The sequence below is a fragment of the Salminus brasiliensis genome, chromosome 25 (genome assembly GCF_030463535.1).
Source record: "Salminus brasiliensis chromosome 25, fSalBra1.hap2, whole genome shotgun sequence".
NCBI classification, from domain to species: Eukaryota; Metazoa; Chordata; class Actinopteri; order Characiformes; family Bryconidae; genus Salminus; species Salminus brasiliensis.
In genome coordinates, this window is record NC_132902.1 from 17,439,879 (window position 1) to 17,584,057 (window position 144,179).

The following is a 144,179-nucleotide window of genomic DNA, read 5'->3' on the forward strand; positions in this document are numbered from 1 at the left end:
TGGTCATCTAACAGGTCTCATACAGACCATCTCCATAGCCTCAACACACTGTTATAGACCTGCTGCTGACACAAGTCTGGAACTGGAGCTTAACTGGATTAGACTGAGAGTAAGAAGCCAGGGTGAGAGTTAGGATTGTTTTAGATTGAGATCAAGGTTAGTATTAGGGCCGGGGTGAGGGTTTGGATTTGTATTGAGATTAAGGTTAGGATTAGGTTTTGGGTTAGAGAAATTATGTGGTTTATAATTAGGTTTAGGGCCAGGACAAGGGTTATGATTATGTTGATTATGATTATGTTGCATAATATGTATATTATAAACCTGCTTTTGTCTTGTTTTAACTGGGGGGGGGGGGGGTGCACAGTAAACACTACACCTTTTGGAACTCCATACCTGGTTTTGTAGGGCGTTTATTTACCATCAAATCGCTGTATGCCAAGGTACCTCTTGTCCCCCCGACCCACATTACCACAAACACTCCTACAGCCATTCACTTGACTTTGCGCTCTCAGATATGAGGCTTTATCCTCTAAACAGGTGTGATTTGAGCCTCTGTGATCTGTTCCTGGCTACTGATCGATGTCCATGGACCATTGGGTCTTTGGTAATCTGGTTGGATTGCTGTTGGGCAGTGGTGGCTCAGCAGTTAGAGCTCTGATCTATTTATGACAGGGTTGTGGGTTCGATAGCCAGGCTCTGCAAGCTGTCACTGTTGGGCCCTTGAGCAAGGCCCATTCACCCTCTGTGCTCCCCGGACACTGGAGTTGGCTGCCCACCTCTCTGGGTGTGTGTGTGCTCACTGCTCCTAGTTCACTAGTGTGTGTGTGAGTGTTTTACCACAGATGGGTAAAATATGAAAGACACATTTTGCTGTACATAGTACAGTGACAAATACATGCACCTTAGCTTGAGTCCAGCTGCCTTTAACTTGACGTTGCCATTTTCCCTAGCAAATGCAGCCATGTTGCTGAATGGTTTGCCACTAAGTTCGAATGTGACATCAATGCGTGCCCTCTGTAGACCAAACCACTATTAGAGAACCAATCAACATCTCCATTTCACCCAACCTATGTGTTCAGCAAGAGAGACTGCAGCAAAACCCGCTAATCCAGTGAATGTGTTGTACTGTGGTGCCAAACTAAGGTCACGGTTTGTTACCACACCATATGATATTAAATGTCAGTTGTAGTGTAGGCTAGGATTTGATGTTCCTCAGAGATTTTAGCTGGCAAATAGCTGTCTGAGCAGAACCCGGTGAACCTTGCAGGGCTGAAACACACAGCAATGATTGTGTTTGTAAACAGGTTTATTGGAACGTTGACTGAGTGCTGACAGAGGCTGTATGTCCTGTTATTAGCTGTAGTTGTAACATATAGAAACGCTTTCACATCCTCTACCAAGAACACATCTTTATTTCCTTCACCCTTAAAAGCTTTGTTTATTTGCTTAATTTAACATAAACAATGTGGTGCGTAAAATAAAAAAAAAAGGTACAAATGTAATGGCATATAGGAGTATATACACACATGGACAAAATTGTGGGGGAAGGGAGCCTTTTCCAGACGGTATGTTTCAGCTCCTTCCAAAGATGCTTAATAGGATTCTAGGTCAGGGCTCATAGAAGGCCACTTCAGAATAGTCCAATGTTTTTCTCTTAGCTATTATTGGGTGTTTTTAGTTGTGTGTTTTGTTATCTGTCCTGTTGCAAGACCCATGACCTGCGACTGAGACCAAGCTTTCTGACACTGGACAGCACATTTTTCTCTAGAATCCCTTGATAGTCTTGGGATTTCACAGATTCACACCCTGTGTCACCAAACGGCACAGTGACTACCTGTAGCCCTATATATAGGCCCACTGACTGATTACAAGAATGTAGACACCTGTGATGCTAATTAGTGGACACACCTTGTCACATTATTTTCAGGGGTACCATCATTTCTGTCTAGACCTGTTTATTTTTTTTTAATAATTCTGTTGAATCTGTGGGTTTTTCTTTCATTAACCAAGGGGTACCAACAATTTTGTCCATTTGTGTGTAGGAATATATATATATATATATATATATAATTAATGCTTAGTGTCTCGGTCAGTCCAAGAAAGTTGAGACTGCAGTGGGCACAGGCTCACCAAAACTGGACAGCTGAAAGCTGGAAAAACATTGCCCGGTCTGAAAAGAGACACAGAGGGCAGGGTCAGAATATGGTGCCAAAAGCATGAATGCATGGACCCAACCTGCCTTGTGTCAGCAGTCCAGGCTGGTCGAAGTTGTGCAATGGTGTGGGGAATGTTTTCTCAGCACACTGTAATCTTCTAATGGCTGATTCCTGCAGGACCATGTTACAAAGCATGTATCATATATAATATGATTAAAATTGAATTTATTTGCTAAACAAGCAATTTAACATGAGCTCAGCTGTAGCTATAATATAATATATAAGTTGTGCAAAAACGTTTGCTTGTGAACTTTTTTGCAGATTTCTTCAACTTCATTTGATTCTATTCTTTTTATACCTTATATTTTACACCTTATATGACATTCTGAATTTGATTCACACATATCTCAGAAGTAAAGGAACATACTATCTCATGCCAGAAGTTATTAAATGTGGTTGTAAACAATTAGCAAACTGAGAGACCTGGAGATTTGTCTGAAGTGCTTGGGCCCATTTGGGTATTACTGATGCACTGGTATGTTTCTTATCTATAAAATGATGTATTATGGTGCTATTTCTACACTGTATGATCTAATGGTAAGACAAACTAATCGAATTGAAATACAAAAATAATAATATATTATGCATAACATTTAAATATATAATATAATACATCTAATTTCAATTTAAAATGATATGTTTTATATAAATTATATAGAATAAAAAAATCATCACTGTATTAAATTGTATTGTGTTTGTTTTTCCTTTAGTCTTTTTTCTTGACGATTTCAAGCCTGACAGAAGGCACCGTCCGCATCCGCATTTAACGTTGAGCATAAATGAGCCTTGAGGGATAAAGAGAGGTAGGAAGATGGTCATTTAGAATTCCATTCTAAACTATTTTTGGCACATAAAACCACACAGGTGTCATTAGCGGATCTCTGGGGGGAAATTAAATGTATGATAGTCCCTTAGTACTTAGTAAGTCACTGAATTGCATTGGAGTTTAGCACATCTGTCAGCTTATGAACTGGAGTTTATTCCCTGCTAAAAATCCATCAACATTTTACTTGCAGCTGAATAAATGTGACAAGGCACCCCTCAGCTCTGGTTTCGCCACTCATTGCGCTGTTTGCAATTCAGGAGCTTGGCTCTTTTTTGCATGTGTATAATAGTTGACTACGTCCATCCATTCATTCATAATAATCAGTTATGAGGAATCTTTCATGTACAGAGCTACTGCATTTATTTAACATGTCTCATTGATTCGTGGGCAAGCTTAACAGCACTGCAAATGAGTATGCAATTCGCACTGGACATCTACCATATCCATATACGCATAGAATCACACACTCCTCCGTGAGCCAATTTAAGGCCTGCATTTCTTTCTGCAGGCTTTTCTCTGCTGAGGTTTATTCCTTTGCTCAGAGATATGAATCGCATACCTGAATGGGACGGATTTTCATTCAGCTGTGGACTTTGCTCTGAAGGGACGTTTGGTATAGAGCTGCATTTGTTTATATCTTTTTTTTTTTTCATTACAGCTTCACATGCCTTGGTGTGAATGGGAGGGAGAGAGAGCGAGAGAGAGGTGAGTCATACTCAAACTCAATAGCCTCATACAAACACGCTCGGCGCAGAGGGGTGGATGACGTGCTTTTTCACTCCATTCCAGCACCAGCTATAACCATGAAAATAACATTACAGCAAAACAACATTACATTTGACTCACATGATCTGTGGCTTCCAAAAGCTTTGCACCTCTGAAGTGATAAATCACCAGCCTCAGATTAAGACGTTGCTTTCCTTTCATTGAACCTGAAGCTTATTCCCTCCCTTCATTCTTGGCAGCCCACTACACTCTCACAAACACACACACACACAAACACTAACACACACTAACACACGCACTCCCGTCAAGCTCTGTTGCGCATGTCTCCGCCTCAGAGGACTAGCCTTGACCCATAAAACTTCATTAAACCAAATTAACGAACACAATATGCCGCAGACAGCGAGAGAGTGGAAAGCAAAACAAAGCAAAGTAAATCCCTGTCACACCTCATTCACTCTCCAGCCTTTTCTTCTTCTGTGTGTGTGTGTGTGTGAAGTGGGCCCTGGAGTGCCAGCCTTTACTGGATGCTGTATTTTTCATTCTTGTTGCCAAGTGCAACACAGCTTGCACTGCAGATAGACTGGAAGGCATTACTTTACTTGGACATGTGCAAGACTCTGCCCCATTCCTCCTGAAGAGCTGTAGGCATCAGTGCAAATACAAGCACATCTAAAATGAGGCCTACGAAATTTAACACAACTTCATAACAGTGCTGTTACTCCGCTGACTAGTATAAGGCAGAATAGCATCTCTGTTGTTGCCACCCTGGGCTCAGAACGCTGCTACTGCACTGCCACCCTGGGCTCAGAACGCTGCTACTGCACTGCCACCCTGGGCTCAGAACGCTGCTATTGCACTGCACTCTAAAAAAAAAAAGGTGCTACAAAAGATTCCTTAAACGATTCCATTCAAGAACCGTTTTTGCAATAGAGATGTGACCAATAAATCAAGAGAATGTTTTGGGGTCTTTTTAAGGTTCTTCACAGTCACACATCTCTATAACAAACATGGTTCTCTGTGGAACCAAATGTGGTTCTTCTATGGCATCTCTTAAAGAACCTTTTGTAGCACCTTTATTTTTAAAAGTGCTCATGTACCTTAGCAGATCGAGTTATGTTCAAATTCCCTCCGCTGTGATTAGTCGCCGCTGAAGAAAGCGCTTCTGTTCAAATAGCAAACGCTTTCCCAAGATATCGAAAGTTTGAGAGGTGGGTCATACACTGGGGAAAGTTTCAAGGCATACCATGTCAGCACTTCACGAGCAATGCACAAGCACCCTAAGAGAAAACACACAGGCGCTATTGTACACAATGGACCATCAGAAACGGCAAAACCACTGTAGCTGTTGTCTATTCATGTTTAAGGCTGGTTACCTAGTGTGGACGCACATTGCTCAATGCTAATACCTTGAGCACCACCAACACAGACGGCTGCGTACTTTAACACCTGTTTGAATTGTTTAACTGCAAAGCTTGAAGCTGATCTTTCCGCATGATACAAAAACGAGGAACAACGAAAACAGACACCAGTATTTTGGGATTGCATAGATAACTGGTGGAAGTTACCTTTCTTCCACAGATCACATTATATTTGACATTATCATTAAATTCTAGTTCTTTGATAACACTATATTGGATATAAACCAGCTCACACACCTGGGTTAGAGCTATAAATACTCCACTGCACTGCTGACTGTTATGCTGAGGTTTATGTTCAGATCTACAGTTTTGCTATTAATGTCAAAACATTTAAAGATTTACAGACTATTTTTAGTTTTTCCAGCCAACATCATGAGTCGATGAGGGAAGAGAATCCACCCAGAGAGAGCACGGCGAATTGTGCTCTCTCTGACTGCGGCTGCTTATGGCAAATTCATTTTTTTATTCATTTTATTAATATATATATATATATATATATATATATATATATATATATATATATATATATATATATATATAATATTATAATATAATAATATTTATTTATTTATTTATTTATTTTTGTCATGAATGTAAAATCTGAAAGAAGATTGTTTGGCCTCATAGGCTATTCAGGTTTTTCATAGGTCTTGGTAAATGAGTATATGCTAATGTACAAATGTAGCTGCATGTTTTAAAGGTATTTATGTCCCTCCCATCCTCACACATTTTACCATGCTTCTACAACTTAGGCCAACTTGAAGCCCCCTGGCCGCAACATCACATGTGTCCACAGTGTCCTTAAACAACAACAACAAAAAAAAAAACAGCACAGAAGATCCTGACACACTTCCCCACAACTAACCTTCCACCTAAGCCAGCTTTCCTCCTTCTCTCCATGTTTTTTCTTCTCTTAAGAAGACTATTAAGGGCTGCTGTACTGCGTGCTGTTGCTGCACTTTCAGCTTCTGCTCTCCTGGGCAGTTTCAGTCCCTGTTCAAAGCTAAAACGAGGTTATTCTGTGGTTATGAAGTGTGTGTATGTGACTGCCCTCTTCCTCCTTTCTCCCAGCCAGCATGCCATGTTTGCACCTCGGCAGTGGGCTGAGCTCAGGCGAGCAGGTGGGGGGTTAACAAGGCCCTGTGAGGCACCTAATTGGTAGATCTGTCGTGTAGCTGCCTGCCGCAGCAGACAACCTTTCCTGTCCTGTTTGTGTTCACGGAATCATGTAGGAGGGGAACATTTGTGTGTATCTGTGTGTGTCTGTGAGTTTGGGGAGGAGGATGGCTGTAATGGCCTCAGCCAAAAGAAAGGTTGGCTTCCATGTTACACAGTAACCCTGATGACCCATTATTTTTCTTAGGATAGACACAGTGATTCATCACCTTTCTTTATCGTCATTCCTGGGTTTGTCCATTCCAGTAGAATTTCATGATGTCCTTTTAAAGTTAATAGAATTTGCATGGTAACTTTTTATAGGAGATGTGGACAGTCCTCTTCAACTCTTGAAGTTGGAAAGTTAACGTTACCAAATCGCTAGTTACTAGCAGTTGGTAACTGCCAAGGCTCGCATTCACCATCCAATCTTATACAGTACATGGTTAGAGAGGATTCTGGAGGAGCCTGTCTGATTGTTGAAGTGAGTGGTATCATCATGGTGAGAAAGAGCTCTCTGAGGCCTTCAGAAAGAAGGTTGTAGATGCAGAGGAGTCTGGGAGGGGATTCAAAAACAGTTCTCAGAACAGTTCGAAATCAGTCATTCCACTGTCTGCAAAATAACTTACAAGTAAAACAACTGCCAACATGGCCAGATCAGACCGCAAGATACGTAAAGAAGTCTCTAACAATCCTAAAATGTCATAAAAAAGACCTACAGGTTGCTCTCACCACACTTGAGTCAAAGTAGAGGTACAGGTTTGATTTTAATGGGAGGTGTTCAAGATGGAAATCTCTGCTCTCAAAAAACAATCAGGACAGGACTCAAGATTTATCTGTCCAAAGCACAATGTCCCGGTAGTCCTGGTGTTGGTCTAGCTCTGGCACTTGCCCTGATGTTTATTTGACAGCAAAGGTTAAAACATTGGTTTTAATTTCTCACATGAATGTAGTACAAAAAAGATATTCTTTGGCAGTGGAGTCATTTTTGGTGCTATTAGGAAAGGTTTTAGAGGTTTTGTAAAGAATAACCATTGAACCAGACAAAAATCTATTTCTGCATTCAGAACACTTGAAGACAGAGGGTATTATTCACCAGCTCTGCTGTGTTCATGTGGCACAAGAGAACGTGCTGGATGATGTGACATCACAAAAAGAGCTTAAAATATTTGTTCAAACTCAACAGGATCAGGTTGGGTCTGGTTCAAACATCATTACTTAAATATTTGTTGAGCTTAGGTCATGTTGGGTTTAGTCCCCCCATGTTTAATTGATTCTGGTCTGATGTTACTCCTGCTTTAGTCTTTCTTCTTGCTTTATGCTTTCTCTCTAGTTTTACTGCCTTCAGCCTTAAATCCACAATTCTTTCCAAAATTGTTGAAAAAAAAGGTCTTTTTATGGGCCAAGCTGACCCAAGAAATTCAGGTTCAGACCAAAATTTCAGCTCCTCTTAAACGTGCCAAAGGATGCATTTATTGAGTATTTCAAGATGTTCTCTGATGTAGAAATATTAAAGTTGGGGTGAAAAATGCTCAGCAGTGATGTTACAAGTCTATTTACAACCCTGTTATTGTGCCTCAGAATGAAAGACACTGGTTTCCCTTTTATGACAAACATAAGCTCTGCTTCTATTGGCTGCTTTATGGCAAAGTGATGATTTACAGGTGCTCCACATCAGCTGCAGATGTTTAGAACATGGTTAGAGAGGATCTTGGAGGAGCCTGTCTTATTTAACCCCCAGACGTTTTGTTTGGTTTGCTCTTGACTGCTAAAGTGAGTGGTATCATCATGGTGAAAAAGAGCTCTTTGAGGCCTTCAGAAAGAAGGTTGTAGATGCAGAGGAAAGGGAAAAAGTCTGGAAAGGGATTCAAAAGGATCTCAGAACAGTTAGAAATCTGTCATTCCACTGTCCGTAAAAAAATGTACAAGTGAATCAACTGCCAACAGGATCGATCCTAAAATGACCAACAGGTTGCTTTCACCCCACTTGAGTCAAAGTAGAGGTACAGGGTTGATTTTAATGGGAGGTGTTCAAGTTGGAAAGACTGAGTGATGGCTTACAGACGTTTTGACACTTTTCATATGCGAGTTTGGTGTTGGTTCTTTCTCTTCTGATGTGTGTTTAGCTCCAGTTTAGTTCAGGTCCTAAGTCCAGTTTGTCTTTGAGGGACAGAAGAGGTAAAAAACGGTCACCAAGGATTGCTTCCGGTTTGAATCTCAGGTCATGCTACTTGCCATCAGCAGCCGGAGTCAGAGAGAGCACAGTTGGCCTTGTTATCTCAAAGGTGGGTTGATGGCACTTCCTCCTCACTTCACTACTATTGTGATGCTGGTTAGCACAGGTGCCTGTTAGCTGTTGTATCAGAGCTGGGGACTTGTGCTTTCCTCCAAGCATGTTGGCTGCCTAGCAATGATGCATCAGCGGCAGTTCAAAAAGAAGCGGTGACTGCTTCTGTTTATGGTGTTTCCATAACTCGCAGAGTCTGGAGATGATGAGCTGCTCTCCAGTATCAACAATACCATTTTGCAGAAGCATCATGTTTTACTAGTTCACCAGCTTTGACTAGAGCTTTTTCTAGTGGGCTGGGTTTATGTGACTTTTGGGGGAGTAAATACAATAAATTAAGTCTTTATTTAACAGTTTTGGGGGTTGGGAATTGTCAGGTTTTTTTTTCTTTGGTTATGCAGGACACAACAGTGTCCACATTAATGGACTGAAGACTTATTATTTTCAACTATGCCAAGCAAAATACTGTTTGGCACCTTTACACCTGTAGGCACAACTCACAAACTCCAGCATCATAGAACTTGCCTTTCTGCGTGCAATTCGACTGTGACTTTCTTTTAGTACACTTAGAAATTCAGTTTAATTCACATTTAACTATAAGAAGCCCACCCATAGTCATCCATAAGAAGCCCAAACATGCCATCTCCATTTCTAAAAAAAACATGCTAAATCACTCTGGGACGAGGCTGATTTGTGCACCGAAATAAATTGCATTCCTAATACTCCATTGTATCATCTTACCGTGGGTCATCATTTCCCTGGGCCTTTTGGATTTGTGCGTGGCTGCGAGGCGAAAGCAATCTATGTTGATCTCCTAATAATCAGTATGCCTCACCAGCAGAACAGTGAACTCTTCAGGGGCTCAGCCCTAGTCCTGCTCATTAATGCAGCCGACAAGCCACGCGCCTCGCAGATGGACGCCCGTGAGACAGAGCCACAGTCGTAAATGGAATAATTTAGATCTGACCTGGGGTCTGAACTCAGGTAATACAGACCGCGGCCACTGGGACTGGACTGAACTAGACTGACAAGTCAGCGTGATGGACACTTCACAGTCATGCTGTTGAGCAAGAAAAGCGTCATATGAGCAAATGCAGTGGTTTGTGTTGATTAATATATTATTATTATTATTATTATTATTATTAAATATAATATAACAATATATAATATTATATATGACAAATTCGTCAGAGCTGTTGATGCAAGAAGAGCATGTGGGTGAAGCAACGTGTGGACAGATATGCTAGTTTGCTCCTCTGGAATTAGATTACTGTGTTCAATCAACAAGTCATCGGAAGCAGAAGTCATACTATTAAAAGTAAAGCTTCCTAAATTGGTCTTGGCTTGGACATACAGTTCTAGATTAAGAGCCACGTGGTTCTTGGCTTGTTCCCCACTGTTATAACTTAGAAACAACAGCAGGGTAGTTCTTGTATTTTTGTGGAATCGCTCAATAAAAGGCAGCAGAGCAGTCATCATAGGGTACTAGCAATTAGGTCTGAATGTGCTAGCCAGCTTGTCTAGTCTCCGTAGAGAAGTACTGCCATGAGAACAGGACTCTCTGGAGCAGATTAACATGAACCTATTGGCCACATGCCTAAAGCCCACCAGCATTGAGCTGTGGAGCAGTAGATACTGCTACAAGGTGGTACTCTGGAATGATGCAGGTGTCCCAATACTTTTGTCTGTAAACTGGTCTGAATGCACGACTCTGTATGCCAACTTAATACTGATCCCTTTGGGCCCTCCTCTGTGCCCTGCCCATTCAGACTGACCACTAGATTTAAGCTGGTCTGAAAGTGCTAGCCTAGCTGTAGACTGGCCGAGTTCTGTCCCTTTTTGACCAATCCAAAAATGTCCAGCCCTGTTCGAAATAGCCATCAGACATAGAAAATTCTGTTCCACAACTGGCGACTTATCCAAATGCAAGGCAAGAAGGGCCCATCACTCCAGCTGTGTGGACCATGTGATATTTTCACGCTTGCTCATGTAGATGACATCCCTTTCCCGAAAGTATACGGAGCGTAACTGAAGTGCAGCTACCTAGACCCCTTTCCCATAATCACAGTCTGTCTGACGCTTAACTATTCCCCTCACTCTGCGGGCTTTGCAGCCATGCTTGAAGACTGTGGTCACCGTGTGGTTTGGGAGAGTGTTCTAGCGTGTCCGCCACACGAGGGGCTCACAGGGAGCCAAACCGCCCAGTCATCACCCAAGCAACAGAGGCATAACTGACAGGACCACACGGGCTAGAAAAGAAGAAGAAAAAGAGAGTGAGAACAACCCCACTCATCCTTTAGTCACGAGTTTGACAATGACGGTTCTCGCCTGCAGCAAACTGCCCTCAGAACTTGGACTGGTCACTGCTATATATCAATCAGTGTTTTTCTCCCTGACAACTGAATCTAGGGCAATAAACTGCACTTACGGAGGGGCAGAATGGTGTAATTGCTGAATGAGACACGCATCATGTGGACAACAAGCGTTCATCATTCACAGAGGACAGCCAAGCCCTCAATGGCTCCATTCAGTGGACATCTCGGTGGAGGGAGAAGAAGAACATGACCACAATGCCTCAAGGATATTTACGTAATGTTGACTGAGCAATGCGACAAGTGTTCTGCGGTTCTTCTACTTTCATGGCCATTTCCTTCTTCTTTGAAACTATTAATTGAGCAATTTGAAAGATGCACTTGTCTTTTTCTCGGTTGTCCATCTTCACCACCACCCCCCCTCTCTCCCACACACACACACACACACACACACCATCTTTCTCTCCCTCGCTTTTCTGGTGATCGTTTGACAGCACAATAACAGCTTTGTGAGGATATATGTCAGAAACTGACTGTCTGTCTTACGTCTTATCTTTCAAGCAGTCTGTGTTCTTTAAAGTAAAAGGCAGCTCAATCAGAGAGGACGGACAGCGCCACCTAGTGAGCGAGACTCTGTGACCCTCATCGTCTCCGCAGGAGCCTTCGCTCTCCGAGCAAAAGCCAGCTGAGTATTGATTTCATCTGACTGCCTTTTTTTTCTCCCCCGAATCCTTTATAAATCTTCTATGAAGACTTTTCTTAATGCCATGATTAATCCAGAAACGGCCAACTGTGACCTCCTAATGGGATCCACCACGACAGCCGTGAATATAGCTCTCAGCACCAGGGCTCAGAAACCGAATGAAAAATTAATCCGTCCGTTCCAAGCCGAACCAATGTTTTGAAGGAGATTTCCACTGATTTTTGAATGTCTGCATAATTCAAGAGTCCAGTTGTAAACAAAGTCATTCAGAGTGTTCTGATACTCCGAGTGGTGGTGACTGAACCAGAGTTACCAAGAATAGCCGAGAAGTTTTTTTCTGTCCAAAACCACCAGTGAACTTATGCATGTCTTCTGAGGACTTCTCTACAAACAGGTGGGGCTAAATCACTGTTGGCCCACCGACGCTCCATAGGCTGTTTAAGGGGTTAATCTAAAAAGTTTTCTTTTGGGACTATTCTGCCAAATAACGCCATCCAGGACACCTCTTAATGACACTCTTACAAATAAAGGTGCTGCTAAAGGTTTACATTTGTTTCAGACCTAACTCAAGACTAGGGATGCCAGTGGATCGGGATCAGGGAATTGGCTATTTCAATCCCAATCCAGTTCTGATTCTTTGTTTTTTCATGGTATCCAGAGCGCCATCTGGTGTCCTCAAGGCGCCATTAATGGACATTATTCCCCAGCCGGCAGCAGTGCGGACGTTCTCAGAAGGTAAATAAGAGTTGAGAGTCTGCAGTGTGGAGCTATTTTACAGTGGAACATTTATAGAACCTTCACTAAAACGCTCTGTTTTACCAGCGGGAGAACCGCTCACCTTTCTTTCCAGCACTGAAGAGCATCTTCAGAACCGAGTGGAGGCTAATGCTAACACATACACACGCTATAGAAACCCAGATCACACACAGCACATTCACCCACTATAAACCAGCTGTTTCACTTCAGTAGTCAACAAACAACAACAGATATCGGTCCAGAGAGTGTACCACTACACACACAGAGGAAGTGACTTGACTGCAGTGTTGTACGGGAACTGGGAGCTGATTGGTCAGGGAGGAGAGTCAGACTGGATTATAAGATATTAAACACACTATTAAACTCAAAAATAAATAAGAAAAGTCTCTACTAAACTAAATCGATCAGTCCAGGTTAGTGTAGTAAATATGAACCTTTTGGCACCATGCCTAATGCCAGGTTCGGGGTAGTGGAGTATAAAGCCCCCCAGCATTGAGCTGTGAAGCAGTGGAACTGTCTTATCTGGAATGATGGATGGTGCGCCAACTTTTGGGATGAGTCTGGGAAATTAGGATGAGGTGGGGTTTTGATCATCCAACATCCTGCCTTAAGTAACAATAGTGTTGCTAAATGCTATCAAATCTTCACAGCAATGCTCCAAAATCTAGTAGAACGAGGGGTAGAGGCAGTTGCATAAACAAAAGCAGGATAACCCCCTTTTTTATTGTCCTTGATTTCGGAAGAACCAATAAAGAAAGAAAGTAGGTGTCCCAATACTTTTGTCAAAATCCTTTTAGACAAAATTACATTTGCTACTGTTAAAACGGATACTGGAGGAAGGCAGTCACATCACTGGCAGTAGAGGCTGCATTAATCAGTGGTGAATTGTGTGATCATTGCGGTCTGAGCGTGAATTCCCACGCCCCCACTCTCCAAAAATACCAACCAAACCCAAATCAGGAGCTCTAATAGTTAGCATCCGCATGGAGACGGTGATCATTCCTGTCTTATCAGCCGTCTGCCGCTCTGGGCCAAGGGGGGGAAGAAGTTATCCGGCACACTCCGGATGGATGAGATGGAGAAAGTGGGATGAGTCAACCTTGGCGGGGCTGGAGCTGGATAACGAGGATTAAATGACGGAGGGGTGGGGTGGGGGGATTTGTCTGACGCTCACAGCGTGACGCGCTAGGAGGGGTTTTATTTCCCAATCTGATTACTGTCGATCGGAGCCAGACAGACAGAGAGAGAGAGAGAGAGAGAGAGAGAGAGAGAGAGAGAGAGAGAGAGAGAGAGCTGACAGACTGCTCTGTGATCAGATATTAGCTATAGGCCGTACATGCAATAGCTAGTTATCAGGGTGATCGGTGTGGTTGACTGTGTTTACTGCTGTAGTGAAGAGAGAGTGAGAGTGAGAGAGCAAGAGTGAGAGAGAGAGAGAGTGTGTGTTTACTGTGGTGTGTTTTTTTCCTGTTTGTGCTGGAGTACAGTCAGTCTCAGAGATGTCTGTTGATTATTAAATCAGTGTCATGGAACTTCTTCGCCACTAATATGTTCTCATATTAGTGTGTATGTGTGTGTGTGTGTGTGTGTGTGTGAAATGCAGCATCTGTTTCTGTCAGTTCATCAATCGATCAGTCAATCACTCGCTCAAGCTGTGCCCTATTCTCTATCCACTACATGAGAAACTCCAGATCACTGTATAGAGCCCTATTATAGGGAACAAATTCGACACGGTGGTGAACGATTTCCGACATCTCTGTACCTCATCGCATAGAGGGTTGCCAGATTGCTTCAGTGGTTTCCAGCCAAAATGTGTTTCAAATCCACCAACATGCAACAGCTCATGTTCAGCATTTCAACAACAGCAAACCAAACCAACTTGGCCTAATAATAAACTGTTGATATCTTATAAATGTACAAATCAATCAGGAATGAATAAGGATGTTTAAATACTTTTATTTTCTGTATAATGTTCATTTAATTTCATAATTTATTTTGAAATTTTGAAGATTTTATGTGGCACAAGGTATGCAAGGTATGTTCTAATGCATTTATTTTAATGATAGGACGCACAACTCTTTGTGATCATAAAGGTTAAGATTAAACTTGCAGCAATGAAAGCAGTAGAACTACACATACACCGGCTTCCCTTTACAAGCAATGCAGCATCACTGCTCATTCCCTTTTCCAGCAGCAGAGCTGTGCGCAGGGCTGCAGAACTACGTACTCTCTGCCAGGTTAACTAACCAGTACATGGAAGAATCGAGTCTCATCAGCAGCTTTAGGCTCATCTAAGTTTCAATACCTAAGCAGGGAAACCTGTGTTTGCTTGTTGCACAGTGATCTTTCCAGTCCTGGTAAAGGGTCCTGTGTTGCCAAATGCACCCAATTAGACGGGAAACCTGCCAATCTGGCAACACTGGTCAATAAACATTCTGAACGTTGCTCTTTCTCAGAGAGTTTGCACTGTGAAAGACAAACAGAAGAAAGTGAACCCCACCCACCCTCTCTAAAAATCCCCACACCCCCCTAAAATAGACCCACAAACTTTACACCCAAACAGTTAACTTATCCTCGACCGCTGTACACACAGCAACACCGACACACCACACAGTCGCACCGTCGCCTCGAAGGTTACTTCGCCGTGTGAGCCATATTAATTATTTCACCTGTGCAAACAAAAAAGTTCAACAGGCAGGACCTCCGACACTGAAAGAAGGAGAAGCGTGGACCCAGTATGAACATGACCATTATTAAAGTGACCCCCACCTTCACACACAAACCCCTTAACACCTCAAACAGGGCTTCCAGGCGCATGCATTTAGCAAACGAGCACATGCTCTGCCATCTCAGGCCTCCTACAAAACGGACAGCTGCCATTAGCAAGCGGGGTTTAGCTGGGCAACATGCTTGTTCGTGGCCAAGGCCCCATGGACTATCCTCCACCATAGATCTGCAGTTCCTCTGGGCACAGGTAAGTTACATAAAACCCTCCACCTGAAATTGGTCACCGGCCACCTCTCTTAAGGGACTGATATTCCTCACCTTCACTGCCACTGTGCAAAGAGAGAAAGCAGTGGAAACCTATCCGTCTCACCAAAACCCCTCCCAGTACAACCGAAACCCCTCCCAGTACAACCAAAACTCCTCCCAGTACAACCGAAACCCCTCCCAGTACAACCGAAACCCCTTCCAGTACAACCAAAACCCCTCCCAGTACAACCGAAACCCCTCCCAGTACAACCGAAACTCCTCCCAGTACAACCGAAACCCCTCTCAGTACAACCGAAACCCCTCCCAGTACAACCAAAACCCATCCCAGTACAACCGAAACCCCTCCCAGTACAACCAAAACTCCTCCCAGTACAACCAAAACCCCCCTCCCAGTACAACCGAAACCCCTTCCAGTACAACCGAAACACCAGTAATAATTGCAGCGGAATGAGTGAATCTGTCCCACAGCGGTTGGATTTCAGTGGACAACCCGGAGACGCATTTGGCTACCTGGTGTGAAAGCATGTGGCTAAAATCTTATCCAGATACTAGTCACATGATGTGACCTGGTGTAAACGTTGAGAGAGTGAGAGAGAGAGAGAGAGAGAGACAGTGAGGTGATTGGAAAGAAGAGGGACAGAGGAAAAAAGAGAGAAGGTGGAGAAAGAGAGACTTACAAGATATTTTAGATAAAAAAGAGGACCAAAAAGAATCCAGTGAGAAAGAGGAGGAGGGAGGAAGAGAATGGACAGAAAGAGAGAGAGAGAGAGAGAGAGAGAGAGAGAGAGAGAGAGAGAGAGAGACGTTCCAGCGTCTTTAGGCTGTCACATGTCACACAGGCACGATGGCGGTGGTTGGACTGCATGTAAAGTCCTCTGAAACAGCTCAGACTGATCCTGGCAGCCGGCTCGGGCTCACCCCCCTCTCTGTGCAGCGGCTGACATGCGAAAGCGCTCTGAACAAATCCCAAATTTGTGATGATTGCTGGTTGGCGGTGGCCGGCGCAGTGTGTAGTGGTTTGTGGTTGGGTGTGGTTAGGGTCTGGGCGTGCTGCCAGGGCAGCAGGGTGCTGTCGCGCTGGGATGAGTAAAGCCGTTGGGGACGGTAATTAGTGATGTGTGTGTGTGTAGGCCTCGTTTGCTGTGGCTAGCGTTCCTGGAGTCATCCTGGTTTGCTGTGTGTGCTGGGGTTTGAACCGCGGGGCTTGTTTTTTTTACTCTGCGGTAGTAAAAAATAATACTACTCAGAGCTGTCATATCTTCATCAAGAGCTTTTTCGGAGTGTGTGTGTGTGTGTGTGTGCTCTGTTTTATCCATTCCACATAGTTTCAGTACCCTTTTGGCACAATATGGGTTGTAATATATATTTTATGTATGTGAAAATAAAGCCTTTAAATGAAGAACTGAAGAATGAATACAGTGAAGTTCAGTGTAGGGTTCTAGGGTTTCATGCTTTATAGATTCATACGTTCAGGTGACCTTAGACCTTTAGACCTCTATCATTCCCTCGGTAAACTGCCCCTCTTTCACAACGTTTTCAGGATTCCTCACTGACTCTACCGCAGTGTTTCTCAACCCTGGTCCTGGAGGCCTCCTGTCCTGCACTTTTTAGTGGACCCCCTGCTTTAACATACCCCCTGCAACCCTGAAAGGGCTTCCCAGCCAGCAGTTAAAACATTATAGCAGTGGTTCAGCAGCGGCATTTACAGGTTCCAGGACGTTTAGTCTGTAATGTTACAGAAATAACGTTCCAGGAACATTCTGAAATCATGTGACATTATAGTGGTCTGATCACAGTGTTATTAGAACATTGCTCACACAGCATTCGCAGTTAGGCAAACACCAACGTTATAGAAACATCTGCAGTAACTTTCCCAAAAATAAAAATGCCAATAAATAAAATACAGTACAATCAAAACATTGATCAAACTGAAACATAATCACGTAGATATCTCACTGATTAATGATATGTAATGAAATTGTCATAAAACCGAGTTCCATTTATTTAAATATAGAATAGAATATTTTCTGAATTTACACTTATAATAAAATAAAAACGTTTAAATGATGACCTGCATTATCTTTTAAATATGCCTGCCAAAACAGAACAGTCCATATTCAATTACCAGAATAAACGAATAAATATCAAGAAATAAGATTAAATACAAACGTTGTAAGAAGGTTGAGAAAAGAGGCTGGTTAAATCAGCCTCTGCTGACCACAGGCACGAGACCTGTGCTGGCTTCACATTTGACCTGGCAAACTGAATGCTGACAAAACTGCATGCTAACAAAAATGCTAATTAGAGCATTCAGAAAGACATACGGACATCTCCAAGTGTGATTCACAAAACCTACCCCTCACTGTTCCCCACAAAAACTGTTGTATGGCATCAAGCCAAGATTTGAATGCAATTGATGAATTAGCTTCTGTGCATGAAAACGAGCACCAGCTCAGCAGTTCCTCATTAACATATCATTTGCAAATGACATGCCCTTATCTGACCTCATATACATATGACATATATTAGACATGCAGAAGATTCCAAACTAGGGGCCCTATTTTAGCTGCTTTAGGCGAGCCATCAATTGTGCACAGCTTGATTTAGGGTGTGTCAGTGTTTCTTTGCTGTTGTAAAGACAGGAAAAGTATGCCTTGTGTGGCTCTTAACATGCAAAAAATACCTACGTTTTTGGACGTAACGTGCTGTAAACCAATCAGCGTGTCACTTTCCGTTCCCTTTAAGAACCAGATGCAGTCTGATTAGCGGATTACTTTTTCAGTGGTGCAAAGTGGGGGAGTACACGCATTGGGCACGCGCCTGTGTTGACAATTTACTGCCAAGATAATGTCTGACTGTTGACGTCTGCCAAGTGTCTTACATTTCTTTGTTAAAGCCTGGCCAGTGTGTGTGTGTGTGCGTGTGTGTAGGCCACATTTACAAAACACTTAGCAGCAATGCAGTGCTGCAGACCTCTCTTTCATCCACTACAGGTCGCTGTTCCCATCTGCTGTCAGTTATTCTGCAGCAGAGGCTTTATTTCTGTAAGCATACAATACTCAACTCCACCTGCAGGTGTCAGTATAAGCTTTCCTATTGAGGCCTTAATCTCCAGCCAGCTTTTTCCAACACACATTACCTCAATAGGTGGAGGCACTTTACCACTGGGTGGCAGCATCGATCTGTCGTCAAATGTGTGTGTGTGTGTGTGTGTGTGTGTGTGTGTGTGTGTGTGTGTGTGTGTGTGTGTTGCCATTATTTGGCTGCAGTCTGTGTTAACTAAAGGCCAAATCAGATTAGAGTTAAGGAAATTGGGGGTACAAAAGATGTTGTTGTTGACCATTACGCTCAGACCTGAGCCACAGCTACACAACTTATTTCCAGACTAGAAGAAACTGTACAAACTTCTGTGACTTAATTTGTTCAATTTGGCGCTGATGTCTTTGGTACTGAGTGTATGAAGTGCATTAAGGTTTCTAATGCTGAAGATCCCCTGAAGATCCTGCTGGGGGACTTCAGACTAACATGACTATCACTTGTATCACATATTGGTCTGGTTCTTGTTGTTTACATGCAGTTCTAGGACAACTCTGTAATGGGTATGGAACGTTTGGCTTGTGCTAAATGCTTTGCTTATGCTGAGGTTCTTTAATCTTAAGGGTTAAATATTTTCTTCTGTAAAGTGACCATCAACATTTATGAAAATATAGCAAATAAAGCATAAATATTCCTAAGAATAAATATGCTAAAAAGGAATGTTATGAGTACATGTGAAGAGCACTTTTAAAGGTTATCCTGGCTGTTAGGCCTAATAGGCCTTTAAATTGTGTTCAGTAATACTTAAAAATGACATACACTACGTGGAAAAAAGTATTTGGACACCTGCTCATTAAATGTTTCTTCTGAAATGAAGGATGTTAAAACAAGAGTTTTCGCAGTATTTGTTGGTGTAACTATCTCTACAGTCCAGAGAAAGCTACCTACCAAATTTTTACGCATTGCCAGGAAGATTTGATTGCATTCAACGACAAGAGCGCTACTGAGGTCTGGATTTTGAATGATCACCACCCCACTTCATCCCCAACTCCATCATTCCAGAGTACACAGTTCTAGTGCTCCATAGCTCAGTGCTGGGAAGCTTTTTACCTTTCTAGCCCTTACTGTTCCCTTACTGTTAATGCAAAAGTTCTATTCTCTGAAATCTCACCTTTTGTTTTCAGTGAATCAAACACAGTGAATGACCTCCTCTAACGTGGTCATAAATCTCAGACGTTTAAATTGAGGTTAATAGTGCTCATCTGCTTTTACCGTCCTTACTAAAATATCTGGCTAGAACATAGGTTCCCCTGTGACCCATTCTTGATCTCTCTCTCTCTCTCTCTCTCTCTCTCTCTCTCTCTCTTTCTCCTTCCCTTCACACAGCTTTGATAAACCTGTTTTGATAGCCAGTGTCTATTTGTGAGGGGATCTTGATATGTGCCATTCAAATGTGTTCTCGTCCCGGTCCTTTCCTCCTGTGGCCATCTATCATAACAAGTAGCACAAGTGCCTTTTCACCGCTCCCTTCCGCTGTTGCTTATGCAAATGGCATTTGCATGAAAACTCATTGCCTTGTGGGCCCTTCCTGTCCCGTGGAACACTTGGCAGTTTATGAGGCTGCCGTCACCGAGACTACGGATCAGACTGAGGCCTCGGCTTCGGTGCCGCTCACACACATAAGTACATGTTGTGTGACTATAGTGACTATAGTGTGTGTATCAGTCTTCAGAATCAGAATATTATGACCACCTACCTACAGTAGTAGAGGGGTGTTAGGTGATGGAGGGTGTTATTGTTATCGAGGTTAACTGGTTCACTGGTTATATGTGTGTGTGTGTGTGTGTGTGTGTATATATATATATATATATATATATATATATATATATATATATATATATATATATGATAGTTTCAATATAGATATTGCATATTACTTGCCACCAAAGTACTACTTTTTGCCATATTTAATGAAGGATAAATAATACAGATCAATTACTGGGATTTTTTGGGAGGTTATCTGCCTTGTGGTGTGATTGTCACTCGTTTAATACAAGCAAAAGTTGCATTATATATATATATAATATTAACTTCAGTCAATATAATATATATATATATTATTTTAACTTCAGTCAATCAGTTCACACTCATGTACAGTTCTCTTTATCAATTTGAACATCTAAAATGTCTAAAATGTTTAAAGCTTCTGGTTAATTATTTGTAATTACATTACTATGTGAGGATACAGGAGCCAATAAATAGCCACTGTATCTCCAACCCTACAGTTTTTGTATTATTTTAAACAAATTTGGACAGTCATTCCAAATTTACTGCAAACACATACATTTAAATAGGTAAGATACAGTACGTAATGTAGTTGGACCAGTAGTTATTGTCCTGATGCCATCACCTCTCTATACATTTATACCACTGCAGAACTGCAAAAAAAGTGATTAAACACTACGCTGCTAAATGCCATCAGGGTGCTGCAACAGAAGATAAGATACTTCTGCAAAGTCTAGACAAATATGTGCCTGTAAAAACAAGATTTAGCGAGTTGAGAAAAGCTTGACGTCAGTGGAGCACTGACTGTATCAAAGTGAGGTGACATATATGGAAGATTTTACAGCCAACAAGCAGACCAGCCAAACATTAAGCTTTCTCTCTCTCTCTCTCTCTCTCTCTCTCTCTCTCTCTCTCACTCTCTCTGGCATGTCCACTTGTGAGTCAGAATATTTTATTCTTTATATTTCATCAAACAGCTGTGGACCTACTGTGCAGACTTTTACTGGTAGACTGTTATTAATTATTATCAACGATTAATAAATCAGTTCAACTTGCCTCTATAATAAAGGTTAGGTAGTTTATTATCCACATAATCAGCTTGTTGAACTGGCCGTCCTGCGTGAGGTTTCAAGTGGGCAGGAAGAAGCAGGCTAGTATTACTGGGTAGTACTGTAGAGTAGCATTACAAGGCATCATATATAGTCTCATGGGGTAGTATTGCAGTGTAATATCACTGATTAGAAGTGTGAGATAGCATCACAGGGTAGTATTGAGGCACAGGCTAGTTGGGTAGAGTAGATAATGCCAGAGGGCAGAGTGCCAAGGTACTATTACATCGTAATATTTGAGCGTAGTGTTGTTGGGTAATATCACGGGTAATATTGCAGAGGTATATTATGCATAGTAACAGAAAATAAGATTAATAAGTTAGTATGGTGGAGTATTATGGTCCGGAGGTATTTAGGGAATACAATTGGATTCACTTGACATTCAAATATTCAAAAAGAACAATGAGGTAGTATTGTGGTGTATTATGGTGTGGTATTGTGAGGTAGTATGGTGTAGTACTGTGAGGTAGTATTGTGGTGTATTATGGTGTGGTATTGTGAGGTAGTATGGTGTAGTAACTGTGAGGTAGTATTGTGGTGTATTATGATGTAGTATTGTGAGGTAGTATGGTGTAGTAACTGTGAGGTAGTATTGTGGTGTATTATGGTGTGGTATTGTGAGGTAGTATGGTGTAGTAACTGTGAGGTAGTATTGTGGTGTATAATGGTGTAGTATTGTGAGGTAGTATGGTGTAGTACCGTGAGATAATATTGTGGTGTATTATGGTGTAGTATTGTGGTGTAATATGGTGTAGTACTGTGAGGTAGTATTGTGGTGTATTATGGTGTGGTATTGTGAGGTAGTATGGTGTATGAACTGTGAGGTAGTATTGCGGTGTATTATGGTGTGGTATTGTGAGGTAGTATGGTGTAGTAACTGTGAGGTAGTATTGTGGTGTATTATGGTGTAGTATTGTGAGGTAGTATGGTGTAGTACCGTGAGATAATATTGTGGTGTATTATGGTGTAGTATTGTGGTGTAATATGGTGTAGTACTGTGAGGTAGTATTGTGGTGTATTATGGTGTGGTATTGTGAGGTAGTAGGGTGTTCTACCGTGAGGTAATATTGTGGTGTATTATGGTGTGGTATTGTGAGGTAGTAGGGTGTTCTACTGTGAGGTAATATTGTGGTGTATTATGGTGTGGTATTGTGAGGTAGTATGGTGTAGTACTGTGAGGTAGTATGGCAGCATATTATAGCGTAATAATATAATTTAGTATTGTGGTGTATTACGGCCTAATATGATGTAGTATTGTGGTACATTATGGCCTAATATGAGGTAGTATTGTGTATTATGGTCTAATATGAGGTAGTATTGTGGTGTATTATGGTCTAATATGAGGTAGTATTGTGGTGTATTATAGTCTAATATGAGGTAGTGTTGTTGTGTATTATGGTCTAATATGAGGTAGTATTGTGGTGTATTATGGTCTAATATGAGGTAGTATTGTGGTGTATTATAGTCTAATATGAGGTAGTATTGTGTATTATGGTCTAATATGAGGTAGTATTGTGTATTATGGTCTAATATGAGGTAGTATTGTGGTGTATTATAGTCTAATATGAGGTAGTATTGTGGTGTATTATAGTCTAATATGAGGTAGTGTTGTTGTGTATTATGGTCTAATATGATGTAGTATTGTGGTGTATTATGGTCTAATATGAGGTAGTATTGTGGTGTATTATAGTCTAATATGAGGTAGTGTTGTTGTGTATTATGGTCTAATATGAGGTAGTATTGTGTATTATGGTCTAATATGAGGTAGTATTGTGGTGTATTATGGTCTAATATGAGGTAGTATTGTGGTGTATTATGGTCTAATATGAGGTAGTGTTGTTGTGTATTATGGTCTAATATGATGTAGTATTGTTGTGTATTATGGTCTTATATGAGATAGGTAGTGATGAGGTAGTATTGTGGTATAGTATTGTCTATATGACGTAGTATTGTGGTATAGTATGGTCTATATGAGGTAGTATTGTGGTATAGTATGGTCTATATGAGGTAGTATTGTGGTATAGTATGGTCTATATGAGATAGTATTGTGGTATAGTATGGTCTATATGATGTAGTATTGTGGTGCAGTATGGTCTATATGAGGTAGTATTGTGGTGCAGTATGGTCTATATGATGTAGTATTGCGGTGCAGTATGGTCTATATGATGTAGTATTGTGGTATAGTATGGTCTATATGAGGTAGTATTGTGGTGCAGTATGGTCTATATGATGTAGTATTGCGGTGCAGTATGGTCTATATGAGGTAGTATTGTGGTGCAGTATGGTCTATATGATGTAGTATTGCGGTGCAGTATGGTCTATATGAGGTAGTATTGCGGTGCAGTATGGTCTATATGAGGTAGTATTGTGGTGCAGTATGGTCTATATGATGTAGTATTGTGGTATAGTATGGTCTATATGAGGTAGTATTGTGGTGCAGTATGGTCTATATGATGTATTGTGGTGCAGTATGGTCTATATGAGGTAGTATTGTGGTGCAGTATGGTCTATATGATGTATTGTGGTGCAGTATGGTCTATATGAGGTAGTATTGTGGTGCAGTATGGTCTATATGATGTATTGTGGTGCAGTATGGTCTATATGAGGTAGTATTGTGGTATAGTATGGTCTATATGAGGTAGTATTGTGGTGCAGTATGGTCTATATGATGTATTGTGGTGCAGTATGGTCTATATGAGGTAGTATTGTGGTATAGTATGGTCTATATGAGGTAGTATTGTGGTGCAGTATGGTCTATATGATGTATTGTGGTGCAGTATGGTCTATATGAGGTAGTATTGTGGTGCAGTATGGTCTATATGAGGTAGTAGCATATCATAAAATGATGAGGCAGTATCGTGAGGTAGTACTGAGGTATAGTTATGCACTTATCGTGCAAATATCGTAATTAGTATCGTGCAGCAGTATTCTGTGATAATATCGTGGCGTAGTATCGCTGCGGGTGGCGGAGCGAGCAAGGGGGAGGATACATGAGCAACGGCCGAGAGAGCTGAGCTGAGCTGAGCTGAGCTGCCTGCCTGTGTTTTTCCTTCATGAAACAAATCCGAGGCGGTTACAGGCGCTGTGAACGCCGCTGTCGACGCGCTTCGTCGTTGTTCTGTTATCGTAGCCTTCAGTGGACGCTGAAGACTTGCCGCAAGGTCCGGACCCCCGGTTGTGGGGCAGCGACGAGAAGGGGAAAATAAGCGAAAGGTGTTTAGCCTGTTTGTGTTGGCTGTTGACTGGCGGTGCGAGGCGGACTCGGTGCAGCATGAAAGCCCGCTGGCCCTGCTCACTTCGTAGGTAAGCGCGCTCGGTCCAGCCACGGCTGCTTTAGCATTCAGGCACAACATGCCTCCTAGCCCGTAAACAAAGAGCCATTTGGGAGCCCCGTTAACTCGCCAGGCACCTCCAGCTCAGTCCTACCACAGCACCGCGTTCTGCTGAACTCGAGCGGACGAAAAAGTCACACTCGGGATTTCCTCGGGGTTGAGGTGACCGAACTAGCACCCCCTTTTACACCTACGGAAAACGGCGGGCTAAAGTCTTTTCGCAGCTCCAAATGCGGTCAAGGACGACGATGCCCTCGCTGGTGGCCACCCGGCTGCTTGTGCTTGTGCTGGTGCTGGTGCTCGGGCTGTGCACTCTGCGCGCGGCCGGCCAAGGGCGCTCCACCCCGGCTACATGCTCGCCTCTGTGCCGCTGCGACGAGGACGGAGGAGCGGACTGCTCTGGGAAAGGACTCAGCACCGTCCCAGCCGGACTCAGCGCATTTACTTATTATCTGTAAGTCACCCTAAGCTACCTACCTTTATCTTATGTACACTCTGTGTGGTCTGAACACTGTAGGTTATGTGGTGGGTTCATGTTTTATGGTGTTGTGGTGGTACCCCAAAATACAGTGGTTTCACACTGAGGATGAGGATGGGCAGGAGTGAGGTAGCCTAAACTTTTCCACAGTAAAGTTAGCAGAAATGCTTCAGTTTTTAAGTAACAGTAAAAAAAAAAAAAAATAATAAAAAATATTTATTTTAGTAAAATCTTATTTTACTTAAGTTATACTGTTCAATTTAGGCACCATGGCAAGTTTGGTCACTCTCAGATAGGCTACACGTCCATTGTTGGAGGGGAGTTGTGTGAACAGGCCATGCAGAGTAGCTTATCAGAATTATAGAGTCATATTTTAGGATTAATGTCATAGTTTTTGGGTTGTTTTCTGGCCACTAATAAAAGCGAGCACCTCAGTTTTGAAGGCTTTCTCCTAGCCAGCTGTGAGTGCGGTAAGTGCAGCCAGTGCAGTGCAGCCTTCACCGTGTCAAGCTTTGTGACATGACCATTGTTTTCTTTGGACAGAACTGGAGCGAGTGCATTTTCTGGCCAATAACCAGCCTAAGAGCCCTCTCCCAAAGTAGAGCATGGGGGAGAGGGGGTGTAGTGTAACATGCAACACAATTTCTGCTTTATTAAACACCTCTCGGCCTGGTGGCTGAACTTCTGCCTCTAAGGGAGGAATGTTTTGAAGGGTTTCAGAGTTTTTCTCTTTTCAGTGTAGTCCATTTCACGGTTGCACACATGGAGGAGACTCCGCTGTTTGTACTACACACTAATGTAGATGATGTTCAACATATGCTTAGGGATGGGCGAAGCTGCAGACGTATATCACGATACTTTTAGACAATTTCAGCAGAAGTTATTCTTGCTCTCATGCAAAAATAAGCAAATATTTACAGAAGAACCAGGAAAAACCTTCTTCACTTCCAGTGAAAGTCAGTGTAAAAAGATCTTATGCCAATTATCGATTTGAGGCATTTCTATTGGTCCATGCATTATGATATTCATACACAATATAAATAACAACTGTTACATTCCCATTGTGTCAAAAGGTGGAAAATGTCAAAAATGGAGATGCAAGGTTTTTGCTTTTGGTTTTGCTAAAACATGCAGTTTGTCAGTGTTATGTCCACAAAATGCTCCATTAACGATTTATGTAATTTGTCATGAAACCGCTAAATATCATCATATTGTTCATCCTTTTTGCGTGTAGCTCATTCCCCGACATCTGCAGAGTTTTAAAGAGATGAAAATATTTAAAGTTTATATTAAACTTTAAAAAGGTTTAACTATGCTTCAAGTCAGCCTCTTAAAAGGCAGGCTTATTAACCAGTAAGTAATATTGTTGCTAACTGCTACAGATACACCTATAGGCAAAACTACAGTGTTTTATCTTATTGTGATAGATTTTGTTATTGTACTACACAATATGCATTTTCCGAGAATATCAGGGATATCATCAATGTGTAAGAAATGCTGGCCAACTGCACAGTTCATCACAAAGAGCATAATTAGTTCTGTTTACTTGGATGGATTGGATTTTTAATTATAAACACTGTATTAAATATTTGTCCGTACTTTGATAGCAGTGTTTAAAATCTGGTGCTGCTGGTGCATGTGTTCTATATGTCAAAATATTGCAGTAAATATCGTGCATCATGAAAATGTCTTTTTACATTTTTTCACTATACCGCCCACTCCTGGTTGTACCAATCATGAGTTCTAATTCCGATTTCTTTACAGCCAAAGTGGCCAAAGTGGTTTGTTTTTGTCCTTTTTTAACCTGAAGCTCAAACTATGTAAGCTAAACCAACACATGAAACACACTAGCACATTTACAGCACTTTATATTAGCAATGTACAGGATAAGATAAGATAATGTAATCCTTTATTAGTCCCACACTGCAGAAAATTCACAATGTCACAACAGCAAAGTGATAGCAAGACACATTAGCTCTGTGTGTATGTATATATATATATATATATATATATATATATATATTTATATATATATATATATATATATAATAAAAGTCCAAAACTCATTACAGATTATTTACAGATGATTGCACCCTTAATTGCACACAGGGAAATGGAAAAATGTTGCACATTGTAATGTTACATGCTACATAAATAACATTATTTATGCTTTAATGTGCTCACAGACATTTAGATACGATACAGGTGCCTCATGTTATTTCCAAAAACATAGACAGACAGGCCAAAATAAAACTGCTGATTGCATTTGGAGCTAATCTAGTTTGATTCAGGTCATGGACATCTGTTAACTACCACGGAAGTACTATTTTCCATGCCACCCATATCAAAAACTTGTAAATCCATTTGTTTTACTTTTTTAATTTGTTGAATTGCCAGATGCCTTTGTATTGTGTGAAGCAATAGAAATGATACTGAAATCCTGAGTATCGGCCGATACCAATACCAGTGCAGCATTTCTACTGAAATGAGCTGTTTTTAACCGAACAGCTTTCCTAAAGATGATCATCTAAGAGTAGGCTTTCATTCTCAAACCACTTGAACACTCTTCACAAAGAAGAAACACAGCTAACAGCATGTCACACACTGTGTTTTAGGCTAGATTTGTTACAGGAACAAGTTGATTCATTCTTTCCCCCCCGAAATCCCCTCCAGATACTGATACTTTTTCCTTCACCTACTAAGTAAGCTACAGCATTAGTGAAGGTACACAGTAAGGAGAGTGAAAGGAACTGAAATATGGGCCCGTCTACTGGCCCTCACAGTTTAAGAGGTTAAGAGTGCCTGTAGGGAGAACGGATAAAGGACTGATAAGAAAGCTGCAATGAAGATATAAAGCTTGTCAGAAGTCACCCAGTCAAAGCAGCATCAATCATCACCCAGCCTGGAGACTCTGTGTGGACCATTGTCACCACTCTGGCGTTTTGCTGTTCGACCAGCTGACCGGGGAGCCACATTTCCATGCACATTTCTCTCCTGACAGCTTCGAGGATGGACTCCACAGTCTGAGCCAGAGCCAAAGCCAAAGCAGTGCCCTCGTAAATCACGCAGGCTCCACCTCTTTAGACTTTGCTGCTTTTTTAATTGTCTTCCGCTTCCACCGTGATCAGGTGCCTCACTTTGTGCCAGAACAGAGCGAGCCTGTCCTGGAAGTGAGCGGAGCCTCCACAGTACAGCGGGTCTTTCTGAGCCCGCAGATTCTGAAAACAGCTTGACGGCGATCTGGAAATATCTTTGCCAAGCAGCAGCGTGTAACCCAACGCCAGGCTAAGTCCAGTCCGCGGAAGTGATAAGGCCAGAAATAAAGCCGGAGCGTTAACACTCGTTGTGGCAGTGGCCATCTTAGATAACTCTGCGTGATATGCAAAAGTTATGTAGTCACAGGCCCGGTGCAGCGTCGAGCTGACACTTACGTACATTTACCTGGCAAACAGGCTTAGCTGCTATTTACTTATCAGTGCTGGTAGTAATGATTAGTTGCAGTGATTGGCGCCCTGTCTTAGTGTGTTATGCTCTAGGGTTAGGTTTAGGGTTACACCTGGTTACTGATAACCAGCAGGCAGGGAATGGTGCAAGGGCTGGTTATCAAAAGTTTTTGTGATACCAGCTGATTGACTTCAGTTTACCTTGATCAGAATGCGATTGGTTGACTCCTGTCTTGGTGGTTAATCTGGTGTTTCAGGCCTTCAGTTCACCCCCTGAAGGCCTGACCAATGGGAGAGCTTGCCTGGCTACATCTGTCAAGATACCGCTGAGGTTTTTGACCTTTTGCCTTTTAGCGTTTGCCTCAGTGTTTTATGAATTTGAAACAATGTATAGAATGAGGTGTTGTTCAGCAGTTAACTGGAATTTGTTTTGAAAGATTTCAGATTATACCCAACCTTAAATGCTGCACTTCGTATGTCTCCAATCCACTGATGTGACTTTTCCTCAAGCTTAAATGATGATATCCACTGCTTGAGTGTTGCAATAACTAGATGTTCTGGGTATTCTGGGTCTCATATATATTTTTTTTAGAATACTAAACTTATGAAATGTGCTTGAATAGTAATATGAACCATTCATAGCAGTACTTTGTGTTTTAAAAATTGGACACTGAAAAGGAACATTTGAGCTTTCTTCAATCTGATCTCCATCTGCTGCATCTGCAGCTCATTGTAGATTAATATTGAATATTGATGTGCTTCCCTGTGCTTAGTGAAAGAGCAGACTGTAAACACGCTTCCAGTAGAAGCCAATGGGCAGGTGCTGAGGTGGCTTTCATTATTAGTTGTGGAAAGTGCTGCAGTATTTCCTCATGTCCTCACTGAGAGTGCTGGTTACCGGCCATTTAGTATGGCTATAAACACATAGGAGACATTGTCTTAGACTGATAACACATGCCCGTCTGGCAGTCATTTCTGTGATTACGTTAAAAGCGCCTGTGTACAGCCCATGCTGCTCATCCGCCTTCCCCCATATAAAAGGCTGCTGTAGTTTATAGTGGAACTGTACGGTAAAATGAATCTGAAATGAAGCCAAATTACAGATGTTACAGAAGCATCGCTGCTGGCTAAGTAGCCCATCTATCAGTCAGCGGAGTGCCAGTCATGGCATGAATGGCAGGCTTTGCCGCGATGTGAGAAATGTGCTGGCACGCTGCCGCCTCTGTTTCTCTGAGGCTCCCCGCGCTGCACGCCTTATTGCATTTCTGGTATTTATTTATGTAATTGATAATAGTAGGGCAGCTCTGCGCGTCTGTCCCCTGAATCGCCCGCTGCTGCCGCCACTCTGTCTCTCTCTCTGCAGGAAAAGAGAGAGAGAGAGAGAGAGAGAGAGAGAGAGAGAGAGAGAGAGAGAAGCAGAGAGGAGAATTGGAGAAAGACAAAGGAGAAGCGAGGGAAGGGAAAAGGAGTGCTAGTAAGAGTGAGTGTTAAGACATGGCATTCACACAAAGGCAAAGGCAGGTGTGTGTGTGTGTGTGTGTGTGTGTGTGTGTGTGTGTGTGTGTGTAAGAGAGAGACAGAGAAGGAGAGAAAGAGAAGTGGGTAAAGCAAAGTGGGAGAGGAAGTGTATGTTTGTGTATATATATATATATGTGTGTGTGTGTGTGTGTGTGTACACTGTATGGACAAAAGTATTGGGACACCTGCTCATTTGTTGTTTTTTTCCTGTAAACAAGGGTGTTTATAAAGAGTTTATCCTGTTATCCTGCTTTTGTTGGATACTGTCTCTACTGTCCAGGACAGGCTTTCTACTAGATTTTGGAGCATTGCTGTGAGGATTTGATTGCATTCAGCGGCAGGCGTGTTAGTGAGGTGAGGATGTTGGATGATCACCACCCATATATATATATATATATATATATATATATATATATATATATATATATATGTATGTGTGTGTTATAGGACGTATGTATGACCCTGGTGTCTCCCAGTGTATTAAAAAAACAAACATGTGTGTGTGTTGGAGAGACTGAAGGCGAGGGTGGAAGAATCTGGTTGATTATTATCCCCCCCCCGTGTGCAGATAGCACGTCTGAGGCTTGTGTGCTTAATAAAGTTTGCGCAGTTCAGTAGGTTGTTGCGCAATGCCTCAGGTTAATGATCCACTGCAGGCGGGGCACCTCGCTGGCTCACTGAGGCACAGCACTGGCTTCAGCAGCAAAATATGCACTGCAGTAGCCTGAACACGAACGAAACCTTCACCTTGACCTTGAGCTTATTGTTCAGGTGAATAGAACAACCCGTAAAAATACCTCATAACTTATTATATTGCCTTGAAGACCTGCCCTGAGCTGATAACTCAAACAAAGTGTGCATTGTATATATAGTCCATTATATACTGATATGTTTAGATGTTGCAACACAGTTCCCGGTAGATGATATTAACCCTAGGCTGGAGTTATTGTTGTTTTGCTGTTCACTGGATTCATGTTACATTAGGGGGGGGGGGTGATAATATGCGAAAGTGTTATATGTATATTATATATAAGACATTTTGTATAGTTATTATATCAGTATATTACATAAATATGCTATTTATAGTAAAACAAGCAATAGGTTCATGTTATTTAACAATTTGATAAAAATAGTGCAGTGTTTATCATATTTAAATATGTCACTATAAAGATTAAATACTGGCATATTGCCCACCTCTATAAACATGTGTTTATCGCGGTCCTTGCCAGCTTTCTAAGAATTCAGTGTGTAACAGTTTCATAGATCCACCCCCACTCTTCACAGTTGGCCAGGTGTTCTTTTCATAAAATGCAGTTCCTGTTTTCTCCTCTGTACCTTTGCTGTTCGTGGTCAAAGGGTTGTATTTTGACTTCATCAGTCCACACCGCCAAAACTCATTTGGCTTCTCTATGTATTCTGTGGCGTTTGAGGAACAGTGCACCACCACTCTCGTCTCAGCTAAACTTTCATGCAGGTTCTTAGCAGTCAGCCAGGAGTTTTGACTTGCCTGTCTTACCAGCATATGAGCAGCTCTTTCCTTGAGTTTTTATCTTGACCTCCACAGTTCCCCTGAACCACCATTTCTTAATTCTGCACTGTAGAAACCACAGGGGTAATGCTTGCCTTCTTCTTGTAACCTTTTCCCAAAAGAAATACATTACAATATTTGAGTACACTGTACTGTTTGGTGGCACAGAGTAGTGGTTCTCAACCTGGCCTTCAGGAAACCCTAGAAAATCTGTGTTTTTGCTGTGTCCCAGTGTGTTGTGATCTGCGATAGAGCAAAAATCTGGACCACGAGGACCAGCTTGCAAACCACGGGCGTAGGTTATCTTCAGCAGCAAGCCTATTAAGATAGACAACAGCTACTCTTGTATCCCCATCAGTGTCCGATTGATTGGCCAGTGAACTCCTTTTATATAAAACCTCAGCCATGATAACATATGGTCATATTACCCACTCCTAGTTAACAGGGTCAAGGCTGGGTGCGAAGCTTCACTTTCTGAGATGTATTGGGACGTTTATAGTCGCAAATACCAAAGACAGCGCTTTACTCCCACAAAGACAAGAATGACTTCAAACGTGTACGTGTTTGACCCTAACCGCCTTGACCCCCTCTCATCTTCTCCCTCTCACCCGACTTCAGCGGGACATCCCCCCTCAGCGGTCTGTCCGCACGCCATTAGCAGGCCCTTGTCTCAGGCTCAGTTGAGTGATTCTGTACTGAGAGTCAGGAATGTGCCTTTGTGTCCCGTTAACAAAACAGAGGCGCCGGATTCTGGTCCGTCTTCAAGGCGCAGGGGACAGGCAGCCAGATGGAACAGGCCTCTCCGCTTTTCCACACCTTTTTCCAGCGCCTGCCTGCACACTGCGCTCAGACGGCTTTGCACAAGAGACAGGAGCACAATAGGGTGTTTGTGCACGAATCACGGGCTAAAAGGGAAAACGACATGGCTGGACTAATGCACTTTTAATAGTGCTTACATGAGCCGTGATAGGAACGGGTTTGAAGGTCGCTGGAATTAGCATTCTGAGAATTTCTAGCTGGCTTGAAAAAGAGCTGGGCCTGGAACAGCCTTTTAGTTATGGTTATGGTTCCACTTTATTGATCCCTGTAAGAAATTTGAAATCGAGGACAGGGGTTAACCCCTTAAAGTGCCAGGGCCTACCACACTTTCATAAGTACATATTCATTATTCTTAGTGATGGTAGTTACTGAAGAAGTAAGCCTAATAACTGAATATTACTTTTACAGTGCCTGTGCTGTAAGTGTGTTTTAGCATAGTATTATAATAACATGTTTTTGTATTTGACAGAAAATTACACTGGAGCCTCAACAAGTATATATATACACTGATCAGCCATAACATTAACGTTAGTGCGAAACAGTGATTATCTTCATCTACAGAAGGCATCTGTCAAGAGGCGGTTGTATTGGGCAGCAAGTGAACAGTCAGTTTTTGAAGATGATGATGTGTTAAATGCAGGAAAAATGAGAAAGAGGCAAGAGCCGAATTGTGACAGCTAGACGACTGGGTCAGAACATCTCCAAAACATCAGGCAGGTCTTGTGGGCTTTTCTGGTATACAATAGTCAGTACCTACCAAATGTAGTCCCAAGAAAGGACAGCTGATGAACCAGCCCCTAATGCTCATTGATGCAATCCAGGACTTAAGGGATCTCGGTGCCAGAAACCACAGGACACCTTCAGAGGCTTGATTGGTCCCTAAATGTTGGCATCTATGGAAGACATTGGATTTTGGTTGCTTAACATCACAACATTGAATGTCGGTCATCTGACATCTGCCTTCAATTTCATGACAACATCTGTCAGCGTTGGTGACCAGCTTAGACTAATCTAAAACACATTCAGTGATGTTGAGGTCTGAACTCTGGGGTAGTCTGTCCAATGTTCTGAGAACACCGGCTGCTTCAGCAGTTTTGTTTTGCAGATGTTTGTTTCCTTTTCTCAGTAAGAGCTTCTTTACCATCTCCACATCCTTTCAGAGCCACAGCGTTGAGTCATCTTCTCACAGTGGAAGGATGGACAGAAACACCTGTGGAAACCTGTGGGTTTCAGATTTAATCGCTTGATTTTCACCTCTCTCTCAAAGATGGAAGCTTTTAAGTGCGGTTTAACATGATAGGGATAGGTTTGATGGTCTGCCAGGCCTTTTACGGTTGTTAGAAGTCTCATTGAATTGAAGTTCTCAGGTCCGAAGTATTGGTATCACATAATCTTGTCTTTGGGTATCACGGTATCACATTATATCACATCACTCATCCCTAAAGTCATCTTTTGAGTTTGATAGGTACAGTAGAGCATGCTGTTGCCGATTCTGCCATAGCTGAGCATTGTTGCTTATTTGAGCAGTTCTGGCAGATTGCTCCTAAAAGCTCCAGCCAATGCCAAGACATGAATGTGGGCATTCTAGACTTTTACACAGGGCTGTTTTAACCTACGTGAACACAGACACCCTTTCAGAGCCACTGTAACAGCACACACACACACACACACACACACTTACTCATGTAGAGTAGATGGCAAATAGCCACTGTATGTAAGAAGTATGAATTCTGGCAGCAGTTCTCTGTAGAAGATTTACTCCTGCACGTCTCGTACTCTGTAACTTTGTGACACAATGCAGCTGCTTGACCCTGCCATTCACTCCCAGTCAATCTAGCTCTCCATTCTATCCTCAATATCTCCTTTTGCTTTGTAATGTACTCTTTTTGTGTCCTTGAAGCAGACAGAGGCAGCATGAATGCCTATTGTGAAGGCCTGGTTTATAAGATATGTCAGAAATGTCTGGTGTAGAAGATTTGGAGGATGGATGGTTGGTTGGTTGGATAGGTTTTCTTAGTAATTGCCTTTTCACTCTTTACCTTTTTCACACTGCAGAGCCTCATTTGTTGAGTTTATTTCCGCTGTTTATGGAAAGTGATTGCTAAAGTCATTTGGGTAGCCCCCACCTCAATTTCTGCTCTCTTTCTGCACGCTTTGTTAGTGTCTCGGACACCATGTTTATAAATGATGTAATGTTTTTCCCATAAGTTCACACACCAAATCCCACACTTTAAAGAGGCAGGCCAGTTCTCCAAAACTGGCTTTTATAATTATTTTACTCCGTGAGTTATTACTCAGTGGAAGGTCTTTCTGTCCTATGGGACCTATGGGACGCTTGCTTTTTTTTATTTGGAAATGCTCCTTCTGGAAACGTCTGAAAACACTCCACAAAATCCTGCAAATGAATGTCAAATCTATTTGTCTGATTCAGACATAGGACCTTTTTCTCGCAGCGACTGCATTAATGACCGTCTCAGTGGCAGAGCAACAGTGGAGAACTACAAGTTCTGTTCTGAACAACAGCGACGTTTCAAAACACCATACGTAACTAAATAAACCATTTGAATTTAGATTTTTTTCCCTCCCAGTTAAACCACTACCACTAGCACTAGCAATGCTAATAGCAAGGAATTTAACACGTCTCCTCCAATACATGCAAAGCCAGCCACTTCCTCTTTTTGAGATGCCACCAGTGTGGCATTGCTGGGCAGCCAACTAGTTCTGAGGAAAGTGTCGGGTCTCCAGCTCTCTGTTATGTGCAAGCCACAGACTGTCCGGTGCTGCACCACCTGAACTTCCGATTTCTCCTTTGTCCGACTTCCCCTTGTGTTTCGTCACATTGGGTTGTTAATTAACATTTAGAAAATCAATGTTTGATAAAAATAAATAAATAAAAAGATGTGAGCTTTTGGTTGGAGTCTTTGGTTGGGGCAAAAGAGGCTGAACTTTTACAGGCCCATTATTTTGGCTCAGAATGAAACACACTGATTTTCCTGTTATAGTGGACTAGCTCTGCTTTTATTGGCTGGTTTATTGCACCACAATGGCACAAATTAACCGCTAGCATAGCATATCCTAGCTTAGCACTGTGACAAGCACATTGTGATTATTTTTTGTAGATAGTGTATGCCCCTCTAAGTCCATGGCTGACATTAGGTATGGTGCCAGTAGGTTCATGTTTATCTGCTCCAGAGAGTCATATTCTTTTGGCAGTACTTCTCTACAGGGAGTAGACAAGTTCTGTGTATGTGTGCATTTGCACATTTGTGTCAGCAATGGGTGCAACTTAAAGTAGCTGAATGCATTCGTTAAAAGGGGTGTCCACAAACATTTGGACAAATAACGTATCATCCACCTTTGACTAACTGATGCATGGGTCGGGCCGTACCACTGCCGAGCGGGAACTGAGAGGCTGAGTGAGAATTAGCTAAGGTGTGGGGCCTCCGAAGGTCTGTGGGAAAGACTGCTTACAGACGTCTTTTTTCCTCTGACAGTGACTGCAGTGCTTCATTAAAGGGCCAAATAACAGTCATTTGAGACGGAAATGTCTCTTTAGCGAGCATGGCTGAGTGACCGTCGATTAGTGTTTAGCCGTGTGGCCTGCTGGGGACAGAGACAGGGAGTCCAGCACAGTCCAAACAGTCCAGAGGAGCCAGTTTATAATCCATAGCCTGTGTGTGAGAGTGCATGTGTGTATGTGTGTGTGTGTGTGTGCTGTGCGCAGTGGCGGTTAGCCTCCTGCGGAGATTAATTTTAAACCCAAGCTTGTGTGCGCTTGCTTGTATGTGCGTACAGTGGACGTTTTTGTTTAGGGGGCAGCTGTAGAGCGCTGGTGGTCTTCACTTAACAGCTCTTTCAGTAAAGCACTGTTTAATGTGGCACCTCTCCCCTTCCTGCACAGGCATATATATGTTTATATGTGACTGTGTGTGTGTGTGTGTGTGTGTGTGTGTGTGTGTGTGTGTGTTTGGTTGAGGGGTGGGGGGGAGTTGGTGCGAGTGTGCACGGTGCCACTTGTCTGGCATTTCCTGTCTGCCCGCTGTGCCTGACCCTCAGTGACCTCTGGGCCATGCAGTTGTTATCGCACCATGGCCATGTCACGGAAAGCAGTTATTGGACCCAAATTTGAGCTCAGAACCCCCTCACACACGCCCCTTTATTTGTGTATGTGTGAGACTGAGTGTGTGTGTGTGTGTGTGTGTGTGTGTGTGTGTGTGTGTGTGTGTGTGTGTGTGTGAGAGAGAGAGAGAGAGAGAGAGAGAGAGAGAGAGTGTCGAATTTATTTAAACTGACCTGAAAGGGACATTATATTGAGAGCGTAGTTAAATAAACAGTCGGCTCTCAATTCATCTTTTTCTGCTTCGCTCGCTCATTTCAGGGCCCTCATCTGACTCCAGCGTGTGTCGCAGTTTATTTCAGGCCTCATCTTTTTAACGCACTGTCAGAAGGAGCAAACTAAATAGAAGAGAGTGTGTCAAGGCATCTAGTTATGCACCGATACCCAATTCCTTGGCCATGTGCGTACACCATAGCATTAGTACCACCTGCCTAATGTGGAGGAGGTCACCCTTGTGCCAGCAAAACCAGTCTGACCCTTCAAAGCTTGGACTCCACAAGACCTCTGAAGACGTCCTGTGGTATCTGGTACCAAGAAGTTAGCGGAAGTAAATCCTTTAAGTTGTGAGGTGGGACCTCCATGGATCGCATCAGTGAGCCTAATATATCCACCCACTGTAGACAAAGCAGCATTTTTCACCTTTTATTCTTTATCTGCTAAATAAAACTGAAGGTGGTCTTAGAAAGTTGACGTGACGAGCAATATTGGCCGGCTGGAACAATGTTTGTAAGTGTCAGTTTGAGGTGATTTTAAGGGGATTGAAGGCACTGGAACGTTGTGAAATCTGCTACAATGTAGTTTTTGTCTAAAATGTGAAATTGATGCTGTAGGCCTGGGGTGGGAGGGGAGTGTTGTCTGGGTTGGTTTCTGAACATATGACCCTCAATGAAGACAGTTATCAGAGCGAAGGACGCTGGTCTAGGCCTGCGTCCTTGATTGTGCTTTTAAAATCTCTGGAAAGACAGTTAACTCTGTTAACTCAGTTAAGTCTGGAGTTTGGCTGTTCACTCTATTATATACTTACTTATGCCATTCATTTAATCATTTAATCAAACTCTCTATATGGACGAAAGTATTTAGACACCTCTTAATCATTGGATTCTGGTGTTTCATTCAGTCGTATTGACACAGGTATATAAAGGTCTGCCTTTTAAACGTTTGTGAAAGAATGGGTGGTTCTACAGAGCTCACTGAATTCCAGTGACTGAAAGTCAATTCCACCATCAACTGTGAGTGAAAAGTGGAGGCATTAAGGAACCACAGCAGCTCAGCCATGTAGTGACAGACCACGTGAAGTTACAGAGCGGAGTCAGGGCTGAGTGCTGAGCTCAGAGCGTAGTGCAAGAAAGTCTCCAATGCTCTGCTGACTCAATAACTGCAGAGCTCCAAACCTGCTGTTAGAGCTGCAAGGGGGGACCAACTCCATATTAATGCCTGTGGATTTAGAATGGGGTGTCATGAAAGCTCTTGTATGTGTAATGTGTAGGTGTCCCAATACTTTTGTCTATGTGTGCTCTCTCTCTCCCTCTCTCTTTCTCTCATATATATATATATATATATATATATATATATATATATATATATATATATATATATATATATATATATATATATATATATATAACCTAAACATAGACAAAAGTAGTACTGGGAATAACCACCATTGGCTCGGATGACATTAGCGAGACATGGTGGCATAGACTGTATTAAGTGATGGTAGGAGGTTAACTGCTCCACAGTGGATCATCGATTACACCTGCAAGGGCGGCTCCCCCTGGTTTGGAATGAACTCAGCCCTGGACAGATACCATGTGGTATATAAATGAGCGAGCACACCAGTCAGTTGTAGCAAAGTGCAAACCGATCCTCATGGGCAAAGGACGTGTCCAAAATGATAATAGGGTACCAAGTGAAGGGTGGTAGCATCTCAAAACCTGCTGTTATGTGATGTTCTGTATCAAAAGGTTGAAGTTTCTGACTTTTACATGTTTTACATGTGGTGTTAAAGTGCAGATCTTACAGTGGGGTTTTGGGGTGAATTATCTAGTGGGGGACCTGGGATGTTTATATGAGACTGATCAGTTATTATTTTTAGGACAGGGCACAGATTTGAGTGCTTAAGTGAGCCTCTGTAATTTACGGGTTTTTGGGGGTAATCTAACAACCCCTCGGTAAGGCCAGCGTGATTCACTGTGTTTGCTCTAAATGAACCAGAAAGAGTCACAAGAAGAAGAGCCCTCATGTCCCACAGAGATAGACAGAGATAGGGAGAGATAGAAAAAGAGAGAGAGAGAGAGAGAGAGAGAGGGAGTTTTATGGTTATTTAGTGGCGATCGGTTGTAAATAGTGTTGTTGTGTCTCCGCAGCGTTGCCATGGTAGTTAATGGAGTTGTTGAATGTGAGCTTCCTGGTGGCTTTCAGTGAGGAAAGCCAGCCGGTGCATTAGAACCCCTGTCTCCCATCAGCGCTCCTTTTTCTAACACACATTACACACACCAGACCACGCAGCACCTCTCAACACACACCCTGACATCAACAGAGCAGAGAGAGAGGGCGAGATGAGAGACAGGGAAAAAGAGTGAGAAAGACACGAGAGAAACGCGCGCGAGAGAGAGAGAGAATGAGAGAAATCTGAGAGGCATCAGTGAAATGAAAGAGAGAAAAATCTGATCCAGAAATGAGCGAGAGACATAGGAAGTAGATGGAGAGAGAGAGAGATATGTGCAGTATAATAAACAGTGGGATGAACGAGAGAGAGAAGCTGTAAGACACACACACACACACACACACACACACACACACACACACGTACATGTAAATAGGTGCAGGCAGCCTCAGACAGGTCCATGCACACACACATACACACACATGCATACACACACACTTACAGGGCGAGCCTCTCTGGTCTCAGTGGAATGTGAAATGGCTTCCCAGAAGACGAGCTGTGTTTGGGTTTGCTTCCCACCAAGCTTCCGTCCCAACCAGCTCACCTCTCCTGAGAGAGAGACACACACACACTCAGACGTAGGCACAGGCTGAAGGAGAGATGAATGAGACCTTAGCTGTCAGCAGAAGGTAGAGTTCATGGCCTGGAGTTTTAGCCTCATCGCTTTGCTGACAAATTCATTATCAGGGCTTATTATTCAGGGAACTTACAATTCACAATTCAGTCACAGTGATTTGCCAGTTTAATAGGTACATATGTAATAGTACACATAAGTTTCGGGTGGGTTCACATCATGATTTGGACCTCATAGTTCTGTACAGTGAGTTCAGTACTTCGGTCAAAAAGCTACAAAAACCTTCTGATGCCTAAGATGCTATGCTTAGCATGCCATGTTGCTAACCTGCTAACGGTTTGCAGCCTAAAGAGGGGTTCATCCTCTCATATCGCCTCAGTCTACATGTTTCATTCATTTCCAGTGATGGTTCTGTATCTCTCAGCTTGGCCAGAAATGCATGTGAAAGCATGTCCCTAATAGTGGCTCAAGCGGGAATCCCTCACTATAAGGGGGAGCATAGGAGCAAGAAATACTAATTCTTTTATAATGCTGCTTTAAAGACTGTTTAAAAACTCCTAAGAAACTGAGCTGGGGTCAGTCAGAGAGTAATGTTTGCATGTGTAACCGTGCACAATGCTAACACAGTAAAATCAGTGAAATATTGGAAGCCTGGACTCAAATCCCTGTATCTGTGCATTCCTCATAACTACAATAACAGCCTAATAACACCACAAATGTGAGCACAGGCGACTTCATATTGCCTACCTAAACACATTTTTCAGTTCAGTGGTTCTGCAACACTCTGAACACACCCATGTTAAACAGTTAAAAGAGGCTAGGTGGATTAGAGGAGTATCATTCAGCTGGTTTGCCCACGGAGGCTTTTTATAGTCACCTTAATTAGAGACACGTCACCTGACACTAATTGCTATTCACAGCCTACTGTGAAGAACCTGTTTAAAAAAAAAAAAGCATCAGTGTGCGCCGCGCCAGCGTCCATCACTCGGGTGATTTGCCTAATGGGAAATAGCACAAGCCGTCAGATTGCAGTTAAAGCCTGCATACAGACCTGAAGCTGTCCACTCACGCCTGTGGAGTGGTGGGTCACCTAGCAGAGAGCTGAAGTGAACCTGCTGAACCTGCTGGATTTTTGCCTCCTGTGTTTGTACTTGAATGCAGACCATCTAAAATATCAATATCAGTATCATAATCGGTATCATAGGCGCATCACTTATACGGGTGCAGTGGTGGCAGTGGTTAAAGCACTGGGTTATTGATCACAGGGTTGTGGGTTCGGTGCCCACATCTGCCAAGCTGCCACTTTCGGGCCCTTGACCACTCTGTATCCTGGTTGACACTGTGATCTAACCTTGGCTGTTGGCGGGTGGTGTAGTGGATAGCAACACCCCCTGTGCCAGAATAGAGTTTGATTCTCTGGCAGTATAACAACACTAAAGGGACTCAAATGAAATCCAATAACTTTAAAAAACGGTTACCTTTGTTTCCTGTCCAAATCAGAGCATGTCCTGGAGTAGCCATGGCTCTGACTCTTAACCCTGGCTTCACTCGGCTGCCATCTTTGCAACACCACCAGGCTGAGAGACCCAGCTTCCATCTCTATAAATAAGGAGAGACCAAAATTCTCGAAACTGAAGATCTCCAGAAGATCTCCACATCACACACATGCTCCCAATAGCATGTCAACCCTCCAGCCATTTACGGTGTAACCAGCGAGCTAATTGGCTCTTTTTGTTGAAGGGCGGGACTTTATCCGACCCAGACGCCATGGTAGTGTAAGAAAACTCAAATTCCTATTTCAACCAGTGGCAGCTCTTCTCATTTTTAATATCTCTGGCTGAACATGACTCTTCGGCAGTTCTATGGCTCTGTCCGCACCACAAAAGGTGAGCCTTATAGTATCAGCTGTTACCCTGACATGCATACAGGGCTCAACAGGTACCTTAATGAATGTCCACTTAGTCGGTCCTGGAGTTTTGGAATCAATACTGTTTTTTAACTCATTTGTTGTGGAACTACTTTTTGGCGGAAGGATTTGATATTACAGCATATTTAGTAAAATATTCAGGACTTCTTTTATTTTGATATAGATATTTTCACCGTGTTACTATATATACCATTACTGTCAGTCTGGCAGATGTTAAACTGCTCTGAATCAGGAGAGAGAAGCTGGTTAGCATTAGCTTCCTTATCAGGATAACCGTCTGCCCACCACAGCCCAGATTTAAGCTTGGCTGGCTGACAGCACACTTACAAGCGTTTAGACGAGAATGACTGCTGCTGAAGGGGATCTGTAGCCCACTTTGCTTAGCTAGCTCAGCGACAGATCCCCCGAGTATCAGATACCTCAGTTTAGCTGCTGTCGGTCATAAAAACACGAGTATGAGAGTGTCAAATCAAGTGACTGGTGTTTGGATTGTCAGAAAGATGAAATGAGAGACCGGTTCTCCTGTGTTTGGAGGGGAGAATGAGAGAAGGACCTCCTACGCAACCACTGTGTCAGGTGGCAGTGTCTGGCCTTGTACGTTATCTCAATTAAGATACAGTATCTCCACAGGCGGTGTGTGTGTGCGTTTGGTGCATGTGCCTATGTGGTTCACAAACGAAACCTGGTCCAGGTCTCTCTCTCTTTCTTTCTCTCAGTATTCAGCTGTTGTTCAAAAAAGCAAACATCTTTACTGACACAATGAATGTACGCTGTATTACTGAATTCACACATCAAGCCCTATGTGTAAGAAAATATTAACCATTGCTTTCTCCCTTGCTATGTCTCAACCACTTTCTCTCTACTCCTTCATTGCCCCCTGGCCACCACACACTCAATGACACTTTTGTTCTTGGGCAGCAGAGGTGAAAGTACCCAGCCAGCTCCTGCACTCTCTTCACTCTCTGACTCTCTCTCTCTCGCTCTGTCACATTCACACATGAGAGCAGTACAGCGTGCAGGCTTTACTGCCCCCCACGTGATGGTCTCTCTCTCTATTAATTATGCAGTATCTGCAGTACATTACTCCTGTTTATAGTACCTACTATAAATTATTTAGTATCTACTGTGAATAGTTCAGGAACTGTTATTAATTATTAGTTATCTATGACTGTTTATTCTGTATATACTATGCATTATTCCATTCATCTACTGTGAACGGTTCAGTATCTACTATGAATTATTCAGTATTTACTGTGAATTATTTAGTATCTACTGTGAACGGTTCAGTATCTACTATGAATTATTCAGTATTTACTGTGAATTATTTAGTATCTACTGTGAACTGTTCACTATCTACTATTGATTATTCAGTATCTGCTATGAATGATCTAGTATCTGCTATTAAGTTATGCAGTATTCACTGAAGGGGTTATTACTGTAATTACTATGAATCTAATATGTAATGTATGTAGTTTAAGGGCGAGGAGTTGAGTGCTAACATACAGGCCTGTAGGGTTTAAAGGGTTACAGGATCTTTAGTAAAGGCAGTGACAGTGGTTCTGTCTTTTCCATTATTCTCAAGGCTTAACACTGGAACCTTTTTGTTTAACATCAGGTACGTTCCCATGCTCTCTCTCCCTCGCTCATTTTTATCCAAGATACGCTAACTCTAGGCTGTGGGCTGTGTGTGTTTGTGTGTTAGACTTTCTGTTCTGGTGAGGGACTTCTCTGCACTCTTTGGAGTCTCACTGCGGGCATAAAGCTGCCAGTGTTTGAACATGTGCCTCAGAGCGTTTTTCTGTTTGTTTTTTTCTCTCTAAAACACACACACACACACACACACCCACACACAAACATAAAATGAGGATGTCTATGCTTGCATGCTCATTTTGAATGCGGCCCCCTCCTGTCTCCTTCGGCTAGGATTTCATTGCTGAAAGGGCAGTCAGATTTTGAGATTTGTGTGTGATAACATTTATTTTGACACTGAATAGCACACACACTTCAAGGTAATCAAGGGCCGGCATGTAACTGTTTAGATTTCCGCTCAAATCAAGGAGCATTCCATATCCACCCACCAAGGAGAGGCTTCTACTGAACCAAGCGCTCCAGGCTGGGAGGAGATGGAAGTTTGGGGAGCTTTACACAGCATGGACTTTCACAGTTTGACTAACACAGTTCTATTCTACTCTTCTCTTTTGAACAGTAGGGAATAAGCTGGAATGACTCAATCTATTCTTCAGTGAGGGATAAAGAGGGTGGAATGTGGCAGAGATGACATCATGGGCTTTTAGCGATAGGCCCTAGATTTGCTGTGTTTTTGGTTCTCGCACTGCACCATTCGTGACACGGTAATGAAAGCAAGGCGTCAGGCTCTTCTCAGTTTAATGAGCTCCTGACTGTTGGGTGGAGGTCCTGCTTAAACAAACACCCACACCGGCGCCATTGTTCACACCTGTCCTTCTCCACAGACCTCTTAGAACCTTAGCTCAGCTCTGCCGGTGACCTGTCAGCCACGCTGCTGTTGGCACGGAAACACCCCGCCCATATCTGGCCGAGAGCCGAGCGGGGAGCGGGACCTGCCTGTGCACATACCGCATCTCCGGGTTTTAGAGCATGGGCCAGGCAGGCTCCGGGGCTTGGCAGGGGATGCCTGCAGGCTGTAGCGATTGAGAGCGCTCTGCGGGCAGCCCACGGGCAGCCGGGAGATCCTGATGTGGTCAGGCTGAGGTCTGCTGCCACGTGGAGGCATCCGCCATGCAGTGCCCCGGGGGAATGGAAACGTCCTGCCAAAGATGGAGTGGGATCAAAAATTGGTCCGGGACTTTTGTCCAGGTCAGTTGGATGCCAGCCATTACTTACACAGCTCTTCAGTGTTGAATAAATCGACTCTCTCTCGCTTGTTAGCTAGGACCCAGCATTACCAAACTAACTGCAGAATGCGCTATACCCAGGAGGAGGTGGAAAGACCCTGCCAAATGTAGATGAGGATTCAAAATTGGCCCTGGACTTTGGTCCAGATTGATCCCCAATCAGCCGGACAACAATCATGCTTGTATCCCCCTTCAGTGAACCCTCACTGTTGAGTTGTTGGCAGGCTGCTTTACACCATAACTATGTAGTTGTTATTGCTTAGCTAATATTCTGCCTAGGACCAAAAATGGGATGGACTGGCCCTTTACAATCAACCAAAACCAGTGATTCTCCATTTTTTAAAAAGGTCACAACATGTTTTCTATCAGAGTAAAATAAAAACCCTTGTCATGGTTCTTTCCCCATTATCTCACTTCCTAGCTCCAAAACTACAACTAGCAGATGCGTTTGCTTGGGAGGAAGTGTCACCAACCCACCCCTGAGAGCAAGGTCACACGTTCTCTTCCACTTGACCCCTCGAGCCAAAAGATGACCCAGTCCTAATGGAAATGGGAAATGTGAATGACTTTTGTCCAGGTCACTTGGATGTCCACTATTCCTTCTGCCCTGCTTCAGTGTACACTCTGTGGTCAGTTTATTTAAACTTGAATGAATTGAACTTAGCTAATACCCAAATATGACTGAACTAACAGCGGAATATGCAATACCCAGAAGGAGGTGAAAACACCCTGCCAGAGATGGATAGGGATTCAGTATAGGCCCTGGACTTTGGGTCCATATTTATCTGCATGAAGGCCGGGCAACAATCCTTTTTGCATCCCCCTTCAGTGTACCCTCACGGTTCATTTGTTAGCAGTTAGCTAACATTCTGCCTAAGATCAAAAATAGGATGGACTGGCCCATCATAATTAGCTGACACCAACTACCCTTTAAAGAACTTTACCCTCTTTAAAGAACCATCTACAATCTTTCAACACTTCAAAGACCCCTTGAACCAGGCAAAAATCTTCTTTGAGTCACCATGTTTCTAAATGAAAGAACCATTGCCTTTATTAAAGAACCCCTTTAAAGTACCTACAGATGACCAAATCAGCTGCGGCCTGCTGCCTCACTGAGGTCACTTTATTTAGGATGGCTGTCTTGCTAGCTTAGATGGGACCCATGTGAGATTGGGGTGGGCTGTAACAATGGGGCCCATTTGGGAAGCCTAACCCAGTAACACATGTACAAACCAACCTGGAGCCCACCTAGCCCATGTTCTACCCATATGAGCCTCACATGATGTTGACTGGGAAGGGCCCAACAGTTGCATCTTAGCAGACCTGAGTATCAAACCCATAACCCTATGATGTGTAACCTAGTGCTCCAACCACTGAGCCACCACTCCACCTCAAGGCTTTCATGTGAATTGGGTAATTGGGGAAGTTTTTACACAGGAATTACAAAGTCATTGAGTCATTTTGACTTTCCAAGTGGGAATTAGAGCTGCAAGGCCATTCAGATGGATAGGGAGATGGCAATTCCTGAATCCCTACTTGGTCTTGATCACAACATTTAGTACCCAAAGATGACCAAATTATCTGCTGGACTTGGGGAGCTCAGATCTAGAATTTGAGCACATCGTCCAAATAGTAGCTAACACAGCGTGGGTGAGTTTTTCCATTTTCCAAAACGACATAATAGCGAACATCAGTGGTTCCCAGCCCTACTTCTGGAAAACTCTACCCTGCGTATTGCTTTCCTGCTCTTCCACTTGTTATGGTCGGGCTTGTTAATTCGCTGCTTAGTTGGATCAGGTGTTTTAGACCAGGGAAGACACCAAAATCAGCAGGGGATACTTGGATACTCCAAGACCAGGACTGGCAAGAATTGACTGATTAGTCTTTCCTAATGCGGGCAGAGCAAAGAGGAAAAGGTCATCCAGATTGTATGAAACTTATACTCTGTCTTTTTCCGTCTCCAGTTTAACAGAGTGAGTGTCTCTCCCCCTCCTTCTCTCTCGCTGTCTCTCTGTCTTGCTCTCTCAGGCTAGAACGCCTGCAACTCTGCAAACGGGTTCTGTTGAGACTTGATGCGCTCTCCTACTTAAACTCACAGGAGGATTTGCTCCCTGTCTGAGCGTCTGCGGTGTGTGGTGTGTGTTTTGCGTTTGGACACGGCCCGTCTGCAACACTTGGGGTGGTCCTTGTTTATTTAGCCAAGGTAGTGATTTAAAGATAAGGCCGTGCCATGCCGCCGTCTCCGTTGGAACTCCCAGCTATCTTAAAACACCTTAAACGTGTTGCTGAAACACATGGTACTGCTGTTATAATTTGCTCCGGTAATGCAGGATGTTATTCGTAAGGTGTTGAAGGACTGCTGGCAGAAGCGAAGCACATTTTATAGTGGAGATTCACTCCAAAGGCCCAGTGATCCCGTATTTTCTGTTGCATGTCCCAGGGCTTTCGCCCTACATGTGTTTTTTTTTTTTGTTTTTTTTTTCCCTGCGATATGCAGTTCTGATTTTTGAAGTGCACAAGATTTCACAATGTTTTCCCACTGAGTGAGCGTCCAGGACTGTTTAGCTCTTGATGACTGCATTTGTTTCCAGGCTGTGACAAATGAGCACTGGAGTCATCTGTTTACCGACTGTAATCAATGCGTCTTGGGCATCTGTTTTGGACTCATCACAGTGCGCTGGACGTGTAGTTTTTCACGTCTGACATCGAAATGTGATCTGGACACACCTGAGTATGTTGAATATGAACGTCTGGACACACCTGATTGAAAATACATAGATATAGACATTTTGAACTACACTATCAGCCATAATATTAGCACTGGCTAGTTATCTACAGTGGAATCTGTCAAGGGGTGGATATATTAGGCAGCAAGCGAACAGTCAGCTCTGGAAGGTGATGATATGTTAAGAGCAGGAAAAATGGCAAGCAAACCAGGGCAAGCATAAAAACCTGAGCCACTTTGACAAGAGCCAGATTGTGAAGGCTAGATGACTGGGTCAGAACATCTCCAAAACATGTCAAGTCAAGTCAAATTTATTTGTATAATGCTTTTTACAACTGTTGTCATCACAAAGCAGCTTTACATAATTAGTAATTAGTAAAAGACAGAGACAAAAGAAGTAACGCAAGACATGAATGATCAAAGACCCCCAGTGAGCAAGCCAATGGTGACAGTGGCAAGGAAAACTCCCTCAGAGCTGGAGGAAGAAACCTTGGGAGGAACCAAGACTCACATGGGGGACCCATCCTCCTCTGGTCAGAGCTATTTAAACATTAATGATAAAAATGACCAAACCAGATACAACAGATAGTTAATAGTGGTGATATTAGTAGTGGCAGATAGTTAAGAGTTCATTTAGGTTTTAACATGGTCACTAAACAGGTGGCAGTGGTAGGAGGGTGTGCCACTGGACTGGTAGGTGGCAGCTGGTCAAAACATCAGGCAGGGCTAGTGGGGTTTTTCTGGTATGCAGTGGTCAGTACATACCAAAAGTGGTCCAAGAAAGGACACCTGGTCATGTCCAGCTATAGCTCATTGATCCTTGGATCCATGGAGTCACACCCACTTCACATGCACCTTCAGGCCATCAGTAGATCCACACACTTGGAGGACAACACCAGCTGACAATTCTGTTACGTTTCTGGCCTGTTTTCTATGCGTAGCCAGAATTTAGGTGCATTCATGATGTTCTGTCCCACAATGTAGCATTACAATTGTGCTTTGCAAATACTATATAACCTGATAAAAAACTGTAGAAGCAGCCAATTGTAAGTCTGAATTTGTACCAATGTCTACTTGTTGTGTCAGAAATCATCTAAGCAGGTCTGTTTGAAATTTGAGAGCGGCTCAACGCAGTCTGAGGCAAGAAGAAGCGATGTATGAACGCTGTTTGCACAGGGTTAGCTGGTGGGACATTAGCTTTTTCGCTCTAGTTCCAATCCTAAAGAAGCGAACTTCAGACACCCGGCATGTCTTGGCTGATTGATCACATTTAGATTAAGGGGAAAAAATGGTACACATGTGATCCTTGGCTGAACCCTGGCTTTAAAATGCCAGACTCTGAGTGTTAGGGGTTGATGAATATGGAGGTAAAAGAGCTGACTGTAGTTAATGACCCCTGCATGCCCTGTACATCTGTCCCCCTCTGTGTGACTGTGCTGCAGCCCCAAGGCCCTGATGAGGAAAACGGCTTCAGAGGCCTAGATTGCATTCACAGACCCGCACACTCTCTCTCTCTCTCACACACACACACACACACACACACACACACTCACACACATCCTTCTCATCTTGCCCCTAGACACCTCGGCCCACAGAGTAAGAGCGATAGCAGCCGGGGCTGGGGCAGCGGGTGTGGATGACTGTGAGTGTGTGAGAGAGAGACTGAGAGAGAGAGAGAGGAGAGAGAAAGAGTGGGGGAGGACTGTCAGCAATACATAATGTATCCAGTGGACCACCGGGAGTGCTGCACGAATAGGGGCCCAGGGACGCCACCAGGAGAGGGAGGGAGAGGGAGAGAGAGGGAGAGGGAGAGGGAGAGAGAGAGAGAGAGAGAGAGAGTGAGAGGGAGCGAGAGAATAGGAGGACTGGTGCTACATGGCCCAGTGAAAGCAGACTGAAGGGTAATTGTGGACCTGCGGATGAAGAAAAGGATAGGGAGAAGGGACAGGGGTCAAAGCTCCAGGGGGGATGGGGAGGCCCCTTTCAGCAGCCGCTTTTGTGTATGTGTGTGTGTGTGTGTGTGTGTGTGTGTGTGTGTGTGTGTGTGTGCGCGCATTTGTTTTTGTCCACTTTCAGGACAGTCGTCCTGACTTTGTGAGAAGAGCAGAGAGAAAGGGGCTAACCTGCATTTACCAATTTACATATGAAAGGTGCTTCAAATGGTTCTGTAAACAATATTAAAGAAGAACCACTTTAGTTCCATTTAGAACCATGTTTGTCGTGGAGATTAGTGTGAAGAACCATTTGCTTGATGTAAAGGTTCTTTACGAAGGTAAAGGTTCCTCACACTCATATCTTTTTCACAAGCAGAACATTGCATCTCCAGAATCGTTCCAGGAGAACTTTACAGGTGAACTTTACAGGAGAGCATTACAGAGGACCTTTACTAAAGGACTTTTTATGATGAACTTTACAGGAACACTTTTCAGAAGAGGTTTACAAGAGACCTTTAAAGATCTGCTAAAGAACTTTATAGAGTAAAGACCAATGTTACAAGAGTACTTTACAAAAAGAACTTTACAGAAAAACCTTTCAGAAGATGTTTTTTTTTCAGGATGGCTTTACTAAAGAATTTTACAGAAAAAAAACTTTAATGAGATGTTTACAGGAGACCTTGACAGGATAATTTTACTAAAGAACAACCTTTCAGAAGATGTTTAAAGGCGAAATTTACAGAATTGTTTTACAGGAGAACTTTAGTGAAGAACTTTAAAGAATAAAAAATCAGGCGAAGTTTCCAGGGAAATTCAGTTTACAGAGGGACTGAAAGATTTGATCTCCATTCATACTGGACGTGTGTTACCCATTGTCCTAGCATTGCATAAAAACAAGTATGTGTGTGTGTGTGTGTGTGTGTGTGTGTGTGTGTGTGTATGGGGGGGGGTAATCTGATACTTGTAGGGGACCAGAGGCCTTCATGCTCATATACACTTTCAAGAGAGGCCTGGCAGTGAAATCCAAGATGGCGTCTCTCTCTCTCTCTCTCTCTCTCTCTCTCTCTCTCTCTCTCTCTCTCTCTCTCTCTCTCTCAGTTCAGTCTTTTTTTTTCATTCTTTCGGGGGGGATTCGGCTCATTAGCTATCGTAGGATGTTTGTTCAGCTCTGTTGTGCCCTGTTTCCACGTCTACCGCGTGGGGCCACGCTTTTGAAGAACCAGAGAATGGATTCCTAATCAAGATCCTGGGCCCAACAGCCCAAGACGCCGCCGAGACCTCCTCAATGCACCCTCATCACGCCGGCAGAGAAAAACAGCGTGCAGGAAGCTGAAGGAACATTACGTCGTGTTTGTTTAGGATCTGCCTCAAAAGCTAATCAGACAACATTTATTCAAAGGGTCAATGTGAGACCTGCAATAATAAAAGTTCCCCATTTCTCTTTTTTTTCCTCCATGTGTTGCTGTCAGACCCTCCTTCACGTCATGCATTAGGCAGTAAGACCACCAACCTGGAAGGCTGAAAGGCTTCCTCCACTGTGTGTAGGGTATATATGTCCTCCAGGGCTGCAGGGTATATCGTCGTCATCAACAGTCATTATTGTGATACTGGCCTTCGCCGATAATGACATCGTTAAAAGCTGTAATATGCAAAAATGCCCTTTGACCAATCACGGTTCCAGATGAGTGTTTCTGTGTATGCTTTGAGGAATCAGTCCCTATATACAACCCTGTTATTTTGACTCAAAATAAGACACCCTGATGAACTCTGATTGGCCGGTTAACTCGTTACTTGACTATGCCAAGGAAATCTGATACTGTTTATCATTTTAGGGCAACCTTAATTCAACGTTAATGCATTATTTACATACACTACACGGCCATCATGTTTGTGGACACCTCTTCTAATGAATATATTTAGCTACATTGGGTTGTACCCATTGCCAATACAGATGTGCAAATGCAAACACACATCTTTTCTAGTCCCTGTAGAAAAGTATTGCCCATGCCTAATGCCAGGCTTCGGCTAGAGGGGTATACGTCCCGTAGCATTGAGCCGTGGAGCTGTGGAACTGTGTTCTCTGGAGTGATGGCGCTCCATTCAAAATTTTTGGGATGAGTTGGGGAGCCATCCCTCATCCTGACCTCTCTAACGCTCTCGTCACTATATGCAATCAAATCCTCACAGTAATGCTCTAAAATCTAGTACAGAGCCTTCCAAGTGTCCCAATATCTTTGCCCTTATAGTGTATGTCAAAAAATGCAAACCAGTGTTTATTCAAGTCACATGACTGATTCAACCGCACATTTAATGAATTGCAAGGCATATCACAGTCACAATACTGCCATTAATCTGTCTATATTATACAGCCCGAGCATGAAGCCCAGCACCATGGTGTCTTGGAGAACAGCTCAGTGGATACACGTACCGTATGTTATATATTGATATTTCGCAACAGCTTTTGATGTGCAGGGATCTCCTCTTCCTTCAGAAGAAAACCACAAACATGACTTTCTATTCCAAAAATATGCCACCTAGCCCATCAAAGGAGGGAGTGGTTCACAAGAAATGCAGGTGATGACAAAAGCCCCGTAATCACCAGATTTAAATCTCATTGAGAACTTGTGATACTGGGGAATGAGTGGAGATGAAAATCTCACTGCCACAGATTCACTGTGGAGAAGGAAAAAAATCTTCTTAACTTTGAATGGAAGTTAGTGTATTTTTTTTTTAGTTTGGAGCATTTTTATTGGTCCATTTATCATGAAAATAAATAAACTGCAGTGAAAAATGGCCAAAGTGGAGATACAAGGTTTTTTGTGTGACAGTGAAGACTTTTTGTTCATTGATGTATACAGCATAGTGTAATGAATGAATTGAATATGTAACCTATATTTAAGGCTTACACCAATCAGCCATAACATTAGCAACACCTGTCTAATACTGAGTTAGGTTCCCCTTGTGCCACCACAACAGATCTGACCTCGGAAGGCGTCCTGTGATATCTGGCGTCCTGTGATATCTGGCACCAAGAGGCAGATTGTATAAAACAACACTATGGAAAAGGAGCATTTCTCACTCCTGGGGTCCCCCTATAGTCAGGAAGTCTAAATCGCAGTTTGAGACACCATTTTTCTGGACATTTTGTTCTGGACAGTTTGAGAGAGCCATGGCTGATGGTGAAAGAAGCATATTGACCAATGTATGACTGAGCATTACACAGTTCTCACGATCCTGCCCATTTCCTGTCCAAGTGTCATATTGCAGTTAGCAGTGTGCTGAGCCCAGAGTAGCGGCGACAGTAACACTATTCTCCCTATTACAGCGTAGTGGAGGGAAAATACCGTATAGTACGGTAAAAAGGCTACACCGTGTTGCTTTAGGTCCTGTAAGTTGTGAGGTTGGGCCTTCATGGGTTACAATAACAAGCCTTAGGTGCCCATGACTCTGTTGCCGGTTCACCGGTTGTCCTTTCTTTGGACCACTTTTGGTAGGTACTGTCCACCGCATACCAGGGAACACCCCGAAAGACCTGCCTGATGTTTTGGAGGTGTTCTGACCCAGTCGTCTAGCCGTCACAAGTAGGCCTTTGTTAAAGTGGTTCAGATCCTTAAGCTATTAACACGACCCCTTGAGGATCTGACTGAAGATAATCAATATTTTCACCTGTCAGTGGTGATATTATTATGGCTGGTCGGTGAATATGTCTTAACGGTCCTTTTGTATCATTTAAACCTTTTGAAAGTAGGAATAACCCCTGAGAGAGCAAGGCCAATTGCTAATGGCAAGCAGCGTGACCCAGGATTCGATCCAGCGATCTTCAGATTATAGAGGCAGCACCTCAGTTCACTGGACGTGAGCTCCCTGTAGGTCCTGTGATGACATTTTAGGATTGTTGGAGGCTTCTTCATGCTTCTTACGGTCTGCTCTTGGGTGCTCTGAACTTGCTGACCAGGCCTTGTTGGTAGTTGTTTAGATCGTTTTGATCTACATCTACAAGCTTCTTTCTGAAGGCCCCAGAGAGCTCTTTGGATTTCACCAAGATGATCCCACTCACTTCAGCAATCAAGAGCAAAGGTTTTCATGGGGTGTCCTAATTCAGAGAGACAGACGAAGTGAGACAGACAGAGAGGCAAAACGTCTACATTTTTTGTCAAGCTGCTACATGCTGTACCTTCTGCATGCTGTGTGTGTGTGTGTGTGTGTGTGTGTGTCTTCTCAGAGTTAGAAAGAGAGAGAGAGAGAAAAAGATAGGGACGAATGAGTGAGGTAGAGCAGCAGCAGGGGCCTCAGGGCTTTTGTTTAGGGTGTATTTTTGGTACATGAAGCCCCCTCAAGCTCAGGCCTATCCTCGCAGAACCATGTGACATACATCTCTAATGAGCTGAAGGGCCGAGCCAACAGAACGGAGCCTGTGTGGCCTTCTGATGTCATACTTGCATGACAAGACAGCTAAACGATGGCGGTACAGTATCACGCAGCAGCTCATTGCAGGCGATCAGGGGGGCCGATAAGCTCTCATTTAGGATTCCTTTCTATTATTGTAGCGTGCCTCTTCATCTTCACCAGAGATCTGGAATCGGCCGCTTATCTGCGCTCCCAGGCGTAGGGCTCTCTGTTTCAACTTGTAGAGCATGAACATCAGCTCGGGGAGGCAGGCCAGGCTGCATCCGATACAAATACATCAAATGGGACAACGCGGGGTTGCCTCGCTCAGGGACGTACGAGGCCCTAATTGTGATTGATGCAGTGATTAAGAGCGGAGCACCGCAGAAGGTGTAGATGCTCTTGCTGATTACAGTTACACACGTTGCTCAGCAATGGGAGTGTGAGGGGTTACGGCCAGGATTTACTCACAGCACGTGTTCTCGCAGCTCTGTGTTCAGAGAGGTGTAGGGAGGAGTACGTCTCTAAAGCGTGCTAAGCCTTCGTTTAGTCAGGTAACCTCTGTCGTTTTTTTTCCTCACACATCTGATAGCGCGTCTGATCTTCTCCTCGAAGTCTCAACAGCAAGACAGTCGTCTCTAACTCGATCTGGCTAACCGGGTCTGTTCTTTGGGACACACCCATACCCTAACACAGTGGCTCCAGTGAATCATTACATGCCTATAATGAGTGGCAGAGGCCGCAGACCCAAACAGACAGGTGAAGAAAGAAAGGGTTGTAGTACAGAGTAGGTTTTTCATAATGTGGAGTAGAAAGGTACCTACATAGTACCTTTGCAATACCAATATCACAGGTTTCAGTACAGGGTCACAGGGTCCATGTCATGCAAAGCCTTTGAAAAGGTTAAAAGGTCTGGAGTTGATTCCATGTGTTGAATTAGCATTGTGGGTAGCTGTTCATGGGAACTCTCAATCATTAGGGGTCACTGTTAGGCTGAGAAAATAAAACAAACCTTTCAGAGAGGCGTGAGAAACTTTGGGAGTGGCCAAATCAGCAATTTAAAGAAAGAAGCAATGCACTGATGAGCTCAGCAACACCAAAAAGCCTGGAAGATCACAGAAAACAACTAAAGTAGAAAATTGCAGTAGAATTCTTTCTTGTGAAAGAAAATCCCATCACAACATTTAGTCAAGACACTTCATGAGTTTAAATACAGAGGGTTTCAGATGCAAACCACAGAAACACTCAAGAAGAGAAAGGTCAAATTAGACTAATACAAACATCAGTCTAAAAAAGAAAGCCTGATCAGTTCTGAAACAAGATTCTTTCAACAGAGATGAACTTAAATACGGGGAAGGAAAGAAAGGGTCCATAATCCAAACTAGGGTGTCAAACATGGCGAAGGCACTGTTAAAGCATGGGCATGTAAGGTGGCTGCCAGTTGAACTGGGTGACTGGTGTTTATTAATAATGTTACTGCTGGTAGAAGTAGTTGTGTGAATTCTGAACTGTATGAAGCTATACTTTCTGCTCAGATTCAGTGAAATCCTGCAAAAGGATGGTGCTTCACAGTACAGATGGATAAAAACCCGAAACAAATCAAATCAAATCAAATGTATTATTTATTGTGCCGTTTACAGAATCAGTAATAAGTAAAAAGACAATAGATCAACAACATAAATAGACATAAAACATACCATGAAAGCGACCCAAGAATTTCTTAAGGAAAAGAAATGGAATGTTCTTAAATGACAGAGTCGGTCACCTGACCTCAAAACAACTGAGCAGCTTTTCACTTGCTTTTCAAATGGCAGGGCAAAAAGACCAGGTGACCAGTTGCATATCTGAAATCTTAAACTCTCTTAATAAAAGTGGTTCTGGAAGAACGTCCGTTCCTGAAAGACATTTGTTTGTAACCGAGATGTGTGCATTGGAGAAACTTGCATTTCTGATGACCACCCAGAGTAATCCCATCTACAATGCAGTAATACAGAAGAATCACCAACATAGCTATTGCTCCTGGGCTCCCCCTACAGGTGGGGAATGTGATCCACTTTTTCACCACTGTCGTAAATACAAATCTTGCAAATCTTGCATGTCTATTACAGACTGTATACTATGAACATGATTCCAAAGCTGATATTTGAAGGTGAAAATGCTACATAACGCTGCTTTAAGGGGGGGGGGGGGGGGTGATTTTACAAGACTAAATTTCCATGTGTGTACGATACAGGATGCAGCAGGACATCTGATGGCTTAGACGTGAACAAGACTGCAAGTTTGGAAAACTTGCAGTAGAATAAGGATTCCATTAGATAACATCACTATAAACAAGTGAAAACACCTGTAAAACGGAGGAATCTCATACTATTCCTGCAACAGTCTGATAATCAGCATATTGCCTTGATTTAAGCTGTTCACATATGCCAGGATATCATTTTCTGGCAGTGTTAAAATCTGCTGCTGTTCACAGTTTCCTCAACTATAATCCAATATAGCCACTAGTATGGAGCATATGGAAACCAGTACACTGATGGGATTTGCTTCTGAATGCGTGTGTTTGATTTTCTTTCTGCAGTGACCTCAGCATGAACAACATCACAGAGCTGCCTGCCAATGTTTTCAAGAACCTGCCGTACCTGGAGGAACTGTGAGTCTGCATCTTGTGTTTGTTTCGGTTGTTTGTACTACTTCTCTCTCCTCTCTTAATTTCCCATGACTCCTCTTGTAATCAGTGCACTTTGTCTTAACAAAGGAGGTCGGTTTTCCTGGGCTGCCTGACGGGCTTGATTATCAGTTTAACGTTATCTTAACAGAGGAGCTCGTTGTTCTGCAAATAAGTGTTTTTTTTAAACGCAGCTTTTCTGAGTAGACCTCAAAATTTCGGGAAATACATCGGCCATCTGCCTTTCATAGGATCAGATGACAGTGACATACAGTGCATGGGGATATATCGCTAAACACCGGTCAGCCATAACATTAGCACCACTGACAGGTGAAGTAAATAACATTGATTATCTTCATAATTAATGTTTGTGTATATTAGACAGTAGGTGAACAGTCAGTTCTTGAAAGCAGGAAAAATGGTCAAGCATACGAATCTGAGCCACTTTGACAAGGACCAAACTGTGATGGCTAGACGACTGGTCAGAACATTTCCAAAACACCAGGCAATTCTTGTGGGGTTGTTCTGGTATGCAGTGGTCAGTAGCTACCATAGGTGGTCCAGAAAAAAAACAAAACAGATGAACCGGAGACAGGGTCATGGACATCTGAGGCTCATTGATGCAATTCATGGAGGCTCCACCTCACAACTTATAGGACTTAAAAGATCTGCTGTTAACATCTTTATACATATATTTATATTATAAATATTATGTGGATATCATGTTATGAACATTTAATTTAATACCAAACTGCAGGGTTTATCTTTGGAAGAATATCACCAGATATCCCATCTATCCCTTTTACATCATACTTGATTGCTTCTATTAGCACTTGTAAATATTACTTTATGCTAAATCTACTTATTGTTCCTTTAATTCAATGTAAAACTAAGCAAGGTTGCCCCCACAAACATTGCTCCTAATTAGATAGCCCATGTAATTTTAACATGTTTTATGTCTTCAAAAAAACAAAAAGCCTTAACATTGATATAAACATATGTGATTGCTAATATCTTTTCTGAATATTATGTTATGCTAAGCCTACTTAGTGTACCTTTAATTTAACACTTAACTGATGTTAGGTTAGCACGATTATTCCACAAAACTGCCCATGGAAATTTTAATCTGATAATAGTTGCAAGATCTGAGGGAATCATTTTTATTATGACATGTTCTATATCTCCAGTATGTACCTATGTACCTTTAATTTAACCTTTTACACCAATTTAACGAATCCAGATTTGCTGCAGTGATAGATTCGGGCCAGCTACAGCACTGGTCATTGTGGCTTATCTTTTGTTTACTGCCTTGTGTGTACGTTATTAGTCATTTTGTGAAAGACCAGTTTGCACTGGTTTTTCCTGGCAGGTCTTGGTATGAGCCATATCTTACTGGCTGTAATAAGTTTTTAATGTGTCCAGCAGCGCAACGTGGCCGCAGCATGTGCATGCGAGCCCAAAGCCGCACGCCCTAGGTGTGTCTAATCTCCTAGCGTGTGTTTGTCTTTACCCCGCGCTCCCCATCGCTCCGCGTCTGGCCGTCTGCGCCGCACTGGAAGCGCAGATAACATCAGTCTACCTGATATCAGGTACCTCAGCTTCACTCACAGACGCCCCTGATGACCAGCTCCTAAAAGCCGCCCCATTGTTATTCTTGCCTTTCTTCTCTCCCCTTCTCTTTCTTTCGGCCGGGGAGTGTGTTTTCTTACCCCGTGCACGTCTTTCACCCGTCCCAATCTCCGCTCCCTTCTTTCCCAAACACAGCCATCCAGAGCTTTGTCAGAGGGCAATTTACTTTTCAGCGCATTGTGCCGAGGAATGCGAGGCAGGAAGGAAGAGGGCAAAACAATGGTTTCCGTGGCAACCAGCATTTAGGAGAACTGGTCCCGGGCGGAGGGGAACGGCAGGGACCTGGGGCCCTCAGGAGCCATCAAACGTACAGACCACCTGAGAAAGTGTTCCTTAAAGTAGCTCATCTGAAGTAAACAGTATGATCAATAGAAATATTAACATTAATGCAGTACACTCAAAGAGTTCACAAGCGGAATCGGCACGTGTATTATGGGATAGAGTGAATTCACACTGCATGTTTGTGCGTGTATTAGGCCACCAGCCTATCTGTCTTAGACCGCCATGTTTATTTATTCTGCAAAATGCGAGCTTCAGGCAGTGAACAAACAGCACAATCTTAAATGCCTTTCATTTAAAACTTTAGCTAATAAAAACCATCCAGTCCTGTGTTTACATCCATCCAAAGCCTAGTTTATCTAATCAACTCTTCAGTACATCAGTTGAGGTGAGGTTCTGGTGGAACTGTTTGTTGTTCCACCAGAACATTGTTTTTTTATGTATATTTCTTTACTAGACGTATGTTTCTCTCTATTCGTTCTTATATATTATATTTTATATGGTGATTTTGCAGGTAAAAACACACTCACTGGTCAGATACATTATTTCACCAGTATTAAAGACATGAAGTCAGATAAAGAGCTTCATGGAACGTAAGGAACTGCAACACAGATCTGGCAAAATCATAAACCATAAATAATAAATTGGCTGCTTGCAGATTGATTATTTTAAAAAGCAACTAAAATAACTAAATCATGACACAAGTAATGGGACGCCTGCTCATTTGTTGTTTCTTTCGAAATCAAGGCTATTAAAAAGAGCTTATTCTGCTTTTATTGGAGTAATTGTCTCTACTGTCCAGAGAGGAAGACTTTTTGCTAGATTTTGCAGCACTGCTGTGAGGATTTGATTGCATTCAGTGACAAGAGTGTCAGTGAGGTCAGGATGTTGGATGATCATCACCCCACCTCATCTCCAACTCCCCTACTCCCCTATCCCAAAGGCATTGGATGGAGCACATTGTCACAGTCATGCAAAACCTCATAAAGAAAGGCTTTCTTAGGGTACAATGGAAGTTAATCTGAAAATATTATGCAAATACAAGGTTAATGTAAACAGCGCGATTTCAGTAATGTCAAAAAGTCAACAGCAGTAAAAGCAGAGAGACAGAGTTAGCGTGACAGCAAACAGATTGGGTGGAAGTGGGAAGAGGGAGTCGATGAATTTAAGGAGCAACTTCTGCAAGTGATTTGTCTGTTATTGATAGACATTAGTCTTGCAATTATGTTGTTACTCTGGAGTGTGTGCATGTGTGTATATGAATTTGTGTGTGTGTGTGTGTGTGTGTAGCCTCAGGGTGACTATGACCCGTGGCTGATGTCTTCCAGGCAGTCTTAGGAAGAGGGAGGGACACACCCGCAGCAGAGAGGAACATTCCCTGCTCATAGTCACACAATCCTCCCTCACACGCATACACACACACACACACACACACACACACACACACACACACACACACACACACCTCCCACTCCCATTCAGCCTGATATAAAGCTGTCAGGTACTAATCCGCCCCAGATTTGTGTGTGTCTGTAGGTAGATAAGTTAGATTGTGTGTGTGTGTAGAATCATGCATTTGCATGCCTCATTTGAGTAAGTGTATATGTTTTAATTATGTGTGCTTTACAGTTATTTCTGTAAAAGTTAATCCTACAAGTATATCCTGCGTTAGTTATTTTACACCGTCGTTATATAAACATCTGCCCTTCACCGAGTTGTTCATTATTCCGACTGTGTGTATTAGCCTACTTCCAGCACGCATAAATCACTGGCACAGTCCACCATATCAGTGAGCAGAACACACACTGCATACCTGTGGGCTATTGCCAAATCCAAATTACCCCCAGTGTAATCTGGGGTTTATTATGTGGAGACACCAGCAGCTCTAACATAATAGTCCAAACATGACCTTTACTCAGAACAACAACAACAAAACTGAGATATAAACAGCTGTAAACATGCTCATGCTTAACTTCTTTAAATAAGGGGTGGTTCCAGTGTCTGCTTTAGCACAGGACCTCGACTGACTCTCCTAAAACACTTCTGAATGGAGCTTAGAGCTAAATACGCTTGAGAACTGCAGTGTGAGTGGGCGGGGCTAAATCGTGGTCGGCTGAGAAGGCAGAGAAATGTAAATTTGAGTTGTGTGGACATGAAGAGTAACGGAAACATTTACATATTATTTAAAAAAAAAAAAAAACCCTGAGGGAAAGTGATTTTCCATAATACATTAATTGTTGACTTATTTATTTACTGATTGATTGATTGATTTTTACTTCCTAATTTAAGTGAGCTCTTTAGATTCGTCCATTCTTTCACTGCATGACTAGGTTCGTGATTTTATACACCTGTGGCAATACAACTCATTAAAAGGTGTGTCTCAATACTTTTGTCCATATAGTAAATATGGGCTCAATCCAGGATTAGCTTTTTTTGAAACAAAGACAGATTCTTATTTTGGCCTTATAATGGGCGTATACTAGGGGTATACTGTGGTTCGGTGCGTGCAGTCATATGAAGAATACGTGGTATGCTGTATTGCATTTGCATGGTACTGTGCGAACTGTAGTGGAATTCTGAGTATCGCACAGTAGTTTTCTTGGCCCTCCCGCACCCCATCTCTTGCCCTTTTTCGCTGCTGCGCGTAGAGAGACACTGCCTCTCTCAGGCAGTGTTTACTTCAAAGATTTGCTCCAGTCCGATTGAGTTCACTCCGATTACAGATTCAGCCGGAGGTGTTTATGTGCACGCGCCACTCAACAGTCTGATGAAATTCTCTGTTTACGTGCACGCTACCAGTAATCCGATCTGACTAAAAATCCAAAATGACTTGCAAACTTGAAACGATGGAGGAAAATGTATTTCACATTCCCTGTATTAAAGAAGGGGTGAGAGGAAGAGGTCATGTCCTGCAGCATTCCGAGGCACATCAGCTGGATGCCAGTCCAACCCCAGAGTACACAAAACCTCACAGATTTTGAGCAGAAGCAACATTTCTGTGTAACACGGCAGTCGTTCATGATTTTATGTGACTTGATGAAGGATGATCTCGCCCCTGCAGAACATACAGCGAGAACCCCTTTTCCAGTAATCATGCCTGATGCTGTAGCCCCAGCTCTTGCGCTGAGTATGGAGCTGAGTATAACATTCTGATTGGGAATGTGATCGGATACAGGTGTTTAAATGGCCATTATTCCTCTATTTAAAAGATTATTTAAAGGAGTACTCAACTACTTCAATCGGTTAGAAAGTGTATTTTTGGAACCTCTGACTGAGGTGTAAACATGGACGCATGCTATTCCGAGACTATTCCGACCATTCGCAGAGCTATTAGTCGGATTAGTACTGGATTATCAGGCGGTGAACTGATTATGGCCTTTTTCCATTGTAGTTCAACTCATGAAATCATGGTGATAATGCTAATATTAGCATAGTGCTAACTTGCTAATATTGACATACTACAGGCTGCTTTAGCTACCTCATGGGGGACTAGACCACACTAGGTGGAACCAGCGTTAACTTGTCCGTTTAAAAAGACTGAAAATAAGCCTGGGTTAGCCTCAAGTCTTTGTACCAAACGAGCCCAACGTGATGTCCAAACAGCCGCATGCACCAGACTGCAACTCGTGCGTATTGTTACAACCTTCGTTCATATTTTATTGAGGATAAATTATGATTCATGAGCATTCCAGAAAGATTCCACAGCCTTCAGATGGTTGCGTCATGATGCACCAATCGATTTACACCACCGTTATCATATCACATAATAGCATACAATATAACACTGCCTGTGAGACACAGCACTAACGAGCTAGCTGTACATTTCCAGGTGCAGCTGCTCTGTTAGTTTGTTATTTAACGTCTTCCTGAGAATAGTCCGAAGCACTGGTTTACAGGTCCCCGGAGAGAGAGAGTTAGAGGGCCCGGCGGGACGCAGCCCTGGCTAACTGCACAGCTGTTTCTGAAGCTGGCCAGGCCAGCAGTGCGCTGTTGGCAAACTCCAGCAGAGCGCAGTGACCACAGAAAGCAGATTACACACGCTCCAGGCAAATAAAAGATCAGGGATGTCATCTCCAGAGCCCAGCGACGCTAACCGCCCCGCAACGAGGAGCACGCGCATGTGTGTATGTATGTATGTGTGTGTGTGTGCGTGTGTGTGTGTGTGTGTGTGTGCGTGTGTGTGTGTGTGTGTGTGTGTGTGACCCTAACTGGTGGCTTTGAGACTCAGCCAAACCAGAAAGGGAGCAATGGAGGGAAAGGCCTTGCACTGTTGTATGTTAAAGCCTCGAAAAAACTGCATAGTGCTGTTAGACATTTCAGCAACTTCAGCTTTATTCCTGTTTGTGTGTGTGCGTCTCCAAAAAAGTCAGTTGTGAGGCAAATGAAATAAAAACCTATGGATTTTAGCTCTAATTTGATGATATTCTTTACATGAAATAAAGAATACAGCAGCAGCAGTATTGAGAAAGCCAGTTAATTAAGGCTGTATTCACATGAGTTTTGACATGTCAAACCAGGTCATTTCAAACCAGAGTCATTGAGTCATTTTCATGTGGTCCTAGATCCGATACGTATCCGATTTGTGGGCATGTGACATGTGAAGGGTCAGATCGGATTTCATGCAACCATTTACCTGTACGCATGCGCTTAGAGCTGTCGCCATCAGCCAGCCCCGGCAACACGCAAACAACTATGGAGGAGATGAATGTCAAGAGGAAAGCCAAAATCCACAGTAATACTGATTAATAATTACTTGTGTTGACGTTTTTAATACACTTGCCTGACGTAATCCAATCACAGAAGACACATTCCGTTTACACGTATTAAATGTGGACAAGATCCGTCTCAGACCACCACCGATTGTGGCTTCAGTGATCTGACCGTAATCTGATCACAATGCACTTTGGGGGTGTTTACATCTGGCTTTTCATGCGGACAGGTGAAATCCGAATATGATCCGATCAACAAGAAAGCATGTTAATGTTAATGGTGGAAACAGGCTTTAACATTCATGAATGTGAGTTATCAAATCCGATCTAAGAGAAAAAGTATTGAGGGATTATTGAGGCTTGTAATGTGAACGTAGTGTAACATAGAAGCAAAAAAAAATAATTTACCCAGTTTTCTCCCCAATTTAGCTGAGCCACTTACTAGGACCCACTGAGAGTAGGAGGGTATCCTATGATACATGTGAAGTCTGCCATCGCCTCTGTTCAGACTGCTGCCAATGCAGCATCACTAGGCAGCCAGCACACTCTGAGGACAGCGCCAGACTCCCAGCTCTGCTATCGGGCGGGACATCACAATGGGAGTGATGAGGGGAGAGAGTGAGAGCCATCTACCCACCCAGAGAGAGCCTGGTCAGTTGTGCTCTGTCAGGCTCTGGCTGCTGATGGAGAAGCAGCACAAGCTAGGATTCGAACTCGCCTGCTTAGCCTGCAGAGCCACCCGGAGCTAATGGCTGTGTTTTTGTGTCCCAAAAAAAAAAAGCTTGTCATGGTAAATCACTGCTGACGTCCGGAAACACAGCATTTTCCTTTCTGTGCTATATTTTGTGCTTGTGTTCTTGACAAATGTATGTTGGGAGAAAGCAAAAGCTGCTGTATTGGTGGAATGTCTCCTGGATCCGTGGGACCAGATGTGTTAGTGTTCTATACACATTTACTCCTACACACATAAACAAAAGCGTTCAAGCTTTCATAACTGCTCATGGAAACTCAGCGTGCGTCTGCCTCAAAGAGTCTCTCTCTCTCGCTCTCTTCGTCTATCCCCCTCGTGTATGTGTGTGGTTCTTTGTGCTTCGTTGCTGTAGAGCTGCACCCCTACGATCATCCGGGCTGATAAGGTGCTTCTGTCATGTCCTCACCCTCCCAATTAAAGCGGTCTACTCTTCTTTCCACTCTTTTCTTCTCCTCCTGCGGAACAGCAGTGTAACCCCCCACCCCCACCCCACCCCCCTCAGTGAGAGAGCATGAGAAATGGTAGCTTTAGCTAATTCCCCCGGCCTAGCATTAAGGCACGCACCCTCAGGTGGGGGGAAACATGGAGACATGGAGGCTGGAGAAGGGTCTCGTAAGTGGAAAGAAGGTGGCCTGCTAATTAGGCCTTCTATCACGTAGGGCTAATTTTGCTGACTGTGTTGAGGGCTAAAGGTTATTGCACATGAGGAACCCTGCAGATGTCTTCGACAGTATGGGTCAGGGTCAGTGTTGCTGCTCAGGCTTTTCTGCTAGCGTGAGGTCAGCAAAAGCTCAGGTCAAGTTTACTCAGTGCACTTTTAAACAGGGATCCGAATGGGAATGAGATGTGCTGACTAATCTGCGGTGGACTACTGATGAGCTGCAGTTCTGCTGCTGTTTTAAAAAGTCCTCCAAAAAATGTGTGAAGAAAAAACAGCAGTGCCTTTTTTCCCCAGACACCAATTAAGCCTAGTCTTAGACTAATATTCAGTGTTAGTGGTGAATTTAAGGACCACTGTCACACTAGACGTTAGCCTGTTTCACTTCTGCTTTTGAAATAAGCTTCAAAAAGAGATGGTAAGTAAAATTCTTAAATTCGGGCAAATTTGTCTTTCCATATTTTTAGATTTTGTTATTTTTGTTGCAAAGACAAATTTGCTTCAATTTGAGAAAATTTCTAATGGTCCTCTTCATAGATGCTTCGTAAATGGATTTACTCAGCAGGTGAACTAGTTATTTGATGTAAAAATAGTGTGTAACTTTTGTTGGTGTGAACCTTGATTTTCCTTTTATGGTGAGCTATGATCTCACCTTTATTGGCTGTTTTTTAACACCGCAACAGCTAACAGGGGACATGTAGCATAGCATAGCTAATAAAGAACATTGAAATAAGTTTCTGTAATTATTCCTGAGTATTACTGTCCTCTCATGTGTCTCCTCACTGTAGCACGGTACCAGCTCACTATCCACGGTTTGGCCTACTCCCATGGTGCTTTTGACTTGCCCTTCTAAAGTGTGGATAGCTCTAGTCTGAGGTCATCTAGTTTGTTTTTGAGGGAGCGGACGTTGGAGTGAAGAGATGGTAAGAGCCAGTTTTAGCTTTTAGCCTAGCACGTACACTCTCTCGCTTCCCTTCCTTGGCCTTTACTTTCTTGCTTAGTAAGTGGCACAGGAAAAGCCATGGTCACAAGGCCTGATTCATGTACCAAACAACTGGCAGTGATTTGCTGTTTGCAAGCTCTCAGTCAAGAGATGTATCTGGGCCTTTTACGTTCTCGTGCAAGATGCATTTTCTCAGATGCTCAGATGAGAACACTATTCCCACTAATCCCACTGTTTCACACATTTCTGGCACAAGAAATTAACTTTTTGTCAAGCAGAATCTCTTTCATTCCAGCCTGAGGGTCCAGAACCAGAGAACTGGTGATGTAAGAGATTGTGAGACGTGGTAACGTGAGCCCTGGAATTGATGTGCTATTTTCCAAAAGGAACAGGAAATGCTAAGCAGAACCTCTGCCTCACTTGCTTCCTGGACAAATGAGTAAAAACTAGACATGGCATATTGCTATTGATGGGTAAGATCAGCTGAAAAGGCTGGACCTGGAGAAGGATTGGCAAAATGTGGACTGGAGAGTACCCTGAATTTTGACATGCTAAATTCTAGGCTAACTTCTGCCCACATCCAGTTGCATCATTGTTCAGCTCTCATTCTCCTCGGCTCTTGGGAACTAGAACAGGCTCTGGCAGGAGCACCTGCACCTTGTCGGTGGAAAAGGGGTTGAAGTGCTGAGCTCCGGCCGGGATGTCACATAGCGCTGTAGAATAAGAGAACGGGTAACGTCATGTCTGCTCCAAACGGGAATTCTGCCAGTTCTGTTCTCAAGGTCTCTCAGCTCCCATTCCAAAGGGACACAAGGCAGCACATGATGCAGCTGGGGGTCAGACATAGAGCTCACCAGCGCCCTGACGAGTGTTGGTAGACTGTTTGGGTCAGGAATGTGAGTCTTCAAATCTGCTGAACTCTGAAGGCCTATTTTTACGGAACGGAGGGAGAGAGAATGAGAGAGAGAGGTAGGAGGGAAAGGAGAGTGGGAGTGGAGGGAAAATTGACTCCTTTTGCAGAAGGTGATAAATCTACTGTAAATCTTTCAGGCCACGTTTGGCGATAGTATGTGAATCCTCCACCAGGCCCCCAACACACACACACACACACACACACACACACACACACAAAAAGCCTTCTTAACTGTAACGTGTGTTAATGTAATGAGATTTTTTAGTGGTGTAATTGTAATTGGGTGCAATTGAGTCAGTACAATTATTAATTATAATATTAATATATTAGATTTATGTGTAATAACAATAAACAAGCAAGACAAATCCTAGTTTTGCCAGACCGCCATTGGCTGCATAGAATCGTCAGTGGCAGCATTTCAACAATGGGGAGTTTAGGACTAATATATCTGCTATTTATTAAAAAAAAAAAAAGGTTCTGGGGCATTAAATGACATCTGTGATGATTCATGTTCCATTTGTCATGTGCCTTAAGATGTAGACCACAAATATACCAGTTTGATGTGAAGGACCCAGTACCTCATGAAGTGATGCTGGGCGAGGTCGCCAACGAGGTCTTCCTTCTAATGAATCTGAAATGTATCTGACACAGAGATGCAAATGCACACATACACACAGCTTGCCTGTAGATGAGTATTGTCAATAGAATAGGACTCTCTGGAGCAGACAAACATGAACCAAATGGCACCATGCCTAATCCAAATGCCAGGCTGTGAGCTAGAGGATTACAAAGCCCCCCCAAACCCCCAGTATTGAGCTGCAAAGTAAGTGGAACCGTGTTCTCTGGAATGATGGTGCTCCATCCTATACTTGCATGCTGGGGAGTTGGGAATGAGGTGGGGTGGTGATCATCTAACATCCTACCCACACTAACGCTGTTGTTGCCGGAATACAGTCAGATCCTCATAGCAATATTCCAGAATATCATTGAAAGCCTTCCCTGGACAGTAGAGACTGTTACTCCAACAAAAGCAGGGTCAAATCTTTTTAGTACCCTTGATTTCTGAAGAAACAATAAATGAGAAGGGGTCCCAATACTTGTATGTAAAGGCTACTGTCAGACTGATGTGGAGCATTAGCTTGGGGCTCTCGCAGGGGTATAAAAGCTTTAGATACTGCCCAACCCCTAATCAAATACATGCTAAATAGCACGTACACACAGTACTTCTGCAGCAAGATACACACACACTCACAGGTAATGGCAAAACTCTCCTATCTCATGCCCAGATACACCCAAGAATTCCTCCTGCTACTCTATGAATAGCAGGTGTTGGGATATGTCTCTGTATATGTGTGTGTGTGTGTATGTGTGTATGTGTGTGTGTATAAGGGATTTCATTAGCTGGCAGTTTTCTGGCTTTAAACACGTCTGCTCACACTGATCCCATCGCGGCACAGATAGAGCCATCACATTCTGACACCTCTGGAGGCATCTGCAGCGGTCAGACAGATGCAGGCTGAGCAGAGCCTTGTGCAGATAGTCTGGGAAGTCAGAGCTGCTGGAGTGTGTGGAGCTTATCACAGACCCTGACAGCACAGCACTGATAACAGCCATACAGGCTGGCTCTGAGTGAGGTGTGACCGTGCACATGCCCCTGCTGCTGACCACCAGTGGACCGGAGCCACCAGCATGTTGAGGGATGGTCAGTATGGTTGAAAGACAGGGCAGATGACACATTCAGGCAGATGTTGAGATTTAATTGATGGATTTATTGAACTCGAATGTAACGATGGTGCTGGACTTCTTCAGTAAAAGATCTGCATTTTATACAATTTAGTGCTTTTGTTGACAACCCCTCTCTCTCTCTATTTCTCTTCCTCTCTCTCACTGTAGGCGATTGGCCGGTAATGACCTTGCTTTCATCCACCCTGAGGCTCTGTCTGGACTTCACCAGCTTAAAGTCCTGTAAGTACTACACTACTGGCAGACAGATGCCTATACATACATCTACATGCAACCACTGGTCAAACTGCTCCCCAAAGAGATACGCTCCAAAAGCACCGAATCAGTACTCAGATCAGTGCCAGTGTTGAAGCCTATCATACACACCAGGAACACACACTGTCCACAACAGTGTCCAGTGAAAGAGTGGATTTATTATTATATATAAATACGCCACGCCCACAGGTATCATCTACTCATTTTAGAATGCACTTCATTAAAACGTTCAGTTTTTGCATATAAGCAAATCTTGGACACCATGAGTACTTAATGGACTTAATGGACTCAGTGTTTAATGGTGAATGGACCAATAGAAATGCCCAAAAATCTCCAATTAAGTTGCCATCTTGAAGGTACACTATATGTTCAAATGTTTGTGGACACCCCTTCTAATGAATGCATTCAGCAACTTTAAGTTGCACCCATTACTGACATAGATGCACAGGTGTACACACACACACATAGCGTCTCTAGTCCCTGTAGAGATGTACTGCCAATAGATTAGGACTCTCTGAAACAGATTAACATGAACCTGTTGACACCATGCCTAAAGCCAGGTGTGGGCTAGAGGGGTATAAAGCCCCTCCAGCATTGAGCTGTGGAGCAGTGAAACTGTGTTCTCTGTAATGAAGGATAGTGCTTTATTCAACACTGGGATGAGTTGAGGATTTGGGAAAGAGGTAGGGTGATAAACATTCCTAACATCAATACTACTCTTGTCCTTGAATGCAATCAAATCCTTACAGCAATGCTCCAAAATGTAGTAGGAAGCGTTCCCTGGACAGTAGTGACCACTTTTTTAATACCCTTGATTTTAGATGAAACAATGAATGACCAGGTGTCCCAGTACTTTTGTCCATATAGTGTACAAGATTTTTGTGATAGCGATGATATGGGCATATAATAATCGCCCACCCTTATGTTGAGTACACCACTAGGGCCTGCTTTTCTTGTGTCGGGCTGAAGTAGTAGTGTGTATGGTGTGTTCATGTGCTGATATGAGCGAGTGTGACTGGAGAGTTGGCATGTTAGTGTGTGAGTGACAGGAATCTCACAGCTACAGGATCCGCAGCTCTGTCACTGTGATGATGAAGAGCCTTCCAGCGTGCCTTTCCGTAGATTAGGACTAGGCCTGAGGACAGACCCTCCCTCCCTCGCACTCTCTCTCTATCTCACTCTGTCTCTCTCATTCACTCTGTCCCTCCCTATGACTGTCTCTCTGTCTCTCCTGGGTCTGGTATGTGACCGCATGATGTAACAGCTTTGTCCTTGATGTGTTTGTGAGCCAGTTCGAATGCCGCTTATCGGCCCCCTGCGTCACCCCGGCTGCACTTTGCATAAAGCTCTCTTTTTCCCTCTTCCTGTCCTCTCTCTGGCCTGCCTCTAGACCTTCTGATGCTCCCACAGACTGACCTGGGAACAGCTTACATTAGAGTGTGTATGTACTGACTACGAGTCTCGAGCGTCACCAGTTACGCGGTTTGAGGAGAGCCCATCTGATTGGCCTTGCTCAACACGCAAAAGGAAGAAGGCAGCGAAGCTAGTAGTGACAGCTTTGATTGGCTAGATGAGAATAACGGGGTTCTGTTGGACCTGGTAGTAGTGCTTCTTCTAGAACTTGGGGGTTTCCTTGCTCTGGTGAGATTGAGGTTGGAAATGGGTTTAGAAGAACAACCGATCTTGGTTTAGAAATCTATGTGCTATTAGACAGTGATGGACTGTTGATACTAAAGCAAAATTGTAACATCACACTATTGTATGTCCAAATGTTTATGGACACCTCTTCTAATGGATGCATTCAGCTACTTTAAGTTACCCTTATTGCTGACACAGATGTTCAGATACACACACAGCTTGTCTAGTGACTGAAGGGAAGTATTCCCAATAGAATAGGACTCTCGGTAAAGAAATAAATGGACATATTGGCACCATGCCTAAAGCTTGGGGACTTCAGACATAACTATGAATGAGCAGGTGTCCCAATACTTTTGTCTTTATAGTGTACTTTCAAGACCATACGCAATATGTATTATAATATTTTGTTTATTTGATGACTTGAAGTGCTTGAAAAGCACTTTAAAGAAACACTAAATGAAAAGAATGAATACAGTTATTGTTTTATTCAAGATTTCACATACAGTACTTCGTCATATCGATGAATGAACTCGTCATAAATTAAATGAATAAGGACTAATTATGCTCATTTTAAATAAACTGACAGCCGGTCTGGCTTCCAGAGGTACTGATGATTTCTGCAAAATGCTGATGTTGCATCATGTTGTGATGTAATTTCTCACAATAATGCAAAATATCGTAATATTGCTCAGTCCTAGTCGATACATGCTGCAGGCCTGAATCTACAGTGTGACGAGGCTGCTACATTCTGGAGAGAGAGAGCAAGAAGAGAGTTTACATATCCTCGTCTTGTTCATATTAACTCAGGACCACCGGATGCGCCAGATGCTATCATCCGGTGGTCATGAGTTATCATCCGGTGGTCCAGAGCTTAGACATTCCTGATACAGCATACTTGGGGCTGTTTGATTTTGAGGGCATGGTCAGGAGCTCGGTTAGTGCTAATGACTAGCAGGTGGTGGGTTGTTTGTTCAACCCCAGTTTCACAGAATTTTTCACAGGAAGAGCCTGGATCTGAAGTTTGTAGGGCCCATGGCTGCTCAGTTGGGATATTAAGGTTATATTATGTAGCATTATTATTTATATTATATTATAATATGTTATAAGGTCCCAGCTTTGGTTTTAGGAGACCTATGAACCAAATGACCCCTAGTAGTAATTGGTTTCTGGGTTTGTACAGGTGTCTTTTCTTGTTATTGTATTAAATCTGTTGTGCTGAGGTCTTGCTGTTGGCCTGTGGCACTCTAGTGACGCCAGAACATGCTGATAGTGAAAAAGGAAGAGATGTGAACAGTGATTAGCACCTTATAGACACACAAACACACACCTTCATCCTCTTATCCTATTCTTTTTTATCTAACCCTGATTACTTGTAAAAATCCATGTCACACTAATTCAAAAGAGTAGGACTTCCGTGACATTGGCTAATGAATGATATGATTTAACATAAACCTTTGGTTCCTTTAGGTTTGTACTTTTTATGTATCCTCTCACATGTTTGCATTAATTCTTCCTTTGAACATTTAATGTTTCCAGTTTATGTCTTTATGCAATTTAACATCCTTATAAATTGACATGCTGCTTTTTTTAATAACAGTGAGGGATCAGAGACTTGTGATTAATTGGGACATTTTTGTCTTACTGTTATTTTTTTTTTTTTCTAGCATGCTTCAGAATAATCAGCTGAAGACCGTTCCCAGTGATGCCCTCAAGAACCTACATGCTCTGCAGTCTCTGTAAGTAACACACATGCTAGGACCACACAGTGTGAACAGAGTACTAATATTGCAATAATGCAGTGTGCCATATTGAAACCATGGCGACCCGAATTAGTGATTTTTGTTGGAATACATGAAGATCCTGACTCATAAAAGCACCCAGAGAAACGTTCAAATGAAATTGGTAAAGATGTACAGTGTGAAAAAGTGATTGCGTAGAGGCCTAATTTTTTTATATCTGCTTTCTGTCATTTTTGTATGTTTTGCAAAGATAAATATCACAATAATGATTCACTGTATTTAATTGATTCTGTGATACTGATTAACTTAAGACCAACGTCCTGAAATTGCTTAAGTACTACTTGATTTGCCTCAAAACCTCACTGAGCTAATGGTTTCAAAAACAATGCAAAAATGAAGGGGGCAAAGGGCAACCTTGCCAGGTAGCTCATTCTAAGGTTTCTAAGGTCTAAGGTTCTAAGATTCTGATAAATGACCATTGATTTTTATCCCTGCTGTAATGTTATCTCAAAGAGCTTGTAAACTTTCATTCTAATTTCATGAAACCTACATTTTAGCTGGTTCGTATTTTAATAAATTCAGCTAACATAATTAAATGCCCTTTGGCATCCAAGCTCACAATGATTGCTTTTATTTAGTTTTTCTGCATGATGGGCATAATATGCCATTTGCATCAAAAATCATCCATTTCTTTCAGCCATAATTAATGAATAAAGTCGAGCATCTAGGCTTAATACTAATATACTAATATACTACTAATACTTTTACTATACAGAGACTAGACAAGAATGAATTCTCCTTGATGAGCTTTGTACCACTCTACTGTAAACCCATCAGAGCCTGGTGATTTATTTGTCTTTAATCTTCTGATGGCAGCTTTTATCTCTTCCACTGTTATCTCTGCAGTGATTGCTTTGTTGTGTTCCTCAGTCATAACAGGTAAACCTGAAAGAATCAGCTGAAGTATCATGTAGATGTTTAGCAGATATTGGGCTGTTTAATTTGTGCAGTATTTATTGTCAGGGGCCTTATATTAACACAGTCTGTCCAGGTGAACACTGATCAACCACAGCATTAAAACCACTGAGGTGTGGAGAAAAGCACTATATATATATATATATATATATATATATATATATATATATATATATATATATATATATATATATATATATAGGGTCATGGGTGCCCAAAGTCACAGAAGACCAGCTGGTGGTGGTTGCGTAGACCTTATTAGGCTGGTGGTTTTAAGGTCATGGCTAAATTTCAGCTTCAGTATTAGTGACTGTGTTAATATTAATAGTTTAGGAGAAAAGACGTATTCCCCATAAACAAAGCAACAGATGGAAATATGCATGCTCTATATCTTACTGTGTTCATGTGTACATATCCTTGTACATGTACTCAGGTGTGTAGGTGACTGTGAGAGCCGCTACAGCTGTGTGTTTGGAAAAAGCAGCTCAGAGACGTTATCAGCTCTCCAGATTCCCTCCATCTGCTTTTTCTTTTTTTTTTCTCTTTGCAGTTTTTTTTATTTTATTTTTTTATGCAGATGCCTGTCCCCTCAGGGCTGGGGCCAGAGCTCTGGACCTGAACTAATATGTTCTGGCGCACTCTGCCTCGGCTTGGACCAGGACTCTCTGAGCTAGCTGTCAGTCAGCACGCCTTCTGCCCTTACGCGCTAGTCGACTAGTTGGGTAGGAGGAGCAGAAGCAGAAGGATATACAGGAGCAAAAGCAATCATGTTAGAGAGAGAGAGAGAGAAAGAGAAAAGAAGGAGTTAGAGAGACCGGGGCAGTCCCCTCAGGAATGTCTCCCCACCTCCCCTGCAGGCTGGTTGCTCTAATCACCCCGCTAAAAACAACAGTCACCTCCTAATTACAGCGACATCAGTGCAGACCAAGGCCTAAAAGGTCAGTAACTTCAGGGCATTCAAGTGAAGTCAAATGTGCGACATCACATACTTTCTGGACATTATTACAGACATCAGAGACACTGCATGTATAAAGAGGCATGTTTGCATCCCAGACTGGGAAGCATTTGTGGACTATTGAGATGCACTGATCCAGGCGACGGTAGTAATGTATACCGCAATATTTAAAAATGTTGATGGTATCTCAGAATGAGTTCATTCACCCATGTGCATTTAAGACAGTCACAGGGTGGTGGTGCTGTGAGTGCTCACTGATTGGTGATGTCAAGCTCTAAAAACAGGTGGGGGAAGAAACAATCCCACCATAGTTGCTAGTTTATGAACACTGAGTTTGACTGAAAGACGAATACGAAGCAAGGATGAACCAGGTCTACTAAATGTGCCTGACGGTGGACACAGTGGAAAACACCCCGAAGGCCATTCACTCGACTGTGTGTTCTCAGATGTGAGGCTTTATCCTCTAAATGTGTGATTTGAGCTCGAGTTAGCTGAAACACGGCCTGTGCTGTGGTGTTTAGCCTGCTGGCTAGCTTATCTAAGCCTAGATAGCCAGCTGCCAGTCCAAACACAGCACGTCTCTCATTTCGGAGCAGAAATATGGCTCTCACGTCTGAATAATTAGAATAACATTAATAAGTATTTTATTCTTGAGGTGGGAAAAGTTTTAGATTTTTTTGGAGGGGGATAAACTTATCTTAACGTTGTGAATTTAACCAAAAAAATGTTTACTCTTGATGAGAAAAGTGGATACGGCCCAACCCTACACTGATCTGAGGGGTTAGGGGTTCAACTGCAATTCAATTTGTATTGTTAGAAGTTGTTAAAAAGTCAAAATATTTAAATTATACATCAGCTTGTCGTGAGGTCAAATAATGCATGGCCCTAATTAAAAAGAATGTGTGTAACTGTGGACGTAATGGGAAGAACCCGTGAAAGAGAGAGATCACTGTTACATTAGTTTAGTATTAGTTACAGTCAGCTGTGTTTATCTGAGTAGAACATTTAGCACCACCTCACCACACCTCTTCCTGCCAGTCCCACTCTCTCTTCAAGCCTTCAGCTTCCGCGGATCTTCCGGGGGTCCACCCTGAGCAGAGGGAGGGGTTGATAGTGAAAGATTTGCAGACTGTGAAAAATTTGCGGATTATTTCAAACACAGTTGATGTTCTTGGCAGGGGCAGCTTCCTAAACCACAGTCCTAATTTCGCGGCCATCTGTACGCTGGAAGTGTCGCTTATGTCAACAAGTTTGAAATTATGGTTTGCTGAAGGATTTGTCGGCCTAAAATGCTGGTGTTGTGACGAGAACACAATTGTACAGTGGGGCATTTACAGTAATATTACTTCTGTTGTAGATTATACAGAACCAGAATGATTATAGAAGTGACATGTCCTGTGGTTATTCAGTCTGTCTCGCTCTTACTCTCTTATCCTTCTCCTGTCTCCAACTACTCCCATTGGCTGTCATATTAGATAGAGGAACCGTGGAGAGCTATCAATCACTGGAAAGGGCCCACTAGTGTATATACCGTTCAACCATAACATTATAACCACCTGTTTAAAATTGTCTCGGCCCCCCACGTGCCACTCAAACACTTGAAAGGTGTTCTATGGAACCTGGCAACAAGACATTAGCTGCACATTCTTTAAGTCCTAGAGGTTGTGAGGTGGGCCCTGCATTAATGCATCAATGAGAATTGGGTGACCTTCTTGGGACCACTTTTGGTAGGTTCTGACAACTGCATACCAACTGCAAAACCCCACATGACGTGCCTGATGTTTTGTTTACAATTTGGTCCCCAGAGTGGTTCAGATCCTTACTCTTGCCTGTACTCTTTTCCTGCTTCCAACACATCAACTTCAAGAGCTGACTGTTTACTTGCTGCCTAATGAAGCCCACATCTTGACAGATGCCACTGTAGGTGAAAGTAACCAGTGTTATTCACTTCACCTGGTTTTAATGTTATGGCTGATCGGTGTATATCCAGGAGTAGTCCGTTCAGCTGTTGCTGCTATCAGAATGGGATGTACATGCTACCGAAAACACCACGGCCAATGCCAAGCATTGGCTAGAGTGGTGTAAAGCCCCCCAGCAGCCCCCCACTGTGTTCTCTGGAGAGATGGAGCTTCATCTAGTACTTTTGGGTTGAGCTGCTGACCAGTGCTGTTATCAACAGGGAGTGGATCCCCCATTTTGTAATAACCTCCTATCTAAAAAGGCTTTACACTTGGTGTTGGAACATTGCTGTGAGGATTTGATTGCATTCTGCCACAAGAGCACAAGTGAGTTCGAATGCTCATATTGGATCAAGTCACTTTGCAGACATCTACAAACATTTGGACATGCAAATTTCAGTGTAGTGTAGAGATGGAAGAGGAGTGTGCACACAGTATTTTAGTGCTATAGAATGATGGATTTTTACGTTATTAAGGAAAGAAACCCATTAAAATTTTATTATGAAAATGTATAAATATATAAATGCATAATTTGTATATAATAACCAAAATTAGTAGCATATAATGTAGAGGGTATTTGGGTGCAATGTGCTTATATGTTTAGTGTGAGTGTTCTCAAGTATGGCACTGGCAGAGCAGGGCATGTCTAGATCTGTATGTCGCACACACACACACACATACACACACACACCGCCTTTAGCTATAGCTAACTGACTATTATTTCTCCAGCTACACGTATCGACCCTTAAATCAGGACCTTTCAGCTGTGAAGAGTAAAAAATAGATGATTTCCCAAGCAGTACTAAAGGCTACTGGCTGCTGATCATGGTTTGGTGTATTCAGCAGCCCTGCACTTCTCCTCTTGCATAAGCTCTGCTGTATTTGTGCATGCATAGCATTTTATGTACAGAGCAGGGAATTAAGTACGCTTAAGTGTGCTGGGGAGAGAAAGTGAGCCAGAGTTCACATCCAAAGCAGGTGTCACTTAGATGATCACTCACCTAAGGTAAAAATACCACACCGTCCCGTAGTGAAATCCACACCAGGCAAAGGCTCACACACACTTAGACACCCATGCTAGACACGTGTACGTGTATGCTTCTCATGTAAAGCTGTTTTCAGTCCTGTTTCCTCAGAGTGTTATCCTGACCATGGTGGCAGTGTTTAACCACTGCTGTTTGTACATTGTTCTACGGCGTGTGTGTGTGTGTCTGTCAACAGCTGTGCATTGTGTTTGCCGAAGGTAGGAAATGGGTTTTGATTAGGCTCGAACTCTGAGGGTTCGGCTCTCTGCTTAATGATAACCTTCAGGGCTGCTAAGTGCATGTAGGTGAACGTGTGTGTACTTTGCTTTACTCTCTATAAGGGCTATAAAGCTCCATCAGACACATTTAGGGCTGACTCATTTAAAATGAGTCAAAGTGGAAAAAACGTTTGGTATGAGTTGGAGTTACGGAGCTTCATTGAACACCTTTAGGATCTGTTAGAGTAATAAGGCTCTACTGAAAGACCTTGGGACAGGTTCTCTACAGCGTGGAAATGAAATGAAGAAGCTCGATGAGTTGGAGTGATGGAGCCGTCAAACACCTTTAAAGTGAGTTGGAGTGATGGAGCTCCACTAAACACCTTTGAGATAGTTTGGAGTGATGGAGCTCCACTAAACACCTTTGAGATAGTTTGGAGTGATGAAGACACACTAAACACATTTGAGATAGTTTGGAGTGATGGAGCTTCACTAAACACCTTTGAGATAGTTTGGAGTGATGAAGCTCCACTAAACACCTTTGAGATAGTTTGGAGTGATGGAGGTCCACTAAACACCTTTGAGATAGTTTGGAGTGATGAAGACACACTGGAAAGCTTTAGGGTGAGTTGGAGTGATGATGCTTCATAGCACGTATTTGTGAACGCTTTGGAATGATGAAGCTCCGTTCAGCACAGTGAAGATGAGTTGGAATGATGAATCTCCACTGTACACCTTTAGGAGAGGTTGGAGTGATGAAGCTACGCTGAGCACCTTTAAGCTCCAGGACTGTCAAGAAGACCAGCATATCCACTTTCTCTGGCTTTAGGCTTGAATACTGAACGTACAGTTCCGTTTCAGTATTGAAACTATGGGGTTCTTCTATTTGTGTGAGTGTGTGTGTTTACTCATCAACACAAAGTGTTTTTGTGATGTGATTACCTGAACATGCATGCGTGCATTTCTATAAGGGTGTGTGTGTATGCAAGTGTGCACTGAGTATGATGGATGTATTAGTACTGCACATCGTAACAGCTGAAATCCTGTCTGAACAGAGCTCTCACATCGTGCTGTTTTTTCTGCTCAAACCACATCATTTTCCATGAGTAGAGAGAATAGAGAGCAAGTCCAGTCTGCCATTCATAAACAGGATGTCACCACCCCTCCGTTTTCACTAGGGTGGAACCGTATTGAGAAAAAGCCACAAATATTTTACATTTATTTTTCTTTTTATTTATGTGGGTTTTTTGGAAAATACTGCAAAATGTGAGGAAAAAGGAATCAACAGTTTCAACCAGATAAATTGTTCCCAGGCACTGGCACTAATTTGGGGAATAAAGGCACTGAGTCTGTATTCTGAATAGGCCTGCATGACATGGACATAATACTATAGTACAGTTATACTGTACAATATTTAGTTGCCAGCAGATCGTCCCCACGTGGGGCAGCCAGTGTAGCTTAAAGGGATAGTCCTCTAGTTCTCCAGAAAATCAAATGAACATGATTTATCACTTACCCCAAATGCAGCCGATCAGTCAAGACATGTTTGGTGTCTGGCTTGTGGCACTTTAGTTTACAACAGGAGCTATCGTTGCTAGCAGACGTTGGACTGTCACTAATCTCTGGGTGCAATCTTCATTTATTTGCTTCCAAAATCTATGGAATGACCTTAATTAAGCATTTAAGCTTAAATCAAATAGGAAAGAAGTCAGGATGTCTGATGATCACCACCCCAGCTCATCATGCCAAACTCTCCAGCTCATCCTAAAAGTACAGAAGGGAGCACATTCATTTCAGAGAGCACAGTTCTACCACTGCTCCACAGCTCAATGTGTTACCCCTCTAGCCCACTCTGGCACTGGGCATGATGCCAATAAGTTCATCATTATCTGCTCCAGAGAGTCCAATTTTATTGGCAGTACATCTTCATGGGGCCTAGACAAGCTGTGTACACCTGTGTCAGCAATGGTTGCTGTTTAAAGTAACCGTATGCATTTGTTAGAAGAGGTGTCCACAAACATTTGGACATATAGGGTATATGTAACCTAAAGTATTTTTGTATTTGTATGGTGTAAAGTCATTCTTTCAGTGTTCCAAACCACATTGATTTCTGCATTTGTTTACAGAGACAATCTAAGTCCCGTGTTTGTTTGCAACGCTAGCCTAGCATCTCCTGTTCTTAACAAAGGACGCACATGTCAGAAAGCAAACATGTCTTAGCAGATCGACTGTATCTGAGGTAAATGATAAACCATGTTCATTTTATTTTTCCCTGAACTATTTGTTGTGCTAAGTGCTTTGCCCAAAGGCACAATCAGGAATACATTGTCAGACCTAGGATTTGAATCTACAGCCTTTTGGTTGTTGACTCACCTCTATTACCACCAGGCTATTTCCCACCCCGGCATATCGCCGCCTTGAGCAACATTTAACGAATGTCACAATATCGATTAACCAACGTTTCTATTGTGCTGCCCCCCGGTTCCTCTCCGATTGGCTCATGTGGCTCATGTCGTCTTGACCATCTCTTTGTAATTAGTAATGACATCACAGTCTGCTTTGATGGTTCCACACAGGACGAAGTGTCTTTCATGGCCAGCAGTAGTCCATAGGATAGAACCCTCTATAAGCAGAATGTTAGATAGTGCGTCCTGCAAGGGGTAAAATCAGGGCTGTGAAATTCCTGAAGCATTTTTGGTCATATAGCTAATGTTTTAAAAGCTTTTCCCTTCTTCCGAACACATTCCTCACCTCTGAGCTCAAGCGCCCGTCTGCCAGTAAATACACAAATAGTGACTCAGAACCTTTTAAAGTGCTTGCAGTATTTGCCACAGCTCAGCTTGCTTTGGCCACATGCCCTCCGGGGGGCCTGCAAGGTGTGGCCCCTTCCTGGTAAGCCTGGCGTAAGGGCCAGCTGACCTGCTGAGATCACTGGAAGCGGCCTGCGTTTCTTCAGCGGCACAGAGAGGAGTGTTAAATGATGTCTTAGCACCTAGCTGACAGGACACACTCACAGTGTTGTTCCAAACACACATACCCACCTGATGGCGTAGTTGTTGGGGCCTGTGTGTGGAAAGGTGGGTGCGGAGGGAGAGTATTTCCGTGTGTGTGCTGGGATGTGCTGGAGCATTTCTATTGGTCCGTTCGTCGTATATAAGTCATATATTAACTACTGAATTAATTATCTACTGCACATTCAGCTGCACCTTATGGTATGTTTGCTTAGTGTGTGTGGGATCTCTGGAATTTGCCTGCACACAGTAATATAAGACTTGCGTTTTTTCTTTATGGAGTCATTTACTGTTGCACAGATATACAGAGAGTATTACACATGGTCTCTTTAAGAGGAAATTATGGTTTTGTCCAATTCTGATCAAAAGTTGTTTGCCTCTTCCCCCACCTTCTCCCTACTCTGTAGGCGCTTGGATGCTAACCATATCACGGTGGTGCCAGAGGACAGCTTTGAAGGCTTGCAGCAGCTCAGGCACCTGTGGCTGGACGATAACAGCCTGACCGAGGTCCCCGTCGGGCCCCTGCAGCACCAGGGCAACCTGCAGGCCCTCACGCTGGCCCTCAACCGCATCACACACATCCCAGACAACGCCTTCGCCAACCTCTCCAGCCTGGTCGTGCTGTGAGTGCCACAAAAGCATATTATGAAGCTTTCAGGATCAGTGCTAGTGTAGCTTGTATGTACTGTATATATTTGCTAGTATTAAAAATGAGAAAAATGGTTAACTGCAGGTTCAAACTGGTGGGGCCAGTAAAATTGAAAGGGTTAAAGTCTGTGTGAATTGGGCATTTTATTTCAGTAAGGAGATCTCAGGGAGGGTTTCTGAGGGTTTTTCACAGGGGAGATGATGGCTTTATCTTTTAAAAAGTATAATATTGTGAACTGTGTTTCATATGACCTGGGAAGTCAACCAACAAGGTATCAATGTATACCAGATTGACTTTAGAGCAACATTACATAGCAATTATACCTTAAAATACCACCTCATAGCGTGATTTGTATTTATGACAGTGGCGTAAAAGTGGGAGCCCAGGAGCACATACAATTAAGGAACTTTCAGTTCTCACCCAGTTGTCAGGGCTCCCCCATTACACAATGTTACCAGTGCTGGGTGGTAAAAGCTAGCATGTGCTTCCTCTGAATTTTCCTCTGACGGCTAAAGACGCCAATTCTGTTGCATCAGCTAATAGACGCCTGCACTGGATTGTGCTGATAGCATTGTGCTGAGTGACAGGGGAAGATAGGGGGACATGAGGGGCCATCCAACTCACCCACAGAGATCGAAGCCTGAGCAGATGGCCGTGGCATCACCAGAAATTGAACCAGCAATCTCCCAATGGGCAAACACAACGCCGGTGTGCCACTAGGGAGCCCCTTCCCGTTAATTCCCTACAACATTACCAGTTGACATTCCTTTGAAGTGTAGCCATCTTTCCTCTGGAAATCGAGTCTTCACTCAGCATGCCTCCACCGGACGTTTGATCACATGACCACACTTTCCTTGTCTTCAGTTGTACAGTAGGTCTGTGAGATTTTAGACTTGATGCCGGTTTACATTCCCAAAGTGTCATTCCATACCTTTAGCACTCTCTCTGTTCACCCTGTTCCTGATTTCCTCACTGCGTCTTCTGTCACACGTCAGCTAAATCTGTCAGCGTCCTACACAAACACGAGGCCTAGGTTGCTCATAAAACGCCCACATGCACGCACACACACACATACACATGCATGCACGCAAGTATACACACACACACACACAGGTAAACTGTTGTGTTGACGGAGGGTTTTTTGGAAAGAGTATAAAGAGAGAATCCAAAATGTACCCAAGTGCCTTGCAACCTCGAGCAAGAAACTAGAGAAACTGCCTCTCTCTCTCTATTGCTCTCTCTCTCTCTTTCTCTCTCTCTTTCTGGAAGCTTCTCTGTGGGTCTGATTTACCAATTACATTCCTGCTGCTGGAAAATATTTGTCTAAGGAGTGGAGGCCAATTAATCCGTTAAGTAGGTTGAACAAACAGGCAGACGTGCACGAGTGCTGATGAGTTCTCCGCTCAGAGACCGCCCGAGCACTCCACTGTTTGGGTTGGGGTTCTGCTGAGCCGTGCATCTTTTTAATGACTGGAAAATTACAGAAAAACAGACATCTGTTGTCATCTCGGAAGTGATCAATTGTGTATTTGTGCATTAATGTAATGCTGCACATGTCTGCTCCGAAACACTGGAATGCATCTCCAGGTATCCTTTTCAATTCCTTCTGATGCCTTTTTTGGGTTTGCAAGGCAGTGATGTCCGTCCGTTATCGTCCTGCTTAACACTAGAGCATCTACTTCAGGCATGATTAGAAACTGAATTTTCTTAAAGGGACACTCTAGGGTCTTTTAACTTAACCCATATTTACTGCATCTGTAGTGTATGGTCAGTTACCCTGGACAGTCATTTTAATTTCCCCATAATTAATAAAGAGCTGAAAACCTATTGACTCAAAACCCAGTAAGATCAGAAGCCATTGGGTAGCTGCTGAATCCCAGGAATACAAGCTTGAAATATGTGACTAACATGGATGTGAATCTAATAGTAGGCTAATAGTACTAGAGGTCTGCACAAGCATTACATACATTAATACATTACATACATAAGCAGACCTCTAAATGATACAGGGCTTAGCAAGAGAGAATGTCTTTTTTCCAACTGAACAATCACCTGAATCACCTGAATCACCTGAATATTGACTGAGAGAACTCAGAAGCTACCCAGTGGTTTCTGTTGTCTATTGATGTTCTGTGGTTATGAGCTTAAGTAAATAGACATGTGTCTGACTTATCGCCCGTTGTAAATGACTAGATGCTACAGATCCAGCTTATAAAGATCAGATTGAAAAACTGGAGCCGCTTTTAAAAAAACTCAAATGACTGCACTTCAGTAGAGGCTGTTGGGCTTGTAAATAAGAGCTGCCTATGATGATTCTCTTTCAGGCACCTGCACAATAACAGGATCCAGGAGATTGGGAAGAACTGCTTCAACGGCCTGGACAACTTGGAGACGCTGTGAGTCGCTGTCATAAATACATACTGAAATCATTTGGACAAGAGCAGCATCATATTCAGTTTAGTCTCTCACTCTGTGCAGTTTCTCAGTTTCACATCATAGGGATGTACTGGAGTGAATGAAGTGAATGAAACTATTAAAGAAAGTCATAGTAAATCTGCTGCTGTTGCTCTGGCGCCCTCTACAGACAGGCGTGGGGAGGATATGATCAACTGTAGAGTTTCAGTCAATCAGTCAGCCTATTAATCAATCAGTCAATCTGTCAGGGACTCAGTGAGCATAACTGTATTACTCTGTAAACACTGTTGCTGTAGAGTGCCAAGTTTTAGGCTGCTCCCTATTTAGGCTGTGATTTATCATCATTTTTAAAAGCACTGTGACACATTCAGTTTACACCCAAGCAGCCAACAGACAGTCGTCTGTGTATGTTTCAGTTCATGCTACTTGTTTTGTGTATATGTCGCACCAATAGTGTTTACATTGATGTTGGGTGTAGTTACTCCAGCACACAGGCACTGGCATCTAATTTCAGTGTGTCAGAGTGGGCCAGGTCCCCTTCTACATGGAAAAACACGCTTTCTGTTGATCCTCTTGGCTTGCGGCCTCCGAAGAGAAGGTCGGGTTTAACCTCTCGTCCAGAGAGCTGAAGGGTTGTCTATTTTTTCAACTGAAAAGTCATGAGAGCTAATGAAAAACACAGCAAGCCTGTTTAGCTGGGCCTCCTCACCTCCTACATATCTCTATCTCACACTCTCCGACTCTCCCTTGCTCTCTCTCGTCTCTTTTCTCCCTGTCCCCTTCAGCAAGCAAGGGAAGGGGAAGGGGAAGACAGATAGCCATCGCTGACTCTGCTTTATTTACTCTGGCCACAATTAGGACAGGAAAAGGACACGCCAACGTCCTCTGTCCCTTGAGGGGGCAGTCAGACTGGGGACGGGGGGCATTAACAGGGGAGATGGGGGCAAAACGCCAGCGAGTATCGTGTGGCGGCTAAGACAAACAATAACACAGCAAGCAGCTGAACTGACAACTTCTTCAGCCTTTCTGCTGCACAGTGCGGAGGGCCGGCAGCATGGATATAGGGGCAGAGTGTGCTTTCAATGGGTTGTACAAATCTGGCTGCAGATCAAGTTTAACTAAAGTGCGTTTAATTATATTTTAACCACAGTCAGGTTTTCCAATAAAGCTCATCCTGCTCTGGAGGTGAGACTGTAATTGTGTGCTTCGCTCTTAGAAATGTGGGGTTATTGGTGGTGCTTTGCTGAAGATTTAGAAGTAATTTAATGCAAAATAAAGCACATTTGCTTTTATTTATATTCTCTGTTGATCAGTTTGAATTTTTGCATGTTGTACAATTATCAAAATCTGTGCCACAGCCATCCGTTTCCGGCTCGCTCCCTCCCTCTCCCTCCATCACTCTACATGATGCCCAACAATGCGAGGCAAAGTGTGAGAGACCTTACACATAAAGACATCTTGCCCCCACAATGCAAGATTCTCCCAGAGCAAAGCCCCAAATACCAAATACTCAGATTACACTGTGATCTGTACTGTACTTTCTTGTGGAAAGTTGTTTATGTGTTGCATATAGGGGGATCAGTACCTCCACACTACATGGTTTTGAGTCACAATGTTGAACATGTTCAGTATTTACAGTTCCATAGCCAATATGCCCTGTAAATAGACTGGATGGGTAAAGACTGGATTAAACACACCCCACACTACAGGAGAGGATAACCATTCAAGATCTCTCTCTGAAATCCGGACACCTTTTGCGATTGCTGAGAGGAGCTAGCTCGACTGTGCTGTAGTATTGACCAGGTATTAGCTGACGTAACAAAATTGGCAGTTAGCAGTGAGAGTTAGGCTCTCCGGTGATGTCCCATCATTTGAAAAGATGTTTCTCAGGAAAAACCTGTGCTACCAGCCCCCTACCTTCATGACCTACTAAATCCCCAATAACCTGGGAATGGAAAGGATGGTTGTTCTTTGACTTTTCACCAAATTCAAACCATAAAATGCTCTTTTTTTACTCAAATACAAATATCTGACCAAGAGAATTAGAATTAGAGGTTGTACAGCACCACCTTTTCCTTTCCAATTGTAAAACACTAGTCCAGGAGGGCCATTCTTCTGCTTAGACCCACCTGATTCACTGATGCTAAACAGCTGGTTAAACACCAAAGCCCTCTGGCCCTCAGTTCTCCACCCCAGAACTGTATGTACTAAGCTTTAAAATGAGCTGTATGACCATAGATGAGCATCTGAATTACCCCAAGCTGCTCAAACACTCTCACATATATTTTTTTCCACTAATGTGCCATTGTCACTGCTGCCCCTCAGCACGCTCCTTATGGCTCTGGTCCTGGATTTCTGAAACACGACTGTGTGACACTGTCTGAGAAGCATTGTGCAAATAAAACTGGCTTTACATTGATGGAAGCACCAAACCGTAGGTTTGTAGTTGTCCTGCCTATGAGATTCAAGCTTGGGTCCCAGTGGTAAAAAAGCTAATCTCTAGGAAGCAGTATCTCAGCTGGACCCTACACTGCTTTGCTGCCGCATTAGAATTTCAATTACAGCTAGAATAGACTCTTAAAGCAGCTGCTGAGCTTGGCAAAGGGGACTAGAGGAGCTGAAGAGTTGGCATTTCTAATGTTACATAATCACACGTTTTTATGCTCTTTTCAGAGACCTCAACTTTAACAACCTGAAAAGCTTTCCAGAGGCCATTCAGACCCTACCCAAACTGAAAGAACTGTAAGTAATGGTAACACTGGTTCCTCCATTGCTCTCTCACTCTCTCTCTCTCTCTCTCTCTCTTTGTAGAAGAGGAAGTTACAAAGTGTACGGGTTCGGTCCCATTACCATTACCTCACACATCAAAAGAAAGCAGATTTTCTCTGCTTCCCTTTGACAGGAGAGAAAAGAAACAAAACGTAGGTGTGGAGCAGGTGTGAATTTACCCAGGCCAGGTGCACATGACCCACCCACCCCTTCACAACCTGTCAGTCACGCTTAAAGAAATGGCAATAAATAGAAACTAGAGAACTACAGTGTTTTTGACATTTAGAGAGTGAGGAAAATTACAGCCTTGCGTGGCCCTTAAAAATACAATATAATGTTGCAGTCAAAATAAAAGTCCCTTCCTTAGAAACTGGGCAATTTTAGGACGATGGAAAGGAAAACAGCTTTTGAGAAGGTTAATATAACAAGCTTTTATTCTGTAATCCTGGACGATTTCTATTGGTCCATTTGTCCTGGAATGTAAGGAGTAGATTGCATTTTCACAGGGTGAAAAAAGAAGAAAAAGAAGTTACAAGGTTTTGATATGGTACTAATTATACAGTATGCAAAAGTTTTGACACCCTTTAATTGTTAAGTGAAAAGAAAGAAGCCTATAATGTAACGCTGCCCAATGAAAAACATGTATCTCCAAAACAGTTCTTAACTTTTTATACAAATCAATGTTAAATAAAAGTTTATTGTATGTAATTTAGAGCATTTCTATTGGTCTGTTCATCCAGAATTATTTACACAGTGTTCAGAACAGCTACAGCGTTCATACCATGGAGAAAACGAAAAACAGACATAAATTTTGATCATAGGACAGCAGCACCTAAGAGAACACATCTAGAGAAAACTAGCTGGTAACCTTGGTCACATATTTTCTAAGTGGAAAAAAGTTTTTCTATAATGTAAAGTTTGGCATGAAGAAATATTATGACACATTTTATAAGCCGTAGTTTTTCAGTATGTTAAATTGAATTAATACCTAGAGATTTTGCGGGAAATGTCATTTCTAAGCCTGTAGAGGATTTGTTCACTTATTCCCCCTTCTACAAGATTTATTTAGTATTTTATAGATTTGAACAGAGGTATGTATGGATCTCATTTGTTACACTAATCCTAAAATAATGATACCTTATTCTTATCATGCAGACCAATAGACCAAAATCAGTATTAATGTCTTTTCTACAGGCATAGTATTTCCCATTATTTCCCGCATTCAGTAAAGTACAGAATGTAATTCGTTTCATTCACTCATTCTGTCTCAGTGGTGTATCTCATTATATCGTATTTCATTTACATCCTGTTTTACCATTCTAACGGAACAGCATGTCTTATTAAGGGGTTATTGAAGCAGTCATGATCTTTTCTTTCTTCTACAGCTTTTAAAAACCACTGAATATAGATTTAGTATCCGCACAGCTTCATAGGCATCTTGGTGGTCCGTTCTGAATTGGGATTCAGAATGCCATCTGGTGTATGTAAGTGGCATTGCTGGATGACTCATCTTTGGAGAATTGATCAAGAGGATGCTATTTCAAGTGCTGCATCCTCCTCCAACTGTGAATCACAGAGACATTATCAGTGATTTTATGACATGGGTCCTAATTTAATCTCTAATTTTCTTTTACAGTGGCTTTCATACCAATAACATAGCCACCATACCAGAGGGGGCTTTTCATAGGAATCCACTGCTGCGTACGATGTAAGTATGTTCTGACAGGGTTGGAATTAAACATGAACAAAATGACTAAAATAGCAGTAATATAACATTTTCATTCATCCCTGTTTTTATTTCACCACTGGAAAGTCAGTATTCAAGTTTTCTCACACTGTCTTTGTGTGTCTGCAGTCATCTCTATGACAACCCTCTCTCCTTCGTGGGAAGGTCAGCCTTCCAGAACCTGTCTGACCTGCACGCTCTGTGAGTTGATTGTTTGTTTGTAACTTTCTCAATTACAGGCCTGAGTGATGTTAGAAAAAAGGCACATTTGGATGTTCTGCATTTTTGCAATACGTACTACAAAAGCCCTGTGCAAAAGTTTTCAGCACCTGTGAAAATCAACAAAGTTAAAAAGCACATCATCTTGGCAGTGAGTGTTAATTTACTTAGTATAACACTAATATTAGAATAAATACTAATAATATTCATACACAAAATAGTTTTACATCACTATGCTCATTAATATGGTTATTAAACACCTCCAAAGCTCTCCGCATAGGAGTCTCGTATTATTTATAGTGATCATCCAGCATCTGGTTTGTTAGTGCAGCTGGCTGGATGCGTCCAGGAAAAACCTGGAACCAAGATTTGTTCTTCAAACTTGCTCACAAGATCTCAACTACTTTCTTCACAATTAGAAATTCTTGTTACTTTTTACTGTACTTGTTAAGGATGTCCCAATGCGATCCAGTGGATCGAGATCAGGCTGATCCAGGCATATTTTAATGGATCGGGTATTGGCTATTTTAATCCAAAGCCAGTTCCAAGTCTTTGTTTTAACCATGGTGGTCAGAGCACAATCTGGTGTCCTCAGAGCGCACCCTTCACGGTCATTATTCCCAAGCTGGCAGCAGTGTGGACGTTCTCAGTAGGTAAATAAAAGAGCTGACCGTGTTCAGTGTAGAGCTATTTTTCAGTGTTCAGAGCGCCATCTGGTGTCCTTAAGGCACCATTAATGGACATTATTGGCCAGCTGGCAGCAGTGTGGAGGCTAACGCTAATGCTAATACACACTATAAAAAACCCAAGCATGGCATATTGACCTCACTATAAAACAGGTCAGTTACAGATTGGTAATCAACAAACCCAAACAGATATCGGTTCAGAGTGTGTACAACTACGCACACATACACACACACACAGTGACTTGACTGTAGCGTTCTAAAGGAATTGGGAGCTGAATGATCAGGATAATAACTATAAAACAGTTACTACAAATAAAGGCATTTTTCTTCCGTATTAATTAGCAGCTCATCTTATCTAAACTGTGTGGCTGTATTATTTATACAAACACAACCATCAAATTGGTATCGTCTGATACTCAGCAATGAGAGACTTGGATCGGATTGGGGGCCAAAGTAACCTGATTGGGACATCCCTAGTATTCATGTTTACTAGCATCTGTTCTAATGTGGAGTTTCTACAAGCAAATACACTCTCATGTCTAAGAAACATCTTTAAATAATGTGCTTTGGTGCCTTAACCTTCTGCACAGAACCGTGTATTTGATACAGATCATTTTTTAATAGCAACTGTTGCCAGGTTGGACAAGCTTTTACAGAAGCTTGGCAGAAATCTATAGACAATAGCTGTAGATTTTTATCATGTAAACAAGCTAATGTGTGCATGAGGGTGAATTATTTCATCTGGAACAGCTAATGTTCAGAGCGCTCACAGCACACATTTTAAAAAATGTGATTTGTCAGTGCACCCATTTCCATATTGCACCCTTTTCCATTAATATTGCAAGGGCAAATATCACAACAGTGATTAATAAGCTATGTACTTTGCAGCCCTAATTTATGCTAGAAAGGGGCCTTACCCCTGATAGTCATCTGCTGCACACCCTCTACAGGAAATGAGTCAGTTCACATCCCACATGAAGTGACTTTAGGGGTCTTTTCTGTCATCCTTTTAGTCATGATGTTTGTGTTCCATGTGTGTGTGGTCTAGAATGCTGCGTGGTGCCAGTATGGTGCAGGACTTTCCCAGCCTGGCTGGAACCGGGAATTTAGAGAGCCTGTGAGTGCTTTCACACACAAATATACACACATATCATCAGGCCAACTTGCAAACTTCATCATTGCTGATTCATTAAGAAGTCAAAGATTTTATTTATTTACTTATTTTAATTTTAATATATTTAATATATTTAATACCCATAATGTGTTCTTCAGAAAGTTTCTAATATAGTGTCAAATAAGTGTCTTTTTTTCTCCAGCACTTTAACGGGAACTAAGGTCAAAGCCATACCTGAAGATCTGTGTGAGGACCTGTCTGTGCTACGCACACTGTGAGTTTTACTTCCACATTGGCTCTATACTCTACTTCTTATAGATTGTTCACTCTCCAAATCCATTGCATTAGACCTTGTTTAACTGTGTGTAGAACATTAAGCTGCACATTTTCCAGAGCATACACTCACATATAGACCAATGCCCTCAGGTTAGCAACTGCAGCGCCATAAAGTGACACAACAGAACCATCCATTCACACACTGACCCAGCACTCATAACTCCTAAAAACACATGTCAATCAAACTGAAGGTAACTTGCATGAATTATATGTCAGTCAGAACCTCAGGCAGTGTGTAATTAAATGCCGCTCAAAAGCCCTGGAACACATAGCAGTTACATGTCATTTATATCACACACCGGCACACGTGAGTTACGCACACACACACTCAGAAAGTCCTAAACACATAGAGGCTATGTCAGTTAAAGCTCCAGACATGTAGAGCCGTATTATCATGCAGAAGATCTGCCTACAGAAAAAGATGGTTTGTGATTTTGTGTTCTACATTAAAAAGATTCATTAGAAGAATTAATCAGAACCTGATTGGCTCCTGTTATTGACGGTGGGACTGTTTTTGTAACCAGCAAGTTAATTGGCTCTTTTGGTTGAAGGGTGGAATTTTTTCCGTAACCAGCAGGTTGATCAGCTTTTGTTTTGTTAAGGGCGGGACTTTTTCCTTAAGCAGCCAGTTGATTGGGTTTTTTGTTGAAGGGCAGGACTTAAACAAGACGTAAACAGCTCAGATCTTCCTGTGGCCAATAGGAGTACAGCACATATATCTAAGGCTAAAATTATGGGGAAAAAAAGAAACAGCAGTTTTCCACACTGTTATGGTTAAACTTTGGCTTTTACTGTAAGGGCAGCAGTGTGAAAGAACGAGGAAAGCAGTAGAAAGTCAACGCATCTCCTCACTTAAGCTTCATTCACACTGCTGACACACACACACACACACACACACACGTATTAAGTAAAATGTCAGCTAACAGTGACTTTTGCATGATGCTGTAAGGGCTTCTTCCTGTGGCCAATAGGAGTACAGCACATGTGTCTGGTGATTTCCTCCAAGTCATAATTTTTCACTTTCTGAACACTCATCACCAACCTAACAAAATACGACCTTCGTTAATACAGCCACTTTTCACTAATCATGTTCACATGGATGTAGATTTTGTAGTGCTTTATGGTTTGAAAGGTCAAATGTTTAGTATTAACAACAAAAACATTGCATTAACCAGCATTAAACTGACATGCTGCTGCAGTTAAGTTGTAATGTTTGAACTCACTTTACTTCCTGCTGAATTTTTCAGAAACCCAATTTTATTCGTAGCAAAGATGTTTTGGCTGCTTGTATAGAAATATTATTCATTTCACTGAAATATCTGAAATAAAAAAAGCAAAAAAAAAACATACATTTTCAACCTTGCATACATAATGTTTATATGAGCATTGCATAAAAATAATACTATAGGGTTCACTGTCTGAATACATTTGGAGAAGCAACTGCACATGTCAATCATGCAATCATACAGTCCACTTTAATGCCAGTGGCTAACCCTGTGCAATCACACAGACAGACGCAGACACACACCACTCTCTAATGGGCCGGAGTGCAGTGTGCTCTGCAGCAGGGGCACTGCAGAGCCAGAGCTGTGTGATGGTTTAAACCCAGCTCTAATGACCTCCCAGAGGAGCAGCACACACACACACACACACTACCTGTTATAGAGTTGTCTGTGTGTCTGGTGCATGGAGCTTATTTTATTTGTATGAATGACTCTTTTTCAATAAGGGTGAAAGGACTAGGTGTACTGTATATAATGTGAGATATTAAATGTAATGTAATGAAATGTGTGTGTGTGTGTGTGTGTGTGTGTGTGTGTGTGTGTGTGTGGGGGGGGGGGTCCCAACAGAGATCTATCCTACAATGAGATAGAAGAGCTGCCGTCCTTTCAGGGCTGCATGAGGCTTCAGGATATGTAAGCGTCTCCTTTATTCTCATATACATGCTCTTATTCTATTATGGTTGCAAAACAGTGCACAACTATAGTTATATCCAAATAATTGTGTTATTATTATTATGCTTATTACGATTATGAATTTTTATGAATATTATGATTTTTGCTGCCAGTTATTGACATAAAGGTATCGTTCCAACTCAAGATTGTTAGGTCTGATTATGTGATTCAGACTTCCAAGGTTTCATGTAGCAACAGATTTGTGCACATTTCTTTTCCCTTAGTAAAATGTCATCTTATGTCACAATGATACAAATGCACTAGTGACACCCAACCAACCATATTGGGGTACCACAGCATCCACTTGCCAACACCTGATCAACCACCTGAGACACCTCTGCATTTAACACAGACACACTAGTGAGCAAACACACACAGTGATACAGTGAGCACACGTGCCTGGAGCGATGGGTAGATTTCGCTGTGGCACCCGTGCAGCAGGGCTCAACAGTGGCAGCTTTCCAGCATTTTCCAGCTGAGAAAGCCAGGGTCAGAGCGCAGGGTCAGTCATGCTACAGTGGCAGCTCAGCAGGTCTGGGTACCGAACAGCCGAACCCACATTGTTATTTATAACCCAGCACTCTTAACAACTGAGCCACCACTGCCCTGGGACACCATAGTAACTGCCTAGAAATGACCTGGAGACACCCTAGCAACCAATAGGCAACCAATAGCAAGCCAATAGCAAGCAATAAGCAACACCATAGCAACCACATAGGATACTACAGCGACTAGCTAGTAACATCGCAGCATTTCAAAGCAGCTAACTAGCAACACCATAGTGACCATCTAGAAACACCATATCAACTGCTTTGCATCCAATTATCAACACCCTAACAACTGAGTAACACCACAGGAACCAGATAGTAACGCCATAGAAACCATACAGAATACTATAGCAACCACATAACAACTGCCTGGAAATGGGATCCATTGAAGCTGCACTCTGTTCCTCTCAGGAGTTTTTATTATTAATTTTATTATTATTATTGTGTATTATTAATTTTTATTATTATTATTAATTTTTATTTTTATTTCTTTATTTGATTTTCATGGCATGTTATTTGCTTCTCTGTTGCTCTGTTGCTTTCTTGTGTAGAACCCTACAGCACAACCACATCCAGCAGATAGACAGAGACACTTTCCAGGGCCTGACCAACCTCAGAGTGCTGTAAGCACCCTTATCTCTATGCCTTTTTAATTCAATACAGTTCCTTTAAATCAGTAAACTGGCTTTTATCTTAACTCCGCTGATTTGTGTTTCAACGCTGTGCAGAGACCTGAGCAGAAACCAGATCAAGTTCATCCATCGAGACGCCTTCCTCTCTCTCAGCGCTCTAACCAACTTGTGAGTCCAGAATGCTTCGTCAGTTAGTGTAGCCAGTACAGTGAGATCGACTGCCAGTGCTTATTGACAAATGGTCATACTGTAACATACCGAATCTAATTTCCATACTTCCCCCTGATCCCACATGTAGTTTGTCAGCGAAGCTATAGATTGTTGACTAAAGTGGCCCTGGAGCTACGAGGCTAACTTACTGCCAACAAGAAATTGGACTTAATAAAACACCAATTAGCACTGTGCAGACTGCATGCCTAAGTCATCACACACTTGATGCCTCAAAGCATGCTGAACTGTTAGGTAAGCTACGACCTACCTGAGCCAAAAGACTGTGTAATATATCTCAACCATCATTATTTACATCACTAGCAAAGACAGCAAATAAAAAGCTACACTATATGGACAAAAGTATTGGGACACCTGCTCATTCATTGTTTCTCTTGAAATCATGGATAATAAAAAAATATCCTGATGTTGTTGGAGTAACTGTCTCTATTGTACAAGGAAGGCTTTCGGTTAGATTTTGGAGCATTGCTGTGAAGGTTTGATTTGATTGTGAGGTCAGTATCTGCATCTGTAGATGTCCACAAATATTTGGACATCTAGTAAATAGATTTATAAATACACAGTGCTAGATGCTAAGGGGCTTAGCTTTTAGCTGCACTAGTCGCAAAACCCCGGAGGAAAACTAAAGAAGCTACCTTCTGCCACCAAACATTTCTTGTCTGAGATTATGTTGTGTGTGTGTGTGTGTGTGTGTGTGTGTGTGTGTGTGTGTGTGTGTGTGTCTGTGTGCATTAATGCCTTTTTCATCTCTGCAGGGATCTGAGTATGAATTTCTTAGCCAGTGTACCCACAACTGGACTAAATGCTCTAAACCAGCTTAAGCTAGTGGGCAATCCGGACATGAAGAACAGCCTGACCGCCAAGAGCCTGCCCAAGCTCAGGTGAGCCAAGCCAAGTAGCTTTGACTGATTACAGTTCATTCAGGGCTCCTCCGTGTCCTAGTTCAGTTAGTTTGAATAATGAATTTTATCCCCTTCACCCAAAGTCGGATTTTCCTCTGAACACATTCAGAAAGTTCATATTTAAACTAGTCCATTTTAGTTCAATTCACCATGTCTCGCTTTCTGTTTTCTCCCTCTGTGTGTGTGTGTGTGTGTGTGTGTGTGTGTGTGTGTAGGTCTATATCAGTGCCCTATGCCTATCAGTGCTGTGCTTTCATGGCCTGCGACGGCACACCGATTTCCTCCGAAAGTGAAGAAAAGAGGAAAGCCTTGGGTATGAGACGTTTGAAATCTGATCCAGACCATTACATGGTTTTTCTGTTATCACCCAGTAGGGGTATATCAATAAACACAGCCTGTGATTTGATTTGATTTATGAAACCAAGCTCACAATTCAATATCCTCACAATAATTTTTAACAAAAAGTGAATGAAGAGAAATGACTGTGTCAGGCCTGAGCGATCAGGCATTGTATTTGCGTAAATATGAAGGCTGATAATCGCCATGCAGGGAAAGAGAATTGATAGCTAAATAATTATCTATACATGTGAAATTGCATTCATTTTTACTGTTAAAACTATGTATTATTACGGGGCATTAGGAAGTCGCTACAGTACAGTTTTTCACTGCCTCTCCTGGGAGTTTCCAGAGTGCAACTCACCCATTTGACATGAACGTGCTGGAGTAGGTTGTTGATTAGCGCTGATTGCAAATGCAGTTATATTAGATGGTTTCAATACATTGTGACACCCTCATTGATTCAGAGTTAGTTTTGAATGTGGGTACAGTGGACAAGTTTTAAATGAATTTTTAGTGGCTTGCAAAAGTTTGGGACACCCCTGGTCAAAATATCTGTCACTGTATATAGCTAAGTGAGTGATAGATGACCTGCTTTTTGGTGCAGTAGAACAATGCACCAACGGTCAAGGTCTTTTGCAGTGCCACTGAGGTTTTGATGTACTGTCCTAACAGTCCTATAAGCAGTTTTCTCTGAAAGTGTTCCAGAGTCTTCCAGATATCAGTATAACCTCCACCATCCCTGTTAACTGTCATTTCTTTATTACATTCAGAACTGATGAAATGCTACCTGAAATGCTATCTTCTTATAGTTTTGGAGTCTGAATATTTAGAAATCTTTGGAATTTATGGCATCTGGCATTTTCTTACAACGACTGTGAAAAAGTCAGAGCCCTAACAAGCTAATTAAGGCTTTTGTAAAAGGTTATCTAAGACTTTTGCACAGAGCTCCTTTCCTTTTTTTTACTCTAAAATCATACAAAACAAAACTAATACACCAAACTTGCTTACAATGGGGAAAAAGTGTTTTATCTTGGTGCATAACTGTTCAAAGTAACAGACATTTTGAGAGGGTGCCATGCCACTGTATGTTGTCTTAACTGTATAAAGACTGAGAATGACCCAGTTCACAGCAATAATGTCAAAAACTGTTTTTCTTCTGCATGTATGGGTGTGTGTGTTTGTATGTAGGTGGAGATGAGGAGATGGACAGGGTTCCTCTGGTGATGCACTGTTCTCCTTCACCAGGTAAATAAACACTAAAATCCTTATCACAGGTCACTGGCCAATTCATTCAATTCATTTTAGGGATATTGGAATTTTGGGCCAATTCCTTAAACCAATATTTTTCTAAATATATAGATATATCTGCTAATGCCGATGCAGACAAATATATAAAACTGGGGCTAAATATTTTCCATGTCTAATTACGACATATCTGTGGTTTTGTGCTTCAGAAACGGGTCCTTATTTATTTTTTTAACACCGTTGTCCAACCTTTCATTAACCCTTGAAATTAAACAAGCTGTTTCTGTCATTGCACCTTTAATAGACCTCTGCTCTGGTTGCCCTGTAGTGTGCTCCAGTCAGGGCAACTAGCTGAAACTCCTGAGAACTGTATTATGAATTGGTGGGGCTAAAGTGTTGTATAGTGAATATATGGCAATATGTAAATTGTTGGTTCTAATGACATCAGAAAAACAGTGATTTTAAGTTTTTATATAAAAGCTATGAATTCTTTCATTGGAATTTGGTGGCTAACGGAGTTCTCTTGCAGGGGCCTTCAAGCCGTGTGCTCATCTGCTGGGCAGCTGGATGATCCGACTGACCGTGTGGTTCATCTGCCTGGTAGCGCTCCTGTTCAACTGCTTGGTGCTGGTTGCCACCTTCTCCCCCCGCGCCTCTCCGCTCACACCAGCCCGTCTGCTAGTAGCTTTGCTAGCCTCCTCCAACCTGCTGACGGGCCTGTATGTGGCCGCCCTGACCCTTCTAGATGTTGTCACTTGGGGCTCATTCGCCACCTATGGAGTCTGGTGGGAGACAGGAGCTGGATGCCAGGCACTGGGCGTGCTCGCTGTCTTTTCGTCTGAGTGGGCCGTCCTGCTGTTGCCGCTGGCTGCAGTGGAGCGAAGCTTAGCCGTGCGGGCCTTAATGGGCAAGGCGGGTGTGCTGAGGGGAGGCGGAGGCGAACGGAGAGAGGGGCGTAAAAGGTTTGGCCTGGCCGCTGCCCTGCTGGGACTATTGGCCGCGATAGCTGCTTTTCTTGGCTTGTACCATGGTGCGGCCGCAGGGTCTCCTCTTTGTCTGCCTTTTTCTGGATTTCCAGGGCCAGGCCTCGGGGTCACAGTGGCCCTCGTCCTTCTGAACACTCTGGCCTACCTGCTGAGCGCTGTTGTCTACACACATCTGTACTGCAGCCTGGGACGGGCACGGCTGGCCGACCCGGAACAAGCCGGTTCTGTCCGCCACGTCGCCTGGCTCATTTTCACCAATTGCATCTTCTTCTGCCCAGTAGCAGCCTTTTCCTTCGCCCCCCTGCTGGCCGGCGCTGGTAGTGCGGCAGGTGGTCCCGAGATGGCCAAGTCAGTCACTCTGATTTTCTTCCCCCTCTCAGCTTGCTTGAACCCAGTTCTGTATGTCTGCTTCAACCCGGCCTTCCGGTACGACTGGCTCCGTCTAAGGGGGCGGGCCAGAGGTGGAGCCTGCGATGGAAGAAACGGTAAAGCAGTGGCGGTGGGGACTGGATCTGGGGGCTCGTCCGGGATGGTGGAAAATGGGGGCTCGTCCGGGACAGGAGAACTGGGCTACGAGTGTGGGATGTACACCCAGCTTTGCGAGCACTGTGAGGCAGCCCTCTTGGCCAGAACATCTTCATCGTCTGCCTCCTCTTCCTCTTCCTCCTCTGCCTGCAGACATTTAGTAAAATCGCACAGCTGCCCGGCACTGGCGGGTGCCGAGGCTCCATGCCCGAGGGCCGAAGGCTGCTGGGCGGACAGCGGCACCCTGTGGGCTCAGTCGGAGTATGCGGACGAGGGTGACTCGTTCGTGTCTGACAGTTCCGAGCAGGTGCAAGCATGTGGACGAGCCTGTTTCTGCCAGAGCAGAGGACTGCCATTAGTGCACTACTCCTACAACATCCCACGCGTTAAAGACTGAGCCTGCCACTGTGTGCACACACACCAGGGCTGCACATTATATTGTTTGCCAAACTTTTAACACGATATCGGCCTTTACAGTCCCGATAATCTAAAAGTTCACAATATGCAAATGAGCCTCTAACCAATCACTGAATTGTTTTCTCGTGTGCTGTGAGCATCCTGACCAGGTGCAGGTGATGTTCTTTGGATGTTTGAATGACTCAAGGATTGGTATGATCCAGCAAACAGAAAAATAATGCTCACTGATGGTTTTAAGCATATTGCAAGGCATTTCGCAGTATGTAGCAAGTATAATATGCAATATGGTATTTTATCCATATCATGCAGCCCTTAAACACACTGACTCACACAATTACACCCTTCACTTGGTCACTCACTCATGCACTACAGCTCGCCCACTCAAGAGTGGACCCTGCCCAGTCGGTAAGGGCAGACAGAAGCACAGCATGCAGGGAAATGCCGGGGACACACAGCCAGTCGGGAAGCACTTTTTTTTTCCACGCAAGTACATGTACACACGTGTGTGTGTGTGTGTGTGTGTGTGTGTGTGTTTAAGTGTGTGAATAGACACTGACCCCTCGTCAGGAAAGAAAAGGGAAATTGACAATACACAAAAAGACTCACTGAGCCAAACGTGGACATCTTTTTCATTTTCATGGCTGCAGAGAGCTGACTGCCCACTCCTTAAACAACACACACAACTCAACAGCTAGTGCCTGCCTCTCGCTCTTCTACAGAACACCACTTTCATTTGCAAAGATGTTGTTTTGTTCTTTTTATTAAGCAGGGATAAATGTGCCATCAATTAGAGGAAAAAATCATTTATGTTTTTGTTTTTGTAATGATATTGATTGTGTTTTTTTTTTTCTTTTCGTTCTTCACTGTTGTCATTCCCTGTTCTAATGACCTCAATGTATGACAGAACCACAGGATCCTCTTCCATGTAGCAGCTTTCATGTATCTGTTTTTAGTGGTGGAGAATGTAACGTGGAGCAGAAGCTTTTAGAAGCGTGAGTAGAAGCGTGATGCTACCGCATCTCCTTATTCAGAAATTATGCTAATATTTAGCATTGCCCAGCAGCCATTCCTCCAGACTGTTCAGCCTGCCTTATGGTTCAGCTGCAAATGAATTCAAACAGACCCTTGACTTCCTCAGCTGAAGCCCCCGGGGTGAATGAGTTGTTTGAAGCTAGAGTCGGGAAAACGAGTGGACAAGAATTCCAGATCTGTTTTAATACTATCCTCGGTTTGGCTAGCCATTGGTTTGACATTTGTAATGGTCTAATTTATTAACAGAAATGTATGGAAAACACTATTTTCTGATATAATATGATAAAACAAACAAAAAAAGGTACTATATTTCTCACAGATTGAGGCAGAGTTATGAATTTTATCATGCTGGACACATCCAAAATTCCAGAGTGTTCCCTCACAGTGTCCCCAAAGAACTTGGCTAGATTATTTTTATTGTGGTGCAAGTACTATTCTTGTGTTCAGACACTTTACATTAAAGGCTGCAAAATAATGATTTATTAATCAATGTTCCTTATCAAATAAAAATATTATGAGTAGAATATAAACTATTCCTTATACATTAGTTAGCTGTTCATTGAGCATTACTTATTCCACAGTAACTGATTACCTTTTCAGTTAATTAACAGTTCATTAAGTAAACTAACCCAAAACAACTAGTCAGTTTCATATGGTATGAGTAAACACACACACTTATCAGTTCAATGCCAGTGTAGTAAGGGTCGGTTCACAGGTAATAAGCTACACTGTATGTTCAAATGTTTGTGGACACCCCTTCTGATGAATGCTTTCGTCTGCTTTAAGTGCATTTTCTTACTAGCTTTTTTTCTGGACTCGAGTGTGCTTGCTCTAAGGGTTTGGTGCGTTTGGTCAAGTGTGAAAGCTGTTTTTCAGGCCTGGGAGTGGTCCAGAGTCCCTGTAGAGAAGTACTGCCAATAGAATAGGACTCTCTGGAACAGATAAACATGAACCAATTGGCACCATGCCTGAAGTAGGGTGGTGAGCATCCAACATCCTAACTTCACAAACACTCTTGTTGCTGAATGCTATCAAATCCTCTCTGCAGTGCTCCAAAATCTAGTAGAGAGCCTTCCCTGTACCGTAGAAAATCCAACAAAAGCAAGATAAGCATTTTTTAAAGACCCTTGATTTTGGAAGGGAAAATTAATGAACAGGTGTCCCAATACTTTTTGTACATATAATACCTAGCAGTCAACAGTGTACTCTGTGCAATGTATTTTTAAGTAATAATAATAATAAGAAATAAGTAGAATGTACAAAGTAGTTCAAAAAAGAAAATATAAGTAACAATTAATGCCATATTACGATATAATTAATATGCACCTCTTAATGTAAAGTGTTCCTTTTTATATATATATATATATATATATATATATATATATATATATATATATATATATATATATATATATAGTTTTCCACAGCACCAGCAGGTCCAAAGAGCATACCTATATTTATAGACGTTCTTTATTGATCTACACATGTTTTTCACCTCAACCTTGAAGTTGTCGTTAGGCTATTTCAGGCAGGACAAGGTTGGAAAGTCATCAAAAAAGTTTGGGCCAGATTCTCAAACCCAGATTAAGCCTAAGCCTTGACTAAATTGCATTATTAAACTGTAAAACACACTTGGCATTGCAGTATAGTCCTAGACTAGGGTTTATCCATGTCCATAAAACTTGTCGTTTTAGTCCTGAGCCTTTCTAATAGCTTGGTGAGAAGCCGCATAAGCAAGTGTGTGTTCAGGCATTTCAGAGAACAGAAACCTTTCTGTGTTTCCGTTGCTTTTGCTTTGATGCAAAATGGCACTACCTTCCTTCAGGCTTTTTAAAGCACATTTGCATTCTCGCTGAATTTTAGTTATGTTCTCATGTTAGTCTAATAAGCTCTTCCAACAGCCCGTGCTTAAAGAAATCTTGGAGCTTAATATTTAATGTAACTGACAAATTCCAAATCTGTATGTGTGTGTGTGTGTGTATGCGTGTATGTATGTGTGTGTCTGTCACCACGCGACATCGTGCGTCTGAGTGTTTCAGTATGTTGTAAATTATTTCTACAGGATATGTCTAATCAAGAATGGGATGCATCGTCTAACCGTGGAAGCTACCTCTGGAACTGTAGTGGCTGCCAGTAGTGCGCAGTGTGAAAGAATGGTTTGCTCGTGTGAGGTGTCTGTGTGTCTGTGTGATTGCTCTCATTGTAAATACATGTAGTTGTACATCGTCACTGAATGAAAGTCACATTTTAGTTGAAGCCAATTGTGGGAGGAAATTGTGTACGGTATGTGGTCATTTTTGTAAACCAAACAATATAAACTAAATTGCTTTAAAGTCTGATGCAGACTTCTGATCTCCTTCTTCTACTGTTTTATTCTTCATTTTAATTTATTATTCTTCATTTTATTCCACATTATTAATGTTCTGGCGGGCACAATAAGACCAGACATGCTCTTAAAAAAAAGTATGGCGAGTGGTAAGTATGGCCAGAAAATCCTGAGTCATGCTGCTTTGCCACCAGCAGCCGTGTCTGAGAGAGCACAATTGGCTGTGCTCTCTGGGGGGGGTGTTTGGTGCCCCACTCCCCTCATCGTATTATTCCACAGTTTCAAATTGAAGAACCCCTAGAAGTTACTCAAGGAACTAATACTTTTATCAGTGTAGTGTGAAGATGCTTCTGTAAATTTGCTTAATTTTACAATTTTTGGGGTGTTTTATTTTTTTATGTTTTTAATTCTATAGAAATTGTGCTTTAAAAGGTACAGAAAAATATATCTGTGTGCACACCTAAAACTAAAGGTGCTACAAATGGTTCTTGCCATGTGAGAACTGTTTCTGGTTCCAGAATTGTTGTGAAAGAAAAAAGAATAAAGGACCTTTAGAGGTTTTAGAAGCTCATCTAAAGGTCCTCAAAAAGTTCCTCACTCACACCTTATTTACAAAAAAGGGGTCCTTATGGAACCAAAAACGTTTCTTCTATATAGCATCGATCAGAGCACTGAGAAAAACAACAGGTCATTTTGAACAGGGGTGTTCAAGCTTTGCACTATATGGGCTGGTGACTGAATGGCCAGACTGCCTGTAGTGTTTTTAGCAAAAAAAAAAAACAAAAAAAAAAAATGGAGCATATCTGTGTCGCCGCAGCCAAACACTGCCTCCTCTCCACTGAGGCAACCTGCTGGAACTGTTGTGTTTTTCCCAAGCAGACCAAAACAACCCCACCGTTCCATGCCGGCACGCTCTCCGCCTCCAGTCTCGGCTCTTTCTGGTGCATCAGCGAGAGCACGATGGTGTGAAAGAGCAGGAGCTGCCAATCAAATGCAAGGCACACAAGCGTGGAGACACCAGACACTGCCTGGAGGAGGCCAAGGGATTTGTAATAAAGGCCTGAAATTTACTATACTTTGCCCCCTTTTTTTACATCTCATTTTCTCTTTCTCAAACCTCTGACACACAACTTGAGAGGAGGAATGCGAAATTGTGAAGCGCACCCCCTGCAGCTTGCCTCAGAGTTAGAACGGCTCTCTGCGGGACGGCGTTGGAGAGGTGGCCGTAATCGTTCCCATCACACAAGGCAGGAGCTTGTTGGGCTAAGGGAAAAAGTGCTTCATCACCATTAGGACTGTTAATGGCTCTTAAACTCTACTTTATAAGCTTCTCATGTGCTTGTAATGGATTGCGGAAAGTGTGGAGACGTGGACGGGCCTTCATTTGTAATCAAGTCAATGGCCTTCATGATTTGTTCCATCAGTTGCTACAGCAGACGTTGGTACTTGAACCTTGAGTCCTTCTGACAGCAGGGACCTAACTTTCCTGTCCTAAAGCGTACTAAACAGTCCCTGACGTTGGCTGTAGACCTTGCTGTCTGTGGAGAACGAATGGCTTTGATTAAGCAGGGAAGAGGCAGTTCGGCCTGCCAGGGTTTCTTGTTGCCTTTAATGCTCTCTGGGGTAAACTGATGCCGTCCAGGCCGCCCTTCGCCACTAGCGGGGAAGAGACTCATTACTAAGACTAATGCGAGCATCAGTGCGGCTTGATGTAGAGCTTACGACAAGCAATACAGCATGTAATTAGAGATTCTGACAAGGGAGAAACCACGCTGAGGATTTTCAATCGATTCCTGCCACTTTGATGTTGCGCCCCGTCTCCGGCACTAGGTGGCAGCGGTGCTCAGTCGGTTGAGGCGGCGACGTCTCCGCCGTGCTCTCTTCTCCACAGCATGCTGTCTCAGTCATGCACACTAAACGCTGTAGACGTTCCCCAGCTGCTGAGGTGCCTGTGATCCTACAGTATATCCTCCCATAACCCTCCTCTCATCCTGCAGAGAGCAGATGAATATGCTGCGCTGTCAGGAAGAAGTCCTAACCAAACTGATCCAGCTGCCACATTCCACCGCTGTGGAGGTAATCCTCAGCTAACCTGCCCTGCTGCACATTATTGGGCCTATCATGGCACCTTTTAGAAAGTCCCTTTTTTCGGAAGGAACAATTAGTGTTGATGCACCAGGTTGAAGAATTTAAGGCCTGTATCCTGCAAATGTGTCAAAAGTATTCACATTCATTACTCAGGTAGAAGTGAGTGTAGATACTAGAGTTTAAAAAAAAGACTTCTATAGAAGTTGAAGTATCAACTTAAGCTTTTGACTCAAGCAAGTGTAGAAGTACTGATTTCAAAACTACATAAAGTATAAAAGTAAAAGTAAAGTAAGGAAAACAAAGACCAAAAGCTTAGGCTGTGCCACAGGGGCATATAGCGCACTACTCCACTGCCCAAAAAATAATTTTCTTAAAGCCATAATGACTATTAAAATGTTCATGTTGAAAAATGTTGGGCTGCACTAGGCTGCCTGTTTCAGCTGCATATCTGCCCATTGAAAATGAAGCATTTTAGTAATATCAGATCTATTAAAGGGGCATCTATGTTCTCTACTGAGCATTAACGTGTTTCATGGAGCGGAAAATATGATGAGTAGCTGCCTATAAGTATTGTAATGGTGCAAAAAGTCAAACTTCAGAGGTGTGTGATCAATAAGCTTTATTGGAAGGTAAATGTGGAGCTTAATTGGGACATTTCACTCAAGTTCTCTTGAGTCTCTGCCACGACATCTTCATACTAGACTACAGACGTATGCCATGTCCTTGCTGGAGTGTGACGTGACATGTGCAGGTGTGATGGATCGCTTACAAACCAATAGGGTGTCAGAATGGTATATGTTTGTACTTCTCATCCAACCACAATCAATTCACACTTGGTTGTTCAACTTTTTGGCCCAAGTCACCAGATTACAGTAAGAACCTGTTCACACTCAAAAATTGAAAATTCACCCCGATCAGGTTGCAGAGATCACTCAAACCACATTCGGAGGTGGGCAGAGATGGATCTTGTCCACATTAAATCCCTTAAAAAGCCTATGTCTCGCCAACAGGTAGACAGTGTTCTATTACCAGAGAATAGCCCCACCAATTTGTACAGAAGTCCCTATAGTTACTGAGGAAAACGCATTAGTATGTAATAAGATTGTAATAGGGGTTTAAACAAGTGTAAATGGAATGTGTTTTTTTGTGATCAGATCGGATCAGACAAGCGGAAATATGTCTGATGAAAAAGCACATTAATACGAGTAATTATTACTGTGTATCTTGGCTTCTTGGGTTTGAATAGTCTGTCAACACTGTCTATATTCTGATGCAGAAACCATCTACCAGTATTGTAGAACCACCACCATTCCTCTAAACTGCAAAAAAACTTTGATGGGAGGTGCCAGTCACTTGAACACATCAGTCAGGCATGTCCTCACACAGCATGGTTTAACATTGTTGAATCTGCTTTGTTTTTTTGCACATTAGTACTGTTCATTTTTAATAGCCTGGTCGGGCCTGTATGAGAAGCCCAACTGTAAACCAGAAAGTTTTGTCCATGGGTTCCATGTTGGCCCCGCATATGAATCCCCACCAGGTTTCCACCAAGGTGAGTGATGGGACTAAGAGGGGTTAAACATGGGCTCCACCTGGGTTGTACACTGCACATGAGGCTTTGATGGGACCCATGTGAGATTAGGGTGGGCTGTAACGATGGGGCCCATTTTGGAAGCCCAACTAGGTCCCAGTAACAACACATGTACAAACCCACTCAGAACCCATGCCCTCTTAGAACCCATCTAGCCCATGTTCCAGCCATTTGAGCCCCATATGTTGGCTAGGAAAAACTATTTCTGATTAGTACTAGAGCCTTTTAGCTTAGCTAATGTCACACTGAAAATATTAGTCACAAGCACAAAAATAGTCCTTGAGAGGCAATGACCCAGCATACTAATGAAAGCACCCAGAAATTGCTTAAGACAAAATGCAAGATAGTGCTGATCTAAATCCTATGGAACACCTGTAAAGAGATCTCAAAGCAGCAGCTAGTAAAAGGCATCCTTCAAATCTGAGAGACCCGAAACAGTTAGCAAAAGAGTAGTGTCTCACAATTCCAGTAGAGAGGTTTAAGAAATTCCCCAGCTAACATTTCCAGGTTGGCCTCATCAATGGATGCCCACCAGAATCAGTGATGGGACCAGAAGGGGCTAAATATGAGATTGAGGTAGGCTGTAACAGTGGGGCCCTTTTAAGAAGCCCAACTGGGTCCCAGTAACAACACACGTACAAACCCACTCAGAGCCCATGCCCACCTGGAACCTACCTAGCCCATGTTCCACCAATGTGAGCCACACATGAGTGGGATCATTCATGGCTGCAGGAAGGGATTGGTTTCTTGCGAATGTGAATACTGACCCATTTCTCATTGCAAAAACATTCTGGGAGATCTGGAGAATTTTCTGAAAAAGTGTAGGGGTGCCAGTATTTTTGGCTATGACTACACATACAATTTCATATGTTCCTCAGACTGTAGATACAACAACAAGAAGCAGATGTGTGAACACTGTTTATGTGGTGTCCTTTAACACTGTTCTGATTGGCTGCCCAGTATTTTTTTTACCTCAAAAAGACATGGACACTGTTCCAGACAAAGCCAGCTATTTCTATCTTTACCATCCTTCACGACTGATATCTATTACAAACGACTCAGTGGCGTAAACCCCTCTGTGCTGCTAAAACAGCAAATTAAACCCAAAACAAAAGGATGCCGTCTTTCGAGACCCCACTGCCTTTGTATATCAGACCCCGAAAAAGCCTCTCCATTATTATGTGCATTTTAATTATCACGCTCGCTCAGTGTTTATTAGATCTATGATTTATACGGAAACACACAGTGCAGTCTAAATGAAGCGTTAAGAGTGGGATGGGAGGAGGAAAAACACTGTAAAGCAGGCAGAAATACAGTACGTCCTCAAACCTCCCGGATTAGAAATCTTTCTAAGGTCCCCAATTTAGACTTCCTCCATAGTGTGGAATTTTACAAGCTTTCATTAAATGGGAGTCATTAGCACATAAAAGTCATTTAAGGCACAATACCAGAGGAGCAGGTCCACCACAAATCTCTCCCACTGCAGTGTCTCAGCAAGATATAGCATGGAGGAGAAGGCCACTGGAGTGCTGAACAGGAAAGAAGAGAGGTGTTGCTGGAAAAATGCATTCATGTGAGATACTAGATGTTTGCAGATTGTTCGTGATCCAGAGTTTTGCTTTCAGGTGATTATGGAGCAGAAGATTAGTGTGTACTACCTTTGTTGATATGTTGGATACAGGTTGGGACGAGTGGCATAAAGATTATGGCCAGACAACTGGATCAGAGCATCTCCAACATAGCAAGGGTTCTCCGGTGCTCCTGGGCAGTTGTGGTGGGTAACTACTGATGGTGGTCCAAAGAAGGCTTAAATCAAAAGCCAGCGACAGGGTGTTGGATGCCCGAAACTCATCAGTGTGTAAAGGCAACAGACTGGGCAGAACCAACAAAACCATCATCAAATGTTCTTTCAATGGATCTGATGCAAAAGTCTTGGTGCCAAATACCACAGGGCATCTATCTTGTAGAATGGGCTATTTAAGTGTTAGCATCAGCTAATTGGGCAGGAGGTTTTAATGTTTTGGTCATCTGTGTATACAGATGTATTAGTGAAAGTGAAAAATTGATTTCTCTGTAATGTCCCTGTTGTTGGTCATTCAGACATGTATGATCTTCAGTTGAGCTCCAACAAATACTAGAGTAGGAACTAGATACCATGGGAAAGAAAACCCAGACTGGGCAGTTGTTTTGGACTGAGAGTCTCATTCTTCCATTTTCAGATTTTGATGATGATCCATCTATGGTGGAGTTACAAAGCTAGACATCATGAAGAAGGAAGAAAGCTCCTTGGTTTAGTGCCAAATTACACACTGCGCCCTTGTACTATGCAAGGTACAAAAATGAAGATTATGGCCAGACAACTGGATCAGAGCATCTCCAACATAGCAAGGCTTCTCGGGTGCTCCTGGGCAGTTGTGGTGGGTAACTACTGATGGTGGTCCAAAGAAGGCCAGCGACAGGGTGTTGGATACCCGAGACTCATCAGTGTGTAAAGGCAACAGACCGGGCAGATTCTTTCATTCTTCTCATTCTTCCATTTTCAGATTTTGATGATGATCCATCTATGGTGGAGTTACAAAGCATGTAAGCCGCAGGGTGTAAAATCAGACCGTTCTGTGCTGTGTTTCCTGTGTTTCCACCACTATATGAAATAACCTTGAGGCTGCCTTTATTGTTGGATGTTCTGCCTTTTTTCAGCGCAGCTGTGCAAAGCTCATTCTGAGCACAGTTTGAATTGGTAAGTGCTATTGATTTTTTTTTCATTTAAAGTGTACACTCAAATTCATGTGTTAGCTTAGTTAAAAAGTGGCTTGCAAGTTAAAATATGCATAACCTACAAAATGCAATTGAGAAACAAAGTACAGTGGAGTAAGCAGCAGAAATTAATTAATTAGCTAATTAATTTTTCTTAAACTTAGCTTAATTTTTCCATTAGCCTTAAATTTTTAATCCAGCATTTTATATTAGTAATGAAACAGTATTTACATTTATTCATGTGTCCAAATCTGAAATCTGGGTGTGTGTAGATGTTGTGGTGTAGTGCCATGAGTAATGAGGTATTTAAGATTTAGCCAGAAACAGGCATGTGTTGTGATGTCAGCGTTTCCCAAAGCTCTGTTTTCAGTGACCAAAAACGACGTTGTCTTGTGGTCAGGAGGCCAAAACGCAGACTGAAACTTCTGTTTGTAAAATACCCGGATACGTGTGGACGGGGCCTTAAAGACTTAAATAAATACACACTGAAATTGACAGTATTTTTAATTCCTCAAAGCCTAGAACAATCCCGGGTGGCTCCCCTCTGATAGAACTTGATGTCGGATTCAGCGCTTGTCTTAAGCTCCAGCTTCACTCAGAGTGAATCCTCTCACTGTAGTAAAACTTCCCACGTCAGCTACAGTTTGGCCTGACTGCGCTCTTCACCTTCAGCAGTACAAGGAGCAACCTCAAGTGATTGGCCTTTAGCACTTAGCGTTAGCTTAAATCCGCCTGAGGAGCCGTTAGCGTTATCTCCAGCAACACGCTCGGCTCATATCAGAAGACATTAGGGGGGCTAAGGAGAGCGCTGAGGAGGACTGCGTTAGGAGATTAGCGTTAGCTAATATTTACACGTTAATTCGCAGTGGCACATCTGCCATCTTGATTGTTTTGCACAGGCAGGCGTATCACTGCAAGGCTCTCGTGTGTGCGCACCCTCCTCCCTGTCCCAGTACCCCACCCCGGGGCTCCGGGCTGGAGGTGAGGCTCAGCTTTGGCTCAGTCACATCCTGCTTATGCAATCGCGTCGCTAGCTCACTGCTCAAACCTGTCATGCTGAAACAGCACCAGCAGAGTTTGACTCTGAGAGCAAGCATTGCAAATGAGGGCTTATTCGGAGGGGGAGCGTGGAAAGTGTGGGATGTTTGTGGAAGCAGCAGAACTACTGGCCATTTGCAGGCACTGCAAAGTGGTCACAAGGTGGCCTGTGGCTGCTGGGCCTCTAAACATTTACATTGGAGTCATTATATTGATAATTACAAATGTTGCACCCATGACTCATAAAAAGCTATGCCCATAATATACACTATAGGGACAAAAGTATTAGCTGTTATGACACCCCGTTCTAAATCCACAGGCATTAATATGGAGTTGGTCCCCCCTTGCAGCTCTAACAGCAGGTCTGGAGCTCTGCAGTTATTGAGTCAGCAGAGCGTTGGAGACTTTCCTGCACTACGCTCTGAGCTCAGCACTCAGCCCTGACCCCGCTCTGTAACTTCACGTGGTCTGACACTTTGTGGCTGAGCTGCTATGGTTCCTAAATGCCTCCACTTTTTAATAACACCACTCACAGTTGATTGTGGAATCTCTAGAAAGCAAAAGATATTTAACCAACTGACTTACAGCACCACACTAGGATTCAGTGATGTCCCAGGTTCACAAATGTTGGTAAAGGCAGACTGCATGGCAAAGTGCTTGATTTTATGCAATGGTGGGAGCGGGACTGAATGAAACACCAAAATTAAATAATAAAGAGGTGTGTCCCAATATTTTTGACCTATAGTAGAGTATCCTAAAGAGACAACTATAGAAAATTCATAACCCACCCCAAAGAGGGCCATTTTATAGATGTAGTATGCCAAATAATGTTGTATTCCACTTAAACAAGTCTGTTTGAAACTAACAGAGCAGCTATAGCCGTGGTCCTGGCAGCCCACTTCTGTGACCCCAAGTATGGTTAGCAAACCCTGCTGAGAAAACCATGTTCAGCCCGGTTTGCCTAATGCTAGGCATGGGCTAGAGCGGTGTTCTCTGGAATGATGGTGCTCTATCTAATACTTTGCTAAAGCTGCTGACCTTTATCTGCACTATTGTATGCATTTCCCTGCTGCCACATAATTGGCTGAGAAGGTGAACTGGGATTCAGCTGAAATGTTCCTCAGTGTCTAGATGAAATATAATGTTAGTTATTCATTCTTAGGATACAGCACTGATGTTAACACTACATATGTGATTTAAGTTCATGTAAACACAAGGGGGTAAGATAGATCACCAGCTTAACTTACCCCCATGGCTCTGGCTCATTTTGCTCCATAGCAAAATGGTAAAAGGGCTTAGTCTAGCAAACCAGCCACACTTCTGCTGGTCCATTCACGTGTTCTCACACATTCAGTTGCCATCAACATAGCTGATGTAACTTTTTAAACAGTATGAATTACTTTGGACGGGAGACCAAATATACTTGCTAGGCCAAACTAAATGTGGGATTACATCACAAAAATGATGTACACTTGCCAATTTTGTCCTCTGTGGGATTGCCAGACTCACAATTTCCTCACCAAATCAGGGTGGTTTAAAAATGCAGTCTTGGGTGGAAATGATGAATTTGTTGGGTGTGTTATTTTTGGAGGTACTTCCTAAATGAAATGCGGCCCTACAAATCATTTGGTTTTAGACAATGAAAACAAATGGTAGTGGCATGAATATTGATCCTGGAGTTGAAGAACTGGCAACCTAAAGGCAGATAGGTGGCACATTGCTGATAGCCTGCTTAAGCTCACATCTTGGCTGGTCTAACGGTCTTTAAAGTCTGGTCTAATGAGCTTTAATGAGGGAAGCTAAACTAACTATGCTGTTAGAGTAAATGGGTTAAAACAGACTCAACAGCTGCATCCGTACTAACATGAGCTAGTGTGAGGCATCGTCACTGAATGACCTTTTATAAACACAGCACATAATGTCATAAAAGGAAATGTTAAGCCAAACAAAATCAATTATTAACACACATGGGTGCACAAGTTGGCACCCATGTGCTAATCACACTACACACACTGATACAATGATGATACGATACACTGTGATATGATTTAGTACAATACGAACAGGCTGCATTACATGCCTAATTCTTATGGTAACCCATATAAGATAAGATAAGATAAGATAAGATAGTCCTTTATTAGTCCCGCAGTGGGGAAATTCCCAGTGTAACAGCAGAAAGGGATAGCAAGACACTCAGTTACAAAAATTTGGATAATACTACATATTGGATAATACTACATATTAGCTGTGTAGTAGCCTATACTAAACTACTGTAATCATCCATATCACCTGAAGATTCCTGTTCACCTTATTTTCCATGAAGGGGTGGGGTGGGGTCGCAATAATTGGAAGAAGAGGAGAACTTCGCTTGGACAACAATGTTGCACACTCAACACAAAAAGATTGGAGTGCTGTGGAGCACTCAGGACCTGCATCTGTGGTTGAAGGCCCCCAATTTTAAACATCCACCCAAAGGTCCATATGTCTGCTCTTACCGTTTTGTGAAGGGGAAAGCAACTCCAGAACATCCTTACACAGAGAAATGGCTTGGTTATGAAGCTCCAGTGAAGAAAACACACCTGGTGCTCGTAATGTCTTACCTCACAGCCTCACAAACACCCAACGCATTTCTACAAAATGGTAGGAGCAGACGAATGGACGTTGGGTGGATGTTTTGAATTTAGTGCCTTCAACCACAGCCGCAGGTCCACTTCTTCAGAAGCTTGTGGATATAGCCGGGTTATATGGTGCCCTCTGATTTTTTTGTGTTGTGCTGGAAAGCTAGTTTATGTTACTACTTCATATGTCTACCATATGGTCTACGACCATAAACCATTTAATATTAAATGTCCTGAAATTCTCACACAAAAGCAAGCGAAACAAAACTCTTCTGCAAAAAAGGGTGAGGGAGCAGAAATCCTGTAACATCCTGTTCCTGTGGACATTTCGGCATTTCTTTTTCATTTGTGGTGCACTTAAAGCCGTGCCTGGTTGCTGGTTCCTGACATTGGCAGCAATGACATTGAATATACATTGAGTTGTAGCCGACCGGGCGATTACACAGGCAATAGCAACAGACCCAAACGGATGACTAACTGCTGCCTCTGAGGTAAGAAAATATTTAATAATGTAAAAATGTTCCATTTCTGTGATTAGAGGTAATACATATTGGTTCTAGAGCCTAAACATTATGTCTGGTTGTGGTTGAAGATTTTAGCTAGAAGTTGAGATAGCAGTTGAGTGTTGAGTGTTTTAGCTAGCAGTTGAGTGTTGAGTGTTTTAGCTAGCAGTTGAGTGTTGAGTGTTTTAGCTAGTAGTTGAGTGTTGTTTCAATATTAATTCAGGGAGCAAAAGTGATGATCAACCAACATCAGACTGGAATGTTGATTTAGTGAAGTCAGTGCTGTCAGTTTAACACTGATTTAACATCTATTTAATGACTGATTGCTATCTGGGATAAGCCCTGAGTTTCTCTTCTTGAGGCTGGACAATGGAAAGGATATTAAAAAGCATCATCTTGATCGTACATCATATCCAGCATTGCTCATTGTATCCCTTTAAGGCCCTCTGTAAGGTCCTGCCTTGACAGGTGGGTTTGTGGCCTCGATCATAGCATAACAGACATGGGTCATGCAGTCTGTTCCTGTTGCTCACCTTACCAGGAACCATATCTGCCATGCCATACCACAGCACATGCCGTGCCATACCCACTGACTGTTTGGAGTCAGGAGGCTTAACTGCAGTTTCCTCTTCGCTGGTAAACATTAAACACAGACTGCGACAGATCGGTTTGTGGCAGCGAGTGAACGTGTGGGTGAGAAGACGGCAGGTGTGTGTTGGATTTGCATATGTATGTGTTTGCATATTTGTTTGTTTGTTTCAGACTTCACCTTCTAGCCCTGCAAGGGTTGTTGTGGTTTCCATGGAGACAGTGGGGGAAAACAGGGGTGTTGTGAAATCCGTAGTGGGCTGGTGACAGGCAACGTCTCCCCTGGCCCCCAAAGCATGTGAGTGTCCAGGGACATCCAGCCCATGTGATCATGCCAGGGGGAGAGAGAGAGAGTATGTGTGTGTGTGTGTGTGTGTGTGTGTGTTTGTTTTTGTATATTTTCAAGACATCTTGAAACAAGAAAAATAGAAAAATAGGGTGAACCTACTACTATGTCAGGGCTGACAAACCATCAAAATGTTCTATACACATTCTCTCTCTCTGTGTGTGTGTGTGTGTGTATACATATATTATAATTTCAGTAAATGTGAACAGCTAAGAGAGTTAAACATTGCCTAATTTACAAAAGGCATAAAGTTCAACATCTTATGATTTTACATCTTTCTTATTGACTCCCAATCTATTTGCATACTGTGCAGGAAGACCTGGATTACAAAAGGTGTAAAGTTAAACATCTCACATTATTATCTAATAAGTATTTTTATAGTACAAGAAAAAAGATCAATAGTCAGTACTAGTAATAGTTTCCCTCTTTTGCCATTCTGTAGTCAGCTAAGAGTCTTTCATTTCTTGTTTGGAAGATTTTCACCCATTTTTCCCTATAAAATACTTTCATGCTTCGGTACCAGTAAAATGCTCCCTATGCCACTGGCTACAGCACAAGCCCAAAGCATGATTGATCCACCCTCATGCTAAACTTTTGCCTGGTGCTCATTTCCATTTTCCTTAAATATACATATCCTGCTTGAAATGTTAACCAAGTGAAAAGTTCATTTGTAAACTGATGGAGATCAGTAGTAGTATTCACTGCTCTATATATATTTATAGGTGTTGCCTGAAATAGCTGTTCATAATACTTTCTGTCATGGCCACGCCCACAACTAATTTCATTGGCCTCTGACAGTTTGAGGCTTAAGAGTGAATTTCCGGGCTTGGTGATGAATTAATGTGCCTTATGTTTGGGCAGTGCAACCCATGATTAATCAAATACACACCTTTCCCATTGATTCCTGACACCATCTATTTGCATATTGGATGTGTCCTTACTCACCATCAATGTGTAGTCTGTTCCCCCTTAGGCTACCTTCTCTTAGGTTTGAAGTTGAGCTCTATGTAATGGTTGCTGCTGCATTAGCTGCTGTATTAGATGCTGCCTGATATGGTTATGTGTTGCTCAAATGCTGCAGTGTGAAATAATGCATAGGGTGCAGTTTAAAAGTTATATAGAGTAGTGGGTGAGTTTAATAAGATACACTCAAGTGGCCTTTCTCAGATCTCTATAGATGTTTGTTTTTAGCTAATTAAGTTACTTTGTAACTTTGGTAAGTAGAATTGTTTTATTATGCAAGGGTTTTTTGTAGTTCTTAAAATATCAAAGAGCATTCAGTAGTTTTTGTCTGTAAGTGCATAGATCAAACTGATGACTGGCGTATGGCTTCCAGCAAGTAAACCACCAACACACTGTCCTGTATTTGCATCCAGATACAGCTTTAGGTACAGAAAGCCCATCTGCACACATACACACAGATTCAAACACACACACACACACACGCACACGCACACGCACACACACACACACACACACACACACACAGCTCTGTAATCGCAGCAGCTTACCACTGGTCTGTGTGCAGTTTTCTGTTTATCATAATTGAATGAGTGTAAGCCTAATTGTATTTAAATTCTGTATGGAATGTGTAGTGTCTCAAACAGTGCGCCATTCCAAGCTGCTTAAAAGCCAGCCTGGCAAAAGAGAGAGACAGAGAGAGACTGGAGCAAACGTGCCAGTGGATAGGAGAAAAGGAATTGCAATGATACGAGAGTATCGAGAGTATTAGTTACGCGGTTTTGAGTCAAAAATGAAAAAAAAAAAACCTTTAATGCTGTTCCCGAGTCTGTCAAAGAACTTCAAACTGTCCGCCTCATCTTGACTTATTGTGCTCGCTGTATTTTTCACTCTGTTATCAAGAGTGCTGTAAAAAGCTGACTGAACATTTTTCACTAGATTGCGTAACTACATTTACATTAATCTCAGAGCACAGTCACACAGATGAGACTGGGTAAGATGAGATTTGCTGTAATGGGCTGTTGAGGTGGAGAATAAGGAAGAGGGGAAGTTTATTTGTTTTTTTTTTATATGTTATTAAACATTATTGGATGGAAAGGTTAGGTGAAATGTGCATATGCAGTCTTATGTAAAAGTTTGAGGACCTTTGGCCAAGTGACACATTTTGTTGTGAAACATAATATTTTCAGTGAATCCTACTGCACAGTTAGGCCTGCCCAAACTTTGGCTTGTGCAAAACATTAGGCACCCTAAGCATTGCAAAGGTCCCAGACTTTCAGGAATTTCAGCACACTGTAAAACCTGAGGAATTAAGTAAACTCAAATTGTTTAAGAAAACCAATTGTCTTAAACCATTCACTGCAAACCCAAGACTCAAATAAGTGATGTGTGCATGTAAAATGGGATATTTCCTGACATTACTTATATATTTTGAATAAGGTAAGCATTTGCAGTCTTTTTGTAAATTTCACTGGGATTGCTGTTAATCTATCAACCACTGATAGTATAATCCTGTAGCAGCACATGAGAGCATGCAGAAAATAACTTGCTTAGCCTACAACACTGAGACCAAGCCACCATCCTCTGCATTAGCGACACACCTATACCTAAGAGAAGGTAGCCTAGGCGAAATGACAACTCGCTGATGGTAAGTGTCAGTTGCTGGAGGACACGCCCTGTATGCAAACAGATGGCACCAGAAGCCAATGGGAAAGATGTAAGTGCTACTCAGACATTGTACTGCACAAACAATCCTCTGGTTGGTGTCGCGCAACAGATAACATCTCTACCTGCCAGCCAGTTAGCTACCGCACCATGTGGGAGACTGGGGTTTGACTTCAAGTCTGGGTGATTATGCTTTGCAACACTAATCAGAGTCCTTGGGCAAGACTCCTAACACTACATTGGCCCACCTATGTAATAAGAGTCACCTTATAAGTTACTTTGGATAAGAGTGTCAGTTAAATGCCATACAAGTACAAACAGTGCACTTGTTCGGTTTAATATGTACTCAGGTGATATCCGTGAATTGTAATTGTATAACTCTACTTAAGTGGACATTATTCAAATTCACAGTTTAACAGATGATCTGGAAATCTGAATCCAGTGTCCAGCCCTGAACTAGAAACTGAACTTCAATTGCAGCAAGAACAAAACCAAAGACTGCAAAATCTATTAATTTAAATAATTAATTTTAAAACCTGGAATTTAAGAGTATGTATTCTTATTTAAGTTATTGTAACATAAACTTAAAGAAAATCAACACAGAACATGGCAACTTGCTCTTATCATCTCAATTAATAAATAAGGTCACACAAAGGGGTTAGCATGGGGGAAATGACCACACAATGATGGTGAGTGAGGAGGGAAAGGCATGTGCAAATAGAATAGACAACAAATACAACAAATGTGCAACAACAAATAAAATCAAATGTTTTCTTGTTTACTGAACATTTGCACATTATTATGTGCATTATGTTATACTATACTTTTTTGTTAACACTAAAATAATATTTAGTCAAACAAACATGTTGTAGTTGGAATTGTAAGTACAGCTAGTCTTAAACAAAGCTCTTTCAGTTTTACTGACTTTTCTTTATTTGCTTAACAAATAAATTTACTTCATATAACCTAATTTAGGATTTGTTGGTCATGAAACGTTTTATTCTAACTAAATATAATAGTTGGCCCATCAATATGTTTTGTTAGCTGCACTGCTAGCCCGGAGAAGTTAATTTAACTTTCAGACTCTGAAAACTTTGAACAATAACCATCTGCCAAAATCATTGCAGTATTGCAATAGTTAACACTGTAAAACTCAGCCAGTACAACCAATCAGCAGCACAAACAAAGACAATGTACTCTCACAGCCATCACCCATTAAATAATACATGAATGAAGAGGTAGTCTTGGGGGAATGACTACACAGTGATGGTGAGTGAAAGGGTTGGGGCACAACAATTATGCAAACATTATGCAAACAGATGATGCCAATGGGAAAGTTTCAGGACATGCATGTGGGCACACTGTTCAAAGCCTCTGGCATGCAGGACGGAAAAGCCCTGTAGCTTTTAGTAATTCTGTTGCCATCAGCAACTGGATAGTGATTGGCCAGTAGGGTTGGTTTGTTCAATACAACTTCTGAGTAAAACTTAGACCTTTCCCATTGGCTCCTGGTGCCATCTGTTTGCATACTGGCCATGTCCTCCAGTCACTGACACTCATCGCCTGTGTGTTGTCATTTCCCCTGGGTTACCCCCCGTTAGGTAGTGTTGATATGTGGAATATTCAATACATTGCTTGTCTGTCTAGTCTTGACATCAGGTTACATGAACTGAATTTTCCTCATCAGTAAATCTCAAAGAGCTTTCTTCAAGACTAGCTGTACTTCGTATTATATTATAATTATTCTCAAGTTAGTACAACCAAATATTTTAGTAACACGCCTCATAGATGCTCATCTGACATTCAACTAACATTTAACGAAAAGTCTATTCAATCCAACTGAACTTTATGTTGAATAAAGTTCAAATGGCTGTCTTTTGAATGTAACCCTAACCCTAACTTAAACTTTCCCTTTTCCCTTTTAGGGTTTACGTTTAAGTGTAGGGTTACATTGAATAGACTTACAGTTCAGTTGCATTTAATACATATTCAGTTGAATGTTAGTTGAATGTTAGGTGAGCATCTACGAGGCATCTGTAATGGACCATCCAAATAAAGTGTGGCTAATATTTCTAATATACATTAAAAAATGTCAGTAGAACTAATAATATATGAAAATTGAGGAAACATTTGGGGATTTCTTTTTCTGCAAAGGATTTTGGACAGTGTGTGTTTGTCTGTCATCCTTTTGGGTTGTGGTGCAGCCAGTGGTATTAGCAATATTAAATGGGAAAGAGCTCATTCCTTGATTACATAACAAATCCTACAGCCAATATGTCCTAATGTGTTGATCTTTCACATTCATTATTTTGAAAGCGATTTAAAGTTAATATTTCACAAAATCTTTGTCCTCCTCCGTTTTTAATTGGTAAAATTTAATTGGTAGTTCAATAGTTTTCTTCTTGATGTAAAAACTTACCTACAATGAGGGATGTCCAAACCTTAACTCTTACTGTATAAAGACATTAATCAAACCCTCATATCCACAGACTCAGGATTAGTCCTTTAGCAGCCACGGAGTCATTGGAGCAGTTCTGGACCGGACCTTTAATACCTGTGAAGGTAGTGTTTTACTGGCTGTAAACGCATGTGCTTGATTGATTGGTCACAGACAGACACATTTAGCTCTGGGAAAGGGCAGCAGACATCAAGCCGTCATGCATAAATTGAACTACAAAACTGAGACAGGACTTCCAAAGTCACTCAGCGCCCGGCTGCTTCAGCTTCCAGAAAGGCAGAGAAATGCTGGATTCAGGTCTGACCTTCGAGGCCCTCAGAGACACGCTGTTGCACTGCGGCAGAGAATCTGAGCCAAAGGCCGCTGACCGGTGAAGCCCCTATTCCCAATCATCTGACTACTTGCAATGGCAGAAAAACATCATCAGTCAACATCCTGCTGCTTATATATACACACACACACACACACACACATACTGCAATATATGCCCAAATGTTTGTGGACACCCCTTCTAATGAATGCATTTTGCTACTTTAAGCTGCACCCATTGCTGAAAATTGCTATCTTACACACTAACAGTCTATTTTTACGCCTCCTGCCTGCGCCGGTTAAATAGAAACAGTGCTTGTGAATATATGTACGCCGATGGGCGTGGCGGTCTCGAAATCAGGTGTGTTCAGGTTAAAAACACAGGTGCAGAAAACACAGGTGCAGGCGCGTGCAGCCCAACACTTGTATACCCCTGCTTTGCACTATTGAAATAGCGATCCACCAAAGTCAGACCGCACTTGGCTCTTTAAGGGAACGGCAGGTGACACACTGATTGGTTTACTGCACATTACACCCAAAACACACCCATGATTAATTAAGAGACCTGAACTATTAGGTATTTATTATTTATTTATTTGGTATTGTGTTGTGTTGTAATGCTGACTGTCTGTATTAACCTGCCCAGGGACCACAGTTAAAAAAGTAGCTCATTAGCTAACTCACATGTGGCATATTTATGAAATTAAAGGTGTCCCCAAACTTTTGATGAGAGGTGTAAGCTGGGAGGAAGTTAGGTACAGCATCAAGTGTGTGTGTGTGTGTGTGTGTTATTTATTTATTTGTCTCTCTCTGCTGTGTGTCATTGCAGGAGGGAGGCGGATAGAGGGCCGGCGGGGCGGAACACGTCCGCTCCCATTTGTCATGGCAACGTGCTGTCAGAAAACGAGGTGTGTGTTTGTATGTGTGTGTGTGAGTGTGTGTGTGTGGGGTATGTATGTTTGTGTGTGTGTTTTGGAACAGCATGTGTCTGCTACCCTGGCCCTCTTTCTCTATTCACAACAATCAGTAGGCCAAGACACAGAAGTGTAGGGATAGCAATGGCCACACACACACATACACATACACACACACTATGCACATTTAAGAGAAGCATGTCTCCACACACGCCACTGTGCACATACAGTACATAACATGCACATTTCACATGGTTAACTTCACACACTCATCAGAAACACTCTCATTTAAGTTAGCCCTTCCCCCACTGCCCACTGCCACACACAAACACATACACACACACATACATTAGCAAATGCCCTCTCAGTGGTATGAAGCAAGGGGGTCTGCTAAGCTCAGGCTTGCCCCTCTAGGCCTGATCCTTCTTTCCACATGAATGTGCCAAGTTCACTCTCCTCTCCTGCTCTTCTTCTCTCCTCTTCTTCTCTCCTCTCCTCTCCTGCTCTTCTTCTCTCCTCTCCTGCTCTTCTTCTCTCCTCTCCTGCTTTTCTTCTCTCCTCTTCTTCTCTCCTCTCCTCTCCTGCTCTTCTTCTCTCCTCTCCTGCTCTTCTTCTCTCCTCTTCTTCTCTCCTCTCCTCTCCTGCTCTTCTTCTCTCCTCTCCTGCTCTTCTTCTCTCCTCTTCTCTCCTCTCCTGCTCTTCTTCTCTCCTCTCCTCTCCTGCTCTTCTTCTCTTCTCTCCTCTCCTCTCCTGCTCTTCTTCTCTCCTCTTCTCTCCTCTCCTGCTCTTCTTCTCTCCACTCCTCTCCTGCTCTTCTCCTCTCCTCTCCTCTCCTCTCCTCTCCTGCTCTTCTTCTCTCCTCTCCTCTCCTCTCCTGCTCTTCTTCTCTCCTCTTCTCTTCTCTTCTCTCCTGCTCTTCTTCTCTTCTCTTCTCTCCTGCTCTTCTTCTCTCCTCTTCTCTCCTGCTCTTCTTCTCTTCTCTTCTCTATTCCCCTGCACTTCTCTTCTTCTCTCCTGTTTTTTCTCCCTTGCTTCTCTTCTCTTCTCTCTTTTTGTCTCTTTAGTCTCATATCTTATCATCTCAAGTCCTCTCCTCCCATCCTCTTGTCTCCGCTCCTCATGACTTTTTCTCTTCTCTTCTCTTTTCTCTACTTTTCTCCTAACTTCTCTTCTTCTCGTCTTCTCTTCTTTTCTTCTCTTCTCTAATCTTCTTCTTCTCTTTCCTCTGTTATTTCTCCTATCTTATCCCCCTCCCCCTCGTTTCTCTTATTTTCTCTTCTCTTCTCCACCATCTTCTCCTCTCTTTTCCCCTCTCTCTTGTTCTCTTCTCTGGGCCCTTGAGTTTCATGAGCATTGAACACCTCATACACACACCACATTAATCCCCCATCACAATGATGAGCTCACCGCGTCCTCCTCAAGCTGTCTCCCACGTCCCAGTTATATAAGAGCATGAGAGAGAGAGATGGAGAGACAGAGAGAGAGGAGAATCACCAACTGCCTTGTCTTTTCCTGTTGATTTAACTACATCTCTCATGTTCTGGATGAATTGTCTTGGAGCTGGAGGAGCATCGGTATATGTGGTCTTTCACACATTGTAGGTGACTGAGTGGAACTCATTTCATTCTTTACTGAGTGTTTACTCTGTGTGATGAGCTTTATTTATCTTCTGTCTTTTCAACTTTATTGTAAACCGTGGTTTTAAACCAGTACTAATCATTGTTCTCTGTTAGCATACACAGGTCTTAAGTAAGCTAATCCACTACCATCCAAAAGTCAAGGTGTGATACATTATGACAATCAAACTGGAATCAGTGAGTCTTGCTAAAGGTGATGAAGTTTAAATAATGATGAAGTTGATGTATGGCTGCTCATTATAAAGGGGGGACATTCACTAAATGGAGTATCCTAATGAGCTACTGCATCAGTCAGTGGAATAATGGAAAATGCACTGTGTTTTACAGTGATATATGTTTATGGGGTCAGAGAATGTACAGCACTGCCACAGCCACGGTTCAGCTACACTCCCTCTGGCACTAAATGCATCACAGGTGCTGCTGGAAAGTGAGCAATGGTTGAAATATGGTACAGGCAAAACAAAAGGCGCCTATTGGAAGGATGTGAATAGCAAACCAATAATATGTTAAATGACAATGAACTAACTGCACTCCTACAAAAGTAAAGGTGGTACAAAGGGGTCTGAACATTTAGCTTTAAACCAAATGAATATTTGATTCTGCTGAATCATCAAACATCTCCGCTGATTAGTCTCCCTACTACATACAGCGCATACCTAAAACACAGGAATGTTAGCAATGTCCATGATGAAAGAACTCACTCTGGGCAGACTGTAAAAATTTAATTTGTCAAGAATCTTTACATAAAGTTTCACAAAAAATGTTCTATAAAGTTGCTCAAAGAACCATTTGTAGCACCCAAACTGCAACTTTATGGGAGCAGAAAACCTTTTTACATTTAATGGAAGTCAATGAAAAAGATTGTATTTCTTTTGGAGCATTGCTCTTAACGCATTATAAAGCTGCAGCCAAACAGTAAGAAAACTGAACTTCAATCTGAAGTAACTGTCTAACAGTATGAAATCCATTTGCAAAAACAAATGGATATGCAAGTCCAGCTGGTAGGGTCATTTTAACCTTGAACTTAAGTACAACAGAACAGTCATTAAAAAAAAAAAAATAGAACTAGAACATAATCAGGTTTACTGTGCTAAATAAAACATGGACAAATATCTCTCTCTCTCTCTCTCTCTCTCTATATATATATATATATATATATATATATATATATATATATATATATATATATAGGAGCTATTGTAATTAATTGGTTGTAATTGATCACTGCAGTTTTTTGGCCAATGTTTATAGATACCAATGTTTATGAAACACTCTAACTGCTCTATGAAAAAGGGGAAAAAAAGAACTGGAAGGAAAATGAATACCTGCATTTTCTCTTCAGGTCCTTCTCCAACCCCTGGGAGCCAGGAGAACAGAAGAGGAGGTAGATGTTCTTTGGCAGAAGATTGTATGGCCCTTGGACAAATAGAGCCATGCAAAAATCCACTCCGAGCTAACTTTAGTAATCTAACAGAGGGCGACACAAAAAAAAGGAAAAGAACGAAGGTCAGTGTTTCCAAATCCATCTGGGAGCAGAAAAAATAGAAATATTCCATATTAAAAAAGAGAGCTTCAGAGGTCTTTTCATGTGTTTAAGGAATTCATTAAATTTACATCAGCAGTGACATCAGCGTTCTCCTTGCCAAGGACTCTCCTTAGAGATTGCTCCATATACATTACCAGTCAAAGGTTTGGACACACCTGATTGAGTGTGTTTTTCTTACTCTTACAGCTACTTCGATCTAAAGATGAGATGAATGTAATTAGTAGTAAAGTTTCCAAACCCCAAATTTTAAAGAACGTTATGGTGAAATATCTCCCTGAACAAGGACCAACAAACTGAACCATTTCCTAAAGAACCTGTTGATTTACTGATTGGCCAGTCTGTTTATGCACTATGCATTTTGATTGGCTAATTGACAGCCCCTCAGCGACAGTCATTTGGACTCATTATTGGATGTATACTAGTTGTACTGGTTTCTTGTTGGAGCTAAACAGGTATAAAATTGGAATACGACTAAATGCTATTATGAACAGTGAGAGTTGAGATTGTGGGAAAATCCTTCAAGTAATCTTGCATTTTGATTGGCTAGCTGACCTGCCCCTCATTAGAAGTCAATTGTATTGTTTTGGGCTGCCACAATCATGGACTCTGTATTGAATTTATACTGATTTTACTGGCTTCTTGCCTGATCTAAACTGGTATAAATTTGGAATAAGGCCCAACAGTATTGGGACATTGAAATAAGCCCAAATAGCATTGAGGACTGTGCTGAGATAATGGGAAAGTCATTCAAATAATCTTGCATTTTGATTGGCTAGCTGACCAACCCCTCATTGGAAGTCAATTATATATGGATTTATACTGGTTTTATTGGCTTCTTGTTTGAAAGCTAAATGGTACTGAGGACTGTGTTGAGATCATTGAAATTAAACTCAGTTGGGAATGTAACCGGGTTGCTGCTGCTCAGACTCCCCTGTTTAGCTGTGTTTGAGAAGGACTTGGCCAGGACTGAATTGCACAGATGTGGATGGACATTTGCCATGCATTCCACTCCCTCTCTTACTCTCTCTCTCTCCCTCTCCCTCTCTGTGCTGGAGAGGTTCACCGCTGGAAGGCTTGCAGTAGGTGCCCCACATATAGTATGTGATGCAATTATTGTGCCAGATGCACCACCGAATTATTCTTCAAAAATCACAATTCCTTTTATTGGCCTCTCTTGGATTCCCCTTCTCTCCATGACCCCTCCCCTCCTTCCCTCCATTTGTGAGTTATTTAGAGAAAAATGTTATTCTGTAGATCCATCATCGTATGGAACAGAACAGAAAGATTAATGCATGGGAGAGCAACTGAGCCTCGTTCACAAGCAGTCAGATTCATACTCTCACACACACTCCCACGCATATTTACCTCAAGGCTACAAGGAGATTTTCCACACGCATGCTTGCACACAGGAGTGCACACACACACGCACACACACACACAGAAATGTTCGCATTCATCAAACATTCTTGCTTGACTTCTTGTCTCGTGTTTGTTTCTTTTTGCCGTCCATAAATGTGTTCAGGGGGAATCTGCTGTCCATTCACAAAATCTGTTGTTATGCCACAGATTTGACAAAAATAAGCAGTGCCATGAGTACACTGACCTTTGAGGGCATTAATGGTCATTAACGCTTTAAAGAATCCTCTGTCCATTCACACAGTCTGATATGTTGCACCTGTAATAATAAGAAAAAAAACATCAACTGGACAGTAATGTTAAAACGTCTGTGAATATTATTATTGTTATTATTATTATTATTATTATTATTATTATTATTGTAATAATAATTCAGATGTACATGGGAAGGCATTTGCTAGCATTATTAAAAACAGTAGCTCTATATTATAAGACTACATCCTATAAACAAAAAAAGTGTGTATACACTCTAGAAACTGCTGGGTTTAGGTCAACTCTGGGGTCTTTTTTAAATGATGTTGGGTTAATTTACCTTGGATGTTGGGTTGTTTTTTCTCCTGATATATGTATAATAATGCAATTAAAAAAAATTAATAAATAATAATAATAATAATAATAATAATAATAATAAATAAATAATAATATAATAAAACTACACACAAGACCCTATATAAGCTGCTTTGCAACAGCATACCAACTACCCAGCAATCCCTATTAAAATATCACAGCATAACTGTTTATCAACAGCATCTCCATAAAAGCCACCTGTATACCATAGCCACTCTTTGCAACAGCATAGCAATCATTTGGAAAAGTAAAGCAACCACCTAGCAACCCCACAGCAAAAAAAAACAAAAAAAAAAACAAAAAAAAAAACTGGATTACCATAGCAACTGACCACAGTCCCCATAGAAACTATCTGTATACCACAGGCACTGTTTAGCAACAGCATAGCAATCACTTGGAAATGCATAGTAACCACTTAGCAATCCCATAATAACCACCTGGAATCCAACATTTAATGTTTAGCAACAGCATAGCAATTACTTGAAAAAGTATAGCAACAACCTAGCAACCCCACAACAAAAAAATGGAATACCATAGCCACTGCCTAGCAACTTTTGCCACTCAGTGGGCGTGGTCGCAGGAACTCCCGCCACCTGTGATGTCACCACCTGGAATACCCATATATACCACATTTATTATTATTATTATTATTACGAATATTATTATTATTATTATTATTATTATTATTAATAATAATAAAAATAATAATAATAATAATAATAATAGTAATCATCATCATCATTTCACTCTTTGTTTAGCAAAAGCAATTTGCTTAATAATTCTGTATACTTGTATTGTATTATCTGTATAAGTTAATGATAGTGATGTATGACTAATATGGTGTACAGTATATGTATATTACTGTACATGGTCTCGTCCCCGCCTGGACAATAAAGTCATGTTCAATTTAATTCAGTCTAGTCCAGACTCACATGTCTCCCCTCACTCTTTCCATCTCAGATCAGCCCCTTGTTCTGAACATGGGGGCTGCTTCTTCACCCTTGCATGTGTTTGCATCATGGTGATGTCACCCGTTCTCCCCTGAAGCCCCTCCTCAGTCGAGACGCTAAATAGATCTGGTTTGGAATGTGTGTCTGAGCCGGCGGGAGTGTGTCGTGTCTCAGCTGAGTGAGTGTGTCTGTGGGAGCATTTACACTAATGACTCCTGATTCACATCCATTCACCAACACTCTGCTCTCTCTGACAGTAACAGGACATTACCTATGTGTGTGTGTGTGTGTGTGTGTGTGTGTGTGTGTGCGTGTCTATGAGCATACATGTTGTTACTCCGTCACTACTCAGTGTGTGTTCTGCTATGACAGTGTGACACATGTATTGCTGTCCCAGGAGTACATGCCTGACGAAATAGCGGATGAGCTAACACACTGCTAGCACTGCCGCTCTCCCCACACCGTTGCATCACTCACCTCCAACACAACCAACACAACTGATACAAACACACTCTCACTCTACCACTCTCTCTCTCTCCCTATCTCTCCTTACCTCTGTATCTGTCCCTCTTTCCCTACCTCTCTATCTGTCTCTTTCTCTCTCTCTCTCTTTCTCTCTCTCTCTCTATCTGTCTCTTTCTCTCTCTACCTCTCTCTCTCTCTCTCTCTCTCTCTCTCTCTCTCTCTCTCTTTCTCTCTCTTTCCCTACCTCTCTATCTGTCTCTTTCTCTCTCTACCTCTCTCTCTCTCTCTCTCTCTCTCTCTTTCTCTCTCTCTCCCTACCTCTCTATCTGTATTTTTCTCTGTCTCTCTACCTCTCTCTCTCTCTCTCTCTCTCTCTCTCTCTCTCTCTCTCTCTCTCTACTTCTCTATCTGCATGTCTCTGTCTCTCTCTCTCCCTACCTCTCTATCTGTCTCTTTCTCTCGCTCTCTCTACCTGTCTCTCTCTCTCTCTCTCTCTCTCTCTCTCTCTCTCTCTCTCTCTACCCCTTTCTCTCTCTCTCTCTCTCTCTCTCTCTCTCTCTCTCTCTCTCTCTCTCTCTCCCCCTACCTCTCTATCTGTCTCTTTCTCTCGTTCTCTCTACCTGTCCCTCTCTCTCTCTCTCTCTCTCTCTCTCTCTCTCTCCCTCTCTCTCTCTCTCTACCTCTCGATCTGCATGTCTCTGTCTCTCTCTCCCTACCTCTCTATCTGTCTCTTTCTCTCACTCTCTCTACCTCTCTCTCTCTCTCCCTACCTCTCTATCTGTCTCTTTCTCTCGTTCTCTCTACCTGTCTCTCTCTCTCTCTCTCTCTCTCTACCTCTCTATCTGCATGTCTCTGTCTCTCTCTCTCCCTACCTCTCTATCTGTCTCTTTCTCTCACTCTCTCTACCTGTCTCTGTCTCTCTCTCTCCCTACCTCTCTACCTGTCTCTATCTCAGTCTCTCAGTCTCTGTCACTCTCTCTGTGTCTCATTTTCTACCTCTTCTTCTCTCTTTCTCTTTCTTTTTATCTGTCTCTCTACCTCTGTGTCTCTGTCCCACTCTGTCTCTTTTTTCTGTCTGTCTTCCTGTCTTTCTTTCTGTCCCTTTGTCTCAAACTGTCTCTTTGTCTCTCTCTTTCTCTTTCTAGCCCTCTCTCACTTTCTCTCTTTCTCTCACTCTCTCTTTTTCTCTTTCATTTGCCATCTCTCTTTTTCAGTCTGTCTCATTCTGTCTCTTTTTTGCATCCCCCTCTTTCTCTCTAGCTATCTATCTGTCTCTTTATCTTTTTTTTTTATCTCTCTCAATCCCTTTATTTTCTTCTCCTGCTCTCTCTCTCTCTCTCTCTCTCTCTCTCTCTCTCTCTCTCTCTCCTTGGCTCTCTCTCTCTCTTCATTCAGTTTAGTTCAGTGTAATTGAGAATTGTCTGCTGACTGTTATGGAGGATGATTCCTGAAATGCTCAGTCATTTTCTGCTTGTGTATTCTCAGCAGTGTGTGCAGCGGGAGTGTCACCTTTTACTCGTGGCAATCATTGTGAGCTGACTGACAGCTAGGAGCGATGAGACGAGGTCAGAGAGAGAGAGAGAGAGAGAGAGGGAGGGAGGAAGAGAGAGAGAATAAAAAAGGCTCCGCCAGTCTTGCTTGTCTGACGTCTGCTCAAATCCACATGAAAGCAGAGCGTGGTGTGGTACTTCAGCACGCAGCCCTTCTTTTAAAGGCTGATTGCTTTTTGCTTCCTGAGCTCATTTAAAGATGAAATGATCTGATCCAGAGCTTTATGGGGGTCTGAATGCTGTTTACATTGTGGAGGAGCGTCCATCACATTCATTAGCCTTATATCGTCTGATGAGGGCGTTCCAGCTGTAGTTATGTTTGGACCGACCTTTGTTTGCAGCAGGGCTTCTTGGCACAGAACCAAATCAAGTACTTTTGAAAGATGAATAGGATTCAATCAACCTTTCTTAAAAGCCATTACAGGGGAATGTCACTGCTTTTCTAACATTTCTGTGTAAGTATATCTGCAAAATGTAAATAAGGTCATTGAGAGCGGTTGGATGTGGAACTCTCTGAAATGTACTCAGAATGGGTTCTTAGTGGTGATGATAGGAAAATGCCCCTCACCAAAAGTTATTACATGAGATGAGTACGATTTCTTTTGGGATTTGCTATTATACTCTTATACAAAGAGTTCTCCTCTCTGTCTTACAGTCCCTTCCTAAATCATTTGACAAATCAATGGAAACGAGTCTGTATAAATACTGCAAAGTGTTGGAAGAAAATAAACACAAAATAACAGAATGCACAGAGAAGCATCAGAACATGGTAATTGTCGTTGTTTCAGCAAATAGTAATTATATAGTAAATAGTAATTATATCACCAATATTTTAGTCAGTAAGCTTTTGCCTTCAGATCAAAACAAAGGATTTTGTCAGCAGATAATACATAAGCCGAAAGATTAAAGATTATTCAAATGTTATTTCAACAATTTTAAGGTTCTGCATTTATTTTTTGTAAATAAATCAATAATATAAAATTATATATATATACAAATACACACACACACACACACACACACACACACATATATATATATATATATATATATATATAACTATATATAAATAAATAACATCATTATTTATTTTCAATTTAACAAGTTGAAACTAAATAAACAGTGTATTTAATGCCAATACTTTACAGAGATTTTCTTGAAAGCTTTTTGTCCTTTTCTGCAATGTTAAATTAAGCACACAAACAGTAATGATGCTTAAGGGTGTGCAGAAGTGTGCTCTCTGTAGAGGCCATTAAGAATTACACAAAAAAATCCTGTAGCTTTTTGTACTAGTATCATTAATTACATTTCAATGTTAATGTACAAGTTAATGTAAAAGTTTAATTTAATTTGACCAAACTGGCAGATAAACCTGCTTATTTTATGAAATATGAATGTAGAACTATCTGCCTGTGCAGTCACATTATTTAAATAAAATATGTGATACTATGTTTAATAATCTCAAAACATTAATTATACATAGTGTATAATATTCTTGCAGTCTAACGTTATGTATTGTATTATTTATTTTAATTTTAATTTTTATGAATTTAATATAGTACATTTTGTATCATATTCATCAGTAATCTAGCGCACCTGTCTGCTTGGTTTAATATTTAATGTCATACATCTACACCCGCCAAGTTCAGTGACTAATATGCGTAACTATATGTTAAATATTTGTTATTTTCTCTGTTGAAGATATACAAATATAAAAATAGTATTTTGTGTATGTGTCAAAAACCCCCACAAACAACCCTAACCTGCCTCGTCTGTTCGGCCTAATTTTGCCGTGCTGCTGCTCCTGGGGCTGAGTGAGGGATGAAGATGGACTACTTTGTGAGCACCATTGTCAAAGCTCATTATGTCAAACACCCACACAGGCACTGCTAGTCCCCCCAAATGCAGCGGTGACATCATCTGCATGTAACGTATGGGGCATGACTCAGAACGGAGCTGCTGTTTAATACAATCATCTGTTTAGACGCTGAGATCGGGACACAGACGGAGGCCGCAGGATGAATTTAGTTCCTTCTGACATTGAATATTCCAGATACAAAAGTCCTTCCTCCAAGTCTTTTCTCTCTGTCTTATCCCCCCTCCCCACTCCCCCCGTCCCTCTTTCTGTCCTGTCTCTTCTTCAAACTATGAACATGTTCCTAATGTTCTCATACATATGTCTCGCTTCTGACTCGTGCTGGTGCTTCTGGGCTGCTTGTTGCTTTAGCTGTATTTACTTATTTATTTATTTATTTTGTGGCATATCTTTGGAGTTATTTACTACGGTCAGTTAGTCAGATATCTAATTATTATGAGTAATAATAATTTATAATGATTATTTACAGATGTATTTGTACTTATGTAAAGGTTTCTCAAGGGGTTATGCAAGTGATAGCTACAAGCCACTTGACTATTTGTCTCATATATATATTTATTCTAACTAAACTAAATAGTCACTCCCTAAATAGCGCAATACTATGAACTACTAGTAGGGATCCATTTCAGTCATAGCCCTGGTCTTTAATTTTCTTTCTCTTTTTCAAGTCTACGCCATAATTGACTCATTAGGACTGCTCAGACAGGTCAAGAATCTATTAGGAACTGCCAGCTGATGACAATTCCACAGGGTAATACATCCCAGCACTTCAAGAAATGCAAGCAATATCTTTCGGAATGGCCCTCACTAAAACTGTGTTTATAAAACAGTAACGATATGTAAATACAACACATAAATTATATCATATTATACTATATAGCTTCTGTGTCTCAGTTTTGTCGCGTTCGAGTTCTCAAAACTACACTAAGCAGTTTAAAACTGTTCTAGAGTCCCATTACATGTAATAAAACTGATTCCTCTAGCCAGTTTATTATTTCTCATTTGTTCTCCCACCCAAAAATTCAAGAATGTGCTAGCTAGCATTTTAACTTGTGATTAATCATAATTAATCACAGAATATTAAATATATTAACCTTTTATATAAAACCTTTTATATAAAATATATCTAACATGTCTAACAACTCAGTTCATGACATTTCTGCCCAGCTAGATCTGCCCCAGTCAACTGTAAGTGCCATTATTGTGAAATAGAAGTGTACAGAAGCAACAACAGCTAAGCCATGAAGCAGTAGACCATGCAAACTCACAGCTTTACTGCAGAGTGCCGTCCTGTATTGCATCAGTCACTACAAAAGGCCTCTGGAAACAACATCAGTGCAGGATCTGCACATTACAAGCTTCATGAAATGGGATTCCATGGCCAAAAATGATTCCCAGCTGCACACAAGCCTAAGATCACTATGCCCAATGTGGAGCCTTTCTTATGGTGGTGTAAAGCATGTTTCCACTGGTCTCTGGAGGAGAGTGATGTATTCACTGTTACAGATGCAATACATGAGTGCGTCTGTAATACTGCTTGCATAAGTACATGTGTAACAACTTTAGTGTAGACTCATTAGCTTTAACAGAGAAAGCAGCAGTGCATATAAATACTATTACCCTCATCTTATTACACATGTATAACCACAAATGTAGAGACATGTTGCTACAGCTATTGAGATACACTTGTTTAATTGCATGAGTCAAAACTAAAGCTGATGTAATGCACATGTAATGGCATGATCTCTACTACAGTAATCCACACTGTAAAAAAGCTCAAAAGCTTAAAGTTTAACCCAAGGCTTATTACACACTAAGGCATTTTAGACAGTAACTACATGGACTTAGTAAACTGGTAGAACTATTCCTTGGTAATAGAAATGTGTAATAACACTTTCGGCCCACCGAAAGTTTAAGGGTTTAAAGCTAAATCAGTCTGGAATGACTATTTACTTTAACTCATGACTCTATGTCTAGTTTGGCTTTGGACTCCTTTCTGCAAGTTGATCTGACTATAAAGTACAAGTTGTTTCAACTTAGCAGTGCAAGTTTAAAGGACTTCTTAACATGAGTTGTGTTTGCTTTGTTGACCAATTATTGGCTTACTTACATTAAAGAACATCTTGACATTACTTTTAAAGCCAAGATAATGTAAAAACATTTAGTGCTTTAAATTATTATATTTGTAACATCAAACACCAATTCTGAAGCAACATGTCATTTTCATTTTCTTGGGTATAATGTGAAATATTACACATAAGTGAACCCCATATATATCAAACTCAGCAGTACAGCCTTCACCACTAAATCAACCTTGATATAGAATGGATCTAAATACCTGTGTAGCACACGAGGAACAACTACACACTGACGGTGAGTCGGGTGGAAGACACACCCAAAATGCAAACAGATGTTGCCTATGGGAAAGGTGTAAGTTTAACTCAAAGGAGTTGTATTAGACACACTATCCATTTGCTAATGGCAACAGACCAAACTCAATTATTATAAGTCGATTTAACTCTGGAAAATGATCCCAAATGTTGGGATAGTGTGGGATAGATCCAGTTCTACATACCAAAGATATACTGTATTTATTTATTTATTTATTAAAGTGAATATGCTATAGTGACAAAATCACCAGTAGTTGCATTGTTGTTACCAGGATTATTAATGTGTAACTATTCTGTTATTATCACACACTAAGGCTTGTTACTCAGTAACTACAGGGACTTTTGTAGAAACCCATCGTTTTTTAAGGGGTTAAAATACAGTGGGACCAAAACTTAACCATAAAATAAGAGCATTTCTGTAAAACAATGATTATTCTAATAAAAAACAACTGTTTAATTCCCAGAAATCATTAGACCTTCTCTAAAGGCCTAGAAGGCCCTGAGGGCTCCTCACTGATTAGAATTATCATAATTTCCCTCGCAAAATTTTGCTAACAAAAGCTAGCGTGCCTGGACCTTAACACGCACACACACACTTCATCTCAGGAAGGGCTGGTTAATTAGCTCATGAGTTGAATCAGGTGTATTGAGAACAGGGGGGGAAAACAGCAGGGCTCTCCCAGGACCAGGATTAGGGATCACTGGTTTGCAAGCATTATGAGCTTTATTAGAGTTTGCATGCTTGTCCTTCTGCTGTTTTGTATTGCGAGGAGTCCAACTGGTTTGTCCATGACCTCAGGACAGTCACATCTCTGCCATGTTTAATTGTTCTTGTAGTCCAGCATTGACCTGACTTGTGGCTCCTCTGACCCCATGCTCTCTCTTGTAAAGCATCGCCCGGGGGTAGGATTTGTACGGGACGCACAATTCCTTTTTTCAGTACGCCAAGAGAAACTCAACATGACTGGACTGAAGGCTATTTTGGGGAACTGGTCTGACCCCCAACAACCCCAGAGTTGGCACGACATGGTCAGGACACACTCACGCAAAAGTCCTCCTGGTCAACAGGTGACATAAGGCCTCAGCAGCAGGTGTCAGTAAACAATAGACAGGTGTGTGCTAAATCACGATTCTTGGCTTTATACAACGACACAAAACATCTAAGGCTATGATTCCACCTTGACCATTCGTTATACACACACACACATACACACACAAGGGCCTTAAGCCCACCAAAGCGAGCAAACAGGTCACTCTGAGGGACCGACTTCAGAGAGAATAAGAGAGAGAGAGAGAGGCTAATCTGATGAACTTAGTCTAGCTTCTAAAGCCGCAATTCAATATAAAGGCCTTTCAGTCTAAAGCTTGCTATCTTCTGAATGCATCACAGCTCTTTAATTCTGCGGCCTGATTAAATTAATTAGGGGCGTCCAAATCAGAATTACTTTCTGAAGTCAAGCGCAGGTGTCCGAGATAAGTTCAGACGCCTCAGGAAAAATAAAAGTCCCCCATTTTTTTCTTTTCACCTTGTGCAGCTTTTAGTCAACAACAAAAAAAAATTAATAAATAAATACACCAACAAAACCTTAAAAAAACCTCACCAAGGGCCTCAGATTTTAGTGCACTCCCAGACTGCTCCATTTTGCTAAGCAGAGGCGGAGTTTGATTGACGCTTAATTAGAAACACCTTTCAAACGAACTGAGTCCAACCACGAATAACTTTATACTCATAACAGCCAAATGCAATTTTAATCACATTAGTCTTTTAGGAATAATGTTCCACTATTACTGCCTCCGATTAACCATTATAAAAAAGCAATAAAGCCCGCAGTAAAAGCTTATTTTCTTGGCTTGTGGCAGAATGACGCATGTGCTTTGTCCCCCCACTCCCCTATTGCTTAGTGTTTCCACACTCTCGCCTGCCATATGGCGACCTACACCATTCCTTACTACTAGAACTAGTCTTCCTACTCCCGACACTGCAATAAATGTACATCAATGGATCATGGAAGTGATTGGAAATCAGCAGCCCCTTTTACAGTCCCTGCAGTGCGCGAGCGTACTGTACATGGCGGCTGGCATGAATGCTGGGGCTGAACCAATAAAGCCCTGTTACTGTGCCAGGAAACCTTTACCCAGTTCCTCACCAAGTTTATCTAAAATGTTCCACAGACACCATCCTACATTAACGGCCCACAGAGCTTTTGGAAAGATAGAGAGAGAGGGAGAGAATAAGAGCGAGAGAGAAGGAGAGACGGAGAAGCACATCTGTTCCTTATTGAAACCAGACAAGAATCCAAGTCAAGCCAACAGGATGAAACAATAATAAGGAGTGGTAGGAACTCACTGTAAATGTTCATTTGCGTCATCCACGTCTGGCCTCGTATATAGCGTTAGGTGTGAGCTGTGTGTGTGTGTGTGTGTGTGTGTGTGATACAAAGCACTTTTAATAATCCAAATACTAGTCGTATAACTGACTCTTTTATGGATGTTTATTGAGAAATGAGTAAATCAGGCATTCTTAGCCTCAAAACTCTAAACTCTTAATTTGCCATGATCCATCAGTTTCCATTCCTCGTCTCTGTGAACTTCGGACCAGCCAGACTGCATTGTAGCTCAGTAGCCTGTGTAATAAGCCTGGAAATGTAATGGGTCAAACACAACCTATCTGTTGTTACTTTTAAACGTAGTACTTCTGAACCCACCTAGTTCAATATATCAGTATCACAGCATAAAATACTACAGCTACTTTAAGCTGCACCCAACACAAATGCACTCACAGAGCTTAGATCTAGTCCCTGTAGAGAAGCATTGCCAATAGAATAGAAACTTTCCTAAGTGGATAAACATGAACCGACTGGCACTATGCCTAATGCCAGGCGTAGGCTAAAGGGGTATAAATGTCCCCCAGCATTGAACTGTGGAGCAATGGAACTGTGGACTGTGTTCTTTGGAATGATGGTGGTGCTCCATCCAATACTTTTGGGATGAATTGGGGATTTGGACCTCAGTAATGCTCTTGTCACTAAATGCAATCAAAATCCAAATTCTAGGAGAAAGCTTTTTGTAGCTTTTTTAACATGGAAATAAACATACCATGAAGTATAATGCTTAAACTGGTCTAACTGTTGTTGTTTGCTATCTTTAGGATTTATATTTTGTTAAACATTGTAACAAATTAAAGCTAATACACACAATCATATCAGAACATTATGATCACCTACCTAATAGTGGGAATAACCACACTTGGCTTGGATCTATCCAATACTTTTGGCCTTCGAACAGTACGCTATTCTCATGCTCTTTTGGACATCAGTCAAATCATGTCTATTGTCCGTGAAGATGGTTCTGCACTCTGCTACAACTGACTGGTGTGCTCGCTTATTTAAACATGAGACAAACCCCCTCACGTGGCATCTGAGATGTCCCAGGCTGACCAGGAGTGGTCATAATATTCTGATATTGCTGTGACAGTGAGTAAAGGGTGATGGCATCTCAGACACTGAAAACTTTGTGGGATGTTCTAGAGCCTTCACTGTGAAGGTGTACAGAGAATGGACAGAGAATGTGCCTGGACTCTGAGAATAGAAAGGCCTCCCTGTTTGTGATAAGGGAATTTCTAACCTGCCAACGGAAATAAACAGTAAACACACTGACGGGGAGAAATACACACAACATTTGAGCAATTTTAGCTGCAGCACTTTCACTAATGTATTGTTTTTTTGAGTTGGCTCAACTCAATATGCATCTTTGACCAAACTGAGATGCTAAAAAAATATTAGAAAAACTTGAGACTGAGGTAAGTTGAGTCAAAAAACTCAAAAAACACTCAGTAATCAGTAACTTTATCATACAAGTTGGCCTACCTTTAATTTCTTACAGTGAGGGAATGGGCCTGAGCTGAAATAAATGAGCTCTGCTGCACAGAACTGTGGACTGAGCTGTAAAGCCTACATTCACATAGGCACAATAGACACAATAGACACTTGTGGTGAAATGGTGTTATTCCTGTTTGGCAATCCTCTGAATGAAGCTGCTTAAATGAGGCTGGAGCTGTGGTCTCCCACCACATTACTGCTATGCTATGCTTTGCTGTGACTCAGCAGCTTGCTTATGTGGTCTCATTTTGTCTGGTCTCACTGCAGTTAGCTAAGACTTTAAATGAAGGAGGCTGACATACAGTGCACTTCCATACACAGCATGAAGGTGTTGTAGCAAATCAATAAAAAAGAAAAGAAAAGTAAAGTGCTTTACATTAAACATTGATTGAGCATTTGGGCCCGCAGCATCTTCACAACAGAATCAGGATAATTTTATTTAGTCATGTATGTCACACATTACATTAGACTCACAGTGGGCTTGGACAATAATGTATTTTGGTTTTTAAAATGTTCAACCTGTCAAGTTTTCTGTTTTTATTTCACTGTATTGTTTGTTTTATTTTATGGTTTATGTTTATGTTTATTTTTTCTCACCATTGAATATTGTCCTGTTGTGGTAGGCATATTCCAGTCCTGTTGTGGTAGGGAATCCAGTCCTGTTGTGGTAGGCATATTTAAAATAATGCAGGTCATCACTTTCAACTTTCATCAACTTTTTTTTTAATTAAAAGTGTAAATTCAGAAAATATTCTATTCTTTGTTTAAATGGTTTGGAAATCATATTTTATATATTGGTTATATATTTTTATATTGGTTTTGGGAAAGCTATATCAGATGTTTCCTTAATGTTTACCTAACTGGGAATGCTGTGCAAGAAATAATAACATTGTGATGTAAACCATTACAATGTTGTTTTCAGAACGTTCTTGGAATGTTATTTCTGTATTTTTCGATTTACTCATATATTAAAAAACAAAAACAAAAAAAAACATGCACATGCCACTCTATCACCACAAAATAAATAAATAAATAAATAAATAAATAAATATACATCATCAACAACAACAACAACAACAACAACAACAATAATAATAATAATAATAATAACAATAATAATAATAATAATAATAATAATAATAATTTATTTTAGAATATGCTTTTCACTTTTATAAATTTAAGGTCAAGTTGAGGTCTGAAAAATGCAGGACTGCTCATAGGATTGTTAAAAAAGCAAATCTGAAACCCATTTAAATGCATTTTTTTCTATAGTAGGTTTTAACAGACTGTAGAGTGGTGGTGCACTATTCTACTGTGCAGCAACACCTGTACAAATATGACCTTCATAGAAGAAGCACCAGAAAATCTTTCCTGTGTCCTCAGCACAAAATTCAGCATCAGAAAAAAAACATTCAGAAATTTGAATTCTTCTAAGTACTCACTGCACTATTTGCAGCTCTGTGTGTATTACTGTGGAAACAGTGTTTTTGCTAGAATATCAAAATAAGTCCCCCATTAGCTCCATGTTAACATGTGTTTGCTGTAGATTTCTAAGGTTGACATTAGAATGGATAGAGATGTTCATAACTATTTAATGAGAAATGTTAGGTCCTAAGACTTCAAGAGGATCGGTTCAATGAAAAAAGCCTTTGATGAAATCACCTTAGACTGCAACATGACTTACTCTGCTCTCACAGCTGAACCTACGTGCTGAATGAATGTTTTATGAAGGCTCTTACAAAGGATTTGCAACATTTAGTTTAGTTTGATGAAGTCTTCGGGCAGAGTGTCATGAATGAATGTTTTGCCCCTCTTCATGTAACGTGTCATTGACGTGAATTGACTAAGTGTGTTGCTAGAATGAGAAGCATTGATCTTTCATGGCAGGACTGCAATAAAGAGTGAGGAATGTTTTTTTAGTAACAGTAAATAAAGAAATTCCAAAATAATATTTGGAGTCTAGCACAGGTCTAACTTCTAGGTGTTTAGGGCAGCTGTTGCAGATTGCTGGATTGCTAGCACAGCTCAACTAAGATACCAGAATCTGGAAAACCAGCTGAGCAGCTGCACTAGTGAGAAGGTCACATACGATTTACCATAGAAGTAAAAGAAAAATAATTTTAAAACATTTTTCTATTGTAACTTTGGAAATCAGGTATTTTTTTCTTACTTCTGGCTTGTAAAATTGTAAAATGTAAAATTTGTAAATTTGTAAATGCAACAACAAAATTGGGAAATCACATTATTAAGGTAAATAATTTAAAATACTTTGGATGAAAATGTACATAAACAAGACATGTAGAGAAGTAGTGATGGTTGATCTTAAAGGCCCATTATATGGATGGGGAGTTGGAGTTGGCCCTGTGGCTATGCCGCTGTCTTGCTCTGCTTTTATTGCTGCATTCTTGGCCCAAAAGTCAATTTTACGTGATTTTCTTTTCCTTCCTTACCCTCCACTTCTGTCTCTCTTCTAGCTGCACTTCCAACATGGACATGTGGCCTTTGACAAGCATCTGTTTGCAGACTAAACATTTAAGAGATTACTGTATTGTCTACATGTGTGAACTGATGATTGACGAGTGAATGAGATTGACTTGTTGAACAGTGCTGCTTTCTCTTGGCAGGCCTACAATTTTAGTTTAGTTTGTGCCAGATCTAGACGTATGAGATGTTGCGTCTTGCCAAATAGAGGTTGCCAAATGGGATTGTAAGTGGACACCAAGGAAAAGTGCCAGTAGTTATAAAGATTTAGTGATACACAGTGATACACTGAGTTCGTCAATAACAGGAATTCAGGCCTGAAGTGTCGATTCCAGCTTGCAAACAAGCCTGCATTGTTGCACAAGGGAGCAGCCGCTATTGTCGTGCTGTGCTGTGTGTTTGTCATCCGTTCTGATCCATGTGTGTGGATATGCAAGTACGGATCTGGCGTGTTTGTGTGTGAGCTGTCACTGCAGTCACTCGGTGAGTTATCTACTAATGTCTACAGTGACAAACTAGCCCGAGACAACCTGGAATTCTTGGAGTAACTCAAGATCCGCCTTATAAAGATAACTTCTGAGTGACACGCAATCTAATTTACACTCCCCATCTCTCTCGTTCTCTCAGTCTCTCTTGGCATTGACGGCAAGGGCTGCATCCCATTATGGCTCCATCCATAAACTGGCTGCTCCTCCTTTTCACTTTGTGAAGCCCTGCTTTGCTGCATGTGTTATTGTTATAGAAATATATCCTAGTATCATGTTCAATTAAAGAGACCATATCCATTTTTCTAATATTTTATTTTATTATTTGCCATTTGCGCCAAACAATTGCTAGCATGTTTTTATTATACTTCTCTGTTTCTGACAACAGTATTTATTTTTTTTACTTAGTATCTAAAAATAATGACATATTAAATTATTATATCATTATTCCAAGATACTAGGTCCATTCATTTTTGTTTCACCAAACTTTGAGAGTCATTATTTTGAGGATATTAGGTAATTATATCTATGTACACAGTCAATATATATATATATATATATATATATATATATATATATATATATATATATATATATATATATATATATAGACACACCTTCAAACTTCAACTTTGAGACAATCAGACAGAACTAAATTAAAACTATGATACAATAAGTATTATTTGGTGATATTAAGTCAAAACCTTTAGAAAATTAGTTATTATTTTAAGACGGTCACAAATAAGACAAAATATGCAATTTCACTCAAGTCAGAATTTAGAGAAAATAAGTAATTGTTTCAAGATGCTAAGACAAAGCTTTGAGACAGTGGATCATTATTTGAGGAAAGTCAGTCAAAACTTTGAGACAGTGGGTCATTATTTCAGAATAGTCAGTCAAACCTTGGGTTACAATTGGGAGAAATGTGTTATTATCAGAATCTGAGAAAATAAGTCATTGTTTTCAGAAACTAATTCAGAAAATAAATTATTTCAACTATGTCATTATTTAATGAGGCTGCACCACAAAAGAAACCTAATTTTAATAACATTAATTAAAATACCTTAAAACTCTAAGGCACTGATTTATTATAGTAAAACATTCTTTGAGAGCTAACATTTACAGCTATAGCTAACAGAGCTAACATTTCAAAGAGTCAAGTCACTTTTTGAAACGCTAGTTCAAGAATATCTGTCATTATTTTAAAATAACAAGTGAAAGCTTTGACACATTGCCGTCAGAAACAGAGAAAGACAAAATGGTCAATGACTCTGTAACATGTAATAGATGCAACAGATAGCAACCATTGCATTCAGTTCAAATAACACGCATCATTGTTGCTTGAACATCAGAATTTCAGAATGGTCAGAATTATGCTCTATTGTCATCTGATACCCTGTAGTGAATGATACTGAGAGCAACTGCACTGGTAACAATTTTGTCTTTTGTCACAGTCAGATTATATGACAGCTGTTACAGTATATCACTACTCTGTCAGGCACTAATTATAATGTAACTAATTAGGCCATGCAGTGCTCGTATTCTCTTAGCTTAATCCATGCACAAATGGCCAGTCAAGTGTACAAGTATTGTTCTGGAATCTTTATCAGCCTCAAGCTACATACAGTTTTCAGATGCAGTCTACTTACTTCATACTTTCTGCTTCAGACACAGCTGACTAAGATGCTGTGTGGACTCTTTGGGTGCTTTAACCTCTTCTAATCTCTCTTTCTCTCTTTTTGTCTGCAGTCCACACTGGTGTGGAGTTAAATAATGCAGTGCAGTATAACGTATTGTTGCGGTGACTGTGAGTCATCCATAATTGATTCACACATACTTGAGCTGAAGAGCCTTAGATAAGCGACATGTAGCACCTTCACAACTAATAAATGATGCTTGAGCCATCAGCAGCCCATCAGCTGTTGAAATGATTCGGTTTACAAGCTGCGGGTTGAAATGACTCGCATCCTTATGGCTTTTAAAGTAGAAGCATTGCACTTGATTCACTGTTGGTCATTTCACTTTGCCACCTAGCTTAGCTGTAGCTGAGTCATGATCATTTGTGAACGGAGTGACTGACTGGCATTTGGTGAGCGGTGACTCAGGCTGGGAGAGACGGAGTGTTTATAGTGCTGCTTTCACAGGTGTCATTTCAACACACACACACACACACACACACACACACACACAAACACACACAAGAACAGAAAGGAAGAGTGAGCGAGGTGGTTATGGTGGGTGTTGCATAGCTGTGAAGGAGCCAGCAGCGTGGGAGGGATCCCAGAGAGCATGCACTCTCTTCTAACATTGTCCAAAACAATCGCCCAACATCCAGGCAACGTCTGTGATCGTTACATAAGATTATACGCTTCTTGCTGGATGGAATATTCAAGATGCTGAACAGTACATTCTGGAAACGCACAGTTGGGGTTCATGTAGTGTGTGTTTGTACACCATCAAGAACTTCTTGAAGATGAACTGCTTTTCAATGGTTTTAAAAAGTAATTTCCTTAATGCTACATTTCAGGCAGAAGGGTGTCCACAAACATTTGGCCATATTAGTTGGTATCTCGACCAAACATGACCAACTAATATGGCTAAGAAAGAATGAAAACTAATAGACACTATTTTCTAAGATGCTATATAATATATATATTGACACTTTTACTTTGTAATATTAGCATAGCATCATCATAGCATTAGCAGCAAGTTTTTAGTATATTAAGATAGCCACAGGTCAGAGTTCTGTCTGACTTTTATTGAGCCTTTATGAGAATCATTTTACTTCATTTCTGTTAAATAGAATCATTATATTTGGATTTATATCATTGCATTAATAGATATTCCTAATGTAGCCTATTAATACAGCTAGCCAATAGCTACCAATCAAAGTTTATGCATTTACAGCCCAGAATGTAGTCCTGGAGAACCAGGTGATAAAGCTCCCCAAAGAAAAATATGCTCTTGTATCAAAAGCTGTGCCCCTCTCACCTGATTCTTTCCTATTCAGTGCTGTTTCTCTCTGGAGTTTCTCTGTAGGTGGCTGGAAGAGTTGACCACTGCACTGTGGAACTCACTTTGTACAAGTGGTGCCGCAGGCTAAACCCTTACTGTCCGGCTTCGCTGAGATCTGAGAGGAAACAGGAGTGCGAGAGCAGAAAGGGGCGGGACTGGCGACTTTGCTGAGGAAAGTAAGCCAGAGTAAGGATAGCACAGAAGCTAATTTCTTACCAGTTGACCAGTTATTTAAAGGAGTAGTTGACTAGAGTTATTACTTTAGTTAAACAAAGTGTGCACTTATAGTGAACCCCATAAAAAGCCTATGGACTGCAGACGGGCCTAAAGTGGTATTGCACACTTCTATTACCAAGGAAAAGCCCCAGCAGTTAGTACAGAAGTCCCTGTAGTTACTGAATAATACGCCTTTAGTGTGCTAAAGGTCTATGGAGGCCCCACCTCACAAGGATCTGCTGCTAATATCTTCTGGAAACAATTCTTGCCTGGAAGCGAAGTGATTTTCATTCACAAGCTGTTGGTGGTCCCTGTCTGTCCGTTTCGTCATAATTCAGCTGGTAGACCCATATGAACGTATGCTTCCATACACCTGCAAAATCCCCTGCTTACATCACATTATGGCCTTTGGTATGGCCAAATGCAATTACTCCGTTTTGCCTATCATTAAGATCTGCTTTGGGACCCATTTTCCACACATCCAACAAGACACTCACTGCACTTTACCACCTCTTCTCAATCAATGAATCCTGTCACACACCCCACAGGAATTTATAGCCTGATCATCTTTATGTAACACCATCTACGGGAGCCTAAAGCTACTACCACCTTGAACATGCAATATGACCACAGAGCTTACACTGACTGTTTAATGAAAAAAAAAAAAAAAAAAAAAATCCAAATGCTGGGCTCTGTCTGAGGTGGCTGTCTGCCAGTGTGTGTGTGTATGTGTGTGTATGTAAAACAGAAAGAGAAGGTGGAAGAAAGTAGTTCCTGTGCTACACTTATATCTGCAACCGTATAGTACAATTTTCATGAATGAATGATATTTAGTTGACAGCCACAAGAAAATCTGAATCAATAAGAATCAATCTTCACATCAGGAATATCATTATTTCAGTGTGGATCTGCCCACCCATGTTGTTCAGCTGGTGAGCTGTCTTCCCCTTTTATAATATCTTTGTTATGTTCTCAATTATGGTTCATTTGGTTCCCATCTACAGTCTCCAACTTTTTCCTACTGCCTTCTTGTAGCGTGCTTGTGCCCAGTCTATCCAATTTGCTACTAGCAACAGATGTCTCATTTTGAAATGGTCATGCATACTGTAGCAGAAATATTGTTATTATATTTCACTGCCCTGCTGCAAAAAATCCAGCTCAAGACCAGCTTTTGCGAGAAGCTGGTTTCAGATGCTATAAGCTGGTCTTTGATGGTGGATGAGGTTGAAAAGCTGGTCATCCAGGTGAAAAAAATGTTAAAAATATAAAAGTGCTAGTGTTAAGTTTAAATACCAATTGTTTAGGGTTCTTTACTCTCACACGTCTCTTTTACAAAACTGAACTTAGTAATACTTTACTTTGGTGGTCCACAGCTTCCAGCATTTGGGCTGTGGAGCAGTGGAACTTTTGAGTTGAGTTGAGTTGAGAAGTTGGGGATAAGATAAAGTGGTGATCATCCAACACCTCACTAACACACTTGTCACTGAATGCAATCAAATCCTCACAGCAACGCTCTGGAACCTAGTAGAAAGCCTTTCTTCCCTGGACAGTAGAGACAGTTACTCTTTTTAATGCCTTTGATTTAGGAAGAATCAATGAATGAGCAGGTGTCCCAATACTTTTGTCCATTTAGTGTATGTTATACTGGTGGACTAGTATGGTCAGTTTGGTCTGATTGGTAGACGAGCTAAACCATCAATCAAACCCAAACTTAAACATACCTTCTGTTGGTTGAGAGCTATGCTGGTCAACCAGCTTTAACCATCTGGCCAGGCTGATTTCCAGAAGTCCTACTCAACTGGAAGGTGATATTGGAACTGCTGTCTTCCTCTGTGAAGTACTTCCAGGCTAACGATGTACTGGTAGCTTTGTGTTTAGCAGCTTCTAACTGCTCCTTTCGCTGCTGCCATATTTCATTACTAAAATCAGACACCGGCCCTGACAGGAGATATTAGCCCACTGGTCTATGCAGCTTCCTCCCATGAATTATCTGTGACTTTCAATGGGTTGCATAACTGGTTCGGAGGCTGTGGGATTTCCTATGGAAAATGAAGTAGAACAGGTAGTTAACAGTATCACAGCTGCTTTATGAGTGGATCATGTGGATAGAGTTTATAAGAAAGTTCTAAATTTATATATAAGTAAGAGCATAAACCGCTAACTCTTGGCTCGAGGGGTACCGCCAGCTTAAAAGCGCACCAAGAGATATGATCCTCCGCAACGGGCTTTCAAAAATGCTAATTACTTCACTTGAATCAATTATATATGGTGCTCGGATCATAAATCATTCTGTAGCGAGTGCATTTATCACCATTCAGTGGTGCAGGAGAAGGTCAGAGCACACCTCTGCTGTTGGCTGGCTGATTACTCAGGCCCAGCCGAAGAGCCCATCGCCTACAAAACCCCCTCCACAGTCAAGAGATGAGTGTGTGGTTACGAAACGGTTGCCGGGGTGCTCATCTGCTTGGGCAGGTGGCAGAGAGAAGTGAAGGATTTCTGGCTCCATGGATCTGCAGTGCCTAATGTGCCAAAAGTCCCATGAAAAACAATATGGGCGCCGTCCAGAAGGCCGGGAGACTCCCATACGGAGAAGGTTTAGGAAAATATAATGCGCCTTGAGTGATTTGATAAGAACTTCATTGGCATTGAGTCCCTTGTCCCGGACTATTGATCTCCATCAGGGGTGATGTGGTGAGGGAGGCCAGAGAGAGGCAGAGTCTACCCCAGAAGAAGCTCAAAAACAAGGCTGAGGGAGAGCGCTGATGCCAGGGATTATTAATGAAGTGTGGACTGTCTGGCAGACTGACAGAGGAGGTGCATGATTTCATCAAAGAGAATCATTTGCCAGCAGACATCCATAGGAACCTTCTAGTATAGAGCAAAGTCATGTTAATATACTGTGGAAATGTAATTAGATAAGTACATGCAGTACTTAACCTATTGCTGCATGTTGTTGTCACATGACTATAGTGGCTACAAAATACGAGTCTGAAAGCTTTGTGGGTGTCCTTTTTAAAAATGTACATTACTTTTGGATACATGGTTCCCTGCTGTTGTTGCACACGCATATATACACACCACATACTGAGGCCCATCATCGCAAAGTGTGTTTATAAAACAATATTCAATATTCAAACACAATCTGTGAAAAGTTTCTTTTTCATGACTAAAAGCAGTTTAGATGTAATGTTCTGTAGTATTCCATATGTGGATTTACTGTATTGTATTTGTTAAGTCTTTTACTTTATATAGCAAGTATATAGAAAGAGCATACAACAATGGACCTGTAATCTGCAGTGTACACAGTGAGGGTAAACCTACACTGTTGCTGAAGGTTAT

At 41.9% G+C, this 144,179-nt stretch overlaps 1 protein-coding gene across 1 annotated transcript; it reads left to right on the plus strand.

Annotated features, from left to right (window-relative positions):
* The first annotated feature begins 24,334 nt into the window (after positions 1 to 24,334).
* lgr4 (leucine-rich repeat containing G protein-coupled receptor 4) lies at positions 24,335 to 100,549 on the plus strand. The gene is made up of 18 exons (XM_072671181.1): positions 24,335 to 25,109; positions 56,002 to 56,073; positions 67,864 to 67,935; positions 71,271 to 71,342; positions 79,895 to 80,110; positions 82,461 to 82,532; positions 85,225 to 85,293; positions 86,957 to 87,028; positions 87,176 to 87,247; positions 89,000 to 89,068; positions 89,268 to 89,339; positions 91,252 to 91,317; positions 92,456 to 92,527; positions 92,633 to 92,704; positions 93,520 to 93,645; positions 93,882 to 93,979; positions 95,194 to 95,250; positions 95,780 to 100,549. The coding sequence occupies exons 1-18, from the start codon at positions 24,886 to 24,888 to the stop codon at positions 97,156 to 97,158; spliced, it is 2,952 nt and encodes a 983-aa protein (XP_072527282.1). The 5' UTR covers positions 24,335 to 24,885; the 3' UTR covers positions 97,159 to 100,549.
* The last annotated feature ends 43,630 nt before the right edge of the window (positions 100,550 to 144,179 follow it).

Excerpts from the sequence above, each read along its gene's own strand:
- lgr4 (XM_072671181.1), top strand. The coding sequence starts at position 24,886 with ATGCGGTCAAGGACGACGATGCCCTCGCTGGTGGCCACCCGGCTGCTT. Across the intron at positions 67,936-71,270 it reads CTTCACCAGCTTAAAGTCCT|CATGCTTCAGAATAATCAGC; the intron begins GTAAGTACTACA and ends TTTTTTTTCTAG. Across the intron at positions 89,340-91,251 it reads CTGTCTGTGCTACGCACACT|AGATCTATCCTACAATGAGA; the intron begins GTGAGTTTTACT and ends GGGTCCCAACAG.